A 144,179-nucleotide genomic window follows, 5' to 3' on the forward strand; every position below is an offset into this window, starting at 1 on the left:
TGTAGGCTTAGAAGAAGCCGAACCTGGATAAATCTGCTGAGTGAAGTATTTCTAAACCTTTAACTCCTTATTTATATTGCTTGCTTAAATAATCAAAAAACTGACCAAGTCAAAAGGTAAAATTGAGTTGTGCGCCTTAAACGTAAGAGCTCAGGAATAGACTCTAAGTGCTATCTCCTGACTCAAGCTAAGAAACTGACCTAGTCACCTGTTGACTAAGCTAGTATCTTGCTGTTTACTCAGCGCCGCTGTTCAAACCTTTTTCTTTAGAAAAAGAAGTCTGCCTAAATTGCAAAAAGTTTAAATAGTTCCTAACCCCCCCCCCCTTGGAACTATACTTGCAACTAAACAAGGGACCAACAAGTGGTATCAGAGCTTAAAAGCTCACTTTAAAAGGTCTAACAACCTTGAGCTGATCCCTACCATGGGCAAAAACAGCAGTCGGTTTCTCCCTGGAAACCAAACAACTCAAATACTGCCTGAGGGGCTGTCCATCACTAGGCCTCCCCTATTCTTTGGGTCAAACTATACCTTCTGGAAGAATAGGATGAAAAACTTCATTCAGGCCACAAACATGAGTGCCTGGCTATCTATAGTCCAAGGCCCGTTTGTGCCTGTTGAGGTTGTGGCTGGCCAAACAGTTATAAAAGCTGAGGCCAAATGGACAGAGGATGATCTTAAGAAGCTTCAAAACCATGCTTCGGCTATCAATATGCTTCACTGTGCGCTCGATGCTGCAGAATATAACAAAATCTCAAGTTGTGAGTCGGCACCAGAGATCTGGAAAAAGCTGGAAGTCACCTACGAGGGAACAAACAAAGTAAAAGAATCCAAGGTGAATCAGCAGATGAGACTGTACGAGCTGTTCGAGATGAACAATGATGAGGGCATTTCAGACATGAACGCAAAGTTTACCAACATCATTAATGAGCTCAAGAGACTTGGGAAAATCTTCACTGAGGAAGAACAAGTCAAAAAGATACTCAGGAGTCTTCCAAAAGACTGGCAAGCAAAGAAGACAGCAGTTGAGGAAGCTCAGGATTTAACCACCTACAAATATGATGAACTCATCGTTCATTGCTGACCCATGAGATATCCATGAAAAACTTTAAGGTGAAGGAAAAATCTGATGACAAGAAGCAGAAGTCACTTGTCATAAAAGCTGACTCCACTGATGGGAGTTCAACTGATGATGAGGAGATGGCTATATTCACAAGAAAGATGAAAAGGCTGTTCAGGAAGAACGACAAATATTCTAAAAAGCCTTACAAAAAGTTTGATAAGTATAAGGCTGACTCAAGCGACAGCAAATACAGAAAGGACAGCTCAAAGCCCATTACATGCTTTGAGTGCCATCAAGCTGGCCATATTAAGTCAAACTGCCCCACGCTGAGGAAAGACAAGAAGAGTGGGAAGAAGGCAATGGTGGCTACTTGGAGTGACAGTGATGAATCTTCATCAACAGAAACTGAGGCCACCGAGTCAGCGAAGATATGCTTTATGGCTGACGAACTTGCTGAGCCATGCGTCTCTGAGCATGCTGACCCATCCATTGCATCAGATGATGAAGAGCAATCAAATGAGGTAATTTCTCTTCCCCAGCTCAGAAACGATATGGTTAATGCCCTGAGTGATCTCTATACACTTGTTAAGAAGTGTAATAAAAAGGTTAGAGCACTCAGCAGGCACTGTGACGAAGTGGAAGAGGTCAAACTGAGTGACCTCAGATACCTTCTTCAGGACAATTCGACTCTGCATGATAACATGAAGATCATGCATGAGTATGTCTCTGAAGTCCAGTCAGTTTCAAAGAAACTGAGGAAGGATGTCACAACCATCCAAAACCAACTAAAGGTTCCTAAGAAAAATAACATTCCTCTGAAAACTCAGTACCAAGGTACTCGGCAGAGATGGAATCCCCAGAGAAAAGTCCAGTGTGACTTTTGTGGGAAGTTAAGACACACTACTAAGGTGTGCTGGCACGCTCAGCACTGGGGTGCTGACAAGTTAGTAAAAAATCCTAAACAGAAGGTCAGTTGTGACTTCTGTGGAAAGAATGGCCATACTGTCCATGTATGTCGCTATAAAATAAAATATGATGCTATACCTGCTGCACCTAACAAGTCAGGACCCAAAAAGAATTGGGTACCTAAAAGTAACTAGTTACAATGCAGGTAAGCCTGAGATGTGCCGAGAAGTCAAAGATGTGGTATATTGACAGCGCATGCTCAAGGCATATGACGGGTGATGAAACACAGTTCATCACGTTTGAACGTAAACGAGGAGGGAGCGTAAGTTTTGGAGACAACAAGAAGGGTAAGATAGTAGGCTCAGGAACCATCGGAGGTAATCCTACTATTGAATCTGTCTCCCTAGTCAGCAGACTCAAATATAACTTACTCAGCGTAGCTCAGCTATGTGACAATGGGAGAAAAGTTATATTTGATGCTACTGGATGTAAAATATACGAGGGTAAAACAAATGAGTTAATTTTAACTGCCCCTCGGATAGATAATGTCTTTATGCTAGACTTAGAGAAAAAGTTTTCAAAAACTGTGTGCTTAGTAACAAAGGAAGAAAATTCCTGGCTATGGCACAGGAGACTTGGTCATGTAAGCATGGACCTCCTGGCCAAACTAGCAAGAAAGCAATTGGTTGAGGGACTGCCTGAACTTAAATTTCAAAAAGATCAATTATGCCACGCTTGCCAAGCTGGAAAACAAACCAAACAATCTTTTCACAGCAAAAACATTGTCTCAACTAAACGTCCGTTAGAGTTACTACACTTGGATCTCTTTGGTCCAGTCTAGCCGCTGAGTCTGGGTGGAAGAAGATTTTCCTTGGTCATTGTAGATGATTTCTCTCGGTATACGTGGGTTATCTTACTGACCAGCAAGGATGAGACCTTTAAGACATTTTCAAATTTGGTTAGAAAAATTGAAAATGAAAAAGACCTAAAATTAGCTCATATCCGTAGTGATAACGGTGGAGAATTCAAAAACTAAAAGTTTGTTGAATTCTGTGAAGCCAACGGCATTGACCACAATTTTTCTGCTCCTAGAACACCTCAGTAAAATGGGGTTGTAGAAAGGAAGAACAGAACTCTGGTTGAAATAGCCAGGACAATGCTGGATGAGCATAGGCTTCCAAAGTATTTTTGGGGAGAGGCTGTTAACACAGCATGCTACATTTTTAATAGGGCTCTAGTTAGACCTATACTCAAGAAAACCCCCTATGAACTTTGGAAAGGACGAAAGCCCAATATTGGATACTTTCGTGCCTTTGGCTGTAGATGTTTTATTTTAAATACCAAAGATAGCTTAGCAAAGTTTGATTCAAAAGCTGATGAGGCTATCTTTTTAGGCTACTCAACAAACAGCAAAGCATACAGAGTTTTTAACGAACTCAAGTTTTAGAAGAGTCAATACATGTAGAGTTCGATTAAACTGACCCTGCGGGTAGATACCAGCCGCTGACCGAAGATGATCTAAACTCAGTAACCACTGCTGACCCAGAACCAGCTGCTGAGTCATTCACAAAAAGGCTGACCAAGAGTAAGAGTGAACCTAAGATTACTTTTACTGACCCATCTACTTCTGCAGAGATTGTTGAAACAGGAACATCACAAGACATAAATCTACCCAAAGAAATAAGAATTCCAAGAGGGCACTCCGAAAGTGCAATCCTTGATTCTGCTGGGAATACCCTGATGACGAGGAATCAACTCAGGAAGTGCCTCAGCAATGTTGCTTTCGTCTCAGTATAAGAACCGACGAATTTCGCTGAAGCTGAGTACGATGAATTTTGGATGAATGCAATGCAAAAGGAGCTCGATCAATTTCGAAGAAATGATGTATGGGAGTTAGTGCCTCATCCAAAGAGTCAAAAGACCATCGGAACAAGATGGGTCTTCAGGAACAAGATGGACGAACAAGGAAACGTAGTCAGGAAAAAAGCAAGGCTTGTAGCTCAGGGCTACAGTCAGTAAGAAGGTATAGACTACGGTGAGACCTTTGCCCCAGTGGCAAGGCTAGAGGCAATTAGAATATTATGTGCATATGCATCTTACATGAATTTTAAATTATTCCAAATGGATGTCAAAAGTGCTTTTCTTAATGGAGTTATAAACGAGGAGGTTTATGTAAATCAACCTCCAGGTTTTGAGGACCCTAAGTTCCCAAACCATGTTTACAAACTCAAAAAGGCTCTGTACGGCCTCAAGCAAGCACCACGTGCTTGGTATGAGAGGCTGACCAGTTTCCTGCTGACTAGAAATTACGTCAGGGGTAAAGCTGATACAACCTTATTCATTAAGAAAAAGGGTAAAGATACCCTGCTGGCCCAAATTTATGTTGATGATATAATATTTGGTGCAACTAACGAATCAATGTGCAAGGAGTTTAGCAAACAAATGCAGACTGAGTTTGAAATGTCTATGATGGGAGAACTCAACTTCTTCCTCGGTCTTCAAATTAAACAAGGAAAGAATGGCATCTTCATCAGTCAAGCCAAATATGCCAAGGAGATCTTAAAGAAATATGACTTGGAAAATTGCAAGCCAATATCCACTCCTATGGGCACTGACACTGTCCTCTGCGCTGATGAGAATGGTAAGTCAGTAGACAGCAAGTTATATCGAGGTATGATAGGCTCTCTACTTTACTTAACAGCCAGTAGACCGGACATTCAGTTTTCAGTATGCTACTGTGCTAGATATCAATCTAACCCTAAGGAATCTCATTACATTGCTGTAAAAAGAATCCTTAGATATTTGCAAAGCTCAGTGAACGCAGGTTTGTGGTATCCAAATACTCATGATTTTACACTCATCGGATACACTGACGCTGACTATGGACGAGATAAGCTGGAACGAAAAATCACCTCTGGAGGATGCCACTTTTTAGGAAGCTGTCTTGTATCCTGGTTTAGCAAAAAGCAGGCGTCAGTAGCCTTGTCCACCACTGAAGCTGAGTACATTGCTGCTGGTCATTGTGTTGCTCAAGTCCTATGGATCAAGCAACAACTTGAAGATTATGGTGTTCAAACGAAGACAGTTGAAGTAAAATGTGACAACAAAAGTGCAATTGATCTTTCCAAGAACCCAATTCAACAGAGCAGAATGAAGCATGTCAGCATCAGACATCACTTCATTAGAGACCATGTACTCAAGGGTGAGATCAAGCTGACCTTTGTCCCAACGGACGAACAGCTTACGGATATCTTCACGAAGCCACTGGCTCGTGAGCAGTTCAGCATACTGAGAGAAGCAATTGGTATGTTTAATCCTCTTCAGTAAATTCCTGTGCTAAATGAATATGAATGCTAAGTGAATTACATGCTGAATGATTTATTGTTTGCTGAGTAACTCATCGAAACTGACTGAATATACAATACTAAGTAAACTTGCACACTGAGTAGATTAGTTTAGAACTTGAACTTAAAATCATCCTTAAATACTGCACTGACCACTCAGAATATCAAACGCTTGACATTCTAAATACTGAGTGATTAATCCGTTAGCATAAATGCAAAGCACGCGTATAGCCTAGGATGACGTATTCGCCGTAATATGTCATAAATGCCAGGATCGTTGTCGGTACATGATCCCAAAGCAAAAATGACACATGGATTCGATTAAGATCCACACCGTTCATTTCGTCTATAAATTATGGGTATTTCCCCATCTTTTACTCTTTACGCTTAATCAATTCTTAAGGCAAAGAAATCACTTAGAACGGTTTTGTCTCTCAAATTCCTCTAATTCCTCCATCTTCGAAGAATGACTAAGTTATCTTTCAAAGTCTCTGATGTCGGCCAACAAAAGTCCAGCTCCGATGAACCGTCACAAAACCCTTCTACACCGAGCAAGGGTAAAACTGGCCAAACTTCTGGCAAAGAGAAAGTTGTTAAGATCAGGACCTACTCCAAGGTCTTCGACAATATATCTGAATGGAAGGTAGAACCCTCCAGATGGGTTTCAGAGCACTTTGTACAGAACGAACAGCCATTTGCCGAATGGATTGCAAAGAACGAATGGACTGGGCTGTTCTCGGTCAGGGATGAGACCTATCCTGACCTAGTAAGAGAATTCTACCACAACCTCAAGGTAGCCAGTGACACCACCGACTATCTCTGCACTGAGGTAAAAGGGAAAACCATCTTCATCAACCCCCTCTACATAGGAAATCTCCTCCAGTTGAAAACTAAGGGAGCAAGGCTGAGGAAGTCAGGAGATCAGGACAAGACTGATTACGTCCATTCCTTCTGCAAACCTAAGGGTTACTCAGGAGAGGTCTCAGCATCTTCAATGGGTCAGCACCAGAAGATGGCTCACTACCTGTTGAGCTATTTCATTTACCCAAAGATCAACTGCACTACATCAGCAACAAACTTTGAACAGTGCTTCATATGGCACATGCTGACGTACACCCCCATCAACATGCCAGTCTTCTTAGTTGCTGGGTTCCTACGCAGCACGGGTACACTGAGACTTGGGTCACTTATAACTCGAATTCTTCTTGACCACAAGATTGATCTCAAAGGCGAGGAATCCTTCAGAGGAACTGAGATCACAGCTGCCTCGCTAAGGGCACTGAAATTTGGACAACCCTTGAAGAAGGGAAAAGCTGCTGCTGCTGGTCAAACTGACAAAGATGAGGAAACTGTTGCTGAGCCAAAGAAAGGGGGAAGAACTAAGGCCCCAGCTTCTCGCAAGAGAAAGTCTACTGAGACTCCTTCATCGAATGTTGAGTCTCCTGCAAAGAGGCAGAGGTCAGCTGAAAAGAGAAACAGGCAAGATGAGCCTGGAACTGAGGAAGCTGTTGAGCTCTCTCAGAAGAAGTAGAAGACTTCATCTATGACTCCTCTACAGGCCATACCAACTGATTTCATCGTACCGAGTGATTCTCATTTAACTCAATGCCAGGGTACTGATGCTGAGGAAACTGAGGTCCAGTTAGATGACCACTTCATCTCCCAAGTTGAGGAAGAACTTGATGGAGACAGCACTGCTGAAGAAGAAGCTGAAGCCAGCGGTCAGGATGACGCTGAGGAGTCTGAAGAGTATGACAGCGAAATCGAGGTTGAAAATGCTAACACTAGGTTAGAGTGTGGAGCTGTGCAAACTGACACTGAGTTAGCTGCTGGAGTTGAGCAAGTTGAGCAAGCTGACCAGACCCATACTGAGCAAAAGGAACCTTCTCCTACTCACTCAGAAGAACCTGCTCATCATACTACTCCACCACGTAGAAGGCGAAAGCTGGTTAAGGTCAGTGAGGTGATGGTCAGTGAACTTCCTTTGCAATCACCATCTATTCCTGAACTTGTCCTTTCTAAGACAACAAAGGACCCTTCTACTGTTCAACTAAAGTTTTTCAAACGGCCATCAACTTCCTCTACTACAACGCCGTTGGAAAAGCAAGCCTCTATTTCTTCTCAACAGGAACATGCCGACCATAACACTTCAACCACTTCAACAAGTCAGGTTGAACCCACCACTGTCCATACCGCCCATCTTTTTGCTGTCAGCACCGACAGTGTTCGGGTTATGTCTTCCATCAACAACCTCTCTGCTGATCAATCAACAATTCCTCCAACTCAAGTACAGATTGAGCCAACTCATCTAGTTACTGACCAGGGTACTCCCCTCACTCCACTTTCTTCTGGTCATACTGATGTACATCGGGATGCCACTGAGTCCGGCAAAAAGCTCATTGACTCAGTGCAAGCACTCATCCATGATCTTCAACATTCCGCTTCGCCTGCTGCTGGATCTTCAATAACTGAGACAACTCAGCTCTCCCAGGTCACTCTACTTCTCAACGAAGTCAAGGGACTCAAGGATCTGCTGAATGTCGTCTTGTCATTACAAGCCCAGCAAGCTAAGCAGGATTCAATTGCCAAGTTGGCAGAGATACAGCTGTCAACAATTCAACATCTGAACTCACTCCATCAGCAAGTTCAGAAGTTGTCTGCTGTGAACACTGACTATGCCACTTCCTCAGAACTCAAGATGCTTTTTGCTGAGCTTCATACTGAGCAACTTAAGACAAATGAGCAAATGGTGTCCTATAGTCAGTGCTCAGTCGAGCAAATCGGTGAGGCCATAAGGCTACTTAACCTCAACAAACAAGAGATGGATACTGATGCGATGAAGCAAAATGAGTTGCTATCTCTCGCACAGCAATCCTTCAATCACATCCGTCATAATAATATCCAGCGTCATCATTATGACTCAGCTCTCTTGAAAACTTTCCACCAAGTCTTTGCTGGCCTCTCTGAAGCTCTCATTTGGCAAGCAAAAGCTTAAGCTTTCGGTGTAAATATGCTCAGTGTTGCTGATCTTCGCGTACCAGTCGAAGTATCAGCTAATGGAGTTGCCATCTTTGATGGCGTAAATGAAAGTGCTGACAAACTAAGAGAGCTTTCACAAGAACTTTCTCGTGCTGTCTTAACCGATGCATTCAAGCTCCCTGAAGTTGACAAAACGGGGGAGAAAGTGCAAGCTGCTAGAGCTCAGCATGAGCAACGTCAGTACGAGAGAAGTCAGTCACAAGGCAAGAAAAAGAAATAGATAGGCTAGGTCTTAACATTTGTAATCTATGTGCTATGTTTATTTCTTTTGTTGTGTAACTGCTGACTTCTATCAATATATCATACTTACTTTTCTTATTCAAATCCTGAGTTATGATATATGCTTTTATGTACTGAGTCTTTATGTATCTTCAATTAAATCAGCTATGTTTAAAACTTGTAATATTGACTAAATGATATGCTGATAACATGTTTGACATGAACCTATATACTTATGAAATATTACGATAAGAACTCATTGAACAAATTACTCAGCACGCGCTCTATATGTTTAAACCTTCCGCTTACCACTGAGTAAATAGAATATGTGATATAGCTGACCTATACCTAAAAACTGACCTTAGACTTACTCATTTAAATCCTTAAATGTTTTAAGTAAAACTAAGTCAGTAGCTCAACCCTTACGGGAGAGTTTGCTAAAGTATATTAGGTCAACTATCATGGGGGAGCTCATACTGAGTTCCTTGCTGAATAGTTTTGCCAACATCAAAATGGGGGAGTTTGTTGAAACACCTTTCCACATAATTTTGATTTGACAAAATTGTTTAAGTATAATATATATACATATTCTAAACACACTAAGTTTAAATGCTTTGATTTAATTCTACTAATGTGTTTGTTCAATGTTGAGTTAAAATATTATAAGACATAAGAATCGAAGGGCCCAAGCCCATTACGGAAGCCAAGGCCCAAGTCAAACAACTCAGTACACTCGGCCTGCGTATGTCAAGACGTTGCCGTTTTTGTTCAAAACGCAACTCAGCAATCGGAAGGATCTAGAAGACCTTCGGGAACAACTTCAAGATGAAGCTGCTGAGTAGTCTCGACAAAACGTACAAGACAGCAGCTGGTAAAGGAAAACTTCCAGACAAAGTGTTTCCTCTTTTAGTAAAGTTCAGACGACACAGTATGCTGTCCAGTTGACTTTACCATAAAAGGAGAGACCATCTGCTGAGCTGACCGAGGACAGAAGATACACGATTGTGATTGGCCGAGAGCTCTGTGCAAGTCAGGATGACAACAACACATAGCCGTTTCCCTCCAACGGTTATTTCGAAATTCGAAATGACCTAATGTCCAGACGTCTCTATAAATAGTGCCATCACAAGCTTCACAATACACAGAACTTGATCAAGCAGTTACGCTGACCAAATCTCTACAAGTTCTGCAAGCAAGAAGCAAAGCAAAATTCTTACACTACATTTCTCATATCTGTGTAAAAGTCTAGAGTGATTGTAAATCGTCTAAAGTGTCTTAGCACATCTTTGTATTAGGACAAAAACACTTATCATTTCTAGAGATAGAAAGGAGAGGCTGAGTACTCGGTTTTAAGTACTCAGCGGAGAGATTAGGATTTTGTAGAAGTATAGAGGAAGGTACTCTTGTCATACTCAATTGCTGATATTGTAAAAGGTTTGAGGCTCTACCTTTAAAGAGCTCAGTAGAGGATTTGAAATCTCAGAACGTGTTCCGGGGACAGGACGTAGGCTTAGAAGAAGCCGAACCTGGATAAATCTGCTGAGTGAAGTATTTCTAAACCTTTAACTCCTTATTTATATTGCTTGCTTAAATAATAAAAAAACTAACCAAGTCAAAAGGTAAAGTTGAGTTGTGCGCCTTAAACGTAAGAGCTCAGGAATAGACTCTAAGTGCTATCTCCTAACTCAAGCTAATAAACTGACCTAGTCACCTGTTGACTAAGCTAATATCTTGTTGTTTACTCAGCGCCGCTGTTCAAACCTTTTTCTTTAGAAAAAGAAGTCTGCCTAAATTGCAAAAAGTTTAAATAGTTCCTAACCCCCCCCCCCTTGGAACTATACTTGCAACTAAACAAGGGACCAACAAGTATATCCCGTAAATTAGAAGAAATAAAGAGTTGTTAATAGCTGAAGGATTATCGTGCGCTCGAATAAGACTCGCCGTCTTTTTCACGTAGCCAAAACGAGCGAGCGGATCCTTGACGCTAAAAACAAACGCGTTACGTGATGAGTCCGTTCCCTAAAGAAAAATCCGAAAAGTGATTTCATCACTAAACAAACACGTGGTTGCGTCTCTCGGTAGATCCAAAAGATCCCATCGTAATCTAAAAATCGAGACACGAACCCACGCGAATAAAAGGGAACGAGTCATTGTCAATAACGAATGATTGAACCAGAAGAATAACTTGTACCACGTCTAAAATCCGAGATGCGCTCAAAGGGAGTCAAAACCCAAACTAATGCGTCTCGCAAAATGACAAAAGGCGAGTTATTCCGAAAGGACAATCCAACTTGGTCGATATCTTAGTCACTAAACGTTGATATGTCAAAACGAACTGTATTGTCTGATGAATTATTTACTTTTCCGCAATCATCGACAGCATCACGCGTCCCCTGGATCGCAATGTGGGCCCCGAACCAAAATCCTAGGAAAGAGACTTGGACCATCGAGTGTGTGGAGGAATAAGGGTGGAAGAGAGATGTGGTGATACGTGTAATTAGACTAACGTTTGTTCTTCTTATCTTATATATCCGTAAATGAATAAACGCACACACCACGAATCATGCATATAAAATCATGCATACATGCTAATGGGTGACCGTTCGCGCAGACTTCATCATTAAGCGGTTGTGGTTTCGCGAGAGTAATCGGCTAGTCAGGCAGTTTGATCAGCTACAGATTGACAGTTCCGAATCGGCAGTTGTGGCTTTTGAATCATCTTCGTCCGAGTATACTCAGTCTTCTGTCAGTATGTCTGCGACCGACGAAAAGGTGGCTGAATTAGAAAATTCTGTGAAAAATATCAATGATCAGTTGGCCGCAATTTTGGCCCAACTAGCGGAGTTGGCATTGAAGGATAACAAGAGTGGAAGTAAATGCGCTGAGAATGAGGTAGACACTGGTCCCCGCTTTGGGAACGAGGATGACTATCAGGACTATATCCGGAAACAGCTCGAGAAAGAGAAGGCTAAGGAAGAGGAGTGGAAGCAGCACATCACTCAGGAGGTGCAGGATCTGCGTGGGGGAAGTTCCGGAAGTCAGGACTTTTATAATTTGAAGAATTGTTTGTCAGCAACTGCTTTGCCTTTGAAGTTTCGACTTCCTGACATGAAAAAGTTTGACGAAACTGGGGATCCTACCGCCCACATGAATCAGTATGTCGCAGTAATGAAGCACACGATCCTGACTGAGGATCAAGTCCTGGGGCTGTTTAATACTTATCTGGAGGGGGCTGCCCTCATATGGTTCCATGCGTTGCCGATGGTTACGAAAAGAGATTGGAAGGAGTTGGCAAAGTCATTTATCGCTCAGTATAGTTTCAACACTATGCTTGAGGTTACTCTAAAGGAGCTAGAGAGCACTAAGCAGCAGGCCGGGGAATCTTTTTCCGATTTTGTGAGGAGATGGAGGGCCAAGGCCGCGGTTATGAAGCAGAAGCCGCTTGAGCAGGATCAGATCAGAATGGTAGTTGGTAACACATTGCCGTATATTAAGAATGAGTTGCGGTACATGCCTTTTACCGATTTCAATCAGATGTATAGCTGCGCCTTGACAGTTGAGGGGGACGGAGAACCGAAGAAAGCTTATACCAAGTGGACGAAGTCTAGATATAGTGCCGGAGGGCCAAGTGCGAGTGCAGAATCTGCAGCAGTGAAAGTGCTTGATCTTAATGCTATCGAAAAGAGGCGGTTCGCCAAATTTGATCAGACCTACGCAAAAGTTTTCGAACGATTGCAGAAAAATGGGTTGTTGAAAGCTCTTACTCATAACAAAGCTCCGCCTACTCAGCAAATACAGGCAAGGGGATACTACGAGTTCCACAGTAATTACGGGCATACTATTGAAAACTGTGAGAGGTTGAAGCACGAGATCCAAGATTTGATTGAGGAGAAGAAGATAGCTGATCCTTCGTCAGCGAACCCTTCCACTAGGCGTAATCCACTACCTAATCATAGGGTGAGCATGATTGGATTTGGGCTAAAAGAAAGCGTGGTTATGGAATCCTTCGAGGAGAATAAAGGGGAGTTGTTAGACTCCGATGAGAAGAGCAATGTGGGAAATGGTTTGTATGTGTCCTTCCTTGGCAAGGAACAGGAGGGTGAACCGATGGATGAAGGGTTAGACGGTGGAGCACCGTATGATGAAGATAGTGCTGAAGAGACCGGGGAAGGGTCGTCTCGAACTATTGTGCCAGAATTGAGCCTATTTAGTGGAGGAGAGGATCCCGATGTGCACTTGCGCGAATATATGCGTGATATGTTTGTTGAATCCTTCGGGGTGGACGAGATTGCTCAGTGGTTCCACCATTCGCTGATAGGCGAGCCTTTGGGGTGGTTCCACTCATTACCCGACTCTTACAAGCATGATTGGGAACAATTGTCCGATCTATTCCTTGAAAAGTACAAGAACACTAAGAACATGATGTCAGAGCACTTCGCGTTGCAGATTGGGCCTATCAAACGCCCGTTGCCGATGGTCAGTAAGTATAATGGCAACAAGGATCCAATGGAACACCTTCACTTCTACTTATTGGCCATGGGGCCTTTGGGTTTTAAGGAAGAAGAGATCACCAGTCTGTTTTGCAATTCACTGATGGGGGAGCCGCTGATATGGTATATGTCTCTCCCAATGCATATTAAGTGTGATTGGGCCGCAATGACCAAGAGGTTCATTAAGGAATATATAGTATGGATGCTTGCGGAGTAAACCCCGGACTCACCCTCTTATGAAACACCCGAAGCGGTGTTGGCAATGCCCCGGTATGGTGGATACCAGGATCCTATCGAGCATGCAAGGTTGTTCCGCAACCATATGTATGACGCTGGGTTCCCTTAATATGAATTACATGAACATTTCCCAGAAACCCTCATGGGAGAAGCCTTGTTGTGGCACCAAGGCCTATTAGAGGAGGAAATGGGTCATTGGATACCGCTTAGGGATGCTTTTATGGCGAGATATGAGATGTATGTTCCATGGACGGGATCCCTGGAAGATCTAGATAGGATCAGGCAATTCCCCGAGGAACCATTTGTGGATTACGCTAGGAGGTGGAGGCACCGCTACGAGTAGTGTCGTGAAACGATGAGTGATAAGGTGCAGCTCATGTGCATATAGAGAGGCGCAATTCCGTTGGCGGCAAGGAGGATGAGTAGAGTATCCCTCAGGGATTATGATGATTTGATAGGCTAGGCTTTGTATGGATCAGCGGATCCCTTTTATTTGAATTCAAACGTTCCTCACGTAATGGATCTGATGATTGTGGACATTTGGGAAAGTTCCTCGGATGAGGAGGATACTGATCGGAGGATTCCTATCAATATTTGGGAGGAATCTGATGATGAGCCGGAAATCATCGTCATGACAAGATCAGGTCGAGTGGCCGAAGGAAAGGCACCTGTGGTTGAGACTGAGATAGGGGAAGGATCGGCTCCCAAGCCAGATGACCAAGTCCTCGAGCAGTTGAAGAAAACACAAGCTAAGTCTACGGTGTGGGAAGTCCTATGCCATTCCAAGTACCACCATGAAAATCTGATGAAAGAGCTGCAGAATTTGGTCATTTCTACCGATACTGAGCCGGCAGCGTTAGTAGGGGCAATTATGGCCTGGAAGAAGACCGAAATCACGTTCACTGACGAAGATCTCCCAGAAGAGGGGAAAGCTCACAACAAGCCTTTGTACATCCGAGCTGAAATTAACGGGAAGAAGACTAGTTGTGTGATGGTCGATGATGGATCGACCATTAATGTTTGCCCACTGAAACTTTTATCCAAGTTGGGAGTAGAAAGAGGAGATTTGACTGCCTCGGAAACCGTGATCAGGGCCTATGATGATAGCCGTAGGCACATTGAAGGAGTTTTTAAGGCTAAGCTGAAAGTGGGGCCGCATGAGGAAGAAACTGAATTCACGGTGCTGGATATACCGGTGACGTTTGCCGTGTTGTTGGGACGTCCATGGGTCCACAATTTGGGAGGTGTGCCCTCCACGCTCCACCAAATGATCAAATTCCCCTTCGGGGAGGAGATAGTAACAATCAGAGCTGAGAAATTGAGTTCGGTGGTGGCATTGGGAATTGAGCCTCGGCTTTTCTCCGGATTCCAAGTTTCTAGGATCTACGAGTCTAGCATGACCACCGATGTGGTGAAGATGATGAAAGGGGGTTTCATCCCCGGTATGGGCTTGGGAGCACACCATCAAGGGTTGCCAGAATTTCCGGACTTCAAGAGTCAGAAAACCCCAAGGGGCTTGGGGTATGAACTGGGAGGTCCGTCCAACACAGGTGGTGAAGGAAAGGTGGGCCTAAAGAAGTATTTTGTGAATGAGGGTCACAGGAAGGTTTATTCGGGGGCTCCTGAGTCATGGACTAGCACCGAAGGAAAGATTCTGCCAGGTTTCGAGATCTTCAATGATGTTACCGACTGGGGCAAAGGAAAGGCAAGCTTCTTCGTCGAGGAGATCATGATGTTAGATTTGAATGCCGATGAGCAGGTCATCACTATGGAAGCCACTGTGGGAGCGGTGGATGAGCCCAGTACCTCCAAAGTTTATGAGAAACCCGAGAACCCTGTTGATGACAATTGTATTACCGCTTTATTTGAATCCGATGATGTACTCGCCAACACTATCAATGAAATGAATTCTGATTTTGCTTACTTGCTTGATGTTGATCGTGATCATTCCATACATTCTCATTCATATAACATGCCTACATTTGAAATCAATACAATAGAAATGTCAACTTTCAACTTATACAAATTGCTCAAGAATGAACTATTGAAGAGAGGAAAGAATTTGAGAGAATAATTAAAAAATACGAAATAGTGTTTGCTTGGACATACGAAGACATACCAGGAATTGATTAATCAATCGTAACCCACCGTATTCCAACATACCCCGATGCTAAGCCCGTGAAACAGAAATTCCGACGCATGAGACCGGAATGGGCAGATAAGATCAGAGAAGAAGTGAAGAAGCAGTTAGAAGCAGGGTTCATCGAAGTAATCGACTATCCCCCTTGGGTCGCGAATGTAGTGCCCATCGCAAAGAAGGACGGCAAAGTAAGAATGTGCGTCGATTATAGAGATCTTAACAAGGCGTGCCCCAAAGATGAATTCGCGTTGCCTCATATCGACGTGTTAATCGACAGTGCAGCATCGAGCGTCTTACACATGAATGTGGACGGTTTCATGGGCTACATGCAAGTTCAGATGGCCGAGAAACACAAAGCAAAAACCTCGTTCACAACTGAGTGGGGAACATACTGTTATAGGGTGATGCCGTTTGGTTTGAAAAATGCCGGGGCAACTTACCAGCGAATGGCTACGACACTGTTCCATGATATGATACACAAAGAGGTAGAGGTTTATGTGGATGACATGATGGTCAAGTCGGAGACGAGAGAGGGGCATTTCGCTGCACTTGAGAAGTTTTTGGCCCGAATTGCAGAATTCAAGCTAAGGTTAAACCCGAAGAAATGCTTCTTTGGTGTTCATCGGGGAAAATCTTAGGCTATGTGATCAGTAACAAGGGATTGAGATAGATCCCGACAAGGTAAAGGCCATACAGGAAATTCCGGCACCAAAGAATGAGAAAGAAGTGAGAGGATTTCTGGGGCAGGTTCAGTATATCAGTCGGTTCATAGCACGACTCACTGCGTTCTGCGAGCCGATCTTTAAGCTGCTATGGAAAGATCAACCAACGGTTTGGAATGATAAGTGCCAGCAAGCATTGGAGAGTGTCCGGAACTATCTGTCTAATCCACCGGTTTTAAGACCGCCTAAACTTAGAAAACCGCTTCTCCTCTATGTAACAATCGAGGAGCGATCTATTGGGGCAATGCTGGCCCAAGAAGGGGACACTGGTGTGGAGCACGCGGTGTATTATCTGAGTAAGAAGTTCCTGGAATACGAGCTTAAGTATAACATGATCGAAAAGACGTGCGTGGCAGTAGTATGGTTAACGAAGAAACTACGGCACTATTTTCAATCTTACAAAGTGATCATTATTTCCTGGATGGATCATGTGAAGTATCTGTACCGAACTCCGTCTCTAACGGGGAAGCTAGCCCGATGGTTGTTGCTTTTGTCCGAATTTGATATCGAATATGTAACGAAGAAGGTTATCAAGGGGAGAGCCGTAGCAGAATTTCTGGCCAACCAAGCTCTGAACGCAGAAGAGGAAGAGATAAACTATGATTTCCCCGATGAGCACTTGAACGCAATAGAAGTTATACCGTGGAAAATGTTCTTCGATGGAGCAGTTAATTCGAATGGAGCCGGAGTAGGAGTGCTACTTATCTCACCAGAAAGAGAAAGGATTCCAATGGCAAAAAGTTATCCTTCCCTCTCGCCAATAATATGGCCGAATATGAAGCGTGCATCTATGGGTTGGAGTCGTTAGCGGCACTGGGAGCATCATATGTTGAGATTTGGGGTGACTCAAAACTGATTATCGAACAAGCGCAGGGAAACTGGGAAGTAAGGGAAGAAAGGTTACGTCCATACATAGACCAGTTGGAGGGATTAGCGCAGAAGTTCAGCGAATGTCGTTTTTATCACATTCCTCGAGCACAGAACCAAGTAGCGGATGCTTTGGCCACTTTGGTGTCAGTGTGGGATAATCCTCGGAACCTTGCCTCAAAGCCGTTGGTGTTGAGGAGGTCTCACAAACCGTGCTATGAAGATGTGATGCTATTGGGAGCAGATGAAAAGCCTTGGTATTTCGATATCGTAAACTTCATGAAGAGTGGGGCGTACCCGGCTGAATCAGAACTTAGGGATCAGGCTGTGATTAGAAGGTTAGCTCAGTAGTTCGTCATCCACAATGACTAAAGACATGACGATGGGTTACAATTAAGGTGTTTGGATGAGGGAGAAGCCCGTGAAGCGATGGAGTCAGTACACTCGGGAATCTGCCGGGCCCATATAGGAGGAGCGGTGTTGGCGAAGAAAATCATAAGGCAAGGCTTCTATTGGCTCACCATGGAATGAGATTGTAACGAATATGCGAAGAAATGCCAAGATTGTCAAATCCACGGAGATTATAATCATTTACCAGCTATGGAACTGCACGTGTTAGCACCCATTTGGCCGTTTGCGGCTTGGGGCATTGATATCATCGGAGAGGTGAGGCCTAATGCTTCGAACGGGCACAAATTCATTGCAGTCGCTATTGATTACTTCACCAAGTGGGTAGAGGCAGAATCATTTAGCAAGTTGGGATCTAAGCAGATGAGAAAGTTCATTGAAAAGCACTTGATCACCAGGTTCGGAGTGCCTCATCACATGATCACGGATAATGGGGTCCAGTTTCAAGGGGAAGTGAGAAGTCTCTTCCAAGAGTACGGTATTGAGCATCACAGGTCTTCTCCGTATCGTCCACAAGCTAATGGCGCAGTAGAAGCGGCTAATAAGAACCTTAAAAGGATTCTCGTAAAGACAGTAGAATCACGCCGGAATTGGCATGAGCAGCTTCCACTCGCGTTATGGGCTTATCGCACGACAGTTAGAACATCAACTGGGGCAACGCCGTTTTCCTTGGTATATGGTGAGGAAGCCGTTCTCCCGATTGAGATTGAAAAGCGATCGTTGAGAATCGCAGTAGAAGCAGAGACTCCCGAGACGGAATGGGTGAAGAAGCGATATGAGCAGTTAGCATTGGTGGACGAGAAAAGGATGGAGGCCCTTTACCATGTTCAGTTATATCAGAGAAGGATGGCCCGAGCCTTCAACAAAAAGGTCAAGGCCAGCCCTATCAAAGAAGGAGACCTGGTGCTGAAACAGATCCGAGTGACGCACACCGACCCTAGGGGCAAGTTTAGGCCTAACTGGGAAGGACCGTTCTTCGTGAAGAAGATCCTGAGCAAAGGGGCGGTGAAGCTTACTACTATGGACGGCATGGAGTTCTCCGAACCTACCAATCTAGATAGGCTTAAGAAATACTTTTCGTAAAAAAAAAAGGAAAAAAGAAATGAAAATTCCCGATAGGTTGAAAACCCGCAAAGGGCGACCTATGCAACAATAAGGGACATCCCAATGGGTGAAAACCCGAAAGGGCACTCATTTGAAAATTCCGGGATAGTAAAAGGAGAGATGAAAAATCGCTGGGATCTGAAAACCGAAAAAGGCGGATCCTGGTAACAGTAGTTATATTTTGAGCAATTATAAAAATAATGTATAAGCGGCTAAGTATTTCTATTGTTTGTAACTAAATAAAGGCATGAATATATTTGAAGAGGATGAGTGGAATCATTACAATCTACTGAATGCAATGTATTATGAATCATGAGTTATACATTTCCTACCTCTTTCACATAAAAAGCCTACGTCCTATCCACCCCTCTCCCTATATACAAGCTATACATCGGGGTAATACTAATGAAAAACCTACAAATAATAAGCCTAATAAGGGGGAAGATCCCAGTAATCCTCGAAGCCCCTCAGACAAGAAGCCCGCTCTGCAGATAAGGCCTCCTCAGCGATCCGACGACCCTCCTCGGCGGCAAGGCGCCCCGCGGTCTCCACTCGCGTCCTCTCCTCGGCAGCAAGACGCCCCTCGGTCTCCATTCGCATCATCCCTGACCAATGAGCGTTCCTCTCCCGATAGACCTGGCCGACCCTGGCATCGGCATCCCGCAGTGACTCGCTCTGCCTCAGCTCATTTGCATGGAGATCGCTCTGTAAAAAAAAAAAAAAGAATATTGAAACAGACAACAACAGAAGTCATATATACATACGTGCATACATTTCACTACACTAAAATAAAATAAGAATACTCACCAGGTGACTGGTACACCGCAGGTGAAGCCGCTCCCTGAGATAACCGGACAACCCCACGTAATCGGTACTCATCTCCCTCGAAGTGTGGAGGGTGTCCGGGGGATCAAACGGTATCCTCGATGTGAAGGCAGGAGGAGCTATCTCGACGCCGGCATAAGCCACTCCGGACTCGTCATAGTGAACTATCGAGAAGTCCCTCCCAAAGTCGGGGATAGGTACGCCTAAAGGGGGCCACTCCGGTCGGGCGGTGCCCGAGGACTCGCCCGCATAATAGGAGGGCTCGCCCGCAGGCGTTCGAGCCTGAGCGCCATCAAAGAAGTCGGACATCCGAGCACTCCTTAAAGAACCCTCCTGCATATGAAGACACAATGAGTATCCCTAACCACCTCGCAAATAAAGAATGAAAAAGGGTCAAGCACTCACCGGGAGCTCCTCCCTACCAAAAACCGCCGCGACAGCCTCGGCTGAAAACACATCCGTCCTAGGATCCACCTCCATCGCAACCTCGGGGGCATCCGCCGGAGTCAACAAGGTCGATAAATAGCGAGCACGACCCCCTACGTGGTCCCACACGTCTCGAGGGGCAAACTGGCGGGTCAGGTTGCGACGAATGTCCGACAGAGGCATGGTCCTCACTGCAAACATGGACACTGGAATCTCGCCAGGTGTCCAATGCGAGGCGCTAACCCCGGTAATGCCCCGATCGCCTAAGTACCATGCCCGCACGCAGGGGCCTATAAGTACGCACCGCTTCCCCTGGATGCGGGTAACATATGTGTAGTCAGGACCAAAGTCGAGGTCATCCCATCCGAATCGAATCTGCAAGCAAAAAAAGAAAAATGCAGGTCTAATTAAACGGAATGCATTGTATTATGAATCATGAGTTATACATTTCCTACCTCTTTCACATAAAAAGCCTACGTCCTATCCACCCCTCTCCCTATATACAAGTTATACATCGGGGTAATACTAATGAAAAACCTACAAATAATAAGCCTAATAAGGGGGAAGATCCCAGTAATCCTCGAAGTCCCTCAGACGAGAAGCCCGCTCCGCAGATAAGGCCTCCTCAGCGATCTGACGACCCTCCTCGGCGGCAAGGCGCCCCGCGGTCTCCCATCCAAATCGAATCTGCAAGCAAAAAAAGAAAAATTCAGGTCTAATTAAACGGAAATATAACATAGTGAGAAGATGTTCACCTGCCCCAAGGTCCCCGAATCGATCCACGCTAGGAATCGCGCTACTGTCCGCCTCTCCTCGGCGCCTAGATCAAACTCACTCCACCGAGCCATAAGTGGAGGCCTAACCACCCGCGGCTTGCGCCGACGCGTGCATGGAAGAATCCGCCTCTCATAGGCCGAAACCTGCTCGTAGGAACTAAGGTTACTAACAGAAATCGCGAAAAAAATAAAGAAACAAGTTAAGGATGAAAGACGTACCAAGAGAGCAAAGGTGTAACCACCGAAGTCCTTGCGCTTCCGGCAAGTCAAATCCAAAAACTTGTACAGGAAAGCCAAGCCAGCTCCTGCCCAATCATAAGACGACACTGCGTCCAAATCACGGAAGGCCTGAATAAGACCCGCATGTATCTTCCCACTCTTGGTGCGGAAGATCGTCTCGCCCAAGGCTTATAGAAGAAAGCTGCGAACAGCCTGATCAGTGTCATCTAGCCCGCAGGAGTCCCTGCGACTCAATAGTCCGGAGGTGGTAATGAACTTCGTCGGGGAAGACTTGACACCTGTGTAGACTCCGGCCCCAATCAAAGTAGATAACTCGGCGCGGTCGACCCGGGGACGCACCATGTCGAAGAAGAGGGGAACCGGGATACTGCTCCCCCACAATCCAGTCAGTAAGGAGAAGTCACGGGGCGAGATCGTCATCTCCCCAAACGAGAAGTGGAAGGTGCGGGTCGAGTCTACCCATCTCTCACATAAGGCGCGAAGGCCGAATCGGTCACACACTCAATTGGCGTTAGGCAACGCCAAGATAAAGGGCTCGAAACCCAACTCTCGCACCCGGGCTTTGGCCGCCGGGCTAAGCATGGCATACCAGAGGTGAATATCCTCTGTGGTCCCTGAAATGCCGATGATCTGGAGAGAACGGAACAGGTAAGTTTAAATGTCACTCCTAGGCTTGCGTCTAATAAAGGCTCGTTAATCTAGTTATTCTTTCGGTCAAATCCAACCTAGAGACACTTTGTCAATTAGGACCGTCATTTTGTGAGATTTCTTTCTTAGGGTCGTTTGTATAAGATTTGATTAATTCATTATTCTTTGATGCTCTACTCTCCCACGCATTGGCAAGGAGATCGATCCAATTTTAATATTTAATTCGGTCGTTTGTGTTTTATTTTTACTATTCACGTGCACTATTCGCGTTTTTACTATTCACGTGCACTATTCACGTTTTTACTATTCACGTGCACTATTCACGTTTTCACTATTCATGTGCTATTCACGTTTCTACTGTTGACATGCATTGTTCGTGTTTTTACTATTCACATGCATATAATTCGCATTCTTTCAAAAGATAAATAAGGTGTTGCTTGCGGACGAAGAAATTCGTGTTTTCTAGCTAAAGTCTTCTAAAGCGACTTAGAGGTTAGCATGCAAATCATGTTCAAAGTAGGGCTACTAAAGCCTAGAAGTCTAGTAAAAAAGACGAGAGAGTAGGAGAGTACTTACCTGGTTAGAGTGGATCCGGCTCAGATGTGAAGCAGGATCCTGAAAAGGGGCCACTGTAGTCAGGTTCTCAAAACCCGCATCCATGCCCTTCGTACCATCGTATTTATCCAAATCCATCACGAGAATGATCCAAATTAGAAGTTAGAGAGAGAGAGAAGAGAGAGAAGGTGTGGGGTTGAAATGAAACCCCACCACCTTATATAGGAAAAGGGAATGACATTCCCGTAAATAGCGAAAAGGTACGATGTGACATAAAGGTAAAAAGTAAATAATTAATTACCAGGTGCACAAACCTCCGATCTGCAGTCCGTTTCAGCCTGCGTTTCTGCCAGGCAGTGACCAATAACACCAAGATGTGACTCCAGATGACAGTAAAATTTTACAGAATAGTGGCGCCAGTCAAAAATACAGACAACAGTCAACAGAAAAATACTTGTTAGTCTAAATCGTTCCAGACGAAAAGATAAGGACGCTCTTATCAAGCAACTCAAATACCCGGGACGATAGCTCCAGTAAAGATACAGACGATAGCGCTTTAGAATTCAGAATTGTTAGAAAGAACCTTTTGCTATTGAGCCATCTTACCCGCGGTCGTGGACCAGGGTTGCTTTTGAGCCATTTTACCCACGGTCGTAGACCAGGCTTGCTTTTGAGCCGTTTTATCCGCGGTCGTGGACCAGGGTTGCTTTTGAGCCATCTTACCCGCGGTCGTGGACCAGGGTTGCTTTTGAGCCATTTTACCCGCGGTCGTGGACCAGGGTCGCTTTTAAGCCATTTTACCCGCGGTCGTGGACCAGGGTTGCTTTTGAGCCATTTTTACCCGTAATCAATTTAGAGACCATGGTCGCTAGAAAGAGCTTTTTACCCGTAGTCAATTTAGGCTAGGGTCCTTAAGAAGAACATTCGCCAACAGCCGATTCGAAGGCAAGGACGGAGAGGATCGAAGACGATGCTGGAGCGTGCCGCGCAGAGGTCAGGTATTCTTCCTCCTACTCTTTACGTGTCTTTTACTTTAATATATTTACATTGCATGTGTTGTGTTAGCAAAAAAACGTTTTCAAAACACACACATCACTGTCAAAATAGGAAAGTAGGGGCAACTGTAGACACCGAGTCGGAGGACCTGTGATGAAAACCTGTAACAAGACGGTCGAAGCGGTTGATTCCGGAAGTTTTAAAACAAAAATATATAATAAAAAAGGAAGAAGTTAGTGGGAGTCGAGATTGTCGAGTGGACGGCTCGCGAGTGCTCAGCGACGTGGTGCAAACGCCTAGCGGCAACCGACGCGCGTCCGACGACAGTTGGACGCGTGCCTGGCAACGCGGGGCGCACGCTTGACGTCCGCTGGGCGCGCGCGCCCGACGGCCGTTGGGCGAGCGCCCAACGACATGGGGCAAACGCTCAACGTAGGTGGGGCGAGCGCCCGACGTCCGTTGGGCGGACGCCCAACATCCGTTGGGCGAACGCCCAACGCCCGTTGGGCGCGCACCCAACGAAAGTTGGGCGTTCGCCCAACGCAAGTTGGGCGTCCGCCCAACCTGCTTTGGGCGACGCCCAAAGTCTTCGGGATCCGTGCCTATATAAGGCACGGATCCCCATGCATTTGAGGGGGAGGAATTTTTTGGAGCTTTCTCACTCTAGACATTTTTAGAGAGAGAAAGTCAATTTTTTGGAGAAAATATTTTTTTTCCCAAAAAAATCCAAATTTTCCAAAGTTGAATATTTTATCAAAAACACAAAAAACGCCGGAAAATCATAACTCGTGGAATCAAACGACTTCGACTGTCAGATACCGATCTTAAGGTATTATCCGAGGACTAGACTCGTTTTATTTTATTTAAATTATTTTTCTTTATTTATTTTTATGTTATAGTTTTTTATTTATTTAGTCTTTATCACGTTTTATTTATTATTCCGTATTTATTTAATTTTCGCCACGTGTTAAATAAACGTTCGATTTTGTTTTGAAATAAAAAACCTCGTTTTAATATCCCAATACGAACCGTGATCCGATTTAGAGGTAGTTCGGGAATTAAAAACGTTGAAATTATAAGTTTTGAAAATATTTCTAAATAACGTTTTAAAATAAAACATCGTTTTAGGATTCTCCGTTATAGACTATGATCCAATTTTGGTAGTTCGGGGACCCGAAATGATAGAATAGATCTAATCTAAAGCTTTTGAATAAATCTGGAAACTGTTGGACTAAGTCTGTAATTTCCCGTTTTTTGTCACTAAAGGCTGTTTACGACGGATTTTCCGTCGGTAAAGCTGCTGGAATGTAAAAAATGCTGTTTTGGTCCTCCTTTCTCAACTTTTAGACATTAGGTCCTTTATATATATAGGCATAGTTATGTAATATTTACTTTCAAGCTATTTTTAAATATTTTGTATATATATTACTCAATGTGTTTATATATTGTTTTCATTTAATTTGGTTTAATAAAGTTATATGTATATATATATATAGATTTTGCCATTTGATTCATTTAAACTATACATATTTGTTATTTTGGGGTTATTAGGGGTTATTTTCTATACATATTCATCATAAACCATTTTGGGGGTTAAATTCTATTTTCTTGTTTATGAACCTTATTCATTTCCTTTACATGTTTTTAGTTAAAATAAAAACATATTATACCTAGTAGTATTTTCATCACTATCTTTTACTTATTAATGTGTATTATTTTCTCTATTTTATTTTAGTCGGTATTATTACTCACTTTTTGAACATATGTATATCTATGTATATTTATTCTATTTTTCTACTTATATATATACTCTTTCAAATGTATTTGATGTGGGTGAATTTGAGATTTAATTCATTACTTGTTGTCATTTTATTTACATAAAGGATAATTGAGTGAAAAAAGGGGAAAATAAAAGACAAAAAGAGAATTTAATTTGTTTGTTTAAATTAAAGCTTTTCTAGATATTCCTAAAGTGCAAATAACATTTTCTTGACTTTTTTAAACCATTTCCAAAATATCACGTGTTGAAACTTTAATCCGTTCCAACGACGGATTAGACGAACCTTGTAATTAAAATTGTTTTCATTGTAAATAATAGAGTTTTGAATCGTTTTCTTAACTAAATGGTTTGTACAAAATAAATGGACTTGTATGCCTAATCACGTTTTTGGAGTTAAAGTTTTTATTCCACATTTTCAAACACTCGAGTCGTTCCAACGGCGATTCGAGTCGATGTCATGTAAATTGACGGGGTTTTGAAACGTACCTAAATCGTTCCAACGGCGATTAAGGTACGAACCATGTAAATAAACTCATTTCGGGGAGTGAGATTAGCTTAGAGTTAGTGTATAGTCTGAAGCATTAAATCACACTGTGAATAAATCAATTCTCTCTTCTCCCTCTCTCTCTCTCTCCTGTATACTTTAAATTTATGCAAAATGGGTGATTCTTTACTAAAATGGCTTTCAATAACATGCTCAAAACGGTTTTCAAAGCGAAAAAGAAAAGGTTTCAAATGAATTTCAAACTTAAAGAAATATGCGATTAGTCCGTTATCGCCTAACACGCTGAGTAGGAGGCCGGTGGTTCATAACCGGGCGATGTCAGGGTGCCTAGTAGCCTTTCTCCGGAAAGGAGCTAGCCTTCTCGGCTCGTACCTAAGTTTCTCGAACCCTCACCGGTCTCCCGCAAGGGATCGGTGTTCATTTTCCCATTCGTGGGTGGCGACTCTTCCATACTCTGAGCTCTAGTCCTGCCGAGCAGCTTGATTCCACGATTGGTTGCTTTCGGCGCCAATCACCGCTTACGTCGCCATGAGGTGTCCACCCCCCGGTCCGCCCGGGCGAGGCCGTTCGGCACCTTGTCTAACACACGCGCAGAGAACATCCTGAGCTGGCATTGGACTAAGGATGGTATCTACACGTATAAGTCTGGTTACCGCGATATATACACGGGAAGTTTTCCTTTTTGGTATTTGAAGATTACTTCCTATTTTAAAAAATATTTAGCCAATGGATCTTTATTAACGCGGTGACCTATTTCTCTTATATAAGTTCATTGTGTAACATTCTCATTCTCAGGTAAATCATCTTGCCCTTGTTTTGATCGTGTAGTTCTGTTTCAGTCCTTTATGTTGAAACACCTTTCCACATAATTTTGATTTGACAAAATTGTTTAAGTATAATATATATACATATTCTAAACACACTAGGTTTAAATGCTTTGATTTAATTCTACTAATGTGTTTGTTCAATGTTGAGTTAAAATATTATAAGACATAAGAATCGAAGGGCCCAAGCCCATTACGGAAGCCAAGGCCCAAGTCAAACAACTCAGTACACTCGGCCCACGTATGTCAAGACGTTGCCGTTTTTGTTCAAAACGCAACTCAGCAATCGGAAGGATCTAGAAGACCTTCGGGAACAACTTCAAGATGAAGCTGCTGAGTAGTCTCGACAAAGCGTACAAGACAGGAGCTGGCAAAGGAAAACTTCCAGACAAAGTGTTTCCTCTTTTAGCAAAGTTCAGACGACACAGTATGCTGTCCAGTTGACTTTACCATAAAAGGAGAGACCATCTGCTGAGCTGACCGAGGACAGAAGATACACGATTGTGATTGGCCGAGAGCTCTGTGCAAGTCAGGATGACAACGACACATAGCTGTTTCCCTCCAACGGTTATTTCGAAATTCGAAATGACCTAATGTCCAGACGTCTCTATAAATAGTGCCATCACAAGCTTCACAATACACAGAACTTGATCAAGCAGTTACGCTGACCAAATCTCTACAAGTTCTGCAAGCAAGAAGCAAAGCAAAATTCTTACACTACATTTCTCATATCTGTGTAAAAGTCTAGAGTGATTGTAAATCGTCTAAAGTGTCTTAGCACATCTTTGTATTAGGACAAAAACACTTATCATTTCTAGAGATAGAAAGGAGAGGCTGAGTACTCGGTTTTAAGTACTCAGCGGAGAGATTAGGATTTTGTAGAAGTATAGAGGAAGGTACTCTTGTCATACTCAATTGCTGATATTGTAAAAGGTTTGAGGCTCTACCTTTAAAGAGCTCAGTAGAGGATTTGAAATCTCAGAACGTGTTCCGGGGACAGGACGTAGGCTTAGAAGAAGCCGAACCTGGATAAATCTGCTGAGTGAAGTATTTCTAAACCTTTAACTCCTTATTTATATTGCTTGCTTAAATAATCAAAAAACTGACCAAGTCAAAAGGTAAAGTTGAGTTGTGCGCCTTAAACGTAAGAGCTCAGGAATAGACTCTAAGTGCTATCTCCTGACTCAAGCTAAGAAACTGACCTAGTCACCTGTTGACTAAGCCAATATCTTGTTGTTTACTCAGCGTCGCTGTTCAAACCTTTTTCTTTAGAAAAAGAAGTCTGCCTAAATTGCAAAAAGTTTAAATAGTTCCTAACCCCCCCCCCCTTGGAACTATACTTGCAACTAAACAAGGGACCAACAAGTATATCCTGTAAATTGGAAGAAATAAAGAGTTGTTAATAGCTGAAGGATTATCGTGCGCTCGAATAAGACTCGCCGTCTTTTTCACGTAGCCAAAACGAGCGAGCGGATCCTTGACGCTAAAAACAAACGCGTTACGCGATGAGTCCGTTCCCTAAAGAAAAAATCCGAAAAGTGATTTCATCACTAAACAAACACGTGGTTGCGTCTCTCGGTAGATCCAAAAGATCCCATTGTAATCCAAAAATCGAGACACGAACCCACGCGAATAAAAGGGAACGAGTCATTGTCAATAACGAATGATTGAACCAGAAGAATAACTTGTACCACGTCTAAAATCCGAGATGCGCTCAAAGGGAGTCAAAACCCAAACTAATGCGTCTCGCAAAATGACAAAAGGCGAGTTATTCCGAAAGGACAATCCAACTTGGTCGATATCTTAGTCACTAAACGTTGATATGTCAAAACGAACTGTATTGTCTGATGAATTATTTACTTTTCCGCAATCATCGACGGCATCACGCGTCCCCTGGATCGGAATGTGGGCCTCGAACCAAAATCCTAGGAAAGAGACTTGGACCATCGAGTGTGTGGAGGAATAAGGGTGGAAGAGAGATGTGATGATACGTGTAATTAGACTAACGTTTGTTCTTCTTATCTTATATATCTGTAAATGAATAAACGCACACACCACGAATCATGCATATAAAATCATGCATACATGCTAATGGGTGACCGTTCGCGCAGACTTCATCATTAAGCGGTTGTGGTTTCGCGAGAGTAATCGGCTAGTCAGGCAGTTTGATCAGCTACAGATTGACAGTTCCGAATCGGCAGTTGTGGCTTTTGAATCATCTTCGTCCGAGTATACTCAGTCTTCTGTCAGTATGTCTGCGACCGACGAAAAGGTGGCTGAATTAGAAAATTCTGTGAACAATATCAATGATCAGTTGGCCACAATTTTGGCCCAACTAGCGGAGTTGGCATTGAAGGATAACAAGAGTGGAAGTAAAGGCGCTGAGAATGAGGTAGACACTGGTCCCCGCTTTGGGAACGAGGATGACTATCAGGACTATATCCGGAAACAGCTCGAGAAAGAGAAGGCTAAGGAAGAGGAGTGGAAGCAGCACATCACTCAGGAGGTGCAGGATCTGCGTGGGGGAAGTTCTGGAAGTCAGGACTTTTATAATTTGAAGAATTGTTTGTCAGCAACTGTTTTGCCTTTGAAGTTTCGACTTCCTGGCATGAAAAAGTTTGACGGAACTGGGGATCCTACCGCCCACATGAATCAGTATGTCGCAGTAATGAAGCACACGATCCTGACTGAGGATCAAGTCCTGGGGCTGTTTAATACTTATCTGGAGGGGGCTGCCCTCATATGGTTCCATGCGTTGCCGATGGTTACGAAAAGAGATTGGAAGGAGTTGGCAAAGTCATTTATCGCTCAGTATAGTTTCAACACTATGCTTGAGGTTACTCTAAAGGAGCTAGAGAGCACTAAGCAGCAGGCCGGTGAATCTTTTTCCGATTTTGTGAGGAGATGGAGGGCCAAGGCCACGGTTATGAAGCAGAAGCCGCTTGAGCAGGATTAGATCAGAATGGTAGTTGGTAACACATTGCCGTATATTAAGAATGAGCTGCGGTACATGCCTTTTACCGATTTCAATCAGATGTATAGCTGCGCCTTGACAGTTGAGGGGGACGGAGAACTGAAGAAAGCTTATACCAAGTGGACGAAGTCTGGATATAGTGTCGGAGGGCAAAGTGCGAGTGCAGAATCTGCAGCAGTGAAAGTGCTTGATCTTAATGCTATCGAAAAGAGGCGGTTCGCCAAATTTGATCAGACCTACGCAAAAGTTTTCGAACGATTGCAGAAAAATGGGTTGTTGAAAGCTCTTACTCCTTATAACAAAGCTCCGCCTACTCAGCAAATACAGGCAAAGGGATACTGCGAGTTCCACAGTAATTACGGGCATACTATTGAAAACTGTGAGAGGTTGAAGCACGAGATCCAAGATTTGATTGAGGAGAAGAAGATAGCTGATCCTTCGTCAGCGAACCCTTCCACTAGGCGTAATCCACTACCTAATCATAGGGTGAGCATGATCGGATTTGGGCTGAAAGAAAGCGTGGTTATGGAATCCGTCGAGGAGAATGAAGAGGAGTTGTTGGACTCCGATGAGAAGAGCAATGTGGGAAATGGTTTGTATGTGTCCTTCCTTGGCAAGGAACAGGAGGGTGAACCGATGGATGAAGGGTTAGACGGTGGAGCACCGTATGATGAAGATAGTGCTGAAGAGACCGGGGAAGGGTCGTCTCGAACTATTGTGCCAGAATTGAGCCTATTTAGTGGAGGAGAGGATCCCGATGTGCACTTGCGCGAATATATGCGTGATATGTTTGTTGAATCCTTCGGGGTGGACGAGATTGCTCAGTGGTTCCACCATTCGCTGATAGGCGAGCCTTTAGGGTGGTTCCACTCATTACCCGACTCTTGCAAGCATGATTGGGAACAATTGTCCAATCTATTCCTTGAAAAGTACAAGAACACTAAGAACAGGATGTCAGAGCACTTCGCGTTGCAGATTGGGCCTTTCAAACGCCCGTTGCCGATGGTCAGTAAGTATAATGGCAACAAGGATCCAATGGAACACCTTCACTTCTACTTATTGGCCATGGGGCCTTTGGGTTTTAAGGAAGAAGAGATCACCAGTCTGTTTTGCAATTCACTGATGGGGGAGCCGCTGATGTGGTATATGTCTCTCCCGATGCATATTAAGTGTGATTGGGCCGCAATGACCAAGAGGTTCATTAAGGAATATACAGTATGGATGCTTGCGGAGCAAACCCCGGACTCACCCTCTTATGAAACACCCAAAGCGGTGTTGGCAATGCCCCGGTATGGTGGATACCAGGATCCTGTCGAGCACGCAAGGTTGTTCCGCAACCATATGTATGACGCTGGGTTCCCTCAATGTGAATTACATGAACATTTCCCAGAAACCCTCGTGGGAGAAGCCTTGTTGTGGCACCAAGGCCTATTAGAGGAGGAAATGGGTCATTGGATACCGCTTAGGGATGCTTTTGTGGCGAGATATGAGATGTATGTTCCATGGACGGGATCCCTGGAAGATCTAGATAGGATCAGGCAATTCCCCGAGGAACCATCTGTGGATTACGCTAGGAGGTGGTGGCACCGCTACGAGCAGTGTCGTGAAACGATGAGTGATAAGGTGCAGCTCATGTGCATATAGAGAGGCGCAATTCCGTTGGCGGCAAGGAGGATGAGTAGAGTATCCCTCAGGGATTATGATGATTTGATAGGCTGGGCTTTGTATGGATCAGCGGATCCCTTTTATTTGAATTCAAACGTTCCTCACGATGAGGAGGATACTGATCGGAGGATTCCTATCAATATTTGGGAGGAATCTGATGATGAGCCGGAAATCGTCGTCATGACAAGATCAGGTCGAGTGGCCGAGGGAAAGGCACCTGTGGTTGAGACTGAGATAGGGGAAGGATCGGCTCCCAAGCCAGATGACCAAGTCCTCGAGCAGTTGAAGAAAACACAAGCTAAGTCTACGGTGTGGGAATTCCTATGCCATTCCAAGTACCACCGTGAAAATCTGATGAAAGAGCTGCAGAATTTGGTCATTTCTACCGATACTGAGCCGGCAGCGTTAGTAGGGGAAATTATGGCCCGGAAGAAGACCGAAATCACGTTCACTGACGAAGATCTCCCAGAAGAGGGGAAGGCTCACAACAAGCCTTTGTACATCCGAGCTGAAATTAACGGGAAGAAGACTAGTTGTGTGATGGTCGATGATGGATCGACCATTAATGTTTGCCCACTGAAACTTTTGTCCAAGTTGGGAGTAGAAAGAGGAGATTTGACTGCCTCGGAAACCGTGATCAGGGCCTATGATGATAGCCGTAGGCACATTGAAGGAGTTTTTAAGGCTAAGCTGAAAGTGGGGCCGCATGAGGAAGAAACTGAATTCACGGTGCTGGATATACCGGTGACGTTTGTCGTGTTGTTGGGACGTCCATGGTTCCACAAGTTGGGAGGTGTGCCCTCCATGCTCCACCAAATGAACAAATTCCCCTTCGGGGAGGAGATAGTAACAATCAGAGCTGAGAAATTGAGTTCGGTGGCGGCATTGGGAATTGAGCCTCGGCTTTTCTCCGGATTCCAAGTTTCTGGGATCTACGAGTCTAGCATGACCACCGATGTGGTAAAGATGATGAAAGGGGGTTTCATCCCCGGTATGGGCTTGGGAGCACACCATCAAGGGTTGCCAGAATTTCCGGACTTCAAGAGTCAGAAAACCCGAAGGGGCTTGGGGTATGAACTGGGAGGTCCGTCCAACACAGGTGGTGAAGGAAAGGTGGGCCTAAAGAAGTATTTTGTGAATGAGGGTCACAGGAAGGTTTATTCGGGGGCTCCTGAGTCATGGACTAGCACCGAAGGAAAGATTCTGCCAGGTTTCGAGATCTTCAATGATGTTACCGACTAGGGCAAAGGAAAGGCAAGCTGCTTCGTCGAGGAGATCATGATGTTAGATTTGAATGCCGAGGAGCAGGTCATCACTATGGAAGCCACTGTAGGAGCGGTGGATGAGCCCAGTACCTCCAAAGTTTATGAGAAACCCGAGAACCCTATTGATGACAATTGTATTACCGCTTTATTTGAATCCGATGATGTACTCGCCAACACTATCAATGAAATGAATTCTGATTTTGCTTACTTGCTTGATGTTGATCGTGATCATTCCATACATTCTCATTCATATAACATGCCTACATTTGAAATCAATACAATAGAAATGTCAACTTTCAATCTTGGCACAGATGAAAATCCTAAACTTATACAAATTGCTCAAGAATTAACTATTGAAGAGAGGAAAGAATTTGAGAGAATAATTAAAAAATACGAAATAGTGTTTGCTTGGACATACGAAGACATGCCAGGAATTGATCAATCAATCGTAACCCACCGTATTCCAACATACCCCGATGCTAAGCCCGTGAAACAGAAATTCCGACGCATGAGACCGGAATGGGCAGATAAGATCAGAGAAGAAGTGAAGAAGCAGTTGGAAGCAGGGTTCATCGAAGTAATCGACTATCCCCCTTGGGTCGCGAATGTAGTGCCCATCGCAAAGAAGGACGGCAAAGTAAGAATGTGCGTCGATTATAGAGATCTTAACAAGGCGTGCCCCAAAGATGAATTCGCGTTGCCTCATATCGACGTGTTAATCGACAGTGCAGCATCGAGCGTCTTACATATGAATGTGGACGGTTTCATGGGCTACATGCAAGTTCAGATGGCCGAGAAACACAAAGCAAAAACCTCGTTCACAACTGAGTGGGGAACATACTGTTATAGGGTGATGCCGTTTAGTTTGAAAAATGCCGGGGCAACTTACCAGCGAATGGCTACGACACTGTTCCATGATATGATACACAAAGAGGTAGAGGTTTATGTGGATGACATGATGGTCAAGTCGGAGACGAGAGAGGGGCATTTCGCTGCACTTGAGAAGTTTTTGGCCCGAATTGCAGAATTCAAGCTAAGGTTAAACCCGAAGAAATGCTTCTTTGGTGTTCATCGGGGAAAATCTTAGGCTATGTGATCAGTAACAAGGGATTGAGATAGATCCCGACAAGGTAAAGGCCATACAGGAAATTCCGGCACCAAAGAATGAGAAAGAAGTGAGAGGATTTCTGGGGCAGGTTCAGTATATCAGTCGGTTCATAGCACGACTCACTGCGTTCTGCGAGCCGATCTTTAAGCTGCTATGGAAAGATCAACCAACGGTTTGGAATGATAAGTGCCAGCAAGCATTGGAGAGTGTCCGGAACTATCTGTCTAATCCACCGGTTTTAAGACCGCCTAAACTTAGAAAACCGCTTCTCCTCTATGTAACAATCGAGGAGCGATCTATTGGGGCAATGCTGGCCCAAGAAGGGGACACCGGTGTGGAGCACGCGGTGTATTATCTGAGTAAGAAGTTCCTGGAATACGAGCTTAAGTATAACATGATCGAAAAGACGTGCGTGGCAGTAGTATGGTTAACGAAGAAACTACGGCACTATTTTCAATCTTACAAAGTGATCATTATTTCCTGGATGGATCATGTGAAGTATCTGTACCGAACTCCGTCTCTAACGGGGAAGCTAGCCCGATGGTTGTTGCTTTTGTCCGAATTTGATATCGAATATGTAACGAAGAAGGTTATCAAGGGGAGAGCCGTAGCAGAATTTCTGGCCAACCAAGCTCTGAACGCAGAAGAGGAAGAGATAAACTATGATTTCCCCGATGAGCACTTGAACGCAATAGAAGTTATACCGTGGAAAATGTTCTTCGATGGAGCAGTTAATTCGAATGGAGCCGGAGTAGGAGTGCTACTTATCTCACCAGAAAGAGAAAGGATTCCAATGGCAAAAAGTTATCCTTCCCTCTCGCCAATAATATGGCCGAATATGAAGCGTGCATCTATGGGTTGGAGTCGTTAGCGGCACTGGGAGCATCATATGTTGAGATTTGGGGTGACTCAAAACTGATTATCGAACAAGCGCAGGGAAACTGGGAAGTAAGGGAAGAAAGGTTACGTCCATACATAGACCAGTTGGAGGGATTAGCGCAGAAGTTCAGCGAATGTCGTTTTTATCACATTCCTCGAGCACAGAACCAAGTAGCGGATGCTTTGGCCACTTTGGTGTCAGTGTGGGATAATCCTCGGAACCTTGCCTCAAAGCCGTTGGTGTTGAGGAGGTCTCACAAACCGTGCTATGAAGATGTGATGCTATTGGGAGCAGATGAAAAGCCTTGGTATTTCGATATCGTAAACTTCATGAAGAGTGGGGCGTACCCGGCTGAATCAGAACTTAGGGATCAGGCTGTGATTAGAAGGTTAGCTCAGTAGTTCGTCATCCACAATGACTTGCTTTACAAAAGACATGACGATGGGTTACAATTAAGGTGTTTGGATGAGGGAGAAGCCCGTGAAGCGATGGAGTCAGTACACTCGGGAATCTGCGGGGCCCATATAGGAGGAGCGGTGTTGGCGAAGAAAATCATAAGGCAAGGCTTCTATTGGCTCACCATGGAATGAGATTGTAACGAATATGCGAAGAAATGCCAAGATTGTCAAATCCACGGAGATTATAATCATTTACCAGCTATGGAACTGCACGTGTTAGCACCCATTTGGCCGTTTGCGGCTTGGGGCATTGATATCATCGGAGAGGTGAGGCCTAATGCTTCGAACGGGCACAAATTCATTGCAGTCGCTATTGATTACTTCACCAAGTGGGTAGAGGCAGAATCATTTAGCAAGTTGGGATCTAAGCAGATGAGAAAGTTCATTGAAAAGCACTTGATCACCAGGTTCGGAGTGCCTCATCACATGATCACGGATAATGGGGTCCAGTTTCAAGGGGAAGTGAGAAGTCTCTTCCAAGAGTACGGTATTGAGCATCACAGGTCTTCTCCGTATCGTCCACAAGCTAATGGCGCAGTAGAAGCGGCTAATAAGAACCTTAAAAGGATTCTCGTAAAGACAGTAGAATCACGCCGGAATTGGCATGAGCAGCTTCCACTCGCGTTATGGGCTTATCGCACGACAGTTAGAACATCAACTGGGGCAACGCCGTTTTCCTTGGTATATGGTGAGGAAGCCGTTCTCCCGATTGAGATTGAAAAGCGATCGTTGAGAATCGCAGTAGAAGCAGAGACTCCCGAGACGGAATGGGTGAAGAAGCGATATGAGCAGTTAGCATTGGTGGACGAGAAAAGGATGGAGGCCCTTTACCATGTTCAGTTATATCAGAGAAGGATGGCCCGAGCCTTCAACAAAAAGGTCAAGGCCAGCCCTATCAAAGAAGGAGACCTGGTGCTGAAACAGATCCGAGTGACGCACACCGACCCTAGGGGCAAGTTTAGGCCTAACTGGGAAGGACCGTTCTTCGTGAAGAAGATCCTGAGCAAAGGGGCGGTGAAGCTTACTACTATGGACGGCATGGAGTTCTCCGAACCTACCAATCTAGATAGGCTTAAGAAATACTTTTCGTAAAAAAAAAAGGAAAAAAGAAATGAAAATTCCCGATAGGTTGAAAACCCGCAAAGGGCGACCTATGCAACAATAAGGGACATCCCAATGGGTGAAAACCCGAAAGGGCACTCATTTGAAAATTCCGGGATAGTAAAAGGAGAGATGAAAAATCGCTGGGATCTGAAAACCGAAAAAGGCGGATCCTGGTAACAGTAGTTATATTTTGAGCAATTATAAAAATAATGTATAAGCGGCTAAGTATTTCTATTGTTTGTAACTAAATAAAGGCATGAATATATTTGAAGAGGATGAGTGGAATCATTACAATCTACTGAATGCAATGTATTATGAATCATGAGTTATACATTTCCTACCTCTTTCACATAAAAAGCCTACGTCCTATCCACCCCTCTCCCTATATACAAGCTATACATCGGGGTAATACTAATGAAAAACCTACAAATAATAAGCCTAATAAGGGGGAAGATCCCAGTAATCCTCGAAGCCCCTCAGACAAGAAGCCCGCTCTGCAGATAAGGCCTCCTCAGCGATCCGACGACCCTCCTCGGCGGCAAGGCGCCCCGCGGTCTCCACTCGCGTCCTCTCCTCGGCAGCAAGACGCCCCTCGGTCTCCATTCGCATCATCCCTGACCAATGAGCGTTCCTCTCCCGATAGACCTGGCCGACCCTGGCATCGGCATCCCGCAGTGACTCGCTCTGCCTCAGCTCATTTGCATGGAGATCGCTCTGTAAAAAAAAAAAAGAATATTGAAACAGACAACAACAGAAGTCATATATACATACGTGCATACATTTCACTACACTAAAATAAAATAAGAATACTCACCAGGTGACTGGTACACCGCAGGTGAAGCCGCTCCCTGAGATAACCGGACAACCCCACGTAATCGGTACTCGTCTCCCTCGAAGTGTGGAGGGTGTCCGGGGGATCAAACGGTATCCTCGATGTGAAGGCAGGAGGAGCTATCTCGACGCCGGCATAAGCCACTCCGGACTCGTCATAGTGAACTATCGAGAAGTCCCTCCCAAAGTCGGGGATAGGTACGCCTAAAGGGGGCCACTCCGGTCGGGCGGTGCCCGAGGACTCGCCCGCATAATAGGAGGGCTCGCCCGCAGGCGTTCGAGCCTGAGCGCCATCAAAGAAGTCGGACATCCGAGCACTCCTTAAAGAACCCTCCTGCATATGAAGACACAATGAGTATCCCTAACCACCTCGCAAATAAAGAATGAAAAAGGGTCAAGCACTCACCGGGAGCTCCTCCCTACCAAAAACCGCCGCGACAGCCTCGGCTGAAAACACATCCGTCCTAGGATCCACCTCCATTGCAACCTCAGGGGCATCCGCCGGAGTCAACAAGGTTGATAAATAGCGAGCACGACCCCCTACGTGGTCCCACACGTCTCGAGGGGCAAACTGGCGGGTCAGGTTGCGACGAATGTCCGACAGAGGCATGGTCCTCACTGCAAACATGGACACTGGAATCTCGCCAGGTGTCCAATGCGAGGCGCTAACCCCGGTAATGCCCCGATCGCCTAAGTACCATGCCCGCACGCAGGGGCCTGTAAGTACACACCGCTTCCCCTGGAAGCGGGTAACATAGTGAGAACCAAAGTCGAGGTCATCCCATCCGAATCGAATCTGCAAGCAAAAAAAGAAAAATGCAGGTCTAATTAAACGGAAATATAACATAGTGAGAAGATGTTCACCTGCCCCAAGGTCCCCGAGTCGATCCACGCTAGGAATCGCGCCACTGTCCGCCTCTCCTCGGCGCCTAGATCAAACTCACTCCACCGAGCTATAAGTGGAGGCCTAACCACCCGCGGCTTATGCCGATGCGTGCATGGAAGAATCCGCCTCTCATAGGCCGAAACCTGCTCGCAGGAACGAAGGTTACTAACAGAAATCGCGAAAAAAATAAAGAAACAAGTTAAGGATGAAAGACGTACCAAGAGAGCAAAGGTGTAACCACCGAAGTCCTTGTGCTTCCGGCAAGTCAAATCCAAAAACTTGTACAGGAAAGCCAAGCCAGCTCCTGCCCAATCATAAGACGACATTGCGTCCAAATCACGGAAGGCCTGAATAAGACCCGCATGTATCGTCCCACTCTTGGTGCGGAAGATCGTCTCGCCCAAGGCTTATAGAAGAAAGCTGCGAACAGCCTGATCAGTGTCATCTAGCCCGCAGGAGTCCCTGCGACTCAATAGTCCGGAGGTGGTAATGAACTTCGCCGGGGAAGACTTGACACCCGTGTAGACTCCGGGCCCAATCAAAGTAGATAACTCGGCGCGGTCGACCTGGGGACGCACCATGTCGAAGAAGAGGGGAACCGGGATACTGCACCCCCACAATCCAGTCAGCAAGGAGAAGTCACGGGGCGAGATCGTCATCTCCCCAAACGAGAAGTGGAAGGTGCGGATCGAGTCTACCCATCTCTCACATAAGGCGCGAAGGCCGAATCGGTCACACACTCGGTTGGCGTGAGGCAATGCCAAGATAAAGGGCTCGAAACCCAACTCTCGCACCCGGGCTTTGGCCGCCGGGCTAAGCATGGCATACCAGAGGTGAATATCCTCTGTGGTCTCAGAAATGTCGATGATCTGGAGAGAACGGAACAGGTAAGTTTAAATGTCACTCCTAGGCTTGCGTCTAATAAAGGCTCGTTAATCTAGCTATTCTTTCGGTCAAATCCAACCTAGAGACACTTTGTCAATTAGGACCGTCATTTTGTGAGATTTCTTTCTTAGGGTCGTTTGTATAAGATTTGATTAATTCATTATTCTTTGATGCTCTACTCTCCCACGCATTGGCAAGGAGATCGATCCAATTTTAACATTTAATTCGGTCGTTTGTGTTTTATTTTTACTATTCACGTGCACTATTCGCGTTTTTACTATTCACGTGCCTATTCACGTTTTTACTATTCACGTGTTACTATTCACGTTTTCACTATTCATGTGCTATTCACGTTTCTACTGTTGACATGCATTGTTCGTGTTTTTACTATTCACATGCATATAATTCACATTCTTTCAAAAGATAAATAAGGTGTTGCTTGCGGACGAAGAAATTCGTGTTTTCTAGCTAAAGTCTTCTAAAGCGACTTAGAGGTTAGCATGCAAATCATGTTCAAAGTAGGGCTACTAAAGCCTAGAAGTCTAGTCAAAAAGACGAGAGAGTAGGAGAGTACTTACCTGGTTAGAGTGGGTCCGGCTCAGATGTGAAGCAGGATCCTGAAAAGGGGCCACTGTAGTCAGGTTCTCAAAACCCGCATCCATGCCCTTCGTACCATCGTATTTATCCAAATCCATCACGAGAATGATCCAAATTAGAAGTTAGAGAGAGAGAGAAGAGAGAGAAGGTGTGGGGTTGAAATGAAACCCCACCACCTTATATAGGAAAAGGGAATGACATTCCCGTAAATAGCGAAAAGGTACGATGTGACATAAAGGTAAAAAGTAAATAATTAATTACCAGGTGCACAAACCTCCGATCTGCAGTCCGTTTCAGCCTGCGTTTCTGCCAGGCGGTGACCAATAACACCAAGATGTGACTCCGGATGATAGCCAAAATTTTACAGAACAGTGGTGCCAGTCAAAAATACAGACAACAGTCAACAGAAAAATACTTGTTAGTCTAAATCGTTCCAGACGAAAAGATAAGGACGCTCTTATCAAGCAACTCAAATACCCGAGATGATAGCTCCAGTAAAGATACAGACGACAGCGCTTTAGAATTCAGAATTGTTAGAAAGAACCTTTTGCTATTAAGCCATCTTACCCGCGGTCGTGGACCAGGGTTGCTTTTGAGCCATTTTACCCGCGGTCGTGGACCAGGGTTGCTTTTGAGCCATTTTACCCACGGTCGTAGACCAGGCTTGCTTTTGAGCCATTTTACCCGCGGTCGTGGACCAGGGTTGCTTTTGAGCCATCTTACCCGCGGTCGTGGACCAGGGTTGCTTTTGAGCCATCTTACCCGCGGTCGTGGACCAGGGTCGCTTTTGATCCATTTTACCCGCGGTCGTAGACCAGGGTCGTTTTTGAGCCATTTTACCCGCGGTCGTGGACCAGGGTTGCTTTTGATCCATTTTTACCCGTAATCGATTTAGAGACCAGGGTCGCTAGAAGGAGCTTTTTACCCGTAGTCAATTTAGGCTAGGGTCCTTAAGAAGAACATCCGCCAACAGAGGTCAGGTATTCTTCCTTCTACTCTTTACGTGTCTTTTACTTTAATATATTTACATTGCATGTGTTGCGTTAGCAAAAAAAAGTTTTCAAAACACACACATCACTGTCAAAATAGGAAAGTAAGGGCAACTGTAGACACCGAGTCGGAGGACCTGTGACGAAAACCTGTAACAAGACGGTCGAAGCGGTTGATTCCGGAAGTTTTAAAACAAAAATATATAATAAAAAAGGAAGAAGTTAGTGGGAGTCGCGATTGTCGAGTGGACGGCTCGCGAGTGCTCAGCGACGTGGTGCAAACGCCTAGCGGCAACCAACGCGCGTCCGACGATAGTGGGACGCGTGCCCGGCAGCGCGGGGCGCACGCTTGACGTCCGCTGGGCGCGCGCGCCCGACGACATGGGGCAAACGCTCAACGTAGGTGGGGCGAGCGCCCGACGTCCGTTGGGCGGACGCCCAACATCCGTTGGGCGAACGCCCAACGCCCGTTGGGCGCGCGCCCAACGAAAGTTGGGCGTTCGCCCGACGCAAGTTGGGCGTCCGCCCAACTTGCTTTGGGCGACGCCCAATTTTAATTGGGCGTCGCCCAAAGTCTCCGGGATCCGTGCCTATATAAGGCACGGATCCCCATGCATTTGAGGGGGAGGAATTTTTTGGAGCTTTCTCACTCTAGACATTTTTAGAGAGAGAAAGTCAATTTTTTGGAGAAAATATTTTTTTTCCCAAAAAAATCCAAATTTTCCAAAGTTGAATATTTTATCAAAAACACAAAAAACGCCGGAAAATCATAACTCGTGGAATCAAACGACTTCGACTGTCAGATACCGATCTTAAGGTATTATCCGAGGACTAGACTCGTTTTATTTTATTTAAATTATTTTTCTATATTTATTTTTATGTTATAGTTTTTTATTTATTTAGTCTTTTATTTATCACGTTTTATTTATTATTCCGTATTTATTTAATTTTCGTCACGTGTTAAATAAACGTTCGGTTTTGTTTTGAAATAAAAAACCTCGTTTTAATATCCCAATACGAACCGTGATCCGATTTAGAGGTAGTTCGAGAATTAAAAACGTTGAAATTATAAGTTTTGAAAATATTTCTAAATAACGTTTTAAAATAAAACATCGTTTTAGGATTCTCCGTTATAGACTATGATCCAATTTTGGTAGTTCGGGGACCCGAAATGATAGAATAGATCTAATCTAAAGCTTTTGAATAAATCTGAAAACTGTTGGACTAAGTCTGTATTTTCCCGTTTTCTGTCACTAAAGGCTGTTTACCGACGGATTTTCCGTCGGTAAAGCTGCTGGAATGTAAAAAATGCTGTTTTGGTCCTCCTTTCGCAACTTTTAGACATTAGGTCCTTTATATATATAGGCATAGTTATGTAATATTTACTTTCAAGCTATTTTTAAATATTTTGTATATATATTACTCAATGTGTTTATATATTATTTTCAAACACTCGAGTCGTTCCAACGGCGATTCGAGTCGATGTCATGTAAATTGACGGGGTTTTGAAACGTACCTAAATCGTTCCAACGGCGATTAAGGTATGAACCATGTAAATAAACTCATTTCGGGGAGTGAGATTAGCTTAGAGTTAGTGTATAGTCTGAAGCATTAAATCACACTGTGAATAAATCAATTCTCTCTTCTCCCTCTCTCTCTCTCTCTCCTGTATACTTTAAATTTATGCAAAATGGGTGATTCTTTACTAAAATGGATTTCAATAACATGCTCAAAACGGTTTTCAAAGCGAGAAAGAAAAGGTTTCAAATGAATTTCAAACTTAAAGAAATATGCGATTAGTCCGTTATCGCCTAACACGCTGAGTAGGAGGCCGGTGGTTCATAACCGGGCGATGTCGGGGTGCCTAGTAGCCTTTCTCCGGAAAGGAGCTAGCCTTCTCGGCTCGTACCTAAGTTTCCCGAACCCTCACCGGTCTCCCGCAAGGGATCGGTGTTCATTTTCCCATTCGTGGGTGGCGACTCTTCCATACTCCGAGCTCCGGTCCTGCCGAGCAGCTTGATTCCACGATTGGTTGCTTTCGGCGCCAATCACCGCTTACATCGCCATGAGGTGTCCACCCCCCGGTCCGCCCGGGCGAGGCCGTTCGGCACCTTGTCTAACACACGCGCAGATGAACATCCTGAGCTGGCATTGGACTAAGGATGGTATCTACACGTATAAGTCTGGTTATCGCGATATATACACGGGAAGTTTTCCTTTTTGGTATTTGAAGATTACTTCCTATTTTAAAAAATATTTAGCCAATGGATCTTTATTAACGCGGTGACCTATTTCTCTTATATAAGTTCATTGTGTAACATTCTCATTCTCAGGTAAATCATCTTGCCCTTGTTTTGATCGTGTAGTTCTGTTTTAGTCCTTTGTGTTGAAACACCTTTCCACATAATTTTGATTTGACAAAATTGTTTAAGTATAATATATATACATATTCTAAACACACTAAGTTTAAATGCTTTGGTTTAATTCTACTAATGTGTTTGTTCAATGTTGAGTTAAAATATTATAAGACATAAGAATCGAAGGGCACAAGCCCATTACGGAAGCCAATGCCCAAGTCAAACAACTCAGTACACTCGGCCCGCGTATGTCAAGACGTTGCCGTTTTTGTTCAAAACGCAACTCAGCAATCGGAAGGATCTAGAAGACCTTCGGGAACAACTTCAAGATGAAGCTGCTGAGTAGTCTCGACAAAGCGTACAAGACAGCAGCTGGCAAAGGAAAACTTCCAGACAAAGTGTTTCCTCTTTTAGCAAAGTTCAGATGACACAGTATGCTGTCCAGTTGACTTTACCATAAAAGGAGAGACCATCTGTTGAGCTGACCGAGGACAGAAGATACACGATTGTGATTGGCCGAGAGCTCTGTGCAAGCCAGGATGACAACGACACATAGCCATTTCCCTCCAACGGTTATTTCGAAATTCGAAATGACCTAATGTACAGACGTCTCTATAAATAGTGCCATCACAAGCTTCACAATACACAGAACTTGATCAAGCAGTTACGCTGACCAAATCTCTACAAGTTCTGCAAGCAAGAAGCAAAGCAAAATTCTTACACTACATTTCTCATATCTGTGTAAAAGTCTAGAGTGATTGTAAATCGTCTAAAGTGTCTTAGCACATCTTTGTATTAGGACAAAAACACTTATCATTTCTAGAGATAGAAAGGAGAGGCTGAGTACTCGGTTTTAAGTACTCAGCGGAGAGATTAGGATTGAGTAGGAGTATAGAGGAAGGTACTTTTGTCATACTCAATTGCTGATATTGTAAAAGGTTTGAGGCTCTACCTTTAAAGAGCTCAGTAGAGGATTTGAAATCTCGGAACGTGTTCCGGGAACAGGACGTAGGCTTAGAAAAAGCCGAACCTGGATAAATCTGCTGATTATTTATATTGCTTGCTTAAATAATCAAAAAACTGACCAAGTCAAGAGGTAAACTTGAGTTGTGCGCCTTAAACGTAAGAGCTCAAGAATAGACTCTAAGTGCTATCTCCTGACTCAAGCTAAGAAACTGACCTAGTCACCTGTTGACTAAGCCAGTATCTTGCTGTTTACTCAGCGCCGCTGTTCAAACCTTTTTCTTTAGAAAAAGAAGTCTGCCTAAATTGCAACTTGCAACTAAACAAGGGACCAACACTTTGTTGGTTCATTCAGGCGTGCTACTCTACTTCTCAAGTTTAATTTCTGTAGTTTTAAATGGTCCTGATATATCTTTTTATGCATGGATAGATGAATATGATTGAGTGGTTCTGTTTTATGAGATTCAGGTTTGGGGGTGCAGGTGACATTTTTAGAAATTCGAGAGGTTTCTCTCACAGTTTGTTTGCTTTTCGGATTTCTAACGCTTTTGCACATATGCTGGATTTGAAAGCCGGTATTAATGGCACTAGAATTTTTATTTATTTTTCTAGAAAAAAAGTAATAGGATAATTACATGGCACTAAAATTTCCTTTTCTAAATTAATTCTACTATAATAATAAAGGGGAAGAAGATATTAACCTTACGAGGAGACTCCCAACGGTTCTCCTGAATTAAATGAAGTGAGTTTCAGAATAAAATCGTTGCCATATTTATGCATATTTGGTGCTTAAGGCAAGATAATCAACCCAATGTCCATGCATTCATACCATTCGTACCCATTCCAAATTCTGCAAGATCCATGTAAGTTATTTTTTTTAAACTACGCAGTTTACACTGCATTTCAGCTCTATGGTGACGTGTTAACGCGGTCACCGACTAACACGGTGACCTGTTAACACGGTCACCTGTTAATGCGGTGACGTTGTCTTATATAAGTTGAATTATGTAACATTCTGATTATCCCATAAACCAGTTTGCCCTTGTTTGTTTCAATCGTCTAATCAGGTGTGTTACTCTTCTCCTTTATTTATTTTTTTTTTTTTGCAAATCAGTAGGTAAATAATAGTGCTAGGGTGTCTCTCACTTTCGGATTCATACTACTTTTGCAAACTAGAAGATAAAAAATCAGCTAACAACAATTGTTCAATTGTTTTTACCAAACAATTTTAGTATGTGCCAGGCATACCACGTAAGAACAGTGATGTGGTATGCCTGACCAATTAAAATATTACATGTGTTAGTTAACACATCAGTGACAAACAATTACAGAGCCAAATTCATCTCCTTCACGTTGCTCCTGCATCAGATGTATCTAGAAACAATTTTCCAGGGCAACAATTTTCCAATTCTGCCCTCCACTTTCCCTTTTCCCCCTAATTTCTGTCAAGAGTCCATCTCCGAGCCAAATTACACCTATACCTGGTTCTACCGTCGTCACACTAATCTTCTTCTCCGATTACTCCTACTTGAGGGCTGCGTTTCTTTTTTTCCTTTTTATTCAAATCCAAACTGTTAAAATAATAGTACAACTATTAAAAAAATTGATACATCTGTAACTTTCTAAATGTGTCACTCATCTCATATGCGTTTAAAATGATATTTTTACAATTTCTTTATACCATATTACGCATATCAATAGCACTTTTCGAACTTATTAAGGGCCAAACTTTTTTACATATTTATGTATATAAAACTTTGTATTAAAATGTTAAACTATGTCTAATAAATATTAAATAAAATTAGAATAAGAAATAGGTGGGAACATTTAGGGTTCCGTTGGGAACATTTCCAACAGAAATATGTGACAAGTTAATCAAAGATCCATTGATTAGAATTTTTAAAAATAGAAAGTAAGCTTTCAAAAACCAAAAACAAAAAAAGGCAACAAAGTAGGAAATTTTTTGTGCTTCTTTTTCTAGTTCAAAAATACATATCTCACCTGTTCTGTTAGCAATTTATTTGGTCAGATTTGATAATGCTATATGATACAACAATTATTTGACAATTTATTAGTAATTTTGTCTCACTAATTATATTTATATTCTTTTGAAAGCATACTTTCTATTTTTAAAAATTTCCATAAATGGATCTTTGATTAACCGGTTACCTATTTATGTTGGAAATATTCCCATTGAAACTCTAAAAGTTATAAGTGTAACTTGTTCCTTATTTTATTTTTCTCTCTCTCTTGTATATGGGAATTAAGTTCAATGTCTAATTTTTTTTATTATAAATTCAATATTTGTTTATATATACTTTAAAAGTCATATTTAAGGATCACAATATCGTATTACATTATTAAGCTTGAACACTAGAATCAATGAACATAAACTGAAAGACGAATGGATCTTAAACTCAACTCTCACATGAATATATTCTTTCCTCTCTACTAAATGTGCAGAGCCTAACTTAAATGAGCCAAATAACATAATTTTATGTACTTTTTCTTTCTCTTTACTAACTAACGAACTCTCATAAGACCCCAAGCCACACGTCACTTAATTTTCATATTACCTTTTATATGTATTAGCATATTCTATATCAATAAGTAACTGGAAACAAGTAAAAAAAAGGAGATAGAATAATTTCAGCATAAGTCATGGAATATGTAATTTTTGGGGTTGCAACTAAAAGAATGCGAATTTGAGGTACGGAGCCATAGATTGAACGCTTAATCTAAATAGTATTACCATATCACACGCAGATGAACATCCTGAGCTGGCATTGGACTAAGGATGGTATCTACACGTATAAGTCTGGTTACCGCGATATATGCACGGGAAGTTTTCCTTTTTAGTATTTGAAGATTACTTCCTATTTTAAAAAATATTTAGCCAATGGATCTTTATTAATGCGGTGACCTATTTCTCTTATATAAGTTCATTGTGTAACATTCTCATTCTCAGGTAAATCATCTTGTCCTTGTTTTGATCGTGTGGTTCTGTTTCAGTCCTTTGTTGTTTCATTCAGACATGCTACTCTACTTCTCAAGTTTAATTTATGTAGTCTTAAATGGTCATGATATATCTTTTTATGCATGGATGGATGAATATGATTGAGTGGTTCTGTTTTGGAGATTCGGGTTTGGGGGTGCAGGTGACATTTTTAGAAATTCGAGAGGTTTCTCTCACAGTTCGTTTGCTTTTCGGATTTCTAACGCTTTTGCACATATGCTGGAGTTGAAAGCCGCTATTAATGGCACTAGAATTTTTATTTTATTTTTCTGGAAAAAAAGTAATAGGATAATTTCATGGCACTAAAATTTCCTTTTCTAAATTTAATTCTACTATAATAATAAGGGGGAAGAAGATATTAACCTTACGAGCAGACTCCCAGCGGTTCTCCTGAATTAAATGAACTGAGTTTCAGAATAAAATCGTTGCCATATTTATGCATATTTGGTGCTTAAGGCAAGATAATCAACCCAATGTCCATGCATTCATAACATTCATACCCATTCCAAATTCTGCAAGATCCATGTAAGTTATTTTTTTAAACTACGTAGTTTATACTGTATTTCAGCTCTACGGTGACGTGTTAACGCGGTCACCGACTAACGCGGTGATCTGTTAACACGGTCACCTGTTAACGCGGTGACGTTCTCTTATATAAGTTGAATTATGTAACATTATGATTATCCCATAAACCAGTTTGCCCTTGTTTGTTTCGATCATCTAATCAGGTGTGCTACTCTTCTCCTTTATTTATTTATTTTTTTGCAAATCAGTAGGTAAATAATAGTGCTAGGGTGTCTCTCACTTTCGGATTCATACTACTTTTGAAAATTATAAGATAAAAAATCACCTAACAACAATTGATCAATTGTTTTTACCAAACAATTTTAGTATGTGTTAGGCATACCACGTAAGAACAGTGATGTGGTATGCCTGACCAATTAAAATATGACATGTGTTAATTGACACATCAGTGACAAACAATTGCAGAGCCAAATTCATTCTCCTTCACGTTGCTCCTGCATCAGATGTATCCAGAAACAATTTTCCATGGCAACAATTTTCCAACTCTGCCCTCCATTTTCCCTTTTCCCCCTAACTTCTATCAAGAGTCCATCTCCGAGCCAACCACACCTATACCTGTTCTACCGCCGTTACACTAATCTTCTTCTCCGATTACTCCTGCTTGAGGGTTGTGATAGGGGCGTTTCGTCCCTATCTTTTAGCGTGGTTTACGGTTTAATTTAAGACTAAATAAACAAGTTTAATTACAAAAATAAGGAGTTTTAATAAAATAACGAAATAAAAATAAAATCCGTACTTTTGGTTAATTGTCTTTATTTTTTATTAAATTTAGAAACTAAAACGTCAAGCTAACCCAGCTCTCGAGAATTGTATTTCAGGTACGAGTTGTTGGTCCCGTGTAACGTGACAAGATTAGTTCCAAAGGGGGGGATAGGAACTATTCAAAAAATTTGTCCGTTAAGGCTGACTTGTTTTCTTTAAGAAAAGGTTTACACATCAGTGATGAGTAGTTTAAGACACAAGCTTAGTCAACTGGTGACTAAGTCTGTTTCTTTTCTTGAGTCAGGAGATAGCACTTGAGTCTATTCCTGAACTCAGCTTCTCAATGCACTTAACTCAGCATGAGTTCGTTACTTAGTCAGTTTTATAGCAAGTAATATATAAAGGAGTTAAAGGTTAGAAATATGTTACTCAGTAGACATATCCTGGTTTGGCCTCTCCGCCTACGTCCAGTCCCCGGAACTCGTTCCGAGCTTTTTGAATCCTCTACTGAGCTCTTTAAAGGTAGAGCACGAAACCTTTTACAACAGAAGCTGAGTATACAAGAGTACCTTCCTCTATTCCTCTACTCACTCCTATTACTACCGATGAGTACTATAACCGAGTACTCAGCTTCTCCTTTCTATACTTCTAGAAATGATAAGTGTTTGACCTAAACAATAATTGCTAAGACACTTTAGATGAATAAAATCACTCTAGACTTTTACACAAGATTGGAGTTGGTGTAAGATTTGCTTTGCTTTTCTCACAGAACTTCAAGTATCAATTTGGTCAGCGTTTCGACTTAATTAAAGATCTGCATCGAATGAAGCATTTAAGAGGCCTATTTATAGTGACACTTCAAGCACCGGTGATTTCGAATTTCGAAATAACCGTTGGAGGTAAACGGCTTCCTGTCGCTTTCACTCAGTACGTGCTCAGTGTCCTCGGCCAATCAAATTCTTGTATATTCTGTCTTTGCCAGTACTCAGCAGCTTTTCGTCAGATGAGACAGAATGTTCCCACATTTATGGCAAAGTCTTGCAGACAGCTTCCTGCACCTTCTGAGCTTTACCCAAAGTAGAAATACTTTGTCTCCAAGTTTATTATGTTCTGCCGCTGACTTGTACTTCTTGTCGTTCAACTCAGCAGCTTCATCTTGAAGCTATTGGTAGAAGGCTTCTCGATCCTTCTTCATGCTGGGCTGGCGTTTTACTTAGAACGACTGCGTTTTGTCTTCCTGGGCCGTGAGGTCTTGATCTGTTGACTTGTGCTTGACTTCCTCTTATGGGCCTTTAGGCTTTTTATCTTAATGTCTTATAAATCAAATAACTCAACATTGAACAAACACATTAGTATGAATAAATCAAAGCATTTAAATTTAATGTGTTGGAATATTTTTATCATTCACATAACTAATTTTGTCAAATCAAAATCATGTGGAAAGGTGTTTTAACAAACTCCCCCATTTTGATGTTGGCAAAAATATTCAATAAGGAACTCAGTGTTGAGCTCCCCCATGATGATTGGCCTACTCTTAATTTCTTAAGATTCTCCCCCATAAGGGTTGAGCCGCTGACTTAGTTTTACTTTAAACATTTTAAGGTTTAATCAAGTAAGTCTAAAGTCAGTGTTCAGAGTTAGGTCAGTTCTTGGACCAGGCTTATTCCACTCAGTTTCGATATAAAGTTAAGCGGAAGATTAAGTTCAAATATTGGAGTTAGCTGAGTGAGTTAATTGAGGCTGAGTAGTTTTACTCAGTGGCCAAGTACATGATTAATTCAATGTTGTCAAGCTTTAGTTACTTTGTTCAATTCAAATAAGAGACATGTCATGATTTTAGATCAACACAGCAACACAGTAGATAGGCATAAAGTGATAATAAGATAACACAGATAATTTAATGAAGATACGTTAGTATTTAGCACGCAACATAACATAAGCAAGTACACAAGGTTACAAATATCTATCGCCTAATGTTGACAGACACTTGGTTAGACTTGGTCTTGGGTTGTTGCTGGGGTTGAGTGCTAGAGGGCTGTGGTTGAGTGCTAGGAGGGACAACTGAAGAAGTGGAACCAGGATGCTGTTTCTTTTGTTGAGTTCCAACTGGATGTTTATCTTTCTCCCCCTTTTTTCCAGAATCAACGGGCTGAGGGACAGCTGCATAAAACTTCCCTTGTTCAACAGCACGAGCCAGTAGGGCGGAATACTGCTGGAGTTGAGCCGTACTGTGCTTGAGCCCGTCAAAGACCTTGATCCCACCAGCCATGTTGGACGTCGGAATGTCCATATGAGAACTGATGACGCTGAGTATAAATTGAAGGGACTTGCCCATCCAGCTCATGGTGTCGGTCATCATGGCGTAAGACTGATGGTACATTTTGAGCAGGCCAGTGTCATAATGATGTCGCTGGTTAGATTGATGTGTGACATGGTCATAAGTGGCCTTGGCAAGTTGAAAAATCTCAGATGTCTTGGCCTGTTCAGTTTGCATCTCTTCTCTTGATAAATTTAGCACACGAAGGGATTCAGCAATTTGCTCGATTGTGCATTGAGAGGAAGAGGAAACTAATTCTCGAGTTGTGGTTAACTCAGTTAAGACTTGAGTAAGTTGAGCTGACTTAGCCACATCAGAGTTGGCGGCAGTTAGGGCATTGAGTTTCCCTTCAATTGTGTCCATATGTTGCACCATGTGCAAGTGAAGGTTTGCCATTTTGGTGGCGAGCTCTTGCTTTGGCTGCTAAGCTACCATTTCAGTCAGTACACATAAGAGCTCTTTGAGGCCTTTCAGTTCAGTGAGGAGTTGATCTAAAAAACAATAATTTTTTTAATATATAAAAGAATTATGACGGGTAACGGGTACCGGGTACCCTGGGGGGTATTCCTATACCAGTCCCATTACCCTAACGGGTAAGGATTTTGATCCCATACCCTTCACATACCCTTTTATACAGGGTACGGGTAGTCCCATTAGGGTCGGGTAGTGCCGCGGGTATACTACTCGTTGCCATCCCTAATTGGAAGGGATCTTAGGAAGGGATTTTGTTGTGTTTAGTGAGTGAATAATTATGAAGAATAGAGGGTCTATTTATAGTATTTTGAGAGGGAATTTTGAGTAATTAATCATCAACTAACCCTTATTTTTCTCTCTAATTTTGACCACTAACTTGCCACCTCGCTAACTTCCTCAACTTCCATTAACCACCACCAACTTATTCCTAACTTCCCTCAACTTCCATGCCACATCACCTCACTACCTTGTGGTTACAGAGACTTTTAAGGCTTAGGCCAATGTGTGAGGATGGGCTAGGCTTCGTAGGTTAGCTCGTGGTTGTGTTCGGATGCGTTTGGAGAAGCCGGGTGGACCGAAAACGAGCTCCGGGCGAGAACTGGCCTCTAGCTCGCCGAGCTGGAGGTTAGTTTATATATATATATATATATATATATATATATATATATATATTATTTTCGATTCATCTTATTTCTTTTATTTAAAAAAAATTGAAACTATACTCTAAAATTAAATATAAGCTTTCTATATACATTAAAATAAAATTTATTTATTTTGTACCAACACAGGGTTATAGATATTTCAGATAAATCATAATGCATTCATGTATGTTGAATGTTTAATGATTTAAATGATCTTGATTTATCTTCGCAAAAAAAGTATAATTAAGTCTCAGAACTTTGTCTATTTTAAGAATCAAGCTTTTGAGCAATTATTTCTTCACATTGAACTCTTGGTCATTGATTTGGTTATAAATTCGACCCTTATTTAACTTTTTCATCGAGTTTGTGAAAGGAGAAGATCGAGTTTGGAAGAACCCACTGAAAAGTAATTCTGTAATTTCTTTTTACTCTATATCTATCATAGTCAAGAAACTCTTATTTTTATTTGTACACATCAATAGGCCGAATCGCCCTAATAATGCGTGTCATCCAAACTCGACGAAAAAGTTAAATAAAGGTAGAATCCATAACAGAATCAATTATCAATGGTTCAATGTGGAAAAATAATTGATCATGAGCTTGATCCTAAAAATATGTAAAGTTCACGGGGTTTAATTATGCTTTTTATCATTTATCGTCATCCATGATTTTCGAGATTGCTTAGGCTTTTCTTTTTTTAATTAAGGTTTAGTGTGTATATTAAGATGCAAATTTGAGATGTTTAGTTTAAACAATTTGAACAATTTGATATATTTAGGCCCCGTTTGTTTGGGGGAAAATATTGTGTTTTGGAAAATTTTATGCAGGGAAAATATTGTGCAGGAAAATAAAATATTTTTCTGTGTTTGGCAACAACACTGGAAAATATTTTTCGGTGTTTGGCTACAACACTGGAAAATATTTTCCAACCACTAAAAATATGAAAACACAAAAAAAAAACGTGAAAATTTATTAAAAACATAAAAAGTGGAAAAAATGCGAAAATCACGAAAAGTAAAAAATATTAAAAACATGGAAAACATGGAAAAAAGTGGAAAAACACAAAAATGTGAAAAAAAATTAATGTTAAAAACACGAAAAACGTTTTCTCACATTTTTGGTATTTTTAGTACGTTTTCTCGTGTTATTAACGTTATTGTGTTTTTTTTTTCATTTTTTCGTGTTTTCACGTTTAGTTTTTCGGTTTTTCCCTTTTTCACGTTTTTTTTCGCATTTTGTTACTTTTTCGTGTTATTCACGTTTTCATGTTTTCCGTATTTTTCACGTTTTTGTGTTTTTTACATTTTCGTGTTTTGTTTGTATTTTTCGTCTTTTCATGTTTATCACGTTTTTCACTTATTATCACGTTTGTTTGTTTTAGCATTTTTCGCGTTTTTCGTATTTTTTCACGTATTTTTGTTTTTTTTTTTTTTGTATTTTTCACGTTTTTGTATAATTCGCGTTTTCTCACTTTTTCTTATTGTTCATGTTTTGTGATTTTCCAAGTGTTTGTTTTTTTTTTGCGTTTTTGTGTTTTTCACTTTGTTCACTTTTTCATTTTTTTTGCGGGTTTTTTTTTTTCATATTCTCGTGTTTTGTAATGTTTTCACGTTTTTCATGTTTTTTCGTGTTTCATATTTTTGTATTTTTCCATTTTTAACGGTTTCCCCATTTTTCTCTAATCGCGTATGTTTTGGGGAAAATGTTTCCCTTGTTTCTTTCTTCCTTTTCCATTGACTTGCCACTTATTCTCCTTTGACTTATTTTCCTGTCCAAACAAACACTGGAAAATTGGGAAAATATTTTCCTTCAGAATATTTTCCCCCGAACAAACAAGGTCTTAGTTTAACTAATTTGAGCAATTTGAGGTCCTTACTGTTTTTTTTTTTTTTGAAAGAAGGTCCTTACTGTTTAAGTCAAGCTTAATTGATCAATTTGAGGTCCTTACGGTTTAAGTCAAGTTTAATTGATATTATATATGTTGTCTTTTACACTTGGCCCAAAACTTAAATTGTCTTCTTAGACTTTCAAAAGTTCCAAATGACTTTATATTCTTATTCAATTGCATTCAATAACTTATCCAACAAAAAAATGCATTCAATAACTCCCTATTTCTCAATATAATTTTTTGGATGCAGAAAATTGGAGACACAATTTGCCACGTGTTAAAAAGAAAATGTCATATAGATAAATAATTAGAAATTTTTGAAAATTCACAGGTCAATGAATGCAATTAAACAAGAATAAAAGATTATTGAATCCAATTGGACAAGAACAAGAAGTTATTGAATGCATTTGGACATGATTATGATTATGGAGTTATTAAATAAAATTTGACAAGAATATCAGATCATTTGGAATTCTTAAAGGTTCACGGGGCAATTGAAGTTTTGGACCAAATACAAAGCAATTGAGGTATTATCTATACGTATTAAGTCTAGTCTTGTCTATTATTTTATAATCACATTACAACAATAATTTTATTTATTTATAGGGATAAGGTGCAAAAACGCCTCTAATGTTTACAACTATGAGCAATTTAACGTCTAAAATGGTACAAATTCACCTCTAATATTGGCAACCAATAGCAATTTTACCCATAATATTAACAAGTTGGGTTAATTTGAGACATCACTATAAAAACACATATATTTTGTTTCTTATCCTGCACCAATTGTATATTCACTTGTTCTAAAAAAAATATTTCATATTTTTTATATTAATAATAGAATTGTAGATTATATTTTTAGAATCGGTAAATTATTTGAATTTTTTATCCAACTCGTAAAAAATACAGTATATTTTTTTAATTTGTTTTCTACGTCTAATCATATGTTTATGATTTGCTACTAATTAGCGATAAATGACGCACATGCGAAGTGTAGATGACAAGATTCATGACCGAGAAAACAGTTTGATGAATTATTTCATAAATTGACCTAACTTATCAACGTTATGGGTAAAATTGCCCTTAGCTCCAATATTAAGAGTAAAATTACACCATTTTTTAAGTTAGGAATAAAATGGTGTAATTTTACTCTTAGCTCCAACATTAAGAGATATAATTTGTATAATTTAAAAATGGTACTTTTTACATGTAAAACATTAAGTCGTTGTAGTATAGTGGTAAGTATTCCCGCCTGTCACGCGGGTGACCCGGGTTCGATCCCCGGCAATGGCGTTTTATTTTTTCGATTTGAAAGGTAGGAGAAGAGAAAAAATTACATATCGAATAGATGGAGTTGTTGCAGAATAAGCAAGTTTAGGGAGTTTGTGAGACACTTATAATCCCGATGGTTTCTTATCTTTGTTGGAGCAAATCTCCGTCACAATTGCAACTCTAGTAGCCAAAAATAATTTTATCCTTAGTGCATAAATAAAACAATTTTACTTTAATGTTGGTAAGTTTGACCAATATCACACATCATAAAAATAGATATTTTATTCTCATATGTCTTTGTCTGCAAATTCCTTCGTATGTTTTGTAAAAGCATGAATGAACATCGCTTTTGTATCACATGAAAGAGTGATAAGGAAAGTGAATTGCTCAATACCGCTCCCAAATTACCTCTTACTGTCCTATTTGGACTTTTTTACCCTTCTCATAATTTTGATAAAAAAACTAAAAATTATTTCTCTAAAATCACAAACTCAAACAATAATAATTGAAATTATGAAAATATGAGATTCTTGTATCTTCTGTCTACGGCAGTGCTCAGCAGCTTTTCGTCAGATGAACATAATGTTTTGACATTTATAGTAAAGTCTTCCGGACAGCTAACTGCGTCTTCTGAGCTTTACCCAAAGTGGAAATACTTTGTCTCTAAGTTGATTCTGTTCTTTCGCTGACTTGTACTTCTTGTCGTTTAACTCAGCAGCTTCATCTTGAAGCAATTGATAGAAGGCTTCTCGATCCTTCTTCATGCTGAGCTAGCGCTTTGCTTAGAACGGCTGCGTTTTGTCTTCCTGGGCCGTGAGGTCTTGATCTGTTGACTTGGGCTTGACTTCCTCTTATGGGCCTTTAGGCTTTTTATCTTAATGTCTTATAAATCAATTAACTCAACATTGAACAAACACATGAGTGTGAATAAATCAAAGCATTTAAATTTAATGTGTTAGAATATTTTTATCATTCACATAAATAATTTTGTCAAATCAAAATTATGTGGAAATGTGTTTCAACAAAAAGGTCTCTAACCTAAGACCAATTGCTTTACGTAATGTGATTTACAAAGTTCTAGCTAAGACTATAGCTAACAGGCTAAAGAAGGTACTCAATCTCATTATCTCTCCAACTTAGAGCGCCTTCATTCCAGGTAAACTAATTACAGATAACATCATGCTGGCTTTTGAAGTGAATCACTACCTGCAGTGAGGGCGCAGATGAGTTCCTTATTCGGGATTTCACTGGATGCGTTTGCAGGCAACTATCTTGGTTTACCGTCCCTAGTAGGGAGATAAAAATCAAAGGTCTTCCAATTCGTCACTGATAGAGTTCGGGCTAGAATAACAAGTTGGAAATCAAAACTGTTATCCCGCGCTGGAAAAGAGATATCACTCAAATCAATCATCCAGGCTCTCCCCTCTTATGTCATGAGTATTTTTCTTCTTCCTAAAATGCTCTGTGCGGAATTAGAACGGATGATGAACTCGTCCTGGTGGGGCTCTTCAAGCTCAGGTAGCAGAGGTATTCACTGGAAATCGTGGGATAAGTTGTGAACTCTAAAAAGCGAAGGGGGTCTCGGATTCAGGAAGTTAAGTCTCTTCAACTTAGCCTTATTATCTAAGCAAGGATGGCGTCTTATTTCTCACCCAGATTCTTTGGTAGCTAGAGTCTACAGGGCTCGATATTATCCCTCTTCATCCTTCCTTGCAGCTGATATTGGCAATAGGCCGAGTTTTATTTGGCAGAGTTTGTTAGCTGCACAACCAGTTCTGGCGGCGGGGTGTAGGAAGGTAGTTGGATCTGGAGATTCGATAAATATATGGGAGGATCCATGGCTGGCTGACCCGGTTAACCCGTATGTTGAAAGCGACCTATTCACCGGCTTGGGCAGCGCAACGGTGGACAGTCTGCGATTGGTATCAGGGGAGTGGAATACGGATCTGATTAAAGGTATTTTTGTTGACAGAGATGCGGCTCTAATTCTAAATATTCCGCTTAGCCGGCGAACTGTATCGGATGCTTGGGAATGGAGCAGGACCCAAAGGGGAAATTCACGGTCAAAAGCGTCTATAAACAGTTAAGAATGGACAAAGTAACATTAACAGTGAGACTCTCGCGCCTGATAGGATCTGGACGGATATCTGGAGCATGAAGGTACCTCCAAAGGTGAAAAATATGATCTGGAGGGCTTTGTCGAACTGCTTACCGATGACGACTGGGCTGTTTAAGCGCAAGGTTCCGGTGAGCCGGGAGTGTCCGATGTGTGATCTGGATGAGGAGAGCATCTACCATGCGCTGGTTGCATGTCATAAAGCGAAGGCGGTATGGAGCCTCTCCCCGTTATCGGTAATCAGTAGCTGCTGCTCTCATTTCCGCGAGTTTTGGGAGGTAATCTTTAAAGACTTTTCGAACCATGTGGAAATTGTTGCGATGTGTTGTTGGTTTATCTGGCTAAAGAGGAACAACAAAGTCTTGACCTCAAAGCAGTCCCCTTCAATAATCGTTTACGGGATGGCATCATCATACTTGGTGAGGTGGAAGGATGCGCAGGTTCGTGTCGGATCGTCGGCCAGCGCGATTTCGTCAGCCAGGCCAAAGTGGCAACGCCCCCCCTCGGTTTTGCTAAACTCAACGTTGACGGAGCATTATTTCAGGGTGAAGGTTTTGCCGGTTTCGGTTTCGTGCTTCGAGACTCCGATGGACTGTTTCTGGCAGCGGGAAATGGACCTATACAGTGCAGCCTTGATTCGTTTCTGGTGGAGGTTATCTCGTGTAGAGAAGCGTTGAGTTGGCTTAAAGATTATGGGTGGCAAAATGGCATGATTGAAACAGACTCTCAATTACTAGTGTATGCTCTACAGCGAGAAACTGGTTGCAGTTCGTCTCTCGGGTTAATTATTGAAGATTGCAAATCTCTTCTAAAAGAAATTCCTAATGCATCTATTTCTTTTATTTATAGATCAGCAAACTCCGCTACTAATTCTGCAGCAAGAGTAGTTGCATCTGCTTCTGTTAGGGAGGTCTGCCTCTCTGTACCTCCTCCATGTATTTGTTTTGCTCTTTCATCTGATCAATAAATCTTTCTAGTTCGGTTTCAAAAAAAAAAAGAGAGGGGGTTTTGTACCTCATTCTAGAAAACATAAGATAGGTAGAAGTGAGTAAAGAGCATCTAAATTAAAAGGTGGAGATTGAGGAGTATATCAGACTTACTTTTATTGGCAATTTTCCATCCTCCTTATCCTTAAGAATAGTCCTATATTGACTATTATTTTGAAATTTCTCTTCCTATACACTCTTTCTTTTTCCTAAATGAAATATGTGAGAAAATTGATTGGATAAAATGTATTTTTCTATATCATCAATTTCAATAACGATACTAAAAATTTCTCGTTTTACTAATATCAAAATCACATATATCATTTTGAAAAAACAAATTCACAAACTTTAAGGTGTCCCAACTAGGGGTGCAATCGAGCCGAACCGAGTCGAACCCTAGGTAGGCTCGGTATTGGCTTGTTATTATCTCGAGCCGAGCTCTCTCGAATCGAGCTTTGACAAGCTTTGACCGAGCCGAGCTTTGACCGAATCTGACCGAGCTTTGACCGAGCCGAGCTTTTATCGAGCTTCTAACGAGCTTTAACCAAATTCATCATACATGCATAGAATAAGTAGCATAAAAAATAGAAAAGCCTTATAACATACTCCATATGAGTTTAAAATATTTATAAAGAAAAACAATTATGTTATTATCGAGATTCCACAACAGTATATGGTACTTGTGATCGGAAAACACAAGCTCGGAGAAAAATTTCAAACAATGACATATATATTAAACTTTGTAATGTATTTTATTCTTTATCAAAACCTAATTGTCTCGCTAAAGACTCAAATGTCTAAAATTTTTTGTGTCATTTTTTATATGGGTTAAATCTTATTTGATTTGTGAATTGTGATGAAAACTAATAATAACTAATGAAATATATATTAAATATATATAATGAAATATATATAGTAATTAAAAATAATCGAGCCTGCTCGCGAGCTTTCGAGCCGAACCTGAGGAAGCTCGGACTCAGCTCGTTAGTTCTCGAGCCGATTCCGAACTCGAGTCGAGCCATATCGAACCGAACTTTGATCGATCTTTCACCGAGCCGAGCTCGAATAGTTTGCGAACTACCAAGGCTCGCTTGCACCCCTAGTCCCAACACAAAACCAAGATGAAAAAAATCCAAAAAAATAAATAAATATAGCATAAATTACATCCATGACTACTGAATTTTACCTATTTTAACATTGTGACCACTAAATTTTACATTTTTTTAACACCGGTGGCCACTCAACTTTAACTAACTCCTCAAAATGATCGTTAACAACCTTAAAATGGAAATATTCAAGAATTAAAGTTGTTCAGAACGACACTTACCATGAAACCATATTTTTTTTTCAAAATCACATTTATTGGAGCTTTCTCTCTCTAAAAATTCACACACTCTCTCCTAACCAAACAACACCTAATTGACCTCAAAATGAAAATTTTCAAAAATTAAAGTTCCTTAGAATATAATTAACTCTTCGAATTTTTAGTTTGAGGCCATCAACATTTGTTTTGAGACGTTGAGTGGCCACCGCTGTTAAAAATTATAAAGTCCAGTAGTCATATCATTAAGAATTGAAGTTTAGTGACCACAATGTTAAAATAGGTAAAATTCAATGTCAATGGGTGTAAGTTACCCAATAAATATGTTATAATCTCTATAACGAAAAGTTGTATACTATTTAGTAGGAATTAGTGACGGATTCAAGATTCGCTGACAAATGATGTTTGTGGTGGTTTTTCGTGATTTATAGGTGGTAAATCAATATTTTTTTAAGGTGTTTTTACTTAAAAAAAATTAAAGTCTCGTACATAATTTTTATGAAGTTTTCGATATTTTTCGATAACTAGTATATACTCTCTATATCCGTCCCTGATAGGAGTGATTTATCAATTTGGGATTATGGGTGTAATTTTCATTGTAATCAATCAATCACTATGAATTTTTTTTGCATGTCATATCCTTAATTAGTGTGGGATCTACATGTTTTTAAGGTGGACTCCAAAAACTAATCAACGGTAATGATAATATCATAATGGAAAATGGCTCTAAAACAAATGATATAACGACTAACAAAAGGACCACTTAAAAAGTTCATGAGATGCTGACATGGCGAAATCTAATTGGTCAATAGAAGTCCACATAGGATGCAAAGGTCAATGACCCTACCAAAGCTGAAGTGGGGAAGAGCGCATAGGAGCGTAATCAGAAGAAAGAGTAAACGGAAAGCAAAGCAAAGAAAGTAACAATTTGAAATCAGATACGGTGAACCACATGACAACTAAGGGGTTAATTACATATATGGTCATATTAGGAATAAAACACTAATACCATAAAATTTAATTTCTCAACATAAAAATTATCTAACTTTATATTTGCTATCTTCCATAGTCATTTTCACTAAAAAAGACACGTAGACAACACATAAGCCAATTTTTATACATAAATTAAAAAAGTTGATATTACTAAACTCAACCCAGTCAATTTTATTCATTCTCTATCTTCAGTTTTCCACATCAACAAAACCTAGTAAGGTCAAACTAGTTATTTTTATTACTGTTTCAATCGACATTCAAAAATATGACTTACTACGGGTTGAGTATCGGTGCGGTTTGGTTCAACTGAACTATCGATTAACTGAACCTATATTTTGTGTAATTTCAACCATTGATATTTGTGTAATTAATCAAATACATATTACAAACTAATTCAATAATATTTAAAATCAAAATTTTAATTTTTTTTTATAAATTGAAGGAAAAATATATAATATAAGTAGAATTATATATTTTTTTATTTAGACATAACTTCGGTTCGGTTAAGCCGTTTTTTTAAATAAGCGAATACCATACATGATAAAATTGACAACCGAAATGAATTAAAGTATTACATAACCGAATACCAAACAATATAGTTACGTGTCATCCACATATCTTTTCTAATGATTGTTATTACTAGAATATAAATTAAAATACTACATGAAAAATCAAATAAAAAATTGAAGGGATAAAAAGTATCAAAATAGGTCTATAATTTTTGGAAAAATATTAATTTAGGCTTCACATACAAAATAACACCAATACAGGCTTAAGTTTAAAAAAATGTATCAATTTAGGCCTCGAGAATAGATTGGACGTGTCATTACTCTGTTAAGTTCTGATTTCTCCCTCTATGTACAATCGACAGAACTTAACTGAGTAATATTAATGGCGTGTCTCGTTCCGTTATCGAGGCCTCAATTGGTACCATTTTTTAAACATTAAACCTATATTTGTGTTATGGAGCCTAAATTGATATTTCCCCAAAAACCATAGATCTATTTTGGTACCTTATCCCTAAGTTTTATGACATTAATATTCAATCCCTAATGGTTAAAGTACCATGAGTGTAATTAACCTGCCAACTAAGCGAGTGACCGTTGTTAGGACACGCAAAGATACCCTTCCCCGATCAACGGTCATATTTCACTAGCCGTTAAATTTAAAAAAAGGGAAAAAAGAAAAGAAAAACGAAAGTTAAGACGAGTGTTAATTGCTAGTCTGTCTGGACACACAACACAATAATAATATGAAACTGTGGGTTTAAATTCTCATAATTAGACTCCTGGGTTTTGTAGATTCAGTTGCTTTTAATGTTCCCTTTGCTTAAACTTTAGATCTTTAAGCCTTTGGGTTCATCAAATCAACAAAGAATTTTCAGTTCTTCTTCTTTTTGATTCAGGAGAAAATGGAGAACAACCCTAACATTGCAAAACCCCCAAATTTCCAAGGTGAAGTTATTACTAATTCAAAGCTGTTAAAAACTTAAAATCAAAATCTCAAATCGATTTCTGATTTTGGTTCTTCTTCTTCTTCTTTGATTGAAATGCAGAAATGGGTAGCAGGAAATTTGGGCAAGAGATTAGGAATAACAGAAGAGCTTTGAATGTTTTGAATCAGAATTTCATGGGTTCTCAAGCATATAACTGTGTTGTTAACAAGAGAAGCTTATCAGAGTAAGTAATGTTGTTCTTGATTTTAATTGATTAATTTAGGTTAGGGTTTGGTTTGGTTTATTGAATTAATTTTTGTTAATTTTTCATCTGTGCAGAAGTCATGGAGTTTGTGGATATAAACCCAATACAAGGTTTGGATAATTAGAATTTTCTTTTATTACATTCCTGATTCAATGGATGTTGGATGTTTCCAATTTTTTTAAAAATTTGAATTTGCCATTTTAGGAAGTTTGCTGCACAAATTTCAAGTTCACATCAGGTTTGGAGACCATAATTTTTCAATCTCTCACTAGATTATGTTAATCTATTTCTCAAATTCAAACAAAATCAACATTTCAGGAGGAGAGTAAGAAGCAAAAAGCTTCAATTTCAAGCACAAATGGGTTTGGAGATTGCATATTTATTGATGTGGAAGATGAAAATGTTATAGATCATCCAGAGCCTATGTTCTTAGAACAAACAGAAGAAGAAAAAGAAGAAGAAGAAGAAGAAGAAATGGTACTTTTTTTCTTTCTCTCTTAATCTGATAATCTGAAATCTGATGATTAGTTGATTAATCTGTGATTAGGAGGAGGTTGAAATGGAGATTGAAGAGGCTGTTTTGGATATTGATGGCTCTGATTCAAATAATTCACTTGCAATTGTTGATTATATTGAAGATTTACATGTTTCTTATAGAAAAATGGAGGTAAAAAAACTCAACTTTAGTTCATATAAATTGATCTTGATATCTTATACAAATAACCATTCATTTTCTTTCCTATTATGTTGCTCGGAAACTCGAGTTCACTCGAGTTTTCGCCTTTTGTGTCCGCTTCCAAAATGGAAACTCCTAAGAATATAGGACACATTTATGTAAAAATTGAAAATAGGAAACTATTTCCACCTGCAAACAACATTAGAAACCATTCATTTTCTTTCTTATTATGTTGCACGGAAACTCCTCTTTGCTCGGGTTTCCGCGTTTTGTGTCTTCTTCGGAAATGGAAACTCCCAAGAAATCAGTATAGGAGGACACATGTAAGAATTGAAAATAGGAAGTTTGTTATGTTTTAGTAAACTGTTTCCACCTGCAAACAACATTAGAAACCATTCATTTTCTTTCCTATTATGTTGCACGGAAACTCCTCGAGTTTCCACGTTTTATGTGGGCTTCGGAAATGGAAACTCCCAAGGAATTAGTATGACATGTTTCCGGACACATTTCTGTAAAGATTGAAAATAGGAAACTCCTTATGTTTTAGGAAAATGTTTCCACCTGCAAACAACATTATAAACTATTGGTTTTCTTTCCTATTATGTTGCGCGGAAACTCCTCTTTCACTTGAGTTTCCGCGTTTTGTGTCCGCTTCGAAAACGGAAACTCCCAAGAATGCGGGGACACATTTCTGTAAAAATTAAAAATAGGAAACTCCTTGTGTTTTAGGAAACTATTTCCACCTGCAAACAACATTATAAACCACTTATTTTCTTTCCTATTATGTTGCACGGAAACTCATCTTTCACTCGAGTTTCCGCTTTTTGTGTCCACTTCGAAAACGGATACTCCCAAGAATGTGGGGCCACATTTCTGTAAAAATTGAAAATAGGAAACTCCTTATGTTTTAGGAAACTATTTCCACCTGCAAACAACATTATAAACCATTCATTTTCTTTCCTATTATGTTGCACGGAAACTCCTCTCCACTCGAGTTTCCGCGTTTCGTGTCCGCTTCGGAAATGGAAACTCCCAAGAATATAGGACACATTTCTGTAAAAATTGAAAACAGGAAATTTGTTATGTTTTAGGAAACTATTTCCACCTGAAAACCACATTAGAAACCATTCATTTTCTTTCCTATTATGTTGCACGGAAACTCCTCTTCACTTGAGTTTCCGCCTTTAGTGTGTCGGCTTCCGAAATGGAAACTCCCAAGAAATCAGTATGACATGTTTCCGTACACATTTCTGTATAAATTTAACACGTTATGTTTTAGGAAACTATTTCCACCTGCAAACAACATTAGAAACCATTCATTTTCTTTCCTATTATGTTGCACGGAAACTCCTCTTTTGCTCGAGTTTCCGCGTCTTGTGTCCGCTTCGAAAACGGAAACTCCCAAGAATGCGGACACATTTATGTAAAAATTGAAAATAGGAAACTCGTTATGTTTTAGGAAACTATTTCCACCTGCAAACAACATTAGAAACCATTCATTTATGTTGCACGGAAACTCCTCTTTTGCTCTGAGTTTCCGTGTTTTGTGTCCGCTTCGAAAAAGGAAACTCCCAAGAATGCGGACACATTTCTGTAAAAATTGAAAATAGGAAACTCCTTATGTTTTAGGAAACTGTTTCCACCTGCAAACAACATTAGAAACCATTCATTTTCTTTCCTATTATGCTGCACGGAAACTCCTCTTCGCTCGAGTTTCGTTTCCGTCATTAGTGTTGGCTTCAGAAATGGAAACTCCCAAGAAATCAGTATGACATGTTTCCAGACACATTTCTGTAAAAATTGAAAATATTGAAAATAGGAAACTCCTTATGTTGCACGGAAACTTCTCTTTACTCGAGTTTAGCATTTTGTGTCTGTTTAGGAAATGTAAACTTTTAGAAACCAGTACAATATGGTTCTGAAAGTGTTTCTATAAATATTAAAAATAGGAAACTGGTTTTCTTGTTTAGGAAACAAACAACATTCCAAATTTTAATTCCGAATATGTATCTATCTAATTGAAACTTCCTTTTTAACTAGAACTTCTTCATTGATTGATGACAATTTCTATTTATTCCTATATTTTGCTCACCTATTTTTATTAGTATTATACTTTTCGGTATTTATAAATATGATCCTATATTTTTAATATTTATACATTTCCCCCACATTTTTGTGTCCTATATTTTCTAGAAATAACATTTACTGTATCCGTTCCAATTTATATATCGGTGTTTGTTTCCGTTTCTATGAAACATAGATTACATGTTCAAAATTAAGCTCTGGATGTGTTAGATATTGAAAACAGGAAACTCGTTCTGTTTTAGGAAATCGTTTCCACCGACAAACAACAATCTTATCTTTTGATTGATGATAATTTCTATTTATTCCTATTTTTTGCTCACCTATTATCATTATTATTATTATACTTTTCAGTATTTACAAATATGCCCCTTTATTTTTAATATTTACATGTTTTTCCCATGTTTGCATTTATTTCTAGTCTGTAAATAACGTTTCCGTTGTTTCAGTGTCCATTTTTATTTCGGTTTCCATTTCCATGCAACATAGTAATCCACTCTATTTTTCTCTTCCTTTTCTGCTCCATGCTTCTTACCTTATTTTAGGATAAAATTTTATATTAAAAGAATGTATGACACGTCGTTTCTGTAAATATTGAAAATAAGAAACTCGTTTTTTTGTTTAAAAAAATTGTTTCCACCGAAACAATCCAATTTCAATTCCGACTATGTATCTAGCTGATTGAAACTTGCTATTGAACTAGAACTTCTTGATTGATGGTAATTTCTATTTATTCCTCTGTTTTTATAAATATGTCCCTATATTTTTAATATTTACACATTTCCCCCTACTTTCTGGTGTCCTATAATTCTTAGAATTAACGTTTCCGGTGTCCGATATCACACCAAATGCTATGGATTTGAATACTAAATTAGAGGTTAATTTGTGCAGAGTTATGGATGTGTCTCCCCAGATTACATGACACAACAAGAAGACATTAATGAGAAGATGAGAGCTATATTAATTGATTGGCTAATTGAGGTAATTAGTTGCTAAACATTTTAATTAATGAAATTTGCAAAAATTGAATTTGTTTGAGTGAAATTTGAAACTTTTACAGGTACATGACAAGTTTGAACTAATGAAAGAGACATTATTCCTAACAATTAATCTCATAGATAGATTTTTATCCAAACAAAAAGTTATGAGAAAGAAGCTTCAACTTGTTGGATTAGTAGCTATGCTTTTAGCTTGCAAATATGAAGAAGTTTCAGTTCCAGTTGTGGATGATCTTATTCTTATCTCGGATAAGGCTTACACTAGGAAAGAAATACTTGAAATGGAGAAGTTAATGCTATCCAAATTGCAGTTTAACATGTCCTTTCCAACTCCATATGTGTTCTTGTTAAGGTTTCTCAAAGCTGCTCAATGTGATAACAAGGTCAGTTTAAGTTAATTTAAGGGTTAAATGCACAATTGGTCACTGAACTTACATGATTGTCTCAAAATAGTCATTCAACTTCAATTTGTCTCAATAAATGACACATGACATCCATGTATGCGCCACCTGGAAGCCACATGTGTTATTTTTATGAAAAAAGGCAAAATTAAGTTTTTCCCATAAAAATAACCGACATGTGACTGTCACGTGTCGTTTTAGTTATAAATTTGAGTTAACTCATGCTCACATCACATGGCAGTCATGACATCATTTCGATGCATTTTAACAACTAAAATTGTCGAAGTGACCTAATTGATATAAAACTTAAAATTGAGTGGCCAGTTTGAGACAACCATATAAGTTGAGTGACGAACAATACATTTAACCCTTGTTTTTAAGTAAGAGATTAAGAAAATAAACATGTTTGTGTACTGAAATGTGGTGTTTGGAAACAGATTGAGATGCTATCTTTCTTCTTGATTGAGCTATCCTTGGTTGAGTATGAGATGCTTAGATTCTCGCCATCACTATTGGCGGCTTCTGCTGTCTACACTGCTCAGTGTGCTTTCTTTGGCTTCAAAGAGTGGAGTAGGACCTGTGAATTGCACACCAAATATTCTCAACTTCAACTTCTGTGAGTAAAATTGCTTCTCATTTGTGATTATTGCTATAGTCCAGCCGAGCCAAGAATGCACATGCTCGCCTTAGCAGAAAATTGACGACTTTGATTTCGGTTTGAGCAACTCGTTAATGTTCACAAGATTTGTTTGCGAGTAGCTCGTTTATTTATTCACGAGTTTTGCTCGCGAACAGCTCGTTAATTCTATTCAAGCTTGCAAACAACTCATTAATTATGTTCACAACCTACGTAGTTTTGAAAGCTACAGAACTAAAATTTCACATAAAACTATGTAGATTTACATTATGACCGAACCTGCTCACGGCATTATAACTGAATCTGCTCATTAGCTTTCAAGCTGAATTTCGACGTGTTCATGAGCTTGTTCACGAACCTGTAACCGAACCTGCTCAGTAGTTTTCGAGCTGAGTTTCGCCCTATTCAAACTCGTTTCATCTACGAATCGAGCCTTAAAAGCGTGTTCAAACTTGACTCGTCTATAAATTGAGTCTAACACAGCCAAGCTTCTATCGAACCGAACCTCGAACACTCATGAGCAGCTCGGCTCATTTACAATCCCGGATGGAAAAACTAAAACTTGATTAAAAAGGGTGTTCAAGAAAACACAAAAGTTGCAATTTTTTCTACATTGCTTCTGATCTGTGAATAAAAAAAAGCGTAAATAATTTATTAGTCCTCCTATTTTGAAGGTCCCTATCTTTTATCAATATTAATCATTTGTTCCTTTTGTCTTTTTTTTTTTAGATTTTTAACTGAACATCTTTGTTTTCAAGATAGCCATAACACTATACAAGATGATCATCTTACTCTGTTATTTTCCGTCTGTCTGTTTATGCCAAATATAATGGTTAAAAATCTAAAAATAAATAGACAGAAGGAGAGGACTAATAAATTATTTACCCTAAAAAAAAGAACAAAATTTGCATTCTTTTTTTTACATTGCTTATGATTTGTGATGAAAAACTAAAACTTGAGAAAAAGGGTGTCGGAGAAAAATCAAAATTTGTAATTTTTTTTATATATTATTGTAAATAAAGTTTGTGAAATTGTTTGATGGAAATAAACAGAGAATGCTCAAGAATGATGGTTGGATTTCACCAGAAGGCAGGAACAGGAAAACTTACAGGAGTATACAGAAAATATAATTCATCAAAGTTTGGTTACACTTCTTCAAGATCTGAAGCAGCAGCTTTTCTTCTATTACAGAATGAGCAAGATGATGATGAACTATAAATTAAGAGGGGAAACAAGCACGGAAACTCATTTTAATTAGCGTTTTCGGGTTTTCGTGTCCGTGCAACATAACAAGCAGGGAAACTCATTTTAATTAGCGTTTTCGGTTTTCGTTTCCGTGCAACATAGTGTATAGCAGCTTAACCTGATATAAGTTGGGTTGGGTTTATACACAAATAATTAGCAACTTTGTGTTGCAATTTGGGGGGTTTTAATTTTTAATTAAGCAAATTTAAAAGTATTTTGTTGTGATTTTAGGAGATAGCCTTTTAAGCAAATGTTGTTCTGATTCCTTCTGAACATAAGAGTTTACTTACTGTAATTTTTGAATTTCTTTTCAATACAATAATCTCATTGATTCTTTTTACTTTGCTATCTAGTCAACTAATAATATTATTACATGTGTCTTATATTCTTTAAAATTATTGGTATAAATGGACAAAAGTGTCTAAAATTTAGTTTAATTTGATAAAATAAAATTCACTTTAAACCTAATTTCAACTATTCTCTCTTACCTTGCTCCAAAAAAAAAAAAAAAAAAAAAAAAACTATTCTCTCTTACCAAGTTGAAATATCACTTTCATCTTTTTATCTCTACCCTCCTTGGTTGTGATTAATGCCATCGACAATTCTGTTACAAACATCATTGGAGATATTAGAGTGATTATTGATAATATCTTGCTTCTTTCAAAATGCTTTCATTCTATTTCTTTTACTTTTGCTGAAAGATATTGTAATTGAGCAGCTCATAGTTTAGCTACTGATATTTTCTGTTCTGATGATTTGGCTGCTACTACTTGATTCCTGAGTAGTAGTATGTTTTATGTGTAATTGTTCTTGCTCAGGTTTTATATATGATCATCTTTGTTGAAAAAAAATCGCAAAAGAGAATTCAATTTGCATTTTACAAAGGGTAAAGTAACAAAAAAAAATTGTACTTTCACGATTTGTTAAAATACTGTAAAATTTCAGGATTAACACTTAATTGATGTTGTTTTGAAAAATATTTCCAACCTAGATATATAGTTAAAAAATTAAATTTTCAAGAATTAGCTATTTTTACCCGTAGTTACCATGTTTTTTTCTTGAGGAACTTTAACATGTTTTTCAAGAATTTATTTCAGACACATGATTGTAAATGAAATAAGAAGGGGGAGAATGTCCCCCCTATTAAGAAGTTGATCCTTCCGTTTTTTCTGGATTAGCTCTCTCCTTATGCATGAGTACCTTAAGCTGAAACTACCGAGGTATTGCTAATCTCCATACAGTTTGTGTGTTGTCGGCTTTTATTCAAATTTAGACCGGAATTTATTTTTCTTATAGAGGTGAAATGTAGTAGACATAAGATTGAATTAATAAAACGCGCGCATATTGTCTTATTCTTACTTGTTTTTTGTTGACCCTCTTAACTGTGGTTGTCACACCCGACCCAAAACGGCATCGGGTATGAATGGAAAATAGGATACCGAACGTCTAACAGCCTGAAAGCCGAACCAATTTTCAATAGATAAAAATTTATTTGGACTACCTAAAGTTTTATTAATTATTTGGCTTGGACTCGATAATTCTATCAAGCTTCTTACGTATCCCGAACATCTTTTAATCTTTAAATCGGGAATCAAAGCCACGTAGTTCTACCTATTTTAGGTAGTTCTAATAGGTAGTTCACTTAACTTATTACCTCGTTTTAACTTATTGACACTTTAAAACACGCTAATACCTTAATTGTATATTTCACTTTGTTATAGTTTTTATATATATACATCAGTTTATCAAAACGAATCAAATCGAATAAACCGCTTTAATAAACCAACTCGTAATCAAATAAATCTCTTACAAACCAACTCGTAATCAAACAAACGTAAAACATTATAATTCAAATCATCAAGCATTTCCAAAAGGTAATATAAAATTTGTGTGTCCATCCTCGAATTCCACCCGTGTAGCTTATCATAACATCAATCATATCAATAATCGAGATATCTCATTCATATCTCGCCTTGCCTAACATTAGGACTACCAGCCGTGCACTCTGGCCATACCGCCCTTAGGTATGATCTTACAACTTACAATCCCTACCCCGGGCAACCCTAGATGGACAAAACCATTTTGTCTTTCTTTCAAAATATCACAACATAAAAATCATATTTGGACTTCAATCCAAATCACATAAATAATAACAATAACTGAATCAGCTTCCTCAATCCAAAAACAATTCGCATAAAATCGTCAAATTCGTTTTCCTCGACTTCAATTCGAAAGTATCGAAACCATAAATCATAAAAATATTCAAATATTTCAAATAATATATATATAGTCTTCAGAATCCATAAAATTTTCGTAGTTTAATAATTCACCAAGCTTCAAGAATTAAAGTCACTCAAAACTTAAATAAAATTTTAAATAAAATACTTCCATAACTTAGTTTTACCCGAAATAGTTACGTGTATTATTACCGGTGTAACATTAAACCGATATCGTTATTTTAGACCGAATATGCCGTTAGTCTCGTTATATTATCGTAAGTTTATTTGAACTAATTTTACATTCAAATTCTTGTATTAATTTTATATTCAAATTTATACCGACTTTAAATGGTAAATATCGGTATTAGTTCTTCTAATTTATAATTCGATAAATTAACATCACTTAATTATTATAAAATTATAATTTAAACCAACATTTTTATCAGACTATTTATATTCGTTACCAAAATTATAAACTATACACTAAACTGGTATCGTAAATTTATATCGTTAATTCTGACCAAAGGTTCAGTTAGACTCGTTAAACCACGTTAAACTAGGAGTATATTCGTCCTAATTTCATATTCAACTTATTCAACTACTTTTACATTTCAAACTATTGATAAACCTTAAAATGATCAAATATTCTTATTGGTCCATTTTGGACTATGAGATAGTAATTTTAAATCAACGTAGTTAATTTAGACTAATTATACTTTCAAACTCGTTACCCGACTAAAAGTCTTAATACGGAATTTTACTTCGATAAATCTAAATGGCAAATTGTCTAAAATTTATATTTTATTAGTAATTCATTAGACGTTAAATTATTAATCATAAATCTATTAAAATTTGACGAAACTATCGAAACCGAACTTACTCAAAATCATACCTAGAGCACTTGAAAATAATTTAGATATAAAATACAATTATTTAGATATAAATTACAGTTACCGAAATGTCGTCGTTGGTTACCAAAAATTTACCGGTATGATCCGTTAATAGCTGACAGTTGATCCGAATGTCGTCGGAATATCGAGGGCACTAAAAAGAGTCTATTTCCGTTTTTATTTCCTCCCTAAACCTTCCTTTCCACAATTCATAAAATTGGCCAAGTTAAAAACAAAAACACTTGCTATCTATTCCCCTCTTTAAATATGGATATTAAATTGATAATTTAATATTAACTAATTAATTAGTTGACATATGAAGGACACATGTATCTCATATATATTTTTTTTGTTTAAAAGGTTGACACATGGATAACACTTGTAGACAAAATATATAATTACTCAATAAAAGTTCCCAATATATATATATATATATAAATGATACCACTTGTGCAATTAATTATATTTTTCTTTCTTTTACCTATTGAATCCGCAAATTATATATATATATATATATATATATATATATATATATATATATATATATATATATATTCTTTTCCATTTTATAATATAGGCTTAATATATACCTAGCCCCCTAAACTTGTAATTTTTTTTCACCTGGCCCCTCAACTTAAGGGACAACCTCTCAACCCCCTTAACTCTCTAAAAACATCACATACAACTCCTTAAACTTGTAACTTTTTTTCATCTGACCCCCTCAACTTAGGGGACAACCTCTCAACCCCTTCAACTCTCTAAAAACATCACATACAGCCCCTTACACCCCTATATCCGGTCAAAATATTGACCCGTGTAGAAAACGCGTTTGACTGTTTACCACACCAATGCCATGTGTCAATTTTTTCTTAAATTTTCCATGTAAATCCAGTAAATTACCCATAATTTGGGCATCCGTAGAGTCTTCTTCCTTGATTTGCAGGTTTCCACGAAACCTTAAGTACAACATATTCACCACAAAAACATGATTCATGAGTACCCACCATGAAATCGGTTTCAAGAACAACACAAGCCCTAACCTAATTGACAAAAAAAAGGAATTATCTCAGAAGAAGAAAGAGGCAAACTAGAAGAAGAATAAAAAGAAGGTAGAGGAGGAATAAAGGAGATGAAGGAGATGAATACTTACTGTTGAACTTGAATCGGAGACCGATCGGAGACAGAAAAGAGGTGAATCGAAGGAATCGGAAAAGAGGAAGGAATGATTTCTGAGGAGAAGAACGTTAGGGATTTAAGAAGAAAGGGGATTTTTTTACCGTTTAAGTTTCTAAAGCCAACTTTCACGCGCTTTCTAAAGTGCAATCCCAACTTATTCCATGTCAGAGCCACGTAGGCGTTAAGGGGCTATATGTGATGTTTTTAGAGAGTTGAAGGGGTTGAGAGGTTGTCCCCTAAGTTGAGGGGGTCAGGTGAAAAAAAGTTACAAGTTTAAGGGGTTATATGTGATGTTTTTGGAGAGTTAAGGGGGTTGAGAGGTTGTCCCCTAAATTGAGGGGGCCAGGTGAAAAAAAGTTACAAGTTTAGGGGGCTGGATATCTATTAAGCCTATAATATATAATTCTAATACTTACTACTCTAATGAGTAGATTCACATTAGATGAATGTAAGACCAATATATTATTTAAATTAATTAATTGTCTTTATTTATTCTTCACCTTTTTTTTCTTTTTAAATAAATTTGAAATTTATTTTCAAATATAACTAACTATCTAACTTACGATATAAGTATATTAGTAATTGAAAAATATTAATTTTGATCCTTTTAATCTTATATTTTTTTTTATAAAATTTTACCAAAACTTTTAAACATTAAATTATATCTAATAATATACTTAAATTCATAATCAATTAATATTATCTATTTCGAAAAATATTAGAAATTTTAGACACGGACGTTATAGTGGTGGTGGTTTAGCTTTCTTATTATGGAAGAACAATGGCTCTGGTTTGTCAGAGTATCGATTGACCGGTTTTTCTTGTAGCGTTCTTCTTGATTTCTCTAGAAATTTTATTGATATTAAAGTTAGTGTTCAAGGTTTGTCGTAGTATCGATTGACCGGTTTCTATGGTTCCCCTAAGAGGTCCCGTCATACTGATTCGTGGGATATGATTAAACATTTATATGGAGGTTCTTCTGATCCTTAGGTTATTATAGGAGATTTCAACTATATGTTCTCGCATTCGGGAAAAAATGGCGGCCACCCTCCAAACCTTATCACTGGCTTCCTTGATATTGTGACTTCTTGTGGACTTTTTGAAATTAGTATGTACGGACACTGTACAACGTAGGAGAAAATTCGTTGCAAATTGTGTAGAAGAAAAGCTTGATCGTGCTTTAGCTTCGTTGCTTTGTTGAATCTATTTAATATGTGTGCACACAAAATTTTCCGACCTTGATGATGTATCAATTGTTAACCTTGAGCTGCAACTTGATCAGGAAAGACACCCACCTCCTAGCCATGAGCGGGTTCTGAGGAATAAAACGAGAACGAAATGAATAGAAAATCAGTTTTAGAATTGAAAGGAGGACAATCAGCCACCATTGAGGATGATTGTCCTCCATCGAAAGGCGATCGGCCTTTATAGGAAAATGGTCGTGTTGACTATTCAACGCACGGGAATTATGGACCATATCATCAAAATGAGGACGACTAGCCTTATCTCTGGAAATCCAAAGAAGGTCGACCAGCCTTCGATCCCAGCAAAATGAGGATTTGATAGCTTTTGTAAACCTCCTCTTCCTCCTATATAGTGATGTGGCCATTAAGAAGGAAGAGGAGGCTTTGGGCAAAGAAAACACTATATCCCAAGAGAAAGAAAGGTGAGAAAGAGATAGAGAGAGTAAGAAAGAAAAAGTGGAAAAAAGAGAAAGCATATAAAGAGAAGGTGTTCTTGAGGTTCAAGAGATTAATCCCACTCAATTACATTCTCATTCCAATTTATGAGTTCACCAATGCATTCACAAGGTTGGGTTTGCTAAGATAGCATCCTCGACCTAGTGAAAACGGTCAGGTATCACCAAAAGAGTTGGTTCGTTCTTATTCGGATTCAAGGAGCTCGTTTGGAGGTTTAGAGAAAAGGAATCACCCAAATCTAGCTCATGCTTAGCTACGGATACATGTTTAGCTTGTTTGAATAAAGTTGTTTCTTTTTCTTTAGTTTTCTGCACTGGAGAGGCAATCAGCATTGTCTAAGGAAGACGAAAGTCGACCGCCCTTCGATTGGGGAAAATGGAGTGAAGGTGGAAGTCGATTGGTCGTAGAGAAGATTTTCTCAAAGGCCTATCGTCCTTGATCTTTGGCTCCCACTCAAATCTCGTAGATCCAGGGGTAGGATGATGTCTTTTAGCCTATTTTTGTTATAAAAGTCCAAACGACTCGAAAATGAGAATACAAGAATGTAAACAAAGATTAGTCCCTAGAAATGGAGGTCGATTGAGCTCAAGAGGAAACTCAGAGGAGGCCGATTGGCTTTCAGTCTCAGAAGGGGATTTTTTATTGTTGTTTAAGATGTAAGTTTCCATTTTGTCTTGATAAATCTCACGACTCTCACTCGGACTGTATAATATCGGACATGAGTATATCCCGGACATGGATTCAGACACCTAATGCGCTTTGAGGACTAAATGAACGAACAAAATAAAACTAAAATGAATCAGGATCCTTGTAAATTGTGGAATTACATTTTCAAAGGATCAAAAGTAATTAAAACTGAATTAGCTAATAAATGACTTGAGGAAACAATGGATATAACCAAATGGTTAAGTCTGCCGTTTCATCGTCATTTGGTAGCTTAGATCAACGATAAACCCGTTATTAAGGTTAGGGATCGATTTCCTATAAAAAAGTGTTAAATTAGCTCTCTCGGGCATTAACTCGAGTATTACGGTTTTAGTTTGGTTTGCGGTTCTGATTCTTGAAGTTTTTTTGAAGGGGTTTCAGAACAGCAGTGAATTTTTTGGTGTTATTTGAAACAATAAGTACTTCTTCTTTTAAGTCTTGTTTTCGGGCTTCCTCCTCAATACGGAGACGAGTAATCAGACTTTCCATAGAAAATTCTTTTGTTTTGTGCCTCAAAATATTTTTAAAATCTTTCCAAGAAAGAGGCAGTTTGTTAACAATCACAACAACTTGAAATTGATCATTAAAGCGCATACCTTCAGAGATAATTTCATGTGCAATTTTTTTGATGGTTTGTTGATTTCAGCAATCACATTAGATTGTTCGGTGGCCATAGCAGCAGTAATGAAACGTCTTAAAATTGTTGGAACCGGAACTGGAAAACCTGAAATTCACCGAACAAAACAATGGACAGAGTCACGGACTAAGTCGTTTTCTTTAAGACGTTCGCGGAACTGCCGGAAAGTGCAAGCTGTGTAATTTTCGGTAGCCTCCAGAATAAAAACAACTCTCTCGTATACGAATTCGTATTGCACTGTATGAACTCATTTCTACACTCTATAAATGCCCAGTTTCGATTTACTCAAAGAAAATTGTATTGTAATTCTCTCTCAGTGGAATGACAGTCTCAATAGCCATTTATATAAGGCAAAAGAGCAGTTATGCTCTGATTTAATGAAGAATAAAGGAAGAGAAATCATGGAAGGTTACTTCTTATTAAATCAGATAAGATTATTCCTCATTGAATGTTAATCATTGACCATTGACCATGATCATTGAAGCAACGTTAGGAGAAAATGAATTTAATTAAAATAAAAAATTAAATCTAAATTATTAAAAAATAATAATAAATATTATCTTTTTAATAAAAAAAATACATAGTCTTCACAATACCAACCCAATTCGGTTCGGATTGAAGATTAAAGTTGGATATTTTTTCATAAATTTAAAATTGGGCTATATAGCCCAACAAGAATAATTGCCCAACAGACCATTCGTCCTCCTTTTCACATTTATAATGTTTTAAGAATTTAATTTAATCGCTCTTGCTTTTTATAAAAAAAAAAATACTATTTAGACTTAAAAAAATCCACCAACCTCCTCCAAACCAATGGGAAAATCGCCGCCATGAGTCACCATTTCAAGAAATTGGAGTGCAAGAAAAGCAAGTGCACTAAACGACACCGTTTTATCATGCATCATTTTCAGACTTGAGTTCACCTACCCATTTTGCAACTTGTGCCAAATAAATATTCATTTCTTTTTTATTTTCTTGTTCTGAATATCTGAATTGTTGTTTAACATTATATTATATAGTATTATAATAAGGGGGCGCTTGGTTCATAAGGGGTAAGGAAAAAGAAATCAAAAAAGGAAAACTAAAGAAAATGAAATGAATAACCGTTAATTCACCTATGTGTTTGGATATGTTTAGGAAAGAGAATCCAATTCCCTAGAGGGCATGAGGTAATGGCTTAACCTAAAGTGGGTAAAGAGAATGAGTTTTTTTTTTAAACAAACAAGAACAAAGGGAATGAAACCCTCTCATTCACATTCTCATTTCTAAAGACCTCAAACCAAACGCCCCCTAAGTCTATTAATATAATATAAAAAATAAATTTATCCAAAGATAAATTTAGAGTATTGCTATATACCGCAAACGTTATACTTTCCACCGCACCCTTTTGACATTTATGCCCTCCTCATAATTTCAAACCAATAACCAAAAACTCTCAAATCCTCTCTAGCTTTTGAAGCTTTTCATAAAACCCAACCTAAAACGACATGCCGCCAAAGGAAGGAAGGGGAAAAAGCTTAATGAATCTTCTGATAAGTTTTTTTAAAAAAAATATGTCCGAAATCACGGGTTCCGCCTCCGAAATCGGAGGCGGAACCTGTTTTTTTTTTTTTTGCCTAAACGGAACTCCAACGCCGTTGTCACCACGGGCGGAACGGACGAACTGTTCGTTCCGCCCGTGGTGGCAACGGCGTCAAGGTGGAAAGTATGGCGCACCTATTCCACCGTAAGGTGGAACTGGGTTCCGCGCTCGTTCCATCCGTTTAGGCTTATTCCTAAAAAAAAATTCAAAATTTAAAAAATGAATTTTTAATTTAAATTTATATTGTAAGATTACTTCGTGTTCGAAATCATGGTCTTCGGAAATACTCGGGTCCATTTTCGTCAAATTCGGGTTTTTAGGCTTGGGAGAGAAAAAGAGAAAAAAAATTTGAGTTTTTGAAAAAAATAAAATGAGAAGGGTATAAATGTCAAAAGGGTGCGGTGGATGAAAAAAAAGTTGCGATATATAGTAGCTCACTACCTTAACGGATAAAATGGTGTAAATTTAACTTTAATATTTTTAAATAAGATTAATTTTAATTTTATATTAATAAATATTTAAAAAAACTAATTTACCTATTATTTAACTGTCATGTCACACCTTTAACGTAATTTTTTTATATATATATTTTTAGTTGGACATTTGTAACTGTATTAATAACAAAATAAATATTTAATTTTTTTTTAATAGAACTCTTCTAAGAAACCTATTCATAAAAAAAAATTGTGATTAGTTTTGTACTCACACTTAGTTTAGCGTTTTGAATAAATTTTTTTACTTGTGTTAGTGTTAAATTAAATATTTTAGACGTATTTGATATTTGGATGGTCTAATATGACTAGTAACATTCATCTGGATCCTGAATGACCAGATGAATTTGGTCATTTACCATTAGATCTATGCTTATTATAATCCTACAATGAATATCCAAAACATCTTAAGATGATATAATGAGCATAAATCTAACGGTGAATGGCCAAATTTTTAGTAATGCACAACTGAAATTGATGTTACATGAAAATATTAAGATTAGATTTAGATAATTTCATACGTTAAGACTAAATTCGCACTTACGCAAAACATTAGGGTTAAATTTGTTACTAATATATATTTCCCACAGAGTATCAAACCTCTATGCCTTTGCCACTCTGAAATTACAGCAAAACATTTAAAAAACAACAGAGTGCTCTGTTTTTCTGAATCTCAACAATGGCGTCGAAGCTTACCTCCTCACCAAACTCTTTCCTCCTCCACAACCCTAATCGCCACCACACCCTCAAACCCAACCCTACCTTCTGCAATTTCACCGTCAACCAAAAAAATCCCATTTCAATCAGATGTTCAGCCACGTCAACAGCTCCGGTCTCCCCAATCTCACCTCAAACCCTAGATCCCGACCGCGTCTTCAATTTCGCCGCCGGCCCCGCCACTTTACCCGCCAATGTTCTCAAGAAAGCCGAATCGGAGCTCTACAACTGGCGTGGATCTGGCATGAGTGTAATGGAGATGTCTCACAGAGGGAAAGAATTCCTCTCTATTATCCAAAAGGCCGAATCTGATCTCCGTTCTCTTTTAAACATCCCTGAAGATTACTACGTTTTGTTTCTCCAAGGCGGCGCCACTACCCAATTCGCCGCGATCCCGTTAAATCTCTGCAAACCCGATGACACCGTTGATTTCGTGGTTACTGGATCGTGGGGAGATAAGGCATTTAAGGAAGCGCAGAAGTATTGCAAACCTAATTTGATTTGGTCAGGAAAATCTGAGAAATACACGAAGATTCCAGCGTTTGATCAGTTAGAGGAAAACACAGACGCCAGGTGTTTGCATATATGCGCGAATGAAACTATCCATGGAGTTGAATTCAAGGATTACCCAAACCCTAGAAATGGGATCTTGGTAGCTGATATGTCTTCAAATTTCTGCTCAAAGCCTGTTGATGTGTCAAAATTTGGTTTGATTTATGCAGGAGCTCAGAAAAATGTAGGTCCATCAGGGGTTACAATTGTGATAGTGAAGAAAGATCTGATTGGAAATTCCCAATCAATCACTCCTGTAATGTTGGATTACAAAATCCATGCTGAAAACAATTCACTCTACAACACTCCTCCTTGTTATGGGATTTACATGTGTGGCTTAGTGTTTGAAGATCTTCTGGAACAAGGGGGGTTAATTGAGGTTGAGAAGAAGAACAAGAAGAAAGCTGAGTTGCTGTATAATGCAATTGATGAAAGCAATGGGTTTTATAAATGTCCAGTTGAGAAATCTGTTAGGTCATTGATGAATGTGCCATTTACACTTGAGAAATCTGATTTGGAAGGTGAATTTATCAAAGAAGCTGCTAAGGAGAAGATGATTCAGTTGAAAGGGCATAGATCAGTTGGAGGTATGAGAGCTAGTATTTATAATGCTATGCCTTATGCTGGTGTTGAAAAATTGGTTGCTTTCATGAAGGATTTCCAGGCAAAGCATGCTTGATTTCATTATATCTATTTTTATTATTGTTATCAGGTTTAGAGATATGCAACAATTTTGAGTTTTTTTGTGTTTGTTTTTCATTAAATGTTTGTGCTTTGTCATTGGAATCTTAAATTGCATTCTCATGGTTAGATTAGAAAGAAAGAAGGAAAAAGAATCATTTTTCAGCCTTTATTCAGCATGTGGACTACTGTTTTTGTTGGTATTAAGAACTTATATTTCTTATTACTTTGTAAGAGATTAAGAAATAAATTTTTGTGACATTATTTTATCATATCAGTTGAAGTATGTTTCGTATAAACGCAGAAATAAAGGACCTAATGTGTAATTTTCATTCCGAGCAATTATTGTTACTAGTAGTTTTCACCTGGTCACTGACTGACCAATTAGATCTAGACTTGTTAAAATCATATGGTGCAGATTAAAACAATCGTATGGCTTAGATTTACACCTCCTATATCTAGACTTAATAGCATTCTTGTTATTCCTTATGTATTGTGGGTTAACCGTTAGTCTATTTTGGACTGTAGTAGTTTGTTATACCGCTGTTGTGCCAGTTGTTTTGTAACCGTTATGTAATCTCGATTGTACTAGCTATTAAACGGTCATGTCTTTCATGGAAAAGAGATGAACGAAATCTAGTGAAAACTGTTTCCTCTTTCTCATCTATTCTTCTCCCTAAATTCTATTATAATTTCGTTGTTTGAATTCGTACTTTCGACATTGGTACCAGAGATGTTTCTTCTTTGGCTTGTAAAGAGAACTAGAGCAGCAACAAAAAGAGCTATGGCAACAGCCATGAATGCCCTAGAGATGCCCTAGAGAGCAAGTTTAGAACTTAAACGCTCAGTTCACCGAACGAACATAAGCTATAACTACACAACAAATGATGCTAAACCATATGCAAGTTACTCAAATTGCTCAATAGTAACATATTGACTTTATCTGTCTCGAGCAAACTTTGCTTTAGAAAGAGTAGATCAGTTCTCGTCAATCCGTGGACCTTTACCACCCTAATCAAACTCATTCAATGAAATTTTGAACGCTCTTCCCCGCTCAAATCTCCTTCTTCCAATCTTAATAAAGAAACCTTCTCTTATTATGATAACAACCCAGAAAAAGGAATCATGTGCTTGGATGGGTTATATTTGCAAAGGAGAGCCGATAAGTGGTATAAAAACCGGATCAAAGACCTTTCTCAAGCAAGCTAGGAAGAATTTATTGAGGAATTGACAAGCGATTCTAGGAAACGAATATGTAGATGGCAAATTTGAGACAATCCTCTTCAGTATTGTTGTATCAAAGAGCAGTTTGAAGCTCTGAAGCTCAAAATGGAGAAGGTATCATAACTCATACCTTCTATGTTTCCAGTTTCATTTCAGGGTTAAAACTTGAACTGAGATTTACAGTAAGGTCTTATCAACCAATTGAGATCCATGTTGCCATTAAGCAAGCTAAATACTAGAAAGCACATATCAAAGACTTAATAGTTAAGTCTAAATTTAATTTTTGTACCCAACATCCTCAAAGACCTTGGAATCCTGCACCCATTACTACCATCAAACCCCATATTACTGCAGCCAAGATTGAAAAAAATGATAGGCGCTAGTCGGATGGATAGGACACTTGAGGATTAATTGCATTTGTATTTTTTTATTTGTAAATCAACAAAATTCATTGTTATATAAATTCAATTAAAATGTGTATTATACTATATAAAAATATGTATATTTGTAACATATATTTTAAAAAATGTGTAAACATTAACATCAACATTTCAACAACAATATCATTGAAACAACTCAAACAAATAAAATATAATGTTCACAAGTAATATAATTCACCGAAAGTTCTTAAACCATGTCATAAAAACAAGTAGAGAACACAATTAAACCAAAATATTCGAAAATAATAAACACAATTCATGAATAACCATACAATAATATTTAAAAGTAAATTATAATAAAGTAAAAAATAATAATAATGAAAAATGTTTATGTTCATCGTCGTTTAGGCGGCGTCTAGACAATTAAAATTCGCCTAGGGGTCAAAAAACACTAAGATGGACTAATCGAAGCAAATCAGGGCAGATTCTCTATTTCAAATGCCTAGACGATCTAGGCAGCCTTGGTTTTGAACAGTCTGGAGCATCATCCACTGCTATCGTTTTTAAACCACCAGACCACAAACTTTAATATAACCTAGCGAATACCAAAATGACCCTTAAAAGCTTGTTGGAAATGTGGAGAACTGTAGTTCCCAAGCCACCAATGTACTACTAAGAAGCTCAATACTTAATCCATGCTTTGGATGGAGGGATTAATGACAATATGCTAAAGTTGAATGGCGTATTGAACAAGAGAGCCATCGTGATTTTGATTGACAGGGGCAACACCTGTAGTTTCGTGGATCTACAAGTAGCTGAGGAAGCTAAATCGCCATTACTGTAGGTTGTAGTTTGAGAAAACTCAATGATATTATTATAAGAATACAAGGTATTTATATACAAAAAGACTAACTAGGGATAAATGCTAACTGGTCCCTAAACTAGTAAATAGTTACAGATATATACATTGCACTCCCCCTCAAGCTGGAGCATAGATATTTGACATGTCCAGCTTGTTACAAATGCAATTTACCCGAATCCATTTAAGGCTTTAGTAAAAATATCCCCAAGATGTTCATTGGTGCCAATGTAGGTTGTGGTAATGATGTTTTCTTCTAGCTTTTCACGAACAAAGTGACAGTCTACTTCAATATGCTTAGTACGTTCATGGAACATAGGATTGGAAGCAATATGAAGGGTTGCTTGATTATCACACCATAACTTTGCCGGAATGGTGACGTCGAAACCAAGTTCGGAGAGGAGATGACAAATCCACATAATCTTACACACTGATCGAGACATCACTCGATATTCAGATTCTACACTGGAGCGAGAAATAACATGTTGTTTCTTGCTCTTCCAATAAATTAAATTACCTCCAATAAAGACACAATAAACGGTAGTGGATCTCTTGTCATCTTTGTCTCTTGCCCAATCTGCATCAGAGAAACACTCAATCTAGGTATGACCATAATTCTTGTAAAGTAAGCCCCGACTAGAAGTTCCCTTTAAGTAGCATAAGAGCTGTTCCATTGCAGTCCAGCGATCAACAATGGGAGATGACATAAACTGGCTAACAACACTAACAGAATAGGCAATATCAGGTCTAATCACTGTAAGATAGTTTAACTTTCCCACCAAACGTCTATATCTTCTAGGATCTTCAAAGGGCTCTCCTTTTGATGTGAGATGCGCATTCGAAGTCATAGGTGCACTGCATGGATTAGCTCCAGATTTTCATGTTTCAGACAACAAATCAAGAACATATTTTCTTTGAGACAGGAAAATTCATTTCTTACTCTTTGACACCTCAATTCCTAAGAAGTACTTCAAAGCCCCTAGATACTTAGTATGAAACTGACCATGGAGAAACAATTTTACAGACGAGATTCCTGAAATGTCACTACATGTAATAACAATATCGTCTACATAGACAAGGAGAATGATACCTGAAGCATAATATTTATAAAAGACAGAGTGATCACACTTACACTTCTTCATCCCAAAATCAACCGCTTGGCTAAACTTTCCAAACCATGTTTGAGGACTTTGTTTCAACCCAAATAGAGATTTCCGGAGATGACAAACTTTGCCATACTCCCCCTAAGCAACAAACCTTGGTGGTTGCTCCATGTAAACTTCTTCTTAAAGATCACCATGTAGGAAAGCATTCTTGATATCTAGCTGATGCAAGGGCCAATTAGAGCGGGCAGCCAGTGAGATAAAAAGACGAATAGAGGCCATTTTAGCCACTAGAGAGAATGTGTCAGAATAATCAATCCCATAAGTCTGAGCAAAGATTTTTGCAACAAGGCGAGCCTTTTGACGAGCAACCACTACAAGAAAGTTCCTGATTACTGAGTAATGGACATTGCATAATTAAGTTGTCTTTCACTAGAGGGCTTTGAAGTTAGAGGATTATAACTGTATGCTGGGTGTGTATCGGATGAGGAAGCACACACAGGTAACTTTTTGTTTCGATCAAAATATGTTACTTATACATAAGGATTAAAGGAAAATTGAGTTGAAGGGTCTTTCTGGTGAAGCTCAAAGCCATGACTCTAAAATCCACCAACCACCTAGTTTCAAAAGACTGGAAAAGGGTCACTTCTAGGCCATTTCTCATGCCAATCTTTGTAGTTGAACCTATCTAACCCCAAGACAGTCACATATGTAAGGTATCGACCATTTGTTAACCTTTTATAGATACTTATATACATATATTTTTGCCTCCAACTACTTTAACTCCATATAGAAGCCATGATAATGTCGTTCCATTTAAATCTTCCATAGACCCTATAATTGTTTTACCAGATCGTTATTCGCACCACGAAAAGAATGAAATTGAGAAGTTGATCACTGAAATGTTAGTTGGTGGTGTCATTCAACCTAGCAATAGTTCATATGCTTCATATGTCTTATTACTTAAAAAGAATGAAGGAGTTTGGAGATTCTGTGTGGACTGCGGGGATCTTAATAAGGTAATAATTAAGGATACATTCCCCATTGTTGTTATTCAGGAATTTATTGATGAACTATAAAGGGCTAAAGTGTTTTCCAAGTTAGACTTAAGGATTGGGTACCGATAAATTCGAATGAAAATGGAATATGTGCATAAGACTTCTTTTAGAACACACTTTGGGCATTATGAATTCTTTACCATGCCTTTTGGCTTCACCAATGTCCCCACCAATGTTGTTGTAACCTTCGAGTCCTTAATGACTATTCTCTTTCAACCCTATATTATTATTTTTTTGTCCTGGTTTTGTTTGATGGCATCCTACTCAACAGCCCCACAAAAGAGGGTCATTTACATCATTACAGTTGGTCTTTCAAATGCTATCACACCATCAGCTATTTGCAAAGGCCTCCAATGTGATTTTTGGGTTGACCGCATTGCATACTTAGGGCATATTATCTTTAGAGAAAGGGTAGCAACTAACCCATTTAAAATTCACTGATGACTGAATTGCTAGTTCTTAAATCTGTTAAAGGACTTAGAGGGTTCTTATGACTTGCTGGTTATTACATAAGATTTATCAAGGGTTATGGCCCCATTAGTAAGTCATTGATCAATCTCCTCAAGAAGGATCAATTGTGTTGGTCCATTGTTGTCCATGAAGCTTTTTTTTACAGTTTAAGAGCATAGTAACTCAACTTGGTGCGAGATTTATTATGGATTGTCGAGAGGTGTGGGACAAAGGCAGAGGCGTAGGGGGGCGACAACAACATTCTGTCAATAGCAACTGTTCGACTACTTAAGAACATTAGGCTGTAGGGAGAGTTGGAGTTGTTGTATACAGAACACAACAGTAGATCGGGATGTTGGGTGAATTCCGCAGGTGCACGGTTTCGCTTATAGTAATAAAAGATATCCCATAGAGAACATCTTGTATTAAAATTATTGTTCTGATTAAATTTGTTTTCTCGAGGTTTATAGAAAATCGTTAATGATTAAATGGTTCCTAATTCTAATTATGATTACAATTACAATTATAATTTACAGAGATCAAATCTAGATTATGACTTATTCCAAGGTTAGTTTACACTAAGTAAAAACACAACTTTAAACTCTGGTTTGTTTAAAATAGATGTAATAAATTACCAATTGATTCAATTTAAAGGAATTAAACTGTTACCAATCTTTACTTTCAGTCTAAAACTGAAAACCTTAATCAAATTCGGAATCTAAACCCGATTATTCGAATTATCGCAATTGCCAAATGTAAATCCGAATTTGCTTAGGTGTTCAACAAAGTTTGCATGAGAAAATACCAAATTGCTTTCTAAATATTTTACATAAAAACACTGATTAATATTACTTAAAGAAAATCGTTAAATCAAACTTTAAATAAAACAATAGTGAAAATGGAATTAAATTAAAAGATATTTTATTAATGTGAGTTATAAACATCATAAGTTTAACAGAGAAGAAGAAGTTTGAAAAGCTTTTGACCGAAGCATGAATTCTGGGCTGTCAATCCTTTACTCAACTTTGTAGGTTCGTCACACCGTGTTTCGCCTTCAATTCTGGATCTTCTCGTTGAGTCTTCAAAAATAGCAATCACTCGATCAACTTCGAAGCATAAACTCAACTTGGGTAAGCCTTAATGTAAATAATAAAATCTATAAATTGTATCTCTAACTTCTTGTAATTGAACAATAATTGAACAACAATTGAACAACCATTTCTACAGAATTCTTCCTCTATTTATAATTTTCCAAAAGGTACACTGGAGAGACGTGTCCGTTGGTGAAAAGTTGCCTCGATCTGGATGAAAGGATGCGTCGTTTGGAGAAATAAACATGGAAAAATACATAAACAGCTTCACTATCCCTGTCGAGATTCAGGAATCTCGATCGAGATAAAAAGGAGAAGGGGGAAGAGAGGCGTGCATCTTGCTCCAGCGCGTGTCCCTGTCGAGATTTTGAGAATCTCGACAGTGATAGAAACTCTCATTTCCTCCTTTGCAATGTGTTTCAATTCTCGTACGTGACTTTCAATTTTCAAACGTGATTTATGTTGAAAGCTTGATTTCTCACCCATTTCTAATCCATTTTTGCTCATATTTAGCTTTTTCCAAATAATTAACACCTTGCACAGAAACAACAAATACCCAAACTGGGCTAAGGAAGCAAGTTGGGCCAGATTGGATATCAACTGGAAGGAATCAGCCCAATTAAACCTCGGTTTAGGCCTATGGGCGAAGGAACGGGCCCGTAGGAAATTGGCAGACCCAAATAATTACGGTTGGGCCAAGCACTGTGGAGGAATTAATGGGCTGGGCCGGCAGAAGACGTGGAAGCTTCTAGAACATTGCATTAGAGGAAGGAAAGAGTTGCCTATTCCGAAATCTTCTAGAAGCATGCATGCTAATTTAGGTATATTTTGAGCTTGTCACGGGGTTAGGAGACATCCGAGGGAAGGGATTCAGCAACAGGTCGAAAGCAGCGGATTTCCGCGAGCCTAGGTTCAGCAGCAAGACGAGCACATCAGTGTCCGAGATCAAGATCTGCAGTATCAGATAAGAAATGGTAGGAATACATATGACTGGTTTCAGCAGCGGGTTGGGAATAGTAGGCCTCTGCAAGGCGGGGTTCTTTAGCATGCCAATCCCAGCAGTAACCAAGGTAATGTAGCAGAAACCAAGAAGATAGATTGCAGTAGCAACATGGAGCATCGTGGTAACGACCCGGCAGAGGCTGGCTGAAGATAAATATTGACGGTGCATTACTTTAGACAGCAAATTGCAGCAGATGGGGAACAATGGTGTGAAATGACGAGGGAGAGTTTATGGTGGGCGTGCATGGAGTGATAAACAGAGTCCAGAAAGTAAGAATGGTGGCAGCTTTTGCTTTACGGGCGAGTCTAATATGGGCACAAGAACATGAGATGGAAGAAGTGACCTGTGAGACAGATGTGAAGGTGATAGCAGATGGGGTAAATTCTGACGAAGTTGACATAACATTATGTGGAGTTTTGATAGAGGATTGTAAGGAGCTAATGCAAAGAAATGCACATTCAGTGACTTTTGTCCCTAGACTAGAGAATAGAGTGGCCCATCTAATAGCGGATAGAATGATGTTTAAAATTGGTTTCACTTTTTTTTTACATGCTGAATTGGCTAATTCATGTAATTTCTTAGGATATTCATGCCTTCTTAATATAAGCATCTATTCGCTTAATTTTTTTTATAATGATGGTTGCTCATCCTAATTGGTTGCATAAGTTTGCAACTTCAGGTTTATAAAGCAGTTTCTCAAATCAAACTATTTTGAAATTTAATTAAAATTAAAACCAATTTTAAACATCATTCCATCCAATACATGTCATAATCTATATGTTCGAATCTTGAAAATTTGAGTATTTGGAGAAAAGAAAATATGGTATGATCTACGAAATAAAAGAAATGGGATGTAGTATGATCTACGAAATTTAAAAAGGGAAAAAATCATAAGAAAAAACGCCGGTGCCGGGGATCGAACCCAGGTCACCCGCATGACAGGCGGAAATACTTACCACTATACTACAACGACTTGATATTTCACATGTGCTGTTTTTTCCCCTCCAAATACCTGAAAAATATATTAAAGTATATAGTAACAAAAATGATATCAAAGTTATAAAATTATAATTTCTAATAATAATGTAAAACAGAGTAAAATAATTAAAATAATTAACCTCGCAAAAGATTTCAACATGGTATAATTAATTCGGAGTGGCTTCACTTAGACACTCTTACTTTGGTTGTTCAAGACAGTATTCGATCTATTCACAGGGGTAGAGATGATCTTGATTTCTGCGTTTGGCAACCCTCTACGAAGGGTATTTTCTCTGCCAAAGAGTACTATTCGATTATCAGTCCTAGTTCCTCTTTGGTGGACTGGTATAAATTTGTTTGGAATGCTCATACTCCCCCTTTTCGTTCCTTCACTTTCTGGAGAGTTTTGCATCGCCGGGTTCCGACTCACGACCTCCTGCAGCATCTTGGATTCTCCTTTGCCTCTCATTGTGTTCTATGTGGTAGGGATGCTGAGTCCATTAACCAACTATTCATTAGCTGTTCTTTTGCAGATTCTCTTTGGAGGGCTCTTGAGTTTCACTTTGACTGCTCTTTGCCTCGTTATTCACAATTCAACCACTTCTTCAGCTCTCTTCGTAGTATTCATTTTGGCTCACATGTGTTGATGATCTGGCGTGTTGCCGCAATCACTTGCATCTGGTTAATCTAGCATTGCAGGAATGAAGCAATCTTTAAGGAAGTTTCTCCTTCTATTCAGCACTCGAAGATCACCCTCTTTCGAATGATTCGAGAGTCATTTGCCACTTCTAAAGGTTTTTTCTCTTCATGGAGAGATGATGTTATCTTATCCCGTCTTCTGGCTTCTCCTAGACCACCTCCGGCTCCCAACATTATTCCGATCCATTGGCTTAAACCTCCTTCGGGATGGGTTAAAGTCAATTTGGACGGCTCTGCTTTTGGCACTCCAGGCGAGGCAGGAGCGGGAGGTATTTTTTGCAACTATCGTGGATTTCCCAAAGGCTGTTTTGCTTTTTCTACCCCTCCTTCTTTTGCTTACATGGCTGAATTGAGAGCCGCTATTTTTGCAATTGAACTTGCTTGGGAGAAAAATTGGCATCAGCTTTGGGTTGAGTCAGACTCAATGTACGTTGTTAATCTGCTTAGACATCGTTCCATGGATGTTCCTTGGAGTATTCGTCAAGAATGGTTGCATTGTCTCAGCATTTGCTCTAGGATGAACATTCTTTTTTCACACATCTTTAGGGAAGGAAATAGAGTTGCTGATGCATTGGCAAAGTTTGGAGTCTCTTCCTCAGTGATTAATTGGTGGCCTTCAGCTCCTGCTTTTTGCCACAGGTTTATCAATGATGACATTTGTAGTATTTCTCACTTGCGTTTTTCTTGACTTTCCTAAACTTTTCTCCTCCCCCTTCTTTTTGGTTGTTCTCCTTCCTCTTCTCTTGTACAAACACTCATTTTTTGTTTATTAATATATTGCGGGTCTGTCAGTTCTTGGGCCACGGGTGCTCACCCCGCCCAAGTTCTGTCTCGTCCCAATTTCTATCAAAAATAAAAAAAAGTAACATTTTATCCAATTGCATTCAATAATCTTAAAATTTCAACTGACTCGTAAATTTTCAAAAATTCATAATTTTTTGTTTGTTTGACATTTTCTTTTTAACACATGACAAGCGCTTTGTGGCAGACCGTGTCTTTAATTTTCTGCATCTAACAAATTATATTGAGAAATATAGAGTTATTAAATGTAATTGAACAAGAATATAAGGTCATTTAAAAGTTTAAGGAGACAGTTAAAGTTTTAGGCCAAGTGCAAAAGATAACACGTGTATTAACCCTAATAGATAATATCAATTAAGGTTAATTTGAATGGTAAGGATCAAATCGCTTAATTTAAATATCTCAAATTTGAATTCTAATAGATAGACTGAACTATAGTTAGAAAAGGAAAAAACTAAAGAATGTCTTAACAATCCTAAAAATCACAAAAAAAAAACCGTAAGTATTTGCTAACAATTTATTTGCACAAATAAAAATCACTTAATATGTGTGGGTTTCTGTACAATAATGCTTAATAAATTCTAAGTACTTTTAATTGAACAGACGAGTGTAATTTTACCTTTAATATTAGTATGTTGGACCATTTTCATATATTATTATTAAACCCTAAACCCACAAACATATGATATACATATCAAAGCCCACAACCAATGGAGGAGACTATAATTTCACTAACATTAGGCTCTATTCTAAGGTCTCAACTTCCCAATATATATATATATATATATATATATATATATATATATATATATATATTAAAAGCAAGATACTAAAATTGTTGATTTGGCATAATTTTATAACTTTTGCTGACATGTCTTTTTCTGAGAGTATCCCTTTAAAATTGTTTTATAACTAAGCTTGTAAACATACTTTGATTCCCACACATATGACTTGAGCATCCGGAGTCTATAAACCACACATCACTTCTATTTTCTTCATGTAGCTCCACATATGCTATTAACAACAGCTCATCTTCCTCTTCTATTTCTGCATAATAGGCTTCTTTGTTCTCCTTTTGACATTCATATTGAAAATGTCCCAAGTTGTGACACTTATAACATTCAACCGTTGCTTTGTTGAAAGTTGTTCTTCCTCTTCCTCGTCCCATGCCTCAAGGAGATGATCTTCCTCTGCCTCTCATTCCAAATCGATCTTCTACCTTCAGAACTTGATCCTCATCCTCATTTTTCACTCTTCGAAACTTCTGTTCATGTACCACTAATGAACTTTGCAATTCATCAATAGATATGTTGTCAGTATCTTTGACTTCTTCAATGGATACTACAACGTATGTGAACCTGTCTGTTAAAGTTCAAAGGATTTTCTCAACAATCTTTGAGTTATGCATGTCTTCTCCATTACTCCTCATTTTGTTGGAGACTGTCATTACTCTCGTAAAATACTCAGTAATGCTTTCATCCTTCTTCATTTCTACAACCTCAAAATCCATTCTCAATCAGTTAAGAAGAGATTTCTTCACTTTGTCATTGCCTCCAAACTTTCGCTTCATTGAGTCCCAAACATTCTTGGCTGTACGACGATCCAAGATTTTTTCAAAGATGGTATGATCAATGGCTTGAAACAGATAATGTTTCACCTGATAATCTTTGGTTCTAGCATCTTCCAATTGCGTTTTCTGAGCATCAGAGAGAGATGGCCCTGTTTTTGGCTCTACAAAGCCATTCTCCACCAGACTCCATAGACCCTTTGCCCTCAACAGATTCTCCATTAGCTCACTCCAGTGGTCATAATGACCATCAAAGTGAGGGATCTTTGTCAGAGTCTTATCGTCACTCATTCTCTCGGTGTTTGATCACTCGAAGGCTGCTGCTTCTTCTCTACAAGCCCAGTGGAGGCTCTGATACCAAATGTTAAGTAATACAAGAGTACAAACAATTGATGTGAATGATCAATTTATTCATTGAACCAGGTCTTAGCTTTATAAAGCTTTACAAATAACAAGAAGGAGAAAAACAAGGACACGTTAGTAGATACTCTTCTAAGTGGTTGCGATAACAAATATTTCAAAAATAAAAACAAACCTAAAAGTAAGGGATTCTTATTTTAACGGGCTTTATTCCAACCAGGAATTTTCACATGCACCTTAATGAGTAAGTGAATTTGCTCATTCACCGTCAGATCTAGGCTTATTAAATATAAGCCTCAGGATGCTTTGAATCTCCACCTTAGGATTCTAATAAGCCTAGATCTAACGGCGAATGAGCAAATTCTATTTTGAATATTATTTCTCTATAGATCAGTCATTTATTTTTATCAGGAATTGTGCAGTTAAGATCCAAATTTTAGTGGATCTTCCATGAGATATGAGACGTTTTAGATTATTTCTCTATAGATCAGTCATTTATTTTTTCAGTTTCCATGTTTTAGATTCAAAACAAATTATATATATATTTACACATTTAGAAAAAAAACGTCGGTATTTTTTTAAATTTATAGACAGTTTGAGTTTTGTGACTATAAAAAGTGTCCTGATAATTTTTTAGTAGAAGACGCTTTCTAATTTTTTCCCTATATCTAGAAATTCGACCGACGATAAAAAAAAAAAAAAAGTGTCCTAGTAATTTTTTTAGTAGAAGACGCTTTCTAATTTTGTCCCTATATTTAAAAATTCGACCACGCTTTTTCTATATGTGTCGTATTTTAGATCACTTAATTTTAATTTATTGTTACTATTTTTAAAAACAATTAATATTAAACCTCTGTTACATGTATAGCATAAATGTATAAAAAAATCTTATTTTATTTCTCTATTTTTATATAGAAAATTTATTTTTCATTTTTTAATGACATATTATATAGTTAATTTTATTTTTCTACATAAAATATGAAGACCCTCTTCTTTTCATTTACACAGAATAAAAAAACATCAACAGTAAGAAAAAGTAGAAATTTTTTTTTATAAAAGAAAAAGAGAAAGTTAAACTAACACGCTATTCTGTAACCTATAATATTGGTTGTGGTTAAACGTGGTCCATAATTAGAATTCCATTTGCAAAAAGTAAACCTAATCACCCCCATTAGCTAACATAATCTCTCATTAAAGACGAAAGATCAACGATTTTGTGTGTAGGAGGTCCGAATGAGCCAAGTATAGGTGTGTAATAGATTTTTAAAGCCAACTATAGGTGTGCAATAGGTTTTTAAAGCCAACTATAGGTGTCTGATAGGTTATTTTAAAAGTTCAGGGTGCCAATAGACAAAACGTGCCAAGTTCAAAGGTGTAAATATGCATTAATCCTTTTTTATACGTACATTTTGATTTGATGAGTTTAAAGTGGTTTAATAAAAAAAAAAAATTTTTATTCATGTATATATTCTTTTTTTACCATGTTCTGTCAAATTTCTTTATAGTTGGAATATAAAGAACTCTTATTAAAGTGTCTTAATTTTGAGAGATGTTAAAAATTTATCATTAATTATTAAGGAAATAATAGGCATTCATCTAATTAAATGGTAGATATTTATTTAATCTAACGTTGTGAGTTTGGAGACGCTTTTAAATTAAAATGTCGACATGTTTAAGACGCTACAAATATTTTTTGAAGTGAAAGAACGACGTAAGAAAAATTATGTGTCGTGAAATTTGCAACGCTTTATTAAAACATATTGGAAATTTTGAAAAATAAATATAAATAAATTGGAAAATATTACAACGTTTAAAATATAAGCGTTGGGGGCATGACGATGTTTGTATGCAAAATGTCGCCGAATCTAATTTACCCACACAATGTTTATGCGTTGTTAAATTTAACGACACTTTCGAAAGCGTGGGTAAGCATTTAGAGACGCTGAAAAACGTCGTTAAGCCATAAATTTTAGTGTCGTAATAGACCATTTTTTTTCGTAGTGTACCTATAATATTTCTTGTCTTGATACTCGGCTAAATTGAATTAATGTTCAAAATCAAATTTAATTATTAACTCAGTTTATAAGTTTGTAAATTTTGACAAATTGATCCAAATTTTTACTATTAAAACTGATTGTATTCGGATCAATTTTGTCAAAATTTGTTAACTTAAGGATTGAGTTGATATCTAAACTTCAATTTTGGTTAAATTGATATTGACTGTTAATTTCAAGGACTTCAATTTTGGTTAAATTGATCTTGACTGTTAACTTTAAGGACCAATTTAACCCTTAATTCGGAGTAAATTAGACTAATGACTATTTAATTTTAACTCAACTAATATTATGGTCAGTAAACTTTAAAACGTAACATAATAATTTTTTAATTTTACATTTTCTGACATTATGGTCACTAAACTTCAATTAACCTTTCAAAATGACTATTCATCACCTCAAAATAAAAATAAAAAATTCAAAATGACTGTTCATCACCTCAAAATAAAAATTCTAAAAATTGACTATTCTACTCGTATTTTTATAGTGCAGTTTTAAGTATCTTTTTATTGCTTTTTCTTGTCCTCCTAATTACTAGTAATAAGGATAAAAAATAAAAAAAAAAGTAGAATTTTTATTTTATTTTCCAGAACAAAAATAATAGAAAAATTACATGGCACTAAAATTTCCATTTCTAAATTTAAGTCTACTAATGAAAAAATTGTTTTTATGCAACAATAATAAATATATAAACGTTTTATTCAGGGTTGTAATCGAGCCGAGCCAAGTTTTGATCTGTTCAAGCTCAGCTTGTTAAAAAATTGACGACCTTGAGTTCAACATTTTGTTTATAAGATGGTTATGATTTTTGTTCGCGAGCAACTCGTTAATTCAGTTCATGAACTTCGTTCGCGAACAATTTATTAATTAATTATGTTCATTAATTATATTGATTTGAAATTTCATTAACACAAAACTATATAGTTTTGAAACCTACAAAACTAAATTTTACATAAAAACTTACATTGTTTTACATTTTTCCCCTTATAAAAATATTACTATTAAAATAATAATCGAACCAAGGTTGCTCATGATCGTATTTATGAACATTATAATCGAGCTTACTAATTAGCTTGTTCATGAACCTATAATCAACTCTGCTCATGAACAAAAAGACTAAAAATCCTCACCTTCTTTTTTTTTTTTTTTGGTAACAGTAAGAAAGTAGGGGGGAACTAACAGCAGCTCAACCAGGGATGAGCCTAGGGAAGGCAATCCCAGCATTATCCTTAAGGATTAATTGGCCAACAGAGCTCGGGGGCGAGCTGAGCTTGGTTACGCCTAGCGGGGCCGCATGAGCGTCAAGCGCAAGTCTGTCAATAACTCTATTTTGCTCGTGGAAAATATGATGAATATGGACCTGATGAAAGCCGTTGAGCAGAAATGCAGCCAACAAAGGATGTAGCCTCATTACTGGGGCAAGAACCAGGGATAAAACACTGCACCAGCTCCAGATTATCCGACTCCACTGAGAGCTTTGAGGCCCCCAGAGACGAGGCTAAACAAATACCAGAGTACAGCCCCCATAACTCCGTTTCGAAGGGAGAGCCTGATCCAATGTTATGGACGAAACCTGCAACCCACAGTCCAGATGAGTCACGTATAACTCCACCCGCAGCAATATTTCCCGACTCCCAGTACGAGCCATCAGAATTTAACTTCAACCAGCCCTCCTGAGGTCGAGACCACCTGACCAATTCCTCGACTCTTCTGGTCCGAATCCCAGCATTACAGAGCACCAAGAAACTGGCTTTATAGGCCCGCACGCTATCCTTTATGACTTCAACAGGATTGGGGGGAAGCTTCTCACTATCACTGAAAATTGAAATATTCTGCCATCTCCATAGGAAATAGCAGGTGGTTACAAAAAGAAGGGGGCCATCATCCCAAGTGCTAAGCAACCATTCCACATCAAAGAGGTGCTCAAACTTAGGCCAAGCCCAATTGCCCAATTGCCGTTACAATCCTCAATCCTCACCTTCATAATATTGATGATGTTGTTTTCTGGACTTCTCATTTATTTTTCTTGTTACACAAACATAAAGAAATATATCATGTATTTTCTAGTTTTAATTGATCTAAGTATTTCAATCTTTCACTTTGTTAAATAATATTTCGGGTAAATTACACTCATGGCCACTGAATTTTATCCATTTAACATTATGGTCACTGAACTTCAATTTTTAACAGTATGGTTACTGAACTTTACACTTTTTAACATCGGTGGCCACTCAACACCTCAAAACGACCGTTGACGGTCTAAACGTTAATGATATTCTAAGAAACTTTAATTCTTAAAAAATTTCGTTTTGAAATCATTTAGGTGTTGTTTTGTTAGGGGAGAGAGAGTGAATTTTTAGAGAGAGAAAGCTCCAAAAAATGTGATTTTGGAAAATAAAAAATGTGGTTTCATGGTAAATGTCGTTCTGAACAATTTTAATTCTTGAATATTTTTATTTTGAGATCGTTAACGGTCACTTTGAGGAGTTAGTTAAAATTGAGTGGCAATCGGTATTAAAAAAACGTAAAGTTTAGTGGTCATACAGTTAAGAATTGAAGTTCAGTAGCCACAATGTTAAAATGGGTAATGTTGAGTGGTATGGGTGTAATTTACCCATAATATTTCTATTATTCAATGTAAAATCTTGGATGAATACACTTGATATCTAAATTTCAGAATAAAATAAATAAATCAATTATATATCTATTTAAACCTTAATTTCAATATAATTTAAAACTAGTAGAAATAATATCTACCAAAAAAAAAACTAGTAGAAATAAGATTACTTAATAAATCTTGTGATTTATAATTTTAATATTATATTAACTTCAATAACGTTATAAAAAAATGAAAAAATGAAAAAAAAAAATCAATAACAAATGACTTTTTTTAGCTTAATTTCTGGTTCAAAGGAACCTTAATGTTCCATTATCAACTTAAGGGGATAAATAGAGATCTGAGTTGACTCGTTTTGATGTGTCATTCATATTATCATTTCGATATTTTTTAATTATTGGAATTGGTGGAGTGACCTAATTAAAATAAATTTAAAATTATGTGATTTAATCGAAACAAATTAAAGTTAAACGACTATTTTGAGATAATTATGTAAATTCAATAACCAATGATACATTCACAACTCACAAAAAAAAAAAAATTCAACATCTATTTTTATTTATTTATTATTATCTTAAAAACATGTTACAGTTTTTTTAGGTTTTCTACAAATGACCGAAATTATGGGATTAGAATAAAAAAATAAAAAACCCTTGAGAAAAAAATCCCAATATAAATTCATATTATTGTCCATAACCCTTTTATTCTTGTTCAATTACACTCAATAACCCTATAAATTTATAGAATTCACCCCGATGACCAAAAAAGTCAAATTATCCCTGACCTACCTCCAGCCAGAATTAAAAAAGAGCTTGTTGTTGATACGCTAGCTTCAAGTTCGTCAATCGTCTGTCGATCGGAAGTAGTTCGGTCCCTAATTTTCAAAAGTTCTAATATTTGTCTATTTGGCTTCTTCTTTTTACGCGTAACAAGCATTTTTTTTGGTAAAAAACATCATTAGGCTCTTGATCTTTCATTTTTTGATTCATTAAGCATTTGATCTTTTATTTGGATACATTAAACCCATGATCATTTATTTTTGGTTTCATTAAGTCCTTGATGATCAAAAAAAAAATTTGAATATAAAATTTGGTTAACAGACTGTTATTAATTACATCTGCATTCAAAATTTATATATTTCACTATTTGAAAGTAGTTTTAGATGTGTAATGTAGATATAGGAAAACTGTAAAAACTTTAATTCAAACTGTAAAAAATATTGTTTTTTAATAATTTCAAATACAGATGAAGTTAATAACGTATTTTTAACAGAATTAGGTATTCATAACTTACTAATTTGGTCATAAATGGCTTAATGAGACCAAAAATAAATGATCAAGAGTTTAATGTAATCAAATAAAAGATCAAGGGCTTATTGAGCTAACAAATGAAAGATCAGGGGGCTAATGATGTTTTTTGCTTCTTCTTTTTTTACACGTAACAAGCATTTTGTGTGTGACAAAGTGTGTCTCCAATTTTCTGCATCCAACAAATTATATTGAGAAATAGGGAGCTATTGAATGTAATTGGACAAAAATACGAGATCATTTGAAACTTTTGAAAGTAGATAAAGTTCTAGGCCAAGTGCAAGAGGAAACACATGTATTAAGCCTGATAGATAATATCAATTAAGATTGACTTAAATGGTAAGCATCTCAAATTGCTTAAACTATTGCTAACTATTTATAATATTTGCTAACAATTTATTTGCACAAATACAAATCACATGACATGTGTGGACTCGTATATAATAATGTCTAATAAATTCTAAATACGGCCAATTTCATATGGGGAAAACAAAACATGGTACAATATAAGAAATAAAAAAATAGAAAAAATCTACGCCGTTGTCGGGGATCGAACCCGGGTCATCCGGGTGACAGGCGAGAATACTTACCACTATACTATAACAACTTATATTTCAAATGCGAAAAGTATCTCTTTTTAAAGTGTACAAATTATATGTCCTCTCATTTTTTTTTTTTTAATTGAAATACGGATCTAGCCCAATGGGAAGTCCAACCAGGTTGGCATCCCCGAAAAGGCAAAGAACCAAATATATAAATGAAGAGATGAAAAAAGTATGAAACCAGTACAAAGAATGTTTTAAGAAAATCTAAACATATCCCTACCAAGGGCATTATCTCTAGCAAGAAGGGAGCAGAAGTCTGGAAGGGTATTCCACATTTGTAAATCTGAGGCCAGACGTCCGTAATTAGCAAGAGCGTCTGCCACTTGATTTCCCTCACGGAACACATGAGAGACAACCGCCTGAATATGCGTCATTGAATCTAAACAATTTAACCAATCCACACGCATTGTTCAGGGAATGATCTGCGCACAGGCACGGAAAATTCGAATAACGTAAGTCGAGTCACTTTCAATCCAGAGATGAGTCCATCCACGTGACCTCGCAATTGAAACTGTAAAAATAGCGGCTTGCAATTCCGCCATGTGTACCAAAGCACAATCAAGGGGGAAGGCAAATGACCCAAGGGGATGCCCCTGACTATTTCGAAAAACCACACCGCAACCAGCTCTACCCGAGATCACGGAGGCATCAGTGTTAGCTTTAATCCAATCAGACGGAGGGGGCTGCCATCTAACTTCAATGATTCGAGGGGCCCTATGATGACGAGCGTTTAACCCGAGATTGTGGAGAATAGATAAAATTAATACCCGCATATGTCCTCTCATTTTATTAAAGTATATTGTAACTAATTTTTTTTTTATAAGATTATAAAATTAAGGCTTCTAAATAATAATGTAAAATAGAATAAGAACTAAAATAATTAACCTCAAAAAATTTCTACATGTGTAGACTTTTGCATAATAATGTCTAATAAATTCTAAGTACGGCTAATTTCATATGGAGGAAAACAAATAAAAAAAAATAGGAAATATCAAAAGTAAAAACGCCGTTGCCGGGGATCGAACCCGGGTCACCCGCGTGACAAGCGGGAATACTTACCACTATACTACAACGACTTAATGTTTGAAGTATGAAACGTACCCTTTTTAAAGTATACAAATTATATATCCTCTTACTTTTTTCAAAAGTTGTACACAATGAACTTACATTAAACAAAAGAAAATTACACTAAAGACAAAGGAAACCCCCTAACAGTAATCTCTCAACCAACAGGCTAAGAGCTTCACCACTATATATCCTCCTACTTTTTTCTTCAAATATTTGCAAAATATATTAAAGTAACAAAAAAGAATATTAAAATTATAAAATTATAAAATTATGGCCTCAAAATAGAATAAGAATTAAAATAATTAATCTCAAAAGATTTCAACATGGTATAGGTAAAATGTAAGTACCATCTTGTCTTTCGAGCCCCATTCGATCGAGAATTGGCATCGTGTCTTCCATTTTGGCACCTCAATCTAGTTATCAAAACATAATTTTCTAGTATCTTTTAAAAATTTCTCTCATTTATCTTTTTTTAATGATTGTAATTGTAGTTTCGTAGATTCTCATTTTTACCTTATAGTATTTGCAACTCTATTGTTGGATTGTTAAACAGCCAAATATATATATATATATATATATATATATATATATATATATATTAGTCGTTGCCATTGCTTTGCAATTTTAAGGTTTCTTTTATTCAAATAAATATAAAATTTCATTGCTATAAAAAAAAATCAATATTTTTAGAAATTCAAGTAATAAGTGAGCTTGAACAAAGAAATTGAATAAAAATATATTCTACTTACAAACATCATATAAAAAAAATGTATTCTTGTAGCATGATTATAAAATAATGAGATAAAAGTGTAAAAATACGACTAATATTGACAGTTAGGAATAATTTTATACCCTCTAATATTTAAAATGGTGCAATTTTTTCTTTAACCTTAGCGGCGGATCAATTTTAAACATTATTAAAAAAACACAGATATTTTTTTTCTGCATTCTGCATCAATTACATATCTATTGGTTAAAAAAATCATAACAAAATTAAATATTGATATATTTTTAAATTTGACACTTCATATTAAATATTGATAAAAAAAAATAGTGCACTATATGCAGTGGAGCTAACAAAATTCATGACTTACAAAACCGTTCAATAAATTATTTCTCAATTTGACTCAATTTGTCAATATTAGAGTAAAGTTACTCCTAACTATCAGCATTAAACGTACCTTATCCCTAGAATAATATTACAATATCAATTAAAGTTGACTTAAATAGCAATTGCTTAAACTAAAATCTCAAATTTGAATTCTAATATACACACTATACTTTGATTGGAAAAGGAAAAATTTTAAAAATGTCTAAAAATGATGGATGAAAATAAATCAAGATCATTTAAAAGATTAAATGTACAACATACATCCATTCTGCACAGCCTATAAAATCATTACCTAATTCAAAATTAAATGGCTAACTCAATACTGTTCATTTGGTTCTCTATTAACATTAAAAAAACATAACCTGAGATAGAGAGCAATATGGCACAATTATTTTTTTCTGCCACTACCCAATTAAAAGAAAGATTATCTACTAAATTAATTAGATACTAATGAAAATTCTATCTCAATTACAAACAAGCAAGATATATTAATTAGTATTAATGCAAATAATTCTAATACGAAAACGGTGTTGCATTAGAAATAAGCCAGGGTAATCTTCGAGTCGTTGTCGTGGCCTTTCGGTTTCAACGCAGCAGAACCAAGATCATCATAGAGACAATGTTCACAAATAAAAAGAAAAATCTAAAAAAATCCATAACAATCTAGAAAAAACAATAAATATTTGCTAACAATTTATTTTCACAAATAAAAATCACATGTTTGGACTCCTACATAATAATATCTAATAAATTATAAGTAACTTTAATATTGAATAGCCCAGAATAATTTTATCTTTAATATTGATAAGTTAGACCAATTTTATATGGAGAAAACAAAACATAGTATAATGCACAAAACAAAAAAAAAAGAAAAATAAAAAAAAACGCCGTTGCCGGGGATCGAACCCGGGTCACCCGCGTGACAGGCGGGAATACTTACCACTATACTACAACGACTTGATGTGTCACATGTGAAAAGCAGCCTTTTTAAAGTGTACAAATTCCTCTTTTTTTTTCCTCCAAATACCTAGAAATATATTGTAACCAAAAACAATATTAAGATTATAAAATTATGGCTTCCAACAATAATGTAAAATAGAACAAGAATTAAAATAATTAACCTCAACAAATTTCAACATCGTATATATAAAAAGTCAGTATCATCTTGTCTTTTAGTCCTCACGCAATTGAAAATTGACAACGTGTCTTTCATATTGAGCACCTCAATCAAGTTATCAACACATAACATTTTATATCTTCTCAGAATTTCTCTCATTTATTTGCTTTAAGAATCAGCCCAAACCGCCTTCTAAAATTTTCAATACCATATTTACAATACCATATTTAACCAAAGAGCGCATATATAACATTCATTTTGCTCATTGTTTTGCAATTTTAAATTATTATTCAAATAAATATAAAATTTTGTTGCAATAAAAAAAATTCAATACTTTTAGAAATTCAAGTAATAAATGATCTTGAATTTGCATAGTTCTAATTGTCATCATAAAATCTAATAAAAACAAATTATACTTGCAAGCATCATATAAAAAATAAAATTATTCTTATAACATGATTATAAAATAATAAACAGGCTAGGCTTAATACGTTTATCGTTTTTGTATTTGGCGTAAAACTTCAATTGTCTATTCTTGTCCAATTTCATTACAATAACTCCAAAATCATATCTAATTGCATTCAATAACTCAATGTTCTTGTCCAGTTGAATTCAATAACCTTTTATTTTTGTTAAATTGCATTCAATAACTCCAAAATTTCAACTGACCCGTGAATTTTCAAAAACTCCTAATTATTTGTCTATTTGACATTTTAATTTTCTGCATCCAACAAATTATATTAAAAATATAGAGTTATTGAATGCAATTTGACAAAAATAGAGTAGTTTGAGACTTTTAAAAGTCAAGGTACAATTGAAATTGTAAACCAAGTGCAAAGGGACAACACATGTATTAAGCCTAATAGATACTTTTAAATGGTAAGAATCTCAAATTGCTTAAACTAAATATCTCCCAATTTGAATTTGAATCCTAATACACAGCCCTTAATTAAAAAAAAGGAAAAATCTAAGCAATCTTGAAAATCATGGATTAAGATAAATCAAGATCATTTAGATCATTAAATATTGATGCAGCGGAAATAAACAGACTTTCGTCTTAAACGAATGTTCGCACACGAACAAGGCCTAAAACCGTCAACTATCGTTGAATCGCGCACGACTAACGAAAATTGGAAAAAAGAGAATAAACTCTGAAATTTTTATTAATCGAAAAAAACTCCTTACATAAGGTGGGGGTCGAGCCTTTATATAGGCTGACAAATAAAAACTAATCCGAAACCTAAAAGGAAAAGCAACAAAACAGGAAAATAACCGAAAGTGCGATAAAACACAAAACTGCCGTTTTGAGACCCTAAACGACCTCGGATGGCTAAAAAACACGTCCACCATAGGTCTATAGACCAGTGGGTTTGATTCAGTGGGCCGAATCCAATTAAATTAGGGTCCGAAATCACTAAATTCCAACGACCCCGTTTTAACTTCAAAATTTCAGTTTCGCCACCGGGTCCGCTTTCTCCAAATAGTTCAAGGCCCGCTCCACTTCATCAATATACAACATACATCCATTCTGCACAGCCTTTATAATCATTACCTAATTCAAAATTAAATGGCTAAATCAAGACTGTTCATTTGGTTCTCTATTAACATTAAAAAACATAACCTGAGATAGAGAGCAATATGGCACAACCGTTTTTTTCTGCCACTACCCAATTAAAAGAAAGATTATCTACTAACTAATTAGCTACTAATGAAAATTCTATCTCAATTACAAACAAACAAGATATATTAATTAGTATTAATGCAAATAATTCTAATACGGAGACGGTGTTGCATTAGAAATAAGCCAGGCTAATCTTCGAGTCATAATCGTGGCCTTTCGGAACCAAATGTGCAGATGAAGACAGAGGACAGAGTTAGTAGCAGGTTCATACCTTCATGCAGATTTTGCTTACCCAAAATTGTCATCTTCCGAAAAGGCTAGACAGCGAAGGCCGACTACTCTTCTCCTTGACCACTACTCCTTGTGATTTCACTTCGCGCTTAATTTTATCATCATCCTTACTTAAGTTACTAAGCTTGGACTCCGTCGGTAGTATATTTTCGTTGTGAATGGTCCCATGCTTTTTTTGCAGCGAAGGCCGACTGCTCTTCTCCTTGACCACTCCTTGTGATTTCACTTCGCGCTTAATTTTATCATCATCCTTACTTAAGTTACTAAGCTTGGACTCCGTCGGTAGTATATTTTCGTTATGAATGGTCCCATGCTTTTTCTGCAAAGTGTGCTTTTGTTTCTTTAACGTCTGCCTCAGTGTTTCAGTTGATTCTCCTTCAGTTAAGTTCTTTGTCTCTACTACTTTTGTTGGCTTCTTTACCGTCTTCCGGGACTCGTCTTTTGACAATACAAACTCTCTCGTCGGAGCTATCCCCTCGGATAAAGGTTGCACCTTCTGAACTTTTTGTTTCTTAGGAATGTTTTCCTTCTGTTCAGAATCGAATGGATATAGGCTACGTTTTTTATCCTTCGAAACCCAAGGTCCATGATTTACCGGATCAGAATGTTTTGGAGCATATTTCTTCTCAATGACCTCTTCCTCCTCCATAGTAAATTGCATTTCTTTAACAAGTCCACCACGCAAAGTTTCCATGATAATTTTGCCAAGAACAAATCTAGACTCAATTCGGATCCCTTTCCCGAGTAGCTTATAATTAATCATGGAACTCTGTCTACCGTGTTTGTAAGTCTCAATATCATCCACCAGGACGTCAAAAAGTCGAACAACATCGTCTCCTGCTTTGTTTGGCACAAATACCTGAGCACCGTGCAGAAGATTTTACTCAAAAAATAAATAAAAATAAACTGAACATAATGGGAAAACAAGGCAGATTAGGGTTTAATGATAAACTAAGATTCCAGCTGATGATATAGCAAGTTTTATTTATGAAAAGATAAAGCCAAACTTCAGAAAATAAACCGAAATCATGATATACGGAAAATACAGATATGGTTTAAGAAAAGAGTTAATGATTCATTCAACTATATCACAAAAAGGTTTAGCGCCTCCATTGCCCATTTAGACGAGGGATTGTGCAAGGGAACAACTAGCAGTAGCACACGAAAAGTTCTGGGCATTCCATTTCCAGTAAATATTATAAATTTATTTAATTGATGTTTTACTCGGCTCTAAAGAACAGAAAAGGGATATCGTATCAGGTATACTTGCTAGTCACATGTTTCGTGGTCAATCATTTAAAAGTATTAACCAAACAAATTTTCCATATGCAGAATTCAAATGGTATATCTCCAACATGCTATGAAAACAAAAACCAGATGAAGCATGCCGATTTAAAGATACCAAGGATCAACATAAACGACCTCGGAACTAATTTTATAGGTACTTACCAAAGGAGAAGATGATGAATCTTGGTATTTTTTCATGGACTCAACAAGATACTTGGCGTTAACCAAGCCACAAACAGACTTTTGAACCAAAGCTGCTAAATGACTAACTTCTGATGAAAGTTCATCATCTGATTTGAAGTCGGAGAACCCTGAGATCTCAGGTACAAAGTTAACTTGCAGTTTTGCATTTTCTCTTGCAAATTTAACACCTTCTTTCCACCTTCCATGACATAGTACAGAAGCAAAAACCCAGACAACAAAAGCATCTTGTGGGTTATTTACTAATGCCTGGTGAAATGCCAAAAGTCCAAGCCTGTCCCATAGATATATAGAAAAATTATTGATTGGGGTGGGGGGAGAGAGAAAGGAACTAAAAAGTATACATAACATAAAAATTGAACTAGAAATTCTTGCATTTTACATTCATATACTTTGATCTTGGCAGTAAATCTTTCAATACGCCTTTCTGGGAGAATTTCTTACTATTCAAATAATCCAGGCAGGCATTTAAATGTGAAAGATTTATACATTTGATGTTTTCAGGAAAAATAATAAAAATAAATGCGTGATGATGTATTAGCCAAACTCTGATAATAAATGTCATGAAAAAAATTAGCTGTCTAAGAAGCACATTCATTGATATCATTGAAACATGGAAGTGAATAAAGGCAACAGGTGTCTCACCAGAGATTACAATGGCAAGGTCGATCACAAGTAACCAATTTATCCAAATTGAAGAACAATTTCTGCCATGAAGAGAGAGAGAGAGATATCAATCAAAAAGTAAGAATATCAAAGAAATAACCAATTATGGAATTGGTTAAAACTGAACTTGGATTATACTTCGAGCTACAATAAACTATTAAGGCAATGCAAGCATGTTATATACTACTTTTATCAAAATTATTTTTGAGGAAAGGGGCTGTATTTCATTCAAGTACTTGCTACTTCATGTTCCAGACATAGCTTTCACAAACTAAGTGGTATACACGTGAATCGCCCTCTTAAACAAGGCTCTTACATTAGCATAGAACAATATCAATGTCTGAGAAGTGAAACATCCAGTCCAGTCCTCCAACATTATACTCAATTAAACATTCAAGTGGCTTGTGTTCCATCTAGCTCTCATGAATTACAATCCCAATATGACATTTTCTGACATTTAGTTTGCATGGGACGATTTGAAATGAAGGATATACCACTTTTATTTATTTTACTAATTCGGTCATTATTATTAAATGTAATTTGTTGAAGGTTTATTCGAATCACACCTTCTCTTAGGTATTTCAAGTACAAGCTCAAACAAAGATTTTATCTGCATTCAATATCTACCTAGATTCGTTAATAGTTCTAATTAATCAAAGAAACCCCCAATATTATATTCAAATATCAAAATTTCATATCCCCCATCCAAATGAACCAAAGTTCGTTCAAATTCAAAATCCTAGTTGAGTTCTCTTTATAAAGGAAGTCCTGATTGAAGTCATTTCAAGCAGACAACATCAAGTTTAGCTAAAAAAATGATGTTTCATTAATATTATCACCTTTGTCTGTATCTGACTTAGAATCATTCAAAAAGTTGCATTAAAACTAACGTGCTTCTACACAGCACAATTCCATTTTCTCCAACTAAATTATCATTTCATATTCTAAGTACTACAATTATTTCATGTTGTATTGCATAAAGCAATCATGAATTCCGAAATTACCAAATCCCAGAACTATTCTACTGCAACCAAGAGAACTTTGTCATTGATAAAATAATACAGATTAGCAGTTGTAGATCTAAAACTTACCATCAACATCACAGAACCCAAAGAAGATGTTTTACGAAACTGATGATCAAGGTATGCTGCCTGTAATTAAGACTTCAAAGTGAGATGTAAATTAAACTAATGGGTAACCATAGAATAAATTGTAATGCAGAAACTTGGGCATAAATATACAAACCTGGAATGGAAGAAACAGTTCAAGTAGGTTGAATCTCCTTAGCAAATAGATAGTAGACTCAGCAGCTCCATAAGATAGCATGTAGTTCAACTCCATCATTATCCTGCCCTGGTTAAAAAAGAATGCGAGTGATATGCTATTTTACTGGAAACCAAAGGAATCCACCAACAAGAATTCCTAAGAAACAGATAAAGTGGGTGGCAAACATTAGACTAGATGAAGAAACACACATAGAACTAAAATTTCGGGAAAAAAATTCAGAAAGTATATTATTCGAAGTCAACCTGTAAAGTACCTTGTCCAAATCCTTAACTGAAGACGCAAATTCGCATATTGCCACTTCAGTGTCCTTAGAAATTGACAGGCCCAATCGGCCAGCAATCCTCAATCCCCGCAAAATTCTTGCTGCCCGATAAAGTTTTCAAAATAGGTTCAGTAAGATTGAACTAACAACATATTAAAACAATAAGTCCAAGGTCTTATGGTGGAAAAAAGGTTATATAGAAAAGAAAAAAGAAGTGAAATTTCGTATGTAATTTTTCAGATACACCATTTATTTTGATTTTATCAAATTGGTATATAAACTCTTTATTGGTGTCAATCCTATCATGCGTACTTGTTAAAGGTGTGCCTAAGACTCCAGGCACACAAGACACTAGGCCGAGCGCCTTAGCACCCTCAAAGGCATCCTTTTGTCATGGTTATAAGAGGCGCGAGCTATATGTCACATGGGTTTTTTTAGGGTTTTAACTCCACAGAGGATTAGACACATCTATTGTCCAAAACCAACAGTAAAAAAAAGAAAGACTTTGAAGAGACGCATTGTTTGTAGATGAGTATTATGAGGATGAAGAGGATTAGATCCTTGAAAAAGAATTTGATGATGTTGGAGATGAGGAGAGTGGATGGTGATGAGTGATGAATTTGGAGACTTCTGATGACAAACAACTATTAGTCAACTTAGGATTTACTCTTTAGTTGAACACTTGAGACTTAGAATATTATGCTTATTGCATGTTTAAATTTATGATTAAGAATATTGTCATGACTTAGTATTTATTGCATTTTGATTTTAGAATTTATCATTTCTTTATATTTTAAATATTACCATGTACGATTTTATACATTTTTTTCTTTTAGTGCGCCTTGCATCTTTCAAGCGTACAGCTGTACCTTGCGCCAAGGCCCAAGGACCCCTTGCGTCTTAGCGCACCATGCGCCTTTAATAACTATGCTATCATGGCACCAAGAATTAGAGGAAACACTACATTATGATTGGCCAACCTTATTATGTGAGAGAGAATTAGTAAAGGAAAGTTTCCAAATTTTTCCTTTTAGACCAAATGTTTCATGAATTGAGCTTGTTCTTTATAATTTAATACCTAGTAGACTAGTAAATAGAGAGATTTTCATCACAGGAACTACATCTAAGCCCTCTTAGATGGAAAGATGCTTTACATGAGTGACATTAGCATAGGATTTATAAACAAGCTACAAATTATATCAGATGTTAATGTCTCTTCCTATTGTTGCTCCCAAACATCATTTCATAAACTCTTATTGAGGTTTATATTGGTGATGGTGATGGTGATGTTGATGCTAATGCTTGACGATTATAATATAAGGTGTCTGTTAGGAAGATACGAATGATATTTGAAGTTTTATTGTGGATTATGGTGATGGAATTAACTAGGTTGAAATTGAGAATTACTAAGAGTTGTGTATAAATAATAGTTACAGTGATGTGGATATGGATAAATGATGGAGTTAATGGAAGGAAACATTAGAATTTGTGGTCTTATGATGATTATGAGGAATCTGGATAATTTGAAATAATTTTGTGATCTTGGAGATTATTTGAGGAAGAAAATTTAAATTAGAGAACGTGAATTTCGAGGACGAAATTTTTTAAGGTGGGGAGAATTGTCACGTCCGTGTCTAAATTTCTAGAATTAAATGCAACAAACAGTCAAATACTAAATCACAATCTTAATCTTAAAATGCATTATGAATTAACTACTAAGGCTCTGTTCTTTATGACTGAAAAAAACTGAACTGAACTGAATTGTACTGAAACTTAAATAATAATATAATCCTTTAAAAATAGCAATAATTAAAATAAAAATCTGAAAAAAATAATAACGGTTCTAATAATAATGATAACAGTAATAATGAAAAAAAAAATTATAAAAAATAATTATGATTATAATAAGTAGTGATAAATTATTGAACTGAACTGAATTAATTACTGAACTGATTGATACTGAAATTAAGTAATAAAGAACAGGGCCTAACTCTTCCATATATCTTAAGTCATTATAAAAATTCTAGATTTAAAGACTAAAGTTCAACCAAATCCTAAGTTAATTAACTAATAGTCTAATAAATATTTTTCATTAACACTAAAGTCTCCATTTGTGGTATTTCTGAACTCTTCAAAATGAAGCGGAGTTTTTTTGTGTTGTTCTTTGCAGTATTTTTTCCGTCCAAATCTTCTTTCCTTTTTTATTTATTTCTTTTTGTTCCAATTTAATTTCAGCCAATAAATTATATAGGTAGAAAAGGTTATGATTAAAACATCCTATTTTTAACTTGGAACACTAAAAAACATTGTTTAGGGTCTAAATTTGCGCCTAGACATGTCTGCAGAAAGGCGCCGGGCTCAGAAAGGCATGCTCACGTCACGCATGCGCCTCTTGAACAGAGCTGCCTTTTGGCTTCTCAGGCAACATGCATGGAGCCTAGCCCCTTTTGAGCCTAAGGCGCGCCTTTGGTAGCCCAATTGTATGATAAAATTGTCGTTTTTCTTTCTTAGGCCTACATCTGAAAAGGTGGAAACACTTACCACGATCCTCTTGGAATGACAAATGAGCAGGTTTTAGGGTCCGTAGCTATAACAATATCAAAAATTAAGGAAATGTTAGAAACTCAAATAACAGCAAAAATGAAGCTTCAATTTGTAAGAAGATTTTTCTGGAAACTGGAAAAGAAAAAAAAATATTACCTTTAGGGTCTTTATATCTTGCATGCAATTGGCATAATCACAGATTTTATTCAGAAATGGGTCGTAGAATAAACTGCTTCCAAGATAACAAATAAATTCCAAGTCAGAAAATAGTAAATTATTACTTTTACATCAGTTGTACTTTGAAACATAATCTTCATGGCATATGTTTTAGAATATTTTCACATTAATGCAAAATATGATTCTGCTTCAAAAAGAAAAAAAAAAAAAAGAAACAGGAAAAGATGCCTGTTAATTGTGAAGTCCCGGTGTATACTATCTCTCCAGCAGATGAAGTCATTTTCATCACAGCCAACTGGCATTTTAGGTAGCTGCTGGTTCTCATTATCTTTGGAGTGCTCTGCTCTTGTCTTAAAACTGGACACCTATCAGCAAAAAGAGAAATAAATTGAAACGAAATTAATGCAAAGTAAGTAAAAACTGGACACTTATCCCCCCAAAAAAACGAAGATTGAACATCACAAAAGCACGATACAAGCAGTCCCGAAACTGGACAGCTATCACCAAAACCGAAAGGAGAAGAAACAAAACCACACATAAAAGTAAATGGAAAAAAAATAAAGAGTATATGCCGCCAGGAAAATGCAAAAGTTCACAGGCTAGCAATAGTATGTCAAAGAAAGGATTGCGCATCTAATTTTTCTGCAAGTATTAACAGAGCCTTTCAAACCTCAACCACTGAATCTTTTATTTGCACTCTGCATATAGGAAATCGCCGTCCAACAATAAGACAATTGCTGAATGCCTTCTTAACCTATAATAAGATATTGCAAATTCGTGAAAGTTATTCAACCTTATAAATCCTGAATACAACAAAATATAGCAATAAAATGATATTAAGGAACGGAAACAGAAGCAAAACCTGTTTAAGTTCAGCTGTGGTGACCACATCAAAATCTTTAGGTTCTTTGTTAAGAAGAAAATCCCGCACGCAACCACCAACCAAGTAAGCCTGAAACCCTGTAATTTATAGCAAAAACACCCCATATTATCACGAAATGACACGGGCATTAATTTAAAATATAAATTAAGCAATAGGTTAGAAGGCGCAAACTAAACAAGTAAAAATAGCACCAGTGAACTAATTGACACACAACTTGCATACCATATTCAACAAATTCGAGGGAGAAAACACAGTTACTCATTTACTTTAATGATGAATTCTTATTGCAGGTTCTTATTGCATAAACAAGCATCCTAAAACCAGCAAAGGAAAATGAAATTACCTCGATTGTGCAGTTGGTTTAAAACAGTCCAAGCAAAAAGTGGAATCTGTGAACGGCTTATACCAACATGACTTGCGTTTATCTTTTTCCATTTCGACATTTCAATAACAAAATCTGCTAATAACACAATCGAAGAAAAAGAAGCAACCAAATAAACTTGATGATTTTGATAGACTTAAAATTCAGAGTTCTACTCACTATGCTGAGAGACACACCATCATAACCTTCCTTTTTGCGGGGTGATCGATTTTTTGGTTCAGTAATAGTGTGGTTGAGCCTCTGTACCTGAAAATCCCAAAATACAAACAGTTACAGTATAATATCATAAGGTGCTCGATGAATTGCCCCAAAGACAAATGGAGCAAAGCAGCAAAAAAGACCTGCAAGCTGGGAAGAGTTTTAAGACGAGATAACAAGGAACTTTTGGATTTTAGGAATAACGCCATTAGAGAGTGAAAAATTGAAAATCATGCCGCCATTGCAGTGTGTAACGTTGCGGGGAGAACTCTTGTTGTGGGGAGTACTTTGAAGTAATGGCGCATCAACCCGACCCGACTGCTCTACCTTCTTTCACATAACTTTGTCATTTAAATTTGGCTTAATATATTAGGAGGACCTAAACTTAGGCCCGAAAAATTTATTGACTTAGCTTCTTGAACTTGCATAGAATAATATGATTAATTCTTTAAATCTATGGAACAAGATTGGTTTTAGACAAATTAAATTGTATATCACTTTAATTAAATTTAAGGTGTAAATAGATCAATGCAAGCAAGTTTAGAAGATAATATTGTTGAGTAGACCTGTTTATGGGTTCGACCTAGACGGTTTTTATCTAAAAATGTTCAGCCTAAGTCTAGCTCTGCATGCTCTTACTTTAAGAGGGCTCAGATTCAAAAATCAAATCACAAGTTCAGGGGTGAGCAAAAAGTCCAAAAATTGATGACCGAACCAAAATTCTTATTTGGTTCGGTTATTTTAATATTTTGGTTTGGTTGTCAAATTTTTCTTGTTCGGTATTCGGTTATCAGTTCGGTTATTCCAAAAAAATATCGGTCTAACTGAAAACCGAACCGAATTTATATTTAAATAAAAAAACTATAATTTTACTTATTTATTTATTTGTACAAGAAATCCTAAAATTTTAATTTTAAACATTATTGAATTAATTTATAATATATGAGGTATTTGGTTAATTGATTTTGAAATTGCAAATTCCAAATTAATGAAGCTAAAATTTCATAATTTATAACATTTTAAATATTTAACTTAAAAATATAAAAAATTTGGTTATTCGGTTGGTAACCAAACCGAAAATTTTTGGTTCGGTCAACTTCGGTTATTTTAGTTATTTGGTACGGTTCGGTTTTAAAAATTGTACAAACATCGGTTCGATTAACCAACATTTTGGTTAGTAACCGAACTAAACCGATGCTTACCCCTACTCATATAAGCCCACCTAAATTATATGTATCATTCTTAATAATAAAATTTATACTTAAAAATAAATATTAATCTATAAATATATAAATTTATTAATTAATATTTATAGGCAGGCTGGGCTGGATCGACCCGTGTTATTTTTATAAATCTCAAGCCACTCAAAAAAATAGATGAGTTTTAGCGGGCCTAGGTCGGGCTGGACCTAAGAACAATTTTCCATGTCCAAGCTCGATCCAGGGGACACGGATCTGGACGAACCAGTCGGGTACCTAGACTCATGAACAGGTATATTGTTGAATCATGTGAGTTTTGAATAAGTTTTTGTGTTTGTTAAGGTTTCTAGTTATTAGGAGCAATAAGGAGTTTGTTATTATCTAAACATATTCTCTTTCTTGTAATCATGTTATCTCTGATTTTGAGAAACGTTAGCTTATTTTTTGCTTCATTTGTTTTAGTATGGCTATTTAAAATCACTGATGTTTAGCTTCATTTGTTTTAGCATGTTTCAGTTTCAGTAAGATAATATATTTGCATCTTTTTGCAATTGTTTATTGTGTTCTGCATTTTTTAACATTTGATACCAGAGTCTTCTCAAACAGGCCCAATTGAGAAAGAAAGAAGAGAGTTTCTTTGAGAAAAACACGATAGAAGAGTGAGCAGAAATGGCGGAAAGCAGTAACAACAATAGCACCTTTGTTCAACGTGCAATTCTCGAATTTGATGGCTTTTATGAACACTAGGCAAAATTGATGGAGAATTTTTTTTCGATCAAAGGAGTACTAGAGCCTAATAGAAGATGGAATAATGGAGATTTTAGTGGGTAATGAGCCATTAGATGCAGAAGCAAAGCCCATTGGAGAGTAACAATTGAAGAACAAAAATGTGAAAATTACCTCTATCAGGAAATCGATATAGAAATCATAGAAACCATCCTCAATGGTGATATAATCTATGCTTATGATAGCAATTGCATTATACTAACGGTGCTTCTTTTGGTAAAACTGGTTTCACTAGTTGGGATAAAGCACTTCTAGCTTTGGCTTTGCCTCATATTCGGTCTAAATGAAACTTAGGGATACTATCTCTCTTTTTGGCTTTGCCCCCGCTTTGTCCGCCCTCATCTAACCTCCGCCACAACTAGATTAGTTGTTATCTATTCTAGATGAATATGGAGAGGAAAAAAGCACTTCATGCCCAACAGACCCACCGCTTATTAGGGAGATCCATGAAAAATGGGCTTAACTTACCAAGATCATCGACATCAATCTAGTCCAAAAAACAAAAGACTTCGTGTAAACATCTAAGAAAATTTGGGATTCAATGAAGTAAAAGCTCAAGGGGTCGACAAGAGTTAAAAGAGCGCAACTCTACACTCTCAAAACTGAATTCGAGACTCTAAATATGAAAGAAGGATAAACTGTCAATGCCTGCTTTGGAAGAACACTTTCCATTGCCAAGAAGATTAAAGCATATGGAGAATGCCTCAAGGAAGCAGACATCACATAAAAGACCCTTCGATCTTTAGTCCTAAAATTCGATTATGTAGTATGTTCAATTGAAGAATAAAATAATATGGATATTTTAATTGTTGGTGAACTCCAAAGTAGTCTTATAATCCATATACAGAGGATGAAAGGGTGAGTTGAAGAAGAACAATCCATGAAAGTCACGCATGAAAATCGAGGTGGAAGAGGTAGAGATGCTAGTAGGGCTCGATGAAGAGGCGGAGAGGGACAACCCTTTTACAAAGCTGATGTACAGTGCTACAAGTGTCACAACTTGGGGCATTGTTAATATGAACACCCTAATGGAGAGAAAAGATCTCATTATGCTCAAATTAATGATGAATATATGATGCTTCTAATGGCACGAGTAGAGCTCAAACAAAGTAAAAGGGAAGGAATTTGGTTTCTCAATTCCGATTGCTCAAATCACATGACTGATTCTTCATCTTTAAGTCTTAATAGATCCAAAAATGCTCTGGATTTTCCGACCAAGTTTGATATGAATCGTCTTAAATAATTAACTTGGCCCAAAAATCGTTGCAACTCTTCTTTTATTTTTTGGGGGTTGCGCATCTTTGATTCCTTTAGCCTTATTTTTGTCGATCTCAATCCCCCTTTGATGGACTAAAAATCCAAGGAAGTTCCCCGCTTTGAGACCAAAGGCACACTTCAGAGGATTGAGCTTCAAGTTGTATTTCTGCATTCGTTCAAAGCTTTCCCTCAGATGGACGACGTGTTCCATTTCTCGTTTAGATTTGATAATGATGTCATCTACATACACTTCCATGGAGATGCTAAGAAAATCATGGAAGATGGAATTCATTACTTATTGGTACGTGGCTCTGGTGTTTTTTAACCCAAATGGCATGACAATCCATTCGAATGTGCCAATCGACTCGGGGCAGCGAAAAGCTGTTTTGATCATTGGAAGCTTGACAAACTCGATGACAATTAAAATTCCTTAAGGTTGACGATTAATGTTCTTGGATCCTCTTTATATATCTATTGTGGGAATGATGCTCTACCCATAAACACTTTGATGGTAAAGTTAGTAGATGTAATAATTGCTTTATTTCTATCTCTAAAAAACCAACTCATGTAGCATTTGTTGAACATCTATTTATAGCCTTATAGATACAGTTACCTTGATACTAAAAGTTACTAAGGAGGTTGGAGATTATCTTGATAACCATTTCTCATATTTTTAAACGTGGTTACAACTAAAGAGTTTTGTTAACTTCTAAGGGTGAGGTGGAGGGTGAACTGCGTGTATAAGAGTTACATCAATTGTTCCCTAACAATTTTGTCCATAATTTTTTTTTTTATAAAAACAATTTTGTCCATAATTGGTATGCATATATTGTTGGGATTTTTAAAGAAAGCCTATAAAAGAAATTAATAACAAAACATGGTGCTAACAGTTTTATTGAATCTGTCAATTTCTGCACAATTGAAAGATACAAATTTATGGCCTTTTTATAGGCTTATAATGCAACAAAAATGGAGATTTCAAAGAAAATAATAAAATCTCACTACTTATCTCACTAACAAACTAAAGACCTAGTAAAACTAAACTTAGTCAAAAACAAACTTTGAATCAGAGAATCAAAATCTCAACATTCATGTTGGTCCCTTGTGACCCAAGGATTAGTTCCTAAGGGGGGGATAAGGAACTATTTAAAAAAATTTATCCTTTAAGGTTGACTTAGTTCTTATATCAGTTAAGATATTTCTTTTAATGCTTAGCACAGATATTGAGTGAGGTCAGAGGCAGCGTTAGTTAATCAAAGACTAAGGTTGCTTCTACCGTTGAGTCAGGAGATAGCACTACGAAGTCTACTCCTAAGCCCAGTATCAGTAAACACAACTCAGCATTATATTAGTTAAGCTTTTTACTAGGCATAATATAAAGCAAGCATATAAGGAGTTGAAGGTTAGAAGATGTTACTCAGCAGATTTATCCTGGTTCGGCCTCCTACCTACGTCTAGTCCCCGGAATCCTTCCGAGCTTTAATCCACTACTGAGCTCTTTTAGGTAGAGCACAAACCTCTTATAATAGATTTACAGAGTACCTTCCTCTACAAACCTATGCTCAGTATTAAGAGCAGTTACAGAGTACCTTCCTCTATATCTACCTACACTCAGCACTAGCTACCTCTGAATGCTAACAACTCAACAACTCACAGTCTCCTCTCAATTTAAGAATTGATAATTTTGTTCTATTACAAAGAACACTTGTATGATCTAGTTTAAACGTTTACACAAAGATTGGAATTGGTGTAAGATTGCTTTGCTTTTTGCACAGAAACTTAAAGTGAGAATTTGCTCAGCGGTTCGACTATTTGAAGATCTGCATCGAATGAAGCAAATGAAGGGCCTATTTATAGTGACACTTGAGCCTTTAGTGATTTCTAATTTCGAAATAACCGTTGGAGGGGAACGGCTCTGTTGTCCCTTTCGCTCCTCAGTGCTCAGAATCTTCGGCCAATAAGAATGTTGCATTTTCTGCGTTGATCAGTGCTTAGATGCTTTTGGTCAGTAAGCGTCAGGTTGTCTCTCCATTTATGGCAAAGTCTCCTCGACAACCTTCTGTTGCGTCTGAACTTTTTCCTAAATGGATTAGCTTTGTCTACAAGTTGGTTGAGTCAACTTCTTCTTGTCTCTTGTTCGTTCTACTCAGCAGCTTCATTGTGAAGCTGTTAGCAAGCCTTCTGGATCCTTCTATCTGCTGGGCTGGGTTGATCCATAAGCTTGGATTTGTAGCTTGGGCTTTAGACTTGTCTTTATGGGCTTTGGGCCTTGGTCTTAATGTCTTTCAATACTTGTGAATTAAATACTCAACACTTAAACAAACACATTAGTAACAAATAAATCAAAGCATTTAAATTTAATATGTTGGAATATTTTATCAATGGGATTTAATAATTTTATCAAATCAAAATCATTGTGGAAATGTGTTTCAACAAACCCCCCCATTTTGATGTTGGCAAAAATATTAAATTAGGAACTCAGCGTGAAGCTCCTTCATGATTGTTGACCTTACGTTTGCTTCTGAGTTCTCCCCTATAAGGGTTGGCCTACTGACTTAGCTTTGCTTTAAACATTTCAAGGTTTAACTCAAGCAAGGCTGAGATCAAGGTCATAAGCAGGTCATGATAAAGAACATATTCATTTCACTCAGTTCCGATAGTTGTTGGAAATAATTCTATTAAACATGAGTGCTCGGATATCAGAGTTAGGAGTGATATTGAGCTATCAAGTTTACTAAGTAGGAAATACTCAGTGGCTTACACTTGAATAAAATTTTATGTTCTTAAGTTGAGTTATTTGTTCATTATCTTTTAAGTGTTAGGCATTATAAGCAAGTCAAGATTCAATAGACAGACATAGATAATGGGATTGAAAGACTCAATCAATTTAAAGCACGATAGACAAAAATATATAGTCAACACATAATGTAAGAAAGATATGTTCTTATATTTAACATAGCAGACAAGCAACATAGTAGAAAAGTACTTAACACAAACAAGTTTAGAAGATCTAAGATGCTAGACAAGTTATCTAAAAGAATCTATCTATTTTGTGTTGTATTGGACATGTTTAGATTTTCGTTGCTGTGAAGTTCTTTGTTGCTGATGTTGTTGTGGTCTTTGGCCATCGAAAGAGGAGTGAGTTTGTTGTTGAGTTCCTTACTCAGTGGAACGACTCCTTTGTTCTTCCTTAGCCTTTTTCTTTCTCCCCCTTAAACTGGCCAGTAGCAGTATGCGAGAGTTTGGAGGAATACAGTTGTAGTTCACTCGTGCTGTCTTTGAGACCATTGAAAACTAACAATCCAGCATCCATACTCGATGCTGGCACACCACCAGTTGCACTCAAGTTATTAAGAATAAATTGGATGGCTTTTGTGTGCCAGAACAACGTGTTGGTGAGCTTAGCATAGGATTGCTAATGAAGTCTCAACATTGTGCTGTCTTGAAGTTGACGCTGCTGGGTTTGTTGTTTGACATGCCCATAGGTTTCCTTCGTGTTTTGGAAGATGGCAGAGGTCTTTTTTTATTCAGTCCCCATCACCGCATGATTAATGTTTAGAAGCCTAATAGCCTCAACAACCTGTCCAATTGTGCATTCAGACGACAAAATGATCGAATGTTGAGCTTTAGAGAACTCAGTAGTCAGCTGCTGAAAGTGTGAGGTGATCTCAGCAGAAGTGATAGCAGTTTTATTGACTGTTGAGATTGCCTTAATATTGCATTCAAGAGTATCCATATATTGGATCATCATTAATTACAAGGCAGCCATTCAATCAGTGAAGACTTTGTAGTGCTACTGGGAGACAAGTGCAGTGAGAGCGTTGAGTAAGGTCTTAATACTATTGATTTCATTCAACAACTGCATTGTCTCACTAAGATGGGTTGGCTCAGCGGAGGTGGTGTCGAAGTCGATGGGTTGAGACTTGGCCATATCATTCATTAAAGCCATGGCAGCTTGGACAAGTTTGTGCCCACTCTCAGTGTCATTGATTACTGATGGGGAATCAGTGGCATGAGTAGTGTCAGCAGCTTGTTCCTTGTCCATTCCAGGGGATTGATTTGGAGTTGAAGGATTTTGGACAAGAGGTTGAGAGTCAGTGTAGGCTTGCTCAGTATTAGATGCATCAGGAGCATCGGTAGAGGGAGCAGCAATCAAATCAGTCACTTGCTCAATTGGAGAAGTGTTGGGAGCAATGGATTCATCAATCACATGCTCAATAGAGAAGGTGTTGGGAGTAGCAGTGTTGGAAGTTTGGGGCCTAGTTTGGATTCAGATAATGCTTATTCCTGAGCTTCAGAAACAGAGGCTTGCTTTTGCTGAGCTGAGGGCTCAATAAGCGGAGTTTGAGGTGTGAAGAGGGGAAAAGTGATTTCAATATTATCAGGGTTAAGAGCAGGTACGTCAATGGATTCTTCCTCATCAATGATAAGAACCTTGGGTTTCTTACTTATCTTCTTATACCTCTTTTCTCTTGTGGGAGCGATGATGGTGTTTATGTTTAGGAGAGGTAATAGGAATAGGAGCTGGTGAGTGAGAGGGATCAGTGATTGGTTGTTGAGTGTGTTCCTCCTCAAAAGTTCATATTCCTTCACCTTTAACCCGCTCTCTGGCAGTTATAGGTTCCTCAGAAGTTCTTATTCCTTCACCTTGACCTTCAATTCGCTCCTCAGTGTGGATTGGTTCAACCAGCTGCCCAGTGGTGGATGGAATGGTGGAGATAGTGGGGGCTGGTTGTCCCGAAGCAAAGGTTGTAACTGGAGTTTCCTCAGCAGCCTTACCTTGTTCTTTGAGGAAGTGTGAATCCTCAGGTATAGCAACAACCAACGGTGGAGGTGTTGGTCACTTAACCCTGAAGGTTGTTTTCTTCTTAAGAGGCTGATCATCCTCGGATGGTATATCAATAGCAGCTCTCTTCTATGGCTCCTCAGCAGTCGTTGATCCATAGTCAATTTTGGTGACTCTGGTCTTTTTAGTGACATCCTTGGGGACTTGACCTGGGGAGACTTTGGTTCGTTAGCTTTGCGTTTTTTCCCCTTGTTGGGCTTGGCAACTTCAGTGCCCTCAACAGTCTCAACTTTCTTACCTTTAGGCACTTATGGTCTATTGTGGGTCAAGGTATGAAGACTCTCAGCAGTGATCTCCGTTCCAACTTTACTGACTTCCTTCTCAAAGTCTATCTTGTGGTCCTCAAGGATGGCTGTGATCAGTGAGCCCATCCTGAGTTGTCCATAGCTGCGTTGAAGCGCTCCGATCAAGAAGACTGGCATGTTGAGGGGTTTCTTCTCAAGCATGTGCCACACAAAACATTGCTCAAAATTTGAAGGAAAATACGAAGCCAAATAACACTCATCTGAGCATCGACAATCATTGATTTTACAGGCAGCGCAAGGTCCAACAGATGCATTAGTAGTAGCAGGTGGTGGTTGAATGGAAAAAGACTATGAGATCGAGAGGAATACGATGACAATGATAATGGTGATTCTGGTATTGATTCCAAGGGGAAGCATGAAGGGAATAAGAAGGGACTGAAATCATGACTTTTCCCTATGGATTAGTGCATAAATAATCAACTGCAATATAAAAAATCAATTTAACGGATTAACTACTAATTAATGGATTAAGAAGAGTTTTGGAAGTTCCAAAAGCTGACCTTTGAATCTCCATGATGAAAGATTAATGGAAACAGCAAAAACCTCTCTTCAACCCCTTCATTCCCATCCTTTTTCCATCTCCCACTATGAGTAGATTCCGACGGCTTATTCCGACCAATGCCTTCCGCCACCGCCTCCTCTATCAGTACTCCACCACTGCTCTCATGGAAGAACTAGCAATCGAGGTCGCCGCCCCCGCCCCTTTTACTTACATCGAAGGATTTCTGAAGCCTAGGCCGATGGAGACCATATTCGGTATTCCTAGGGCCAACTCCAGCAAGAGTATAGCCGCTAAAGAGAGAAAAGCTGGTAGAGTTCCTATCATTGTGTTCGAGCAGGAAGATGGGCAGCATGGTGGTAATAATCCTTTATATTTCACTAAGGAGAAATTAATCATAATATAATAATAATCTTACCAAACATGGGTGGATAAACTATCTCTTAGTTTTTTCTATCAAGAGGATTCTCTCTCACACATATTCCTCAAACTTTGTAAGTTTGGATTCTATCTAATTGAAATACAAATAAAAGCTTTGTTGCTTTTATACTAAAATTATATTCTAATTTTAGTTAGTGTATTTCTCTCATTTTCTTTCTTTTTTACTTTATTCATTTCCTTCAATTCCTCTCATCCTTTCTTTTATTTTAATATTGATTGCTTGTTTTTCTCTTCTCCACTAATGAGGGAAAATTCATGAGGGGTGTGGTTGGGAGATGAATGGATCATTTGAACTCTAAATTGGTGAAGTGGAAAGACGAACAAGCCAACTTGTAAAGCAACATCATTTTATTGGTGATGCTTGCAATTGGAAATGGCAAAAAAGGCCAAATGAGATAAGGAGAAAAGAAGGATTTGGAGTGCCTACAAAAGTTTCCAATTTCCTGTGCACGACTTTCCTTTTTAAAGTATGTATTAGTTATTTTCTCATTTAATGATGAATTTATTAGGAATGAAAAATACACCATAGTTAAATTCCATAACATTAAAGAGTCAAAATAAAGCTAGATGTTAAATGAATGGGTAAACTGGTGTAAAATACATTGCAAACATATAAAAAAAAAGCGGTTGGGAGAAGTTATTGGAAGCGGTCACTAAAGTTTATTATGCAAATGAGACTCTTATATCCAATATGGAAGATATTATTTTAAGTCGAGCTAAAATGACTATTAATGGTGAATCCAATGACTATTCTCCACCATTTTACATGGATTTTTTTAGAAATACTCGATCTTCCTTCATATGAATGAGATAAGTAATATTCATCAATTGGTTTATATTCGAATTTATTTTTATTCATACAATGTTAGGTTAGTGATTGTATTGTTCGGGGAAAAGATCAATTGAATGAGTAAAATTCAGAATTGATCATGTTCGTAGAATGTGTTGATTATACAAATTCACATGTTAATCTTAATTATGAGTGACTACTTCGTCTTGCCTAGTTGTAATCAAAAGTTTATTTTGGTTGTAATAGACTTCAACTTGGGTAACAATTTAGCATATATGTTTATGATATGAGATTGGATGAAACATTTTATAAACATTTTATAAATTTGAAACATGACAGGATAAAATGGAAAATCCTTTAAAATTTACAATGTTGATTATCATTTAAATGTTTTGCGAAATAATTGGAGTTTCTATTAAAAGATGTAGATAACTAGAACCTGAAAATTGGATTTTTCTATTTATTAAAAGCAAATATTCGTTGTACAAACTTTACAAAGTTGTGAACGTACAATAAGTAGCCTCACTTTTTGTTCAAGTGTTATTATTAATTGTTAATTGGAATCTTTTAAGCATAGATCGATTTGTTTTTTAGTATAAATTTGTGTTAGTGCGAACGTGTAGTTTTTCTAGATTTGTTGTGAACATAGGTTGGTCGCAGGATAAAATTGAAAATCCTTTAAAAATTACAATGTTGATTATCATTGAAATGTTTTGCAAAACAATTTGAGTTTCTATTAAAAGTTGTAGCTAACTAGAACATGAAAATTTTACATGATCGTTATCGTCCTAACATAGTAAGGAAAGGTTATATTGGGGTTGGCAAGAAATTAAAACAAATTCGATATGGTCCATTAAAGTTCTTGAAAAAGATCAGAGATAATGCATTTCGATTTAAGTTACTGCCTTTCATGCAAAATGTATTCTGTCATAAATGTTGAATACTTGAAGCCTTTTGAGCCATCATTACTAGAGGATGAAGAAATTATTCAGGATTCTTGACTTCCCCCATTAGACAATTTGTTGTTTGAGATGGAAGACCCATTATCTGCTTATTGCATTCTTGAGAATAAAGTCACTATGACTTGACGCCGTCCAACAGAATCTTACCAGATTGGATGATAAGGTCAATTGCCAAGCAAGTCCAAGTGGTTTCATAAAGAGAAATGAAAGATGGAATTTTCCCGCTTGGAGTTTTAGTTTTCGCAAGTGCTTGAGCTTCCTCATATTGGGGAGCCCTAATCCAAGTGGATCCCCTATATATAATATATAATATAATTTGATATATAATATAATATTAATATGATATTATATATCAAATATTACTATAACATTCTGAAATAAAAAGAAGGATAATAAAAGTTTGCTAAAAAGAATGATAACAATAGTTTATGGTTTAAATTAAATTACTAAAATTAGTTTTTGAATTTAAAGGTTTCTTTCTTTTATTTCCACGATTAGTTTTTCTAATTTAAGAAATCAATGTTGTATATAAACTACAAAATTTTAGTTAATTATCAATAAGTTTTTTATTCAATTTTTTTATTTCTCCGTTTTAACATTTTGTTTCTTTTATTTTTGATTAAGAGTTCCGCAAGAAACCTTTTGATGTATTTCATTCATTTCCTTTAATTTCTTTCATCCTTTATTTTATTTTAATAGTGATTGCTTGCTTTTCTTTTTTTCAATAATGAGGGAAAAATTCATCAGGGATAGGGTTGGGAGATGAAATGGGTTGTTTGAACTTTAAGTTGGAAGTGAATAAAATGCCAAATGAAATAATAAAAACAAGGATTTGGAGTGCCTAATTAGAAAATTTGGACAAAAGTTTCCAATTTTATTGTGCATGACTTTCCCTTTTAAAGTATATATTAATTATTTTCTCATTTAATGTTGAATTTATTATAAATGAAAAATGTACCACTGTTAAATTTCATAATATTAAAGAGTCAAAATAGAGATAGGTGTTAAGTGAATGATTAAACCGATGTAAAATATCTTACAAGCATATAAAAAAAAGTGGGTAGAAGAAGTTATTGGAAGTAGTCACTAAATTTTATTATGCAAATGAGATTTTTAAGTCTAATATGGAAGATATTATTTCAAGTCGAGCTAGAATGACTATTCATAGTGAACCAATGACTATTCTCCACCATTTTTACGTGGAAACGTTTTTAGAAATACTTGATTTATATTGCGAATTTATTTTTATTCATACAATGTTAGGCCATTGATTGTATTATCCGGGGAAAATATCAATTGAATGAGTAAAATTCAGAATTACTTGTATTCGTAGAATATGTTGATTATACAAATTCATATGTTAATCTTAATTACAACCGACTACTTTGTCTTGCCTAGTTGTATTCAAAAAATTATTTTGGTTGTAATAGACTTCAACTTGGATAACAATGTAACATATATTTATGATATGAGATTGGATGAAACATTCTATAAAATTTTAAGATATTGGAGTTATTGTAAAGATCAATACACTATTTCATTTAATGTATCAATATATTGAGTTGGTTGTAAATTTATCCGCTGCAATAGTTGTTGTTGAAAACTCTTTTTTTTACAATGAAAGTTATCAAGTATGATTTGTGCAAGATTAGCTTTATATAGACTCGTAAATGAGGTCAAAAAGTAAAAATTTGTCTGAAATATTATTGTATTTGATACTTGTTTGTATTTTAACACTTTTTTTATTATTTGGTTGCATTTTCTCTTTAACTTTTGATATGTTAAATTACATTCCATCTATCTATACTATATATAATTACGGAAGCAGAGAGAAATGAGAAGAAGTGTTTTAGAAGTCTTTTTGATGAGTTGTCAACGTAGTAAAAAATCAGATTAAAAATATTTAATTAATTAAAAACAAATATTTAATTAATTAAAAATAATAAATTTATATTTATAATATATTAAATAATTACTAGCCTATTAATTAAAATAATAAAAGAAAGCAAGAGTTACGGGAAGATGAAAAAACACAAAGCAAAGGAAATCCAAAAGTCACAAATAAACATCTATATAAAGCATGATAGATAGTATTCCACCATTATATTCATTGGTCACGATAGATAGTATTATATTTCTGAAGGTAAATATTCGATTTTTTTCATATGTTGTAGTTATTTTGTTCTCAATTATGTTGTTGTTTTATTTTTATTAAACAATAGTTGTTATAGTTTCATCTTTCAGATTCATTTCTGTTGTTGCCCAGGTTCTATACCTCTCGCTATCTTATCCATGTTTTCTTTTTTATTTGTCTTTTTTTTTCCAAACTGATATCTTCAATTGAAGAAATCCGACAGAAATAGAAGATGCATGAACAACTAAAACCGGAAAACACAAAACTGTCAAAAATTACAAGAAATTCTTATATTTCTCAAGGTAATTATTCGATTTTTTTTTCATATGTTGTAGTTATTTTTGTTCTCAATTGTGGTGTTGTTTTCTTTTTATTAAATAATAGTTGTTGTAGTTTCATTTTTCAGAGATGAAATTCCATTTATGTCGTTACCCAGGTTCCATACCTCTCACTGCCTTATCCATGTTTTCTTTTTTATTTGTCTTTTTTTTCAAAATGACTAAAATAAAGATTTTGTAAATTTGTATTCTTTTTTAGTATATGTTGCTAGGTGTTATCGTTTCGATTGCTAACTCTTAACTAAAATTTAGATTTTCGGCTTTATATGAACTCAATTTTTGGCTTTCTCAATTGTGCTGTTGTTTTATTTTTATTAAACAATTATTGTTATAGTTTCATCTTTCAGAGATGAAATTCCATTTCTGTCGTTATCCATATTTCATACCTCTCGCTACCTTATCCATGTTTTCTTTTTTATTTATTTATTTTTCAAAATGACTAAAATAAAGATTTTGTATATTTGCATTCTTTTTTAGTATATGTTCCTATGTGTTATCGTTTTGATTGTTAACTCTAACTAAAATTTAGATTTTCGGCTTTTTATGAACTCAATTTTTAGTTTTAATTGAAGTTAGATTGAACATGTTGGAATCCACTCATTTTTTTAGTTTGAGTTTAGCTAATTGATATGGATTGTATTTTTTATTTTTATGCATTTTGGTACAAATAGATATAAAGTTTCACACGATAGTTGTTCATTTAAGTTTGAGACATATTAAATAAAATATTAAAGAGATATTGAAATATTATACTTACAATGAAGTTTATTTCAATATAAGTTATGTTATATTATTATTATTATTATCTAGAAGTTATTTTTTCCCATTTTTCTAGACAAGGAGATTGTAAGCGTCTAATACGCTTGATAAGATGTTTATTCTTGAAGAATGTGGATTATGCTAGATACGAATTCAAAATCAAGGTAAATAAAAATAAATTTTGATGCTCAAAATCCTAAAAATGTACATTAATTATGGATATTGAGATAATTGCTTTTGCAACATTGGCTTATATAATTTTTAACTATTATATTATGGCTTGTACAAAATTGTTAGTATTTCAAGAGTTTTTAACAGATGAAAATGAAATATGATCATATGACAAATTATTAAAAAATATTAATTAAGAAAATATTATTATTTGAATCTCTTCAAATTCTCAAATGTTGAGCATAATGATTCTAATTAATATAATTAATTTCACATATTAATTATAAAACGTTTTTTTTTGTACTAAGTGGTTACAATTGCGATTTAATTATATTTAACTAAAATTAATTTATGGACTTAATACTTCATTAAGAAAAAATAAAATGTTTAATTAATGGGCAAAAAATATTTTCACTCTCCTCTTTATACGCTTATGTCTCGACATTCTCTCTTATTTTCAAAAAAAAAAAACCCGAGAGGAAGATGGTTCTCTCCTAATTATCTTTTTTGTCCCTTCATTTTTTTTCAATTCTTTTGTTTGTTTTTCTTACTTACAAAATTCAAGAATATATAATTATTAGAAAATATTAATGAAGTCAAATAAGTGATATATGCGAGTATAACTGATATTCTATATAATGAAAGAATGAAGAACAAATTGATCGAATGTCTTGATGAGATATTACGAGATGAAAATAGGAGAAATCATCATCTTAAACTGATTCAATTAGATATATTGGGTTATTGTAGCAGAATGAATAATTGAATTCGAATACTTGGTGATCATGAAATTCCATCAACCAAAATAATTATCATCAAGATGAATTTGTGACTAATTCTTACGAATTTTATTTTTTTTATATGTAACATATTGAATTGATAAAGTTTCTTCATATGCAACATTAGAAAAGTATTGATTATAATAGTTTATAGAATCATATATTGATGTTGCTTCAATTTTAACATAGATTGTAATTCTTTTGTATCGTAGATATAATATTTAATTTTAATTGTAGTTTAATTCAATTTTTATTTAACCTATATTGTAATTCTTTTGTATCGTAAATATAATATTTAATTTTAATTATAGTTTAATCAATTTTTGGTTTTTTTATTATATTCTAATATATGTCTTAATTAATCTGTTATTTTATTATTATTGTTTCACAGAATATTTGGAATATGAAAATGTATTAAAATTCCTAAAAGGTACAAATCATTGAATTTTGTAAAAATAAATAAATCATTCATCTTTAGTTAAAATTCTATAAAAAAGTAGTCAATTATTTTTAAAATTAATTTAATTTGAATTATCATTAAAAAATATATATTAATTTCAAATATACATAATATAAATTTTTCTCATATAAAATTATTTAAAAGTAAATATGTCAATTTATTTATTTATCTAAATTATATAAAAGTTTCATACCCCGTGCATCGCACGGGTTTTCAACTAGTTATTAATAAAGTTCAAATAGGAGCACCTAATTTTTTTACCGATTTAGAAAATAAATATTATCTATATTGTCAAAAAATAAAACAAAAATCTAACTCTAGTTTAATTATTTGACCAAATTAAAGGTGTGTACTTTTTTATATAAATACGGGTCAATTTTTATATTTAGCAAAAGATCCAAAAATATTTAAGATTGGCCTTATTTCATCGATTTAGTTACGTGGATGCGTCTCTTTTTGGTCGAACTCACATATATTCTCATTGAGTTAATCTTATTCCACGCTTAGTCACATGTAAGATTACTCAGTTCTCTCTGCGAATGCATTTAGTAAGAAGATCGAACTTGATATCTCTTCACACAAAGTCATAGGCTCTATGGGAACTGGCCTAGGCCTCCCATACAGGGGATTCTAATCCGAAAATATGGTGGACTGGATAAAATGAACTCGACCAATAAAAAATGAGACGAATATCACCTCATTGAGAAATGATTGATTAAAAAAAATAAAGTTGTACAATTGTCACATTTCCATTTGTAAGGTCCATTGGACCAAGACCACGATAGAAATTCTATTCAATCCATTTTTTTTTATAAAATATAAAACTTATTTCAATTACAATACAATAATTATTAAAATATCAATTGTTAAAAATTATTCATATAAATAATTGTTATCCTATATTTGAATTTAATAATAATCATATATAAAATATAAGAATACAATATGATAAACAAAAATTGAATTATTAAACTTTTCGATGGCGAAGGAGCGTGAAAAAAATAGAGCTAGGGCGAAGGAGAGAGACGGTGCGGGCGGCCAGTCGACGCAGGGGCTGGGGATTCGGGCGGTCGGGACGGCGCATGGAGCGGATCTTGGGCCGGATGGGGGGTTGACGGGGGGCGATGGGTGCTCGGCTTCGTCTGTTGGCGAGCGGCGGGCTAGCAAAGAGCGTGTTCGGGATCGCTCACGGGAGCGGCCGGCTCGCAAGGGTGGTGAGGGGCCAGATCCGGGGTCTGGCACGGTAGGCGTAGGAGTATGGAGGGCGGAGAAGGCAAAGGAGTGGTGGGATGTATCGGTGGAGGTTGGATCTGACGGGGACGGGAAGGATGAGGAGTGCGGGGGGCCGATGGGTGCCGAGGGAGGGCTGGTAAGGGGCGCAGGCGCTGGGGCTTATGAGCGGCGCTCGGATTCTGTTGGGGATTTAGCCCGCGCCTCGCAGGGATATGGCCCGAAGGGCTGTGCGGCTACGGGTAGCCCGACCGCAGTTGTGCCAGCAGCGATGGCCGCTGCCCAGACAAGGATTCTGGCAGTGGCCCCTTGCTCTAGGGCAGTTTTTGAGGCGGAAGCTGTCCCGATGGGTGGACCGTTGGCCCAGGGGGCTGCGGGTCAAAATCCCATATATCCTAATGATAATCCAGGTTCTTGGAAATCTGTGGATACGGTAAAAGATTTCACTTTGGAGAATGGTATGGGGAAATCTTCCTGGAGAGATAAGGTGTTAGGGGTGGTCGAGGAGGAGCCCATGTTGGAGGATGACATTATCGAGGATGAGTCTGAGGAAGCCTTTTCCGACTCTGATATGGAGGATGGCGAGCAAGAGGACCCGATGTGTCCTGTGATCCGTCTTTCCTCTGAAGATAAGCGAATCCTCAGATCGAAGTGGAAATTATCCCTAATTGTCACTGTGCTTGGGAAAAGGATTAACTTTAATTACTTTGCGTAGAGGATCCAGGCACAATGGGCGAAGAAAGGGAAGGTTACCATTACGGACCTTGAGAATGACTATTATGTCATTAAATTTACAAGGGCAGAAGATTTTAATGCAGTTGTTAATGGTGGACCTTATATTATTTCCAATCATGTATTGGCGCTGAGGCCATGGGTCCCAAATTTTAATCCTCATGACTGCTCTGTAAATAGGATCCTTACTTGGGTCAGATTCCTAGTTCTTCCTATTGAATACTATAACGAAAGATTTCTGAATAAGATTGGTGGCCTTATTGGGAAAGTTCACCATGTAGACAAAACTACCGTTGGGGCAGTGAGGGGCAAGTTTGCCAGGGTTTGTATTGACATCGATCTTGCTAAGCCTCTTCTGTCTAAATTCTACATTCAGAATAAGGTCTTTCATATTGAATATGAAGGTATTCACAATATATGCTATGAGTGTGGCATGTTTGGCCATACTTATGATGGATGTCCTAAAAGAAGGAATGTGGTTGAGGAAGTGGTGGCGCCTAACATAGGTAGAACTGAGGAGAGTCAAAGTGAAGGGAGGAATTTTGGCCCATGGATGCTTGCCAAAAGGTCGGTCAGAAGGAAGCCACGGGTAACTGCTGCTAGGAATCACTCTCCAGATATCAGCAAGGAGATGACCTCTCTCCAAATTGCTCCTGAGATCAAAGTCAAGCCCCCTGACATCAAGAGCGGTGCTGGCATTGATTCTGAATCCGGTTCAGGGTCAAGGTTCGGAGTCCTGACTATTGAGGAGGGATAGGAGTCGGATCTTTCTAATGAGCATATGGAGTTAAGCATGCCAGGCCTTGAATCGGCCGAGCCAGCTTCCATCCTAGGTGACTCTATTAATCCTCTTTTCGTCTCCAAAGCTATTGCCAAAGGGAGCTCCCAGATCTTTGGCTCAACAGGAAAAGTGATGACCAATAAGGTTAGTAATTCGAAAACTATTGTTGATGGCCCAATTGGAAAGTCTATGGGAGTCAATAAGTTGAATATGAAGAAACCAAAGGCTAACCCTAAAAAAACGCATAGTTCTTTGGATTCTTGGGATAAAAGGGGGCCTTCTGGCACCTCTTCTAGGCTCTCAGGAGCCCCGAATAAATACCTGATCTAGGGTGTGGGCCTGTGTCAGTAGTCTTCCTTTCTGATGGACTTTTTTGTTTGGAATGTTAGAGGTGTGGCTAGCAAGGCGACCCGCATCCATGTTAATGATCTAATTAAGCAATTTAATCCTTCTTGTTTTGCTCTTCTGGAAACCAAGGTTAGTGGTTCCAAAGCAGATGAAGTGGTTAGAAAGTTTAAGAATTGGAGTTGTGTTAGATCGGAGGCTACTGGTCGGGCAGGGGGGATTTGGCTTTTTTGGAAGCCAGGTCGTGTTAATATTGACATTATCAGTATAGATAATCAATTAATTCATAGTAAGGTGTGTTACCCTGGTAATAAACCTTTCTTTGTCACCTTTGTTTATGTCGATCCTGTTTTGACTAACCGAAAAAGGTTATGGGAGATCCTGTACTCTATGAGTATAAGCATGGTGGATGCTTGGTTGGTTGCTGGGGACTTTAATGATATTGCCCTTATGAGTGATCAGAAAGGGGGGGGGGGGTAATCATTATGTGAACTGATGCCTAAATCACAAGTAGGATATGGATTTATGCGGACTGTCGGACCTATGAGCCGCTGGTCACAAGTTTACTTGGAAAAAGAATAGCGTATTTGTTTGGTTGGATAAAGTTTACGCAAATGTTGCTGCGATTTATAGATTTCCTGAGGTGAACGTGTTGAATCTCCCTTTTCGTCATTCTGACCATTGTCCTATCCTCTTTAAGCTGGTTAAAGGTCACAGGCTTAAAGGGAATAGACCTTTTAGGTATCTTGTTGCTTGGGAATCCCATCCTGAGTTTAAAATTTTTGTGAAAAACAATTGGCAACCCCATTCTAATGTTCTCCTTGCCGTTGAGGGGTTCAGAAGGAATGTGGTGGGATGGAATAAAAACATCTTTGGCCATATTATCAGGAGGAAAAATAAACTGTTAAGAAGAATTGATGGCATTCAACGCTGTTTGGAGATCCGTTTCGATCACAGTCTGAATTGTCATCTTAGATCTCTCCAGAACGAGTTGGAAGCTGTGCTTAGACAGGAAGAGCTTCTTTGGTTCCAGAAATCTAGAAAGGCTTGGATTAAGGACGGTGATCGGAATACCAGGTTTTTCCACCTTTCTACTATTATTAGGAGGCAGAGGAATCAAATCGATGCTATTAAAGACTCCAATGGTGATTGGGTCTATGAGGATGAAGATATTCGTCGCCTTGCCCTTGATTTCTATAAAGACCTCTTTAAAGAGGAAGAGGTGGACCTGGATAAAGGCCAATCTGGGATCTCCTTTCCTAGGCTGGAGGAGGATGCTATTAAGGAAGCTTTCCATCCTATTGACCAGAAAGAAATTGATCTGGCTTTCACCAGTATTGGAGCTACTAAGGCTCCGGGGATCGATGGTATTCCTGCTAGTTTTTACCATAAACACTGGGATACGGTGAAGGAAGGCATTTACAGTTTTGTTATAGGTGTTTTCGGCGGATCCAACGATATTAGGCTGGTGAATAAAAACCTCCTGGTTCTGATACCAAAAGTTGAAAAACCTTCCTCCTTTTTAGAAATGAGGTCGATCAGTCTGTGCAATGTGTTATATAAAGCTATCACTAAGATTGTGGCTAATAGGCTCCGGCGTATCCTTCCTGAGATTATTAGCCAAAATCAAGGTAGTTTTGTTCCTGGCAGGCAAATGATGGACAATGTGGTTATTGCCCAGGAGGTGGTTCACTCCATGAAGATGAAGAAAGGTAAGAAAGGGATCGTGGCGCTCAAACTGGATCTGGAGAAAGCTTATGACCGCTTAAATTGGAGTTTTCTTCTGGATAGTTTAAAGAGAGCTGGTATCCCGGAGCACTGGAGGAGATTGATTGAGGATTGCATTTCTTCTCCTGTTTTCCAGGTTTTGATCAATGGTGATATGTCTGATGCGTTCTCTCCCTCCAGGGGTATCCATCAAGGGGATCCTATGAGCCCCTTCCTTTTTGTTATTGCTATGGAGAGGCTGTCTCACCTAATTCAAGAGGCTGTGAGCAAGGGGACTCTCCATCTTGTGTCCATCAATAAGTTTTGCCCTCCTATTACCCATCTGTTCTTCGCTGACGATGTGATGATCTTTGTGGAAGGGAATGAGGAGCAAGTTGGTGTGGTTATGGATATCCTTAATTGCTTCTGCGCTGCTTCTGGCCAGAAGATTAATATCCAAAAATCTCGGATGCTTTGCTCTAAGAACATGGATAAAAGCGTTTGTCAAAGGCTTAGTGATCTATCCGACATTCCTCTTACTCACTCTTTGGGTAAGTATCTTGGGGTTCCCCTCCACAGCGACAGAGTTTCCAAAGCCTCTTTTAAAGAGACTTTGGATAAAACTAATGGGTTGTGTGCTAGTTGGAAAGCTAATTCTCTTTCCCTGGCAGGCCGTCTAACTTTAATTCAGTCTGTCAATTGCGCGGCTCCCAATCATATCATACAAGCCTGTAAATTGCCTGAGCCGGTTCTCAAAGAGCTTGACAAAATTAACCGGTGTTTCCTTTGGGGAGAGTCTGGAGAGGGAAAAAGATTCACCTGGTCCCTTGGAAGGAGGTCTGCCAGCCTAAAAGCACGGGGGGTCTTGGCATTAGACAAGCTAAGGACAACAACAAAGTTTTATTAATGAAGTTTCTCTGGAGAATGTGGCAATGCCCCTCTTCTCTTTGGGTTCGTCTGCTCTGTGGTAAGTATCGGAAAGACAAAATCTTTGGGGGCCCTAAGGAGAGAGTTGTCAATTGTTCTTTCCTCTGGAAAGGGCTTAGCGCTGTGTTTGCAGAGTTCTGCTCGGGGGTTGGCCTGGAGGTGGGTAATGGCAAGTCCATCAGCTTCTGGAATGATACCTGGATTGGAGATAAACCGTTATTAGATGTGTGTAGCTCCCCCCGCCTAGTAATATCCGCAACTGGAGGATTGCCAATGTTGTGGACTCTGAGGGGGACTGGATTTGGTCAAAGTTTGATACCTTCTTTAGCCTGGATACTCTCCTTAGAATCGGGGGAGTTAAGATTAGTAATCAAGAGGAAGACAAGGATAGGCATTGCTGGGCCCTGACTAACAATGGAGCTTATTCTTGCAAATCAGCCTTTGAAGCTTTTACCCTCAACAGATCTGATCCTCTCTCGGATACTTGGAAATCCATTTGGGCCCTTAAAATCCCTTACCGTATTAGAAGCTTCCTGTGGCTGGGGGTTAAGGACAGGTTGCTTACTAATTCGGATAGGCACATACGGCATTTGGCGGATTCCGGAGCTTGCAGTAGATGCAGAGGCCATGATGAAACTTTGTGCCATGCTCTTAGGGACTGTTCTAAAAGTAAAGAGGTGTGGAAGAAAGTTCTCCCACATCACATTCTTCCTTCCTTCCTAGCCCACTCTGAGTATGACTGGTTCTCTAATGGGGTTAATGGGAAGTTACTGGCTAACATGGAGCATGGTGACATTTTCTTTGCTATTATCTGTCACCAAATCTGGAAGTGGAGGAACGAGGAGATTTTTGGTGATAAAACTGTTTTTATTCAGAACTTACCTGAGTTCTTTTCGAAAAAGCTCTTTATTATTACTGAGAGCTTCAAAGGGGATTCCCTTGCCAGGTCTACCCAGAATAAAGAGGTTCACCTCGTTGGTTGGAGCAGGCCGAAAGATGGGGTGGTGAAGTTGAATACGGATGGCTCCTGCCTCAACAATGGAAGGATTGCGGCCGGAGGTGTTCTTAGAGATGCGGGGGGCGCTTGGATGTCTGGGTTCACCCAGAACCTGGGGTTGGGCTCGTCCTTTTCTGCGGAGCTTTGGGGTATTTTCTCTAGTGTCAAGCTTGCCAGAAGTCTGGGTGTTAAGAGGTTATCTGTGGAGTCTGATAATATGGAGGCCATCAATATGATTTCTGATAATCATGCTATTTGTCTTAATAGCCAAAACCTTATCAAAGCTATTAAAAGGCTTGGCTCTTCCTTTGAGTTCTTAAAGTTCAGCCACATCTTCAGAGAACAGAACCGGGTTGCGGATCGCTTGGCGGCGGCTGGTCATGAGGGGATGTTAGGTGTTACTACCCTTTCTGATCCTCCTACCTTTCTTTCTTCTCTTCTTTTAGAGGATAGGATTGGGGTTAGTTTTCCTAGGCTGATCCCAGGTTAGTTTGTTCTTTGTTTGTTCTTTCCTTTCCTGTTTCTACCAAAAAAAAAAAAAAAGAAAGAATACAATATGATAAAATAAAATCGAAAGTTGATAACAGTAACACACATTGGTCCTATTTGTCAAAGGAGGTTTCAATTATTTTTTTTACCTCAAACCTCTAATTTTGGAAAAAAACTAGTTTTAGGAGTTTTTTTAATCAGATTTAAAAAACTAATAACATGATAGTATTATATAATATATCAAAGATATTATTAGTAATTTAAATTTAAAGTTCTTAATATAACATTTAATATTATAGGTGAAGATCCTATTTTTATCAGTAAAAATCTAATAATTTTATTGTTTAAATATATCTTTATGTATTATAAAGAATTAAGTTATAGTATGCGTATATGATAATTTTTTAAAAATATGATTAAGAATAAAAATTATTAAAAAAATAATATTTATAAAATTATCAATGTCTTTATTTGTCATTTTCCATAAATAGCTATTAGCAATCAATTAGGTTTTACCAATATTTACACAAACAGCTAGTCAACTCAGGTAATAACTAATAACTAAACTCTATTTACCAAACAAATTGTCTTTATTTTTAATCACCGCCTCTCAACAACAATGTCACAAATGAAATCTCTAACTTTATTTTACAACTTATCTCTTAACAATAATTGAGATAAATTACAAATTTAATATTATGGTTATTCGGGAAGAGTAAATTTGCCTTTACTTACAAAACGATACAATCTTAAGTCACACCAGATAGTACAATTTCTAATCTTATTAACGGAAGATATATTTTCCCCCATTAATATAAGATGTGTGATGTCAAATTTTTGAACAGTTAGAATGCTAAAGATTGAAGGGTAGACAAAACATAAACAAACTCATCATTTGTTAATAAAATTTAAAATTGAACCGTTTAATAAAAATTATTAAGATTTTATACGTAAAGACTAAATTTATTTTTTTCCAATAAGTTAAATTTGTACTTATCCAACTATAATATATAACTACTAACTGCTCTAAAATACTCCTATAAATTAGATGGTCTAATTATAAAAAAAAACTTTATTTATTATGTAAATCATTTTTTTTATAAAATTAGTATTATGAAATAATATTATTGTCCCGATAATATCTTCTCCTTAAGAAAAAAAAAAAAAAAAAAAACACTTTTCGGTTGTCTCCGACAAATCATCCCCCGCATCAGGAGAGAGTGAGGAACACTCGCGTAGAAAACGCGTGAGGTTTTAAAACTACCGAAACATACACAGAGAACACAAAGTTATACCTTAGCAAGTCACCTTCGATTCCATCTCGTATATAATGTATTTATTTATTATTTAATATTTATTTTCTTTACAAGTAATATTTATTTTCTTCCTTGCTCGTTATTTTAACTTTTTTTTTTAATATTTATTGTTCTGGCTTTTTTGTTTTTAATCATCACGACTCTAACGAACCCTTCTCTCTCTCTCTCTCTCTCATTTCTCTCGTATTGGATTTCTTCGCGATTATCCAATCTAGGGTTAGGGTTTCGACAGTGATTGTTAAGGAATGGGAGGAGGCAATGGAGCTACGGATGAGGTAAGTGAATCGGCCGGCGGTGGAGCTGAAGTCACCGTCAACATCAGATGTTCTAATGGTGCGAAATTCTCGGTTGCTATAAGCCTATCTTCTTCTGTCGAAACTTTCAAAGCTGTGCTTGCTGGGAAGTGCGATGTGCCAGCTGATCAGCAACGCTTGATTTACAAGGGTCGGATCTTGAAGGACGATCAAACCCTACAGAGCTATGGTAATATTACCTAAATCTGCTTTTCCTTTTTGATTTTGAGCGTTTGCTTTGAATAAAATCTGTGTGTTCTTCGTGGATAAAGAGTATTGAATTTTTTGGCAGAAATATGATTATGAAAGCTATTATTCATTTGGCGTGATTTTTTGGTTTTGATTATTGTTTGGGTAATTAGTTTATAGTATATGCGGATCTTCATCATTATGATAAGTTAAGGTCTCAAGGATATGGAATTTGGTTTTAGATGTTAAAAACTAGAATAGCAGCTATTGTAAAGGGAAGTGCCAGTAATGCTGAAACTCTTTATTTTCTCAAATAAGGGAAAGGCTCTTAGCAGATTTTAGGAGAGGATAAGTTGATAACGACATAGGCTGGTCTAAATTTAAAAGCTGGCAGGATAAAATGGAAAATCCTTTAAAATTTACATTGTTGATTATCATTGAAATGTTTTGCGAAACAATTGGAGTTTCTATTAAAAGCTATAGCTAACTAGAACCTGAAAATTTTGGATTTTGCTATTTATTAAAAGCAAATATTCGTTGTACAAACTTTATGAAATCGTGAACGCACAGCAAGTAGCCTCACTTTATGTTCGTGTGTTACTATTAATTGCTGATTGGAATCTTTTAAGCACAGATCCATTTGTTTTTAGTGTAAAAATGTGTTATTGTGAACATAGGCTGGTCTAAATTTAAAACCTGGCAGGATAAAATGGGTAATCCTTTAAAATTTACAATGTTAATTAACATTGAAATGTTCTGCCAAACAATTGGAGTTTCTATTAAAGGTTGTAGCTAACTAGAACCTGGAAATTTTGGATTTTGCTATTTATTAAAAGCAAATATTCGTCGTACAAACTTTATGAAGTCGTGAACATACAGCAAGTACCCTCACTTTATGTTCCCGTGTTATTATTAATTGCTGATCGAAATCTTTTAAGCATAGATTTGTTTTTGAGTGTAAAAATGTGTTGTGAACATATGCTGGTCTAAATTTAAAACCTGGCAGGATAAAATGGAAAATCCTTTAAAATTTACGATGTTGATTATCATTGAAATGTTTTGCTAAACAATTGGCCTTTCTATTAAAGGCTGTAGCTGACTAGAACCTGAAAATTTTGGATTTTGCTATTTATTAAAAGCAAATATTCGTCGTACAAACTTTGTGAAGTTGTGAACGTATAACGAGTAGCCTCATTTTATGTTCCCATGTTATTATTAATTGCTGATTGGAATCTTTTAACCATAGATCGGTTTGTTTTTTATTGTAAAATTGTGTTAATGTGAACGTGGAGATTTTCTAGATTTATTGCGCTGATATATGTTACCTTTTTTTGCTTGACTTCTATAAATTCACAATTATGTAATGACTGTACTTGAGAACTTTTTGAACGATGGGTCCATGTGCAATATACTTTTGCTGTTAACTGGGTAGTAATATTTATAGATGAACATTTGCACCTCTAAGGATTGGCCCAAGTGGTAAGCCACTCATACGCACTCATACCTCTGCTTGACAGGTTTGAGGTTTGAGTTCCTACTTCGTCAAATTTAACCCTTATTGGTAGGTGAGCTGTAAATTCCACTGTAAATCCTATTAGAGGTTTGTGGTTTCCCCTTGCCTTGGGAATGGGTAGGCCTACCACCTAAACTTTTTGTAACAAAAAAAAGGTCAACATTTGCACTTCAAAGTGACTTCAACAACATTAATGTTGTAATTGGTGATAGTTATTGTTTATATAAACAACTTCCTCCTATTGGACTGATCATGAAAATGATATCTAGCAAGCTGTCATTAGATATTCTATGATCCCCTCTAAAAGGTTTTGTTTTGATATTCGTTAGGAATCTTTTCCTATGGTGGCTACGTGCCACCATAATCTTTTTAAGAGCTGATGTTTCTATTTGTATATTGAGTTATGCGACAAGTGAATGATGTCTCATTTCTGTGCCATTTATCTAAGCTGAATTTGTACTAAGGTAGTAGATGTTAACAATAATTAGGAAACAGGCATTACAAACTTTAATTGGTCCTTTATATACATGTAACATGGGTTGCAATGTTTCTTTCTGTTCAAAGTTATGTAACTTTCATAGCTTATATCACTGTTCTCTTAGATTGTTCAGCTGTTTGGGTTGTGGCATTATGTTATTTATTTTTGGTTAATCTTGTCGTGGAAATGAAGAAAGTAACAGCAAGAAGTAAATAATAAAAGAATCCCATAAGTTTTCTCCAAAAATATTGTTGGTCTTGAATTTCCCCTTGCAAGTTCTATTTTTGCCTTTTCCACAGAATCTATTCCAGAATAAAAATGTGTGTAAAAACTTGCCGTGTTATTTCTAAATTGTTGGTGGTATGCTAGGTTTTTTGTTTTCTCTCTTTCTTTTGGCATTATCAGAGGTTATGGGTGCTGCGGGATGAGATCATATGGGAGCTTTTGTTTAATGTTCTTTCCATCTTGGTGTAGCATTATAACTTTATAGATGAAGGATATAATGGTCAATTATCAATGAATGATATGATGACTTATTCTATGCAACTTTTTTTTCCTTTTATGATGAATAGGCTTGGAGGCAGATCACACAGTGCACTTGGTCCGTGGTTTTGCACCAGCTGCTGCACCCAGTACAGCCCCTGCTAACAATACTGGAAGTCCTAATACTACTACTACTACTAACACACGGGCTGTTGGTGCCAATGAAGCTGGGGCATTTGGAGGATCTGGTCTTGGGGCTTCACTGTTTCCAGGACTTGGTTTGAATGGGTTGGGTGGAAGTGGCGGTGGTGGTGGTGGAGGTTTATTTGGAGCTGGACTACCAGAGTTTGAACAGATGCAGCAGCAATTGACTCGGAACCCCAACATTATGAGAGAAATTATGAATATGCCTGTTGTTCAGAACCTGATGAATAACCCTGAGATCATGAGAAACTTGATCATGAACAATCCTCAAATGCGTGAAATAATTGATCGAAATCCTGAGCTAGCTCATATACTGAATGATCCTAGCACCCTTCGTCAAACACTAGAGGCAGCAAGAAACCCTGAGCTTATGCGTGAAATGATGCGCAACACTGATAGGGCAATGAGCAATATTGAATCTTCTCCAGAGGGATTCAACATGCTCAGGCGCATGTATGAAACTGTTCAGGAGCCCTTCCTGAATGCAACTACAATGGCTGGAAATGCTGGAGCTGATAGTACAAACCCCTTTGCAGCTCTTTTAGGGAACCAAACAGGGACTCAAGCAAGTGATGGAACAACTAACCCTTCAACTACTAATGCTGACTCCACTGGTTCTCCAGCTCCAAATACAAACCCACTGCCGAACCCCTGGACTGCTACTGGCAGTAAGTTGTCTTTCTCACTTTTAGTGCAGTGTTGATGTGAATTATTAAAATAGTAACAATTTTGGAGTTTCTTAATGGAAACCTCCCTTGTGTTTTGCTTGATGTTTTCCTTTTATATTTCTTCTGCTTTTGTATTATTCCTGTGTTAACAAACTGGTGGTAGTTTTGCTACAAAAGATTTTTTTTCAAGAGTTATTTCAGATGTACTAGAGGTTTGAAGCAAATAATTCTTATTATGAAAAAAAAACCTATGTTATGCTATATGTGATCTTTTTCTTTTAATATTCTATTATTTTGTATAAATTCTTTAAACTGTTTGCTTGATGCAGTGCAGTCATACAATTTTATTAGCTTCTGTTTCCGTTTCTGCTTTTCGCATCTTTTAAGTTATTGTTTCAGTATTTAACCTTGTACTCAAAACTATGTTAATGTTTGCTTATTGGCATACTCATTTCAATTCTCAATATGCCATGTAGTATTTTTTAGAAGGTTGAAGGAAGGGGTTTGGAGGATTAAAAAAAATATTAAATGTTTAATGCCAAAATCATCTACTTAGCTACCTTTTTTAACCTCATGGTGTGGGTTAATATTAAATTGTACCACCCTAATGATTTTACATCCAGTGATTTCTTCCAGAAATTCAAAACAAAGTGGTATAATTAACTTCGTTATGCATTATGTTCATTGCTTTCCTTTCCATCACCCTTGATCATTCATTCACTTTGAAAAAGATCATGATTCAATAACTGTTTTTTTCCTGAACTGTTTGAGTAAATTCAAATCTGGCAGCTGGTGGTGTCCAAACTAACACCACAAGGTCGAATACTGCTGGGGATGCTAGGCCACAGGCACCTGCTGGTCTTGGTGGACTTGGTCTTCCAGAGTTTGACAGCATGCTTGGCGGTACTCCGGATTCTAATATGATGAGTCAGATGTTAACAAATCCAGCTATTTCACAAATGATGCAAAGCCTCCTTTCAAATCCTCAGTACACGAATCAGGTATTTTGGGTCTTTGTGTTTCTTGGTAAATTATTATAATATTTTGGAATAATTTGCAAGCTAACATTATTTTTTTGTCCTTCAGATTCTTGGCTCTAATCCTCAGTTTCGTAGTATGCTTGATTCCAACTCTCAATTTAGAGACATGATGCAAAACCCAGAATTCCTTCGCCAGTTGACTTCTCCTGATACAATGCAGGTAGTTTTCTTTTGTCTCTATACTCTCTCTTAATCTCTCTATGTGCTTGCACCTGTATGTTTATCTCTCCTGGTAAGCATACCCCTGCAAACATTTTAGTGGATCAACAATGGATTGGAAGTTGCGATTAGATATGGTAATGTTTTTAGTTGAACTAATCATGAACTTGTCATGAGGTTTGCACCATATCTCCAGTACAGATTAAAAAAATAGAATAATAAATGCTCTCAATTTGTCTGTAGTGATTAAGATTAGCTGTTATGGTTTATTTGATGCAGCAACTTTTGACATTCCAGCAAACTCTCCTGTCTCAACTTGGTCGGCAGCAGCCTACCCAGTGAGTAGGCTTTTTTGTTGTTTATTTTATTTTTAAGTTTTCTGGAAAGCTATGACAAACTTTGTAGGATTCATCTATAGGTTTCACAGCCTTCATCTGTTGGCCAAAAAAATAACAACAAAAAAATATCATTGCGCTTGTTTAGTTCTTTATTCTGGTTTACTAAAATGTTGCTCTATTGTAGGGAACCGGGTCAAACTGGTGCAGCAGCAGGTACTGAAGACAACCTAGTCTCTGAATATACCTTTATTGTTTTTTTTTTTCTGAAATTATGGTTACAATTCCTTCTTTTTTTCATTTTTGATGCATGATTTGATCTATCTTGAAGTCGGGAGTTATGAAATTTCAATTTTTTCATCCTCATATTCTTTCATTGCTTCTGAATGTTTTTCCCAATACCTTTCTACTTGGTTACATACAGTTCACTTTTTGGGCTGTTGGTTTTTTGGATCTCAAGGAAGGAATTTGACTAGATATTATGATATCTTTCATAGTAGCATTTGGTTTGTTTGTACCAAATTAGCTACATTGAAATTGCCAGTTTAGCCTATGTCATACAATGAGGGGTAGCTTCGGTATGATGTAGTTTTCCAATTTTGGAAATAGCATCTAATAAATGCAGTGCACTATGGGACTTTCTGCAGTGGAACACTAAATATAATTATCAGGAAGCATGTCAGGTTTCCGCTTTAATTTTGAAAAGCCCGTTAAAAATTACAGGTCTCTCGGAATGATTTTTTGTGCAAGCGTGTCCTGATTATCCTAGTCTGGAAAGTCCAGGAAATTTTGTTGACTGCTTGTCTGCAATTGGCTTTGCATGTGATTTTTTTTCCTAAATATTCTAGCAATGAATGCACTATTAAATGTTTTGTTGGATTTCGTTCTTTTTATTTGTCATTGCCATGATATCTGTAAGACAGAGAGTAGAATATGCCCCCGCTTGCATATTCTCGTGCACTTGCTCATAAAGTAGTTTCCATGCAGTGGATTAGTTTAATTATTTCCATAATTGCAGGGACTCCTAACAATATGGGTTTGGATATGTTAATGAACATGTTTGGTGGCCTTGGAGCTGGAAGCCTTGCCGTTCCAACCCGACCTAATGGTTTGCAATTTTGACCCTTGTATTTCTTTTCATGCTTTTTGTATGCATTATTTCAACTAAATCCATATCTATATTTTCAGTTCCCCCAGAAGAACTTTATGCAACCCAATTGACACAGCTTCAAGAAATGGGTTTCTTCGATACACAAGAGAATATACGGGCACTGATGGCCACTGCAGGTAATGTCCATGCTGCGGTGGAACGACTTCTGGGAAACCCTGGTCAGTAATTTATCTATATTCTATTTTACATGTTCGGGCGGGTGGCCATTTGGACTGCTTGAAGTCTGTCAGTCTACGATCTGATCCTGAGTTGTAATTCAAAGCCCTCTTTTTGGGTATAAATAAGTTCTCAATTATTGATAGTTAGGGGCTGTGAACATTCTTGGTGTGTCTAATGATCAATCATCGGATGATCTTATTCCGTCTTCTTCTTCCTCTCTCTCTCTCTCTCTAGTGAGGCCAGCCAGAGTGTCCTGTACATACTTTATATTAAGATTTGTTATATGAATTTGTCTGCAAAATTTATTTAGAACTTTCGGAATTTTGCAACATTCTTTTTCGGTTTACTCTTTAATTATCCAGATTCTGTTGTTTGGATAAATATATTTACTTCCTGCTGACGATTTTGTTCTTTCGTTTCATTTATCCCCTTGTCTGGAGAGAATGAAATTGTGAATTGTAAAATTGCTCTCTTTTTTTGGGTAAAAGTTTAGCCTGAAATAACAGGTAGACAGTGTCTAAAGACATTGGTTAAACATAGGTTAAATTTCACCTAATTTGGATGGAGATTTTACATAACCGTTATCCCCTAACATGTGTTATTTTGACGTTATCCCCGAACATGTGTTATTTTGACGTTTGGAACACGTGAGGTCTTAAATTTTTTTTTGCTACATAGATGTGGAAATAATTAATTAGATTAAAAAAAAGGAAACAAAACCAAAACATCCTCAATGTGTTAATGGCGTAATTGTTATGTCTCCATTCAAATTACCTATTTTTTTTTATTTAGGATAGGTTTTGGGATTGGTCTTCTGATGGAAACATCAAAGCATATTGTTCATTTATTTATTTTTATTCCTATGCATTTCAGCATGAAATTGAAGTTGTAAAAGTATAGTATTCTAAATCTGTTTTGTTTTCAAGTGAAGTCCATCATTTCACTAAATATCAATATAATCTTGTTTAGTAACAAAACTGGTTTATGTACAAGGTGCATATTTGGAATGCCCACAAAAATTGGCTATTCAATTTTTTTTTTGTTTATTTAAAACCCTTAAATGATCAAGATTGTTAAGTTATTTTAACGTTGAACACATTAAAATTTGTATCTAAGGTTCAGATAATTTTTAGCTCAAACTATTTCGAATTCTACTGTACATGTAGGAACTGTACATGAACATTTGATATTTACAATTGAAAATTTAAAATGAGTACTTTCTTATTGCAAAAATAATTTAAATTGATCTTAAATACTTTAAATCTGATATAATTAAAAGCTAAAAGTGTGGAAGTTGTTAATGTCACCTTAGTGTGTTTTTAATGTCGTTTCAAAGTAAAAAACTAGCTAAATATTCATTGGAATATTAAATGATAAATATACCTTTCGTACTTCTCTCTCATAATTCTATTAGAATTCTTACTTCTCTCATAAAAATTAACAATAGGAAATAATTATTGCTTCTTAAATCTTTTAGCATTGGTTATTAATTAATTATCATTATTGCAGATACTAATGCCATCTTTCTGGCCCATTAATTATTAATTATTATTGCAGATATTAATGCCAGCTTTGTGGCTCATTATTGATTTATTAATTGTTATTGCAGATATTAATGCCATCGTAGTTATTCAGTTTACATCTAAAAGGAATAATGGAACTAAATTAACAATTCTAAAATTACCAACATCAAATAAGCTAGAAATGATTAAATTTAAATAAGCTAAAGAGTTTCTTTTATAATTTATTATCAATGGTAATAATATTTACTAAAAAAAGAATATTAGCAAATTAGGAAAAATAAATATAAACCTTCATTAAGAAAACAAATTATCACTTGGAACCACAAAAGAAACAGCTATTTTTACAAATCGGAGTGTTATTGTTTTGTTCTCAGCAATTGAAGTTTTACATGGATACTTTCTAACAAAAATTGACCAAAAAAATCAATTTGATTACAAAGTATAAATAAAATGGTAAATGAGGAATATTTGTATATCATATCTTGAAAACAGGTTTGATTCCAAGAAGGAAAAAACATTTCCTCATTACCACAGCCGTTGCTTCACATAGCAAGAGTCTGCTCGTTTCCTCAGCTGAACCAACCACCTGCCACGTTTTCCAATATCAAACTCGTTAGTACACCGTTATTCATTTCATCTGTATTAGAAATTTGCATTTTCAACGGTTTGCAAGTAGTTTGTAATGTCTGATTTGACTATGCAAAACCTTCGAAAGATCAAGGACTTGAAAATGGTATTTTTCATATAAGACCAAATTAGCACATAAAAGGCTCAACATAACTCTAGACTTAGAGACCTGTGGCCAATTTAGGGCACTGATGTTTGGATTAAATTAGCAGATTTGCCTCAAAAGTCATAAAAAGGCCTATTTATCACTATTACTTATCAAATCTTTGGCCGAGTGGATCTGTGAGGTCTGTAAATTAGCCGAGCCATTCATGAGCGGCTAAGCATTCGGCTCGATTTATAAACAAGCTGGGCTTAAACACGATTTTGAGGTGTGATTCGTAAATGAACCGAGCTTAAGCACAAAGAAACTTGGTCGGAGCAGACTCAGTTATAGCTTCGTGAACATGTTTGATTATAATGTTCATAAAGGGAGAAATGTAAAACTAAGTAGTTTTGTGTGGAATTTTAGTTTTGTAAGGTTCAAAACTACGTAGTTGTCTTGAAGATCCAAAGCTCCGCTCGATTACAGCCTTATGTGTTTCATGTGTAAAGAAAAGAAATAAAAAGAAAATAAAATAAATTTGACTCGTCGAGTTTCATCAAGTATGAACTGAGTAAGCCCTGTATAGACTAAATCAGCCTGTGTTCCCACTTTGTTGGACAAATTGACATTTGATTAAACTATTGATGTTTTCAGCATTAACATAATGAATCTTTTAGCATTAGCATAAGACTTAGGGAAAAGTTGGGTTATACCTGGCAATTTGAATAAAATTTGGAGAAGTATTCGGACAAGTTATATAGATACTCGCACAATACATTCGGTAGGAGATTAGTGCAGGCTTCCTCAACAGTCTGAAAAATAAGTACAAGCTCATCGTTACAACATACTAGTGAGCCGGAACTTCAAAACACAAGCAAATATCAAGTGATTGTTAACCAATTATGAGACGTCTTACCTCAGCAAACTGTAGTAAATGAAGCCCCAACGCACGCTCATCAGCATGACCCAGCACTAACTTACCCGTCTGCATCACAAACAAATATCGGAATTCTTTAAGCACCATTCAATGATTTTGAAAGATATTGAGACTTCCTAGTAAATGCCTGGATATGATTGGATTACAAGACAAAATACAGGGAATGGGCAAGGATATTGTAGGCAGAAAAATATAGGTTCGCCATTGAAAGCTCTTAGACAATCAAAGAGCATAAACAGTATTATCATTTATCAATGCAAATGACCGCTATCACCTCGGCTTAGATTTTTTTCAAGATAACAAGTCCTAAAAGGCTAAGAAAAATTGAAAGTGACAAA

The 144,179-nt window shown here is 37.3% G+C and overlaps 5 protein-coding genes and 3 non-coding genes across 10 annotated transcripts in view; 4 read left to right on the forward strand and 4 right to left on the reverse strand.

Moving 5' to 3' along the window:
• The first annotated feature begins 53,920 nt into the window (after nt 1-53,920).
• Nucleotides 53,921-53,992, forward strand: TRNAD-GUC (transfer RNA aspartic acid (anticodon GUC)). The gene has a single exon. It is a non-coding gene; the product is annotated as a tRNA-Asp (tRNA).
• A 6,606-nt stretch (nt 53,993-60,598) lies between these two features.
• Nucleotides 60,599-67,466, forward strand: LOC136210002 (G2/mitotic-specific cyclin-2-like). The gene is made up of 10 exons (XM_066001661.1): nt 60,599-60,841; nt 60,943-61,066; nt 61,162-61,197; nt 61,292-61,325; nt 61,406-61,564; nt 61,635-61,754; nt 64,737-64,826; nt 64,906-65,226; nt 65,682-65,860; nt 66,934-67,466. The coding sequence occupies exons 1-10, from the start codon at nt 60,799-60,801 to the stop codon at nt 67,097-67,099; spliced, it is 1,272 nt and encodes a 423-aa protein (XP_065857733.1). The 5' UTR covers nt 60,599-60,798; the 3' UTR covers nt 67,100-67,466.
• Nucleotides 67,467-77,119: 9,653 nt separating this feature from the next.
• Nucleotides 77,120-78,748, forward strand: LOC136209031 (phosphoserine aminotransferase 1, chloroplastic-like). The gene has a single exon (XM_066000372.1). The coding sequence runs from the start codon at nt 77,206-77,208 to the stop codon at nt 78,472-78,474; it is 1,269 nt and encodes a 422-aa protein (XP_065856444.1). The 5' UTR covers nt 77,120-77,205; the 3' UTR covers nt 78,475-78,748.
• An 18,888-nt stretch (nt 78,749-97,636) lies between these two features.
• Nucleotides 97,637-97,708, reverse strand: TRNAD-GUC (transfer RNA aspartic acid (anticodon GUC)). Its single transcript has one exon. It is a non-coding gene; the product is annotated as a tRNA-Asp (tRNA).
• A 1,988-nt stretch (nt 97,709-99,696) lies between these two features.
• TRNAD-GUC (transfer RNA aspartic acid (anticodon GUC)) lies at nt 99,697-99,768 on the reverse strand. The gene has a single exon. It is a non-coding gene; the product is annotated as a tRNA-Asp (tRNA).
• Nucleotides 99,769-101,496: 1,728 nt separating this feature from the next.
• On the reverse strand, nt 101,497-110,055 carry LOC136208949 (uncharacterized). 2 transcript variants are annotated; one of them, XM_066000248.1, is made up of 14 exons: nt 109,871-110,055; nt 109,706-109,775; nt 109,491-109,604; nt 109,127-109,224; nt 108,935-109,018; nt 108,493-108,629; nt 108,244-108,316; nt 108,085-108,130; nt 105,535-105,644; nt 105,240-105,347; nt 105,086-105,145; nt 103,974-104,035; nt 103,290-103,602; nt 101,497-102,699 (listed from the first exon to the last, which is right to left on the reverse strand). In XM_066000248.1, the coding sequence occupies exons 1-14, from the start codon at nt 109,934-109,936 to the stop codon at nt 101,851-101,853; spliced, it is 2,190 nt and encodes a 729-aa protein (XP_065856320.1). In that variant the 5' UTR covers nt 109,937-110,055; the 3' UTR covers nt 101,497-101,850. The 2 variants fall into 2 exon arrangements, with proteins under 2 accessions (XP_065856320.1, XP_065856319.1); XM_066000247.1 differs by having other exon boundaries at nt 109,491-109,607.
• Nucleotides 110,056-134,093: 24,038 nt separating this feature from the next.
• LOC136208504 (ubiquitin domain-containing protein DSK2a-like) lies at nt 134,094-140,981 on the forward strand. Its single transcript, XM_065999415.1, has 8 exons — nt 134,094-134,460; nt 137,023-137,805; nt 138,595-138,806; nt 138,892-139,005; nt 139,284-139,342; nt 139,527-139,555; nt 140,358-140,447; nt 140,528-140,981. The coding sequence occupies exons 1-8, from the start codon at nt 134,223-134,225 to the stop codon at nt 140,674-140,676; spliced, it is 1,674 nt and encodes a 557-aa protein (XP_065855487.1). The 5' UTR covers nt 134,094-134,222; the 3' UTR covers nt 140,677-140,981.
• A 1,484-nt stretch (nt 140,982-142,465) lies between these two features.
• LOC136208969 (arginine--tRNA ligase, chloroplastic/mitochondrial-like) overlaps nt 142,466-144,179 on the reverse strand; it is a 7,679-nt gene continuing 5,965 nt past the window's right edge. For both annotated transcript variants that reach the window (XM_066000286.1, XM_066000285.1), the window contains exons 16-18: nt 143,821-143,889; nt 143,618-143,716; nt 142,466-142,778 (exon numbers count right to left, since the gene is read on the reverse strand). In XM_066000286.1, the coding sequence (XP_065856358.1) occupies nt 142,668-142,778; nt 143,618-143,716; nt 143,821-143,889 (279 nt within the window). In that variant the 3' untranslated portion in view covers nt 142,466-142,667. The remainder of the gene's footprint in view (nt 142,779-143,617; nt 143,717-143,820; nt 143,890-144,179) is intronic.

Source organism: Euphorbia lathyris, chromosome 10 (genome assembly GCF_963576675.1).
Source record: "Euphorbia lathyris chromosome 10, ddEupLath1.1, whole genome shotgun sequence".
Classification (NCBI taxonomy): Eukaryota; Viridiplantae; Streptophyta; class Magnoliopsida; order Malpighiales; family Euphorbiaceae; genus Euphorbia; species Euphorbia lathyris.

Coding starts and splice junctions, on each gene's coding strand:
- LOC136208504 (XM_065999415.1), top strand. CDS start 134,223: ATGGGAGGAGGCAATGGAGCTACGGATGAGGTAAGTGAATCGGCCGGC. Junction 134,461..137,022: donor TCAAACCCTACAGAGCTATG/GTAATATTACCT, acceptor TATGATGAATAG/GCTTGGAGGCAGATCACACA. Junction 139,343..139,526: donor GGTCGGCAGCAGCCTACCCA/GTGAGTAGGCTT, acceptor GCTCTATTGTAG/GGAACCGGGTCAAACTGGTG.
- LOC136208949 (XM_066000247.1), bottom strand. CDS start 109,936: ATGGCGTTATTCCTAAAATCCAAAAGTTCCTTGTTATCTCGTCTTAAA. Junction 108,630..108,934: donor TAAAAGATTCAGTGGTTGAG/GTTTGAAAGGCT, acceptor TTTTGCTGATAG/GTGTCCAGTTTTAAGACAAG. Junction 108,317..108,492: donor CGGGACTTCACAATTAACAG/GCATCTTTTCCT, acceptor TCTTGGAAGCAG/TTTATTCTACGACCCATTTC.
- LOC136210002 (XM_066001661.1), top strand. CDS start 60,799: ATGGAGAACAACCCTAACATTGCAAAACCCCCAAATTTCCAAG. Junction 61,198..61,291: donor GGATATAAACCCAATACAAG/GTTTGGATAATT, acceptor TTGCCATTTTAG/GAAGTTTGCTGCACAAATTT. Junction 64,827..64,905: donor TAATTGATTGGCTAATTGAG/GTAATTAGTTGC, acceptor AAACTTTTACAG/GTACATGACAAGTTTGAACT.
- LOC136209031 (XM_066000372.1), top strand. CDS start 77,206: ATGGCGTCGAAGCTTACCTCCTCACCAAACTCTTTCCTCCTCCACAAC.